Raw genomic sequence first — 125,179 nt, forward strand, 5'->3', positions numbered from 1 at the left:
CTGTGAGGATTAAATGAAAGAGATTATGCAAAATGCTTCTGCTTAGCACAATGCCTGGCAGAACTCAATAAAAGAGATTCTGCTTTCCTTTAGTGGGTGCTAGAGAAGTTTCTGTTAACTGACTAGCCATTCCCCAGGGCCTATCACAAATGAACTTAGAAATACTGAAAACAAACAATTCAATGTGTCAAGAAGTTAAAAAGAAAAAATTATCTTTTGCATTTTTGTGTGCATTTGTTATTCAAGTAAAATACACATTTTTAAGTGCTCAGAGACTACAAATTACACTTAAAAAAAAAAGTCACTGCCTACATTTGGACACTTGGGGAAATTTACTTATTCAAAACTTTGAGAAAAAAAAAAATTGCCCTGGCTGAATATTTTAAATTCTGACTGGAAAACAAGAGTGTAATGAAAAGTTAGTACTATTTTCCTGTTTCTTTTATTTATATACATACATATCTTAAAACAGTTAATTTTCATTTTTAAATTACACAAATAATACATTTTCAATGTAGGAAAACTGGGAGATACAGGTAAGCAATGGTCTTATCTATATCCTTCCAGATTTTTTTTTCTTTGGACACATATATGTATATTTTGTTACAATAATTCCTGTCCCTCCAAAAAAACTTCAAAAATAACAAAAATCAAACAGTAAAACTAAAAGTAGACTGGTCTTAACTATATCACAGGTGCTAATTTATATTATATACACAAATCTATCTACATTCATTTCAATTTTGACTTTTAAAATCTAAATTATGCTGTTCCAATACTACTAAAAGATGCCACTTTAAACAGCAGCAGTTTCAGAATAACTAAGAACTTGATTCAGGCATGTTCCTGATTGCTGATAAAGAGTCAAGTATTATTTTTTTTCATTAAAATAAGTAGCTTTCTAGTATTCCATCTTTCGAAGAGAAGAAGGTTCTGCCAGTTCAGCCACAAGCTCCTCACACATTCAGTTACTTTTTAACAAACTCTTCATTCATTCTGGTGTTCTTGAAAATATTCGTCAAACACGGAAGATGACTCATCTTCATGTTCCTGACACAAAGGAAACACAAGATAGAAAATACATCCACTTCCCCTCAGTTGACCTAGTATATGCTTACATGTTTTTCAGGTAATGCTCTATAAGGAGCTAACACCCAGCATCAGCTCCAGGTGTTGCTCACAGTGATCGTTAATAATAACAAAAGGAATGACTGACAGAATGTTTCCAGACATGTGGTAAATTAAAGGGCTTATGTCTCATTTAGAAGTAAACTCTTCCTCGAGTTTACACTCACTCCGATTCTCAGCTAATGTGCTGTGACAGGGCCCCACTGACATACGTGAGGGCAGCCCGAGCCCCGTTGCATTTCACCTCCTCTTTCCATGTATGCCCAAGCTCTGAGTACAGAGAGCTTAACTCCATGGGATTATGCAGGAGGCCAGTGAGTGCTGGTAAACGTTTTTACCAAAAGGCAATAAACACCCCAAACCAGAAAGTACCTTCGGTTCTTTAAATTCCAAGTCTTCTCCATACTGAATGGCAAAATCAATATGCTGTAATACGATGTTCATGCTTTCTTCATCTGACTGATCGTAAGGCAAAAATCGAACCATGCTGTAGTCGTCAATCTACAAGTTGGGGATTTCGGAAAGGGTCATTCTGAAGTACAAAATACTTAATTTTCACATTATATTTGAGTTTTATAACCATTTACACTTCTGGTTAAAACCATTTGTGTGTGTGTGTGTGTGTGTGTGTATGTGTGTGTGTTGTGGGGAGGAGGGACAGACAGAGACAGAACAACAGCAAATCAATACTGATTTTTCTGGCCTCTGACCAACTAGAATACTTGCTGATTTGTTACTGAACCAGACACTGTTTCATAGGCATTTACCTGAACTCAACCACCACTAGAAATTCCAAAAGGCAAAGATAGTCTGAGCTCCCAAAACCTCTTGGAATAATAGACACGTCAGTTAACTTACTAGCTACTGCCAATAACTGCTTCTAAATTAAACTGCTGACCAGCCAGCCCACAGACTCCCACCCTCCTCCTTTGGCAAGGCAATAGGGTTGGACCATGTTTTCCAAAATGGTGGCCACTGAATGGATGCCAATACACACCTGACCAGGTCATTAAAAATAAAATCCAACAATTTCGAAAGCTTACCAGTCCACATATAGCGTTAGTCAATTTTTTGAATTTTTTGCTTCTTAAGTCGCTTGTAGGGTCATCTAATAAAGAATACATGTCTGGATCTAGAAACCTTTAAAAGTGAGAAAAGACTGATAAATAAAAAGGAAGAATAAATCAGGAAACTAGATTTATAGACTGACAGAACCTCACATCGAAATAAAGCTTAGAAGGTTCATCTCTGCAGCTGACATATGATGATATGGAAGAAGCAAACTTACTTCTCAATTTCCTTTTTAGCTTTCTTACTCAGCAGATCCATTTTCGTCATGATGTTAACTTGAGGAATTTCTAGAGAGATCATAGCACTCAGGGCTGATAAGATGCCAGAAATAAACTGAAGGAGGAAACAGAAAAGGGAAGATGAATCAACTGGTGCCAACAAAGTTCCCTGGTCTCCACATAAAACAGAGGCTCCTGCTCCTCTCTGAACAAAACTGGCCTAAGTAAAAGAAAGGCTAAAGTAAAGTAAAAGAAGACAGTCCACTAATCAGATTCCTGACCCCTGGTTTCTAAGGGTGAGAATAAGGAGGGAAAATGTAGATTTAATCCATGGTGATCACAAATCTCAATTTAGATGATACCTTTAATCTTTTCCATCAAATATTCCTTAGGGGCTACTAATGGGAAATAATGTTTGTTTTAGATAGTTCATAAACTAGACAAAACATCATCAGAAAAATAGACTTATATGAAGATACACATCTGCCTAATTTTTCTTGGTAAGTAGTTCCCCCAAATCTATACAGTATCACAATTTATCATTTGAGTTAAAAATACATTATTATAATAATTTAATATTACGGGATATTAAATAATTCTGGAGTATAGTTTGTGAAACATCCATAAATCACGCAACAATTAAAGGAGACTGTCATCTGCTTGTACCCATGACTGAAAAATCGACAACAGATTTATCCTCGAACCTTGAACGACTCCACCATGAATTGAGAATCAACAAGAAAAACTCCACAGACTCGAAACTCCCACTGTTCTAGTTGCTGGACCAGCTGTTTCATCACGGGCAGGTGAGTGTACAATTCAATCTGACCTACATGAAGAACATTATGAGACTATTACAATCAGGATATATGTTAAATTACCAAATTACAGGAAAACAATTTTCTATAAGACAGCTGAGGAAACAAAAAAAGGAAGTCAACCTCTGGTGGTAATATATTCAATTTTTAAGGGGTCTTACAGGCTCTTGAAGCAATCACAATACCTCGAGAATCCCAAGGAAACTATGCAGCTTTATGTAGAAAGTGAGGTTCTTCACACTTCCGTTTTTGCTGATCAAAAGTGAATGCTACAAAGATGTGTTAGGTTTGGGAATCTTCATCAAGCTGTACACTTATGACCTCTGCACTATTCTGTGGGTGTGTGTATGTTCAGTTAAAAAAAAGGGGAGGGACTTCCCTGGTGGCACAGTGGTTAAGAATCTGCCTGCCAGTGGAGGGGACACGGGTTCGAGCCCTGGCCCAGGAAGATCCCACATGCCACGGAGCAACTATGCCCGTGAACCACAACTACTGAGCCTGCACTCTAGAGCTCATGTGTCACAACTACTGAAGCCCGCACGCCTAGAGCCTGTGCTCCGCAACAAGAGAAGCCACCACAATGAGAAGCCTGAGCACCACAGGGAAGAGTAGCCCCCGTTCGCCGCAACTAGAGAAAGCCTGCGTGCAGCAACGAGGACCCAATGCAGCCAAAAATAAATAAATTAATTAATTAATTAATTTTTTTTAAAAAGGGGAAAAAATGTGAGAGCCACACACGATCAAAACTAGGTTAGGCTTAAGTCTTAAATTCATAATTTGGCTTGAGAAGTCGTGCGATCATCTGTCCCCTACCAGTCTCACCTCAGGACACTTCTCTTTGTTTACTGTGCTCCAGCCACAAGGGCCTTTTTGGTGCCTCAAACGCAGCTCATTCCTTCCTGCCTCAAGGCCTTCAGCATGCTGTGCCCTCTGCCTGAAGCACAGTCTCCCTCACCTCACCCTATGGTCTGGCTTACATGCTACTTGATGAGAAGCCTCCCCAACCTCCCTGCCGTGTGACGGTCTGTGCTACTCCTGTGGAGTGCCTGTCAGAAATATATTAAATAATCATTTGGGTGATTATTTATTTGTTTGTTTATTTATTTATTTATGGCTGCATTGGGTCTTTGTTGCTGTGCGCGGGCTTTCTCTAGTTGCGGCGAGCGGGGGCTACTCTTTGTTGTGGTGTGTGGACTTCTCATTGCAGTGGCTTCTCTTGTTGCAGAGCACGGGCTATAGGCACACGGGCTCAGTAGTTGTGGCACGTGGACTCAGTATTTGTGGCTCGCAGGTTCTAGAGCACAGGCTCAGCAGTTGTGGCACATGGGCTTAGTTGCTCCGCGGCATGTGGGAGGGATCTTCCTGGACCAGGGATTGAACCCATGTCCCCTGCATTGGCAGGCGGATTCTTAACCACTGTGCCACCAGGGAAGTCCATTTGGGTGATTTTTGTTTATACTGCCTAGCACTCCCACTTGCCTGTGGGCTCCATGAGGGCAGAGACCATGGCTACCTTGCTTTCTAGGTACTTCCAGTGTACAAAATAAGCACTCAGTAAACTCAATTAATTAATATAAGCCAATGAGTAAGCGAGTTGTACCTTACTGCAGCAGGGTTTAGAGCTACGAATGCTCACTCCACTTTCTCCACTGAGGACAGAACGCGCACGACTTCAAGGAAAATGATACATTCAAATAGCTGACTTACCTGGACAGTCAAAAAGGATGTAGTCATCCTCTACATGGCCGAGACAGTCCTCTAGCCAATCGAAATTATTAGCAAAGTATTCCATGCAAAATACCAATCCTCCATTGGGACCGAACTGCAGAGTATTGTCCTCCATCACGTCATCCACCTCAATCAGTTCCCGGATGTCTGAAACCACAGAGAGGGCCCAGAATACAAGAGCATTATCCTCACTGGTGATAATTAACAATTATATAAAAACTCACATGCATGAAATTACTTCTGTACATGGTTATTCACTGTAGCAGTGTCCATGGTAACAAATTAAATACATTTTTGTACAGCCAGACAATGAAATCCTATCTAACCATAAAAAGGAGAAGCTCTTTAAGAACTGAGGTGATATAATCTTCCAGGTATACTGTTCACTGAAAAATGCAAGGTGCAGAACTCTGTGTTAGAATGCCATCATTTGTGTTTAAAAAAAAAAAAAAGACAAAAAGACAAAAATTTACTATATATACAAATATCCATATTTTATTTTACATGCATAGACTATGGAAAGATACCCCAGAAACTAGCAACACTGGCTGCCTCAAGGGAGGGTAGCCACCTGCCAGGACATGGAGCTGGGAGGAAGACGGTTTCCTGCATACTTACTCTTCTGTACCCTTTGCAATTTGAACAATGTGAATCTACACCACCTATTCTTAAGCAAGTAAAACAAAACCATACCAAGAAAACCAATTACCGTTTCTTAATATCATCGCCCTAGGGAAGCTACTTAACCTCCCTGTGCCTCACTTTCCTTATGTGTAAGAGGGGGACAAATCATATATCCTGGGGTAGAAGGATGAGGACTGTATGAGATAATGTAGCTAAATCACCTACAGCAGGAGCTTAAACATTCTGGTATACACATGGTTCTCTTCTATTACAAATTTTTGGAAATCAGTACTCTTGTGTTCAAACCTACAATCTCAGTTCACTCACAGCCACATTTATATGGATAATGTCTTCCTATGCACTTTCCCAGGGATAAACATCTGCTCAAAGTTAGGGCCTTCTAAAAGGATGACTCAAGGACACTAGTCAGTAAGGCACTTGGACCAGAAAGTGATGTGAACTTGGGGTGGGGGGACTTTTGTTGGCTGCCATGTGCATCCCGAAGCAGAGAAGGCTGGTCTGTAAGACAGACAGAAAGAGACAGAAAGCCAGCCTAGATTCCTGTTAGTTTTTATGTTTTGGGTTCTAGTCTCTCATAAAGGCTTGCTTGCTCTTGGGTTTTGTGAGAAGTCCCCAATTCCTTCTAAAAAATCCTCCTTTTACACAGGCTAGCTTGAGTGCTCTCTGTTGGAAGCAACCAAATGATCCCAAAGCAATGAAATGCTTTTTCTCAAGGAAGATAACTGTTTCATACCTCTTCCTCTCTTTTCAACCTGCCTCCCTCACCCTACCCACACCCACTTCTAGCCACCCTCAGCTGATGACCACACATGACATTCACAGAAACCAGAAGTCAACAAAAGAGAATTTCCCACATTCCCACCACCAATATTACATGGTGCCTTCCACCTTGGCTTCCTTCCGGCTACAATGGAAGAACCCCCCAACTCTTGGCAAAGGCAAAACCCTCCACCTGTTTGGGAGCCCCTCCCCTTTCTCACTCTCGCAGTCAACCTTGCAGTCATTGCCCCTCTCTGGTATCTTCAGTTTCTTTCTTTTTATTGAATCATTCTCTTCAGCATACAATTCTGTTCCAGTTACCATCTTCAACCTTCAAACCTCCCTTGACCCTCACATACCCCTCCAGTTATAGTCCCACTTCTTTGCTTCTTTCACAGCAAAACTTCCTCAGCAAGTCATCTCCGCTCAGCATCTACACGGCATCATCTCAGTTCACTCTTCAAACCACTCCAACCTGGCCTCCATCCCTACCATCCCACTGAAATCACCAAAGTCGCCAACACTTCCACATTCCCAAATCTCACAGACACTCCTCTGTCTTCTTGTACAACTTCCCAGCTGCATCTGACATAACCAGACACCAGCTCTTTTGTGAAACAGTCTCTTCTCCTGGCTTTTTAAAAATAATTTATTTACTTATTTATTTTTGGCTGTGTTGGGTCTTCGTTGCTGCGTGCAGGCTTTCTCTACTTGTGGTGACTGGGGGCTACTCTTCATTGCGGTGCGCAGGCTTCTCATTGCGGTGGCTTCTCTTGTTGCGGAGCACAGGCTCTAGAGTGCAGGCTCAGTAGTTGTGGCGCACAAGCTCAGTTGCTCCACAGCATGTGGGATCTTCCTGGACCAGGGTTCGAACCCGTGTCCCCTGCACTGGCAGGCGGATTCTTAACCACTGCGCCACCAGGGAAGTCCCCTCCTGGCTTCTTTGATGCTACATTTTCCTGACTTTTTTCCTACCTCACTGACCCCACCTCCTCTACCAGACCCCTGAAGATGAGACGCCTTCAAGGCTTGGTCTTGGCTCCTTTTCTCTAATCATACTCCCTCCCAATGTGATCTCATCCAGTTCTGTGTCTTGATGTTCTAACTATACGCTGTTGACCCTCAAATTTACACCTCCAGGCCAGACCTCGTCCTGAATCCCAGAATATTACATCCGAATGTCTTTTTTTTTAAATTAATTAATTAATTACGTTTGGCTGCGTTGAGTCTTCGTTGTTGCCCACAGGTTTTCTCTAGTTGTGGAGAGCAGGGACTACTCTTCATTGCGGTGCGTGGGCTTCTCATTGTGGAGGCTTCTCTTTGTTGCGGAGCATGGGCTCTAGGCTTGTGGGCTTCAGTAGTTGCAGCATGCAGGCTCAGTAGTTGTGGCTCACGGGCTCTAGAGCGCAGGCTCAGTAGTTGTGGCGCAGGGGTTTAGTTGTTCCACGGTATGTGGGATCTTCCCAGACCAGGGCTCAAACCCGTGTCCCTTGCATTGGCAGGCGGATTCCCAACCACTGCGCCACCAGGGAAGTCCCCGAATGCCTTCTTGGTATCACCTCTTAGATAGCTATCAGACATCTCAAACTTAGCAAGTGCAAAGAGAACTGCCTCAAACTTAAACCGATTTGTCTTCCTCCTCAGTAAACAATATCATGCACTCAATAGCTCAAGTCAGAAACCTAAGAGTGACCCTTGATCTCTCCCTTTCCTACACGCTTCTAGTTCAATCTCCCACAAAATGTTGCTAATTCTACTTGCAAAATATATACCATATCTGTCTGCTCCTTTGTATCTCCACCATGATCACCCTAGTCCAAGCCACCTAGACAACTGTAATAGCCTCACTGCTGGTCCCTGCTTCAACTCTTGACCCTCTAGAGTCCATTTTTCATCTGAGAGCCAGTTATTTTTAAAAACATAAATCAGGGACTTCCCTGGTGGCACAGTGGTTAAGACTTCACGCTCCCAATGCAGGGGGCCCGGGTTTGATCCCTGGTCTGGGAACTAGATCCCACATGCACGCTGCAAGTGAGAGTTCGCATGCCACAACTAAGGAGCCAGCAAGTCACAACTAAGGAGCCCTCAAGCTGCAACTAAGGAACCCATGTGCCACAACCAAGAAGCCAGCAAGCTGCAACTAAGGAGCTCACAAGCCGCAACTAAGGAGCCCGCCTGCCGCAACTAAGACTCGCCACAACCAAATAAATAAATATTAAAAAAACGAACAACCCCTCCACCAAAAAAAAAAAACAAACAAAAGAAAACCACAAATCAGATGTCAATCCTCTCCCCCTGCTGGAAACCCTCTAATGGCATTCCACTGTTGAAAGGTGCTATAAGTTGAGGATTTTTTTTTTTGGGGGGGGGGGTGGCTGTGCCGCACACAGCTTGCGGGATCTTAGTTCCCCGACCAGGGATCGAACCCATGCCCCCTGCAATGGAAGCACGGAGTCCTAAGCACTGGACTGCCAGCGAAGTCCCTTATAAATTGAGTATTTGTGTCCCTCTAAAACTCATATGTTGAAAACCTAATGCCCAGGATGATGATATTAGTGGGTGGGGCTTTGGGGAGGTGAATGGGATTAGTGCTTTTATAAAAGAGGTCCCATAGAGAGCTCCCTCTCCCCCTTCCATCATGTGAGGACACAGTGAGAAGTCAGCAGTCTACAACTGGGAAGAGGGCCTTCGCCAGAATCTGACCATGCTGGCAGCACCCTAATCTTGGACTTCCAGCCTCCAGAACTGTGAGAAATCCATTTCTGTTGTTTATAAGCCACCCAGTCTGGTATTTTGTTACAGCGGCCCAAACAGGCTAAACAGGGTGAAAAACAGGAAAAACCCCATACTTCTCATGTCCTACTAGCTCCTACCCGTCTCTTTCCTTCATTCCTTATGCCCCAGCTCATCAGCATCTTCGCTTTTTCTGGAACACACCAAGCCCTTTCCCATCTCTCCCTTATATAGTGACCTTGATATTCTTCCATCTTGGAAAGCCTTTCGCCAACTTGGTGAGCACATTACCATCTTCAGGTCTAGGCCCAAATAGCTCCTTGTCAGAGACGTCATCCCTAAAGCAACCTCCCCCACTTATTCCTTCTCATCAGCCTAAAGCAGTCCTTACCACAATCTGTAACATGTTTATCATTTTGCTTATCTCCCTTGCTAAAAGGTCCACAAAGGTACGGATAGTATCTGTCTTGTCCTCTGCTATAACCCTGGTGCCTGGCATAAAGTAGGTGTTCAACAGACAATTGAATGAATTAAATTAAAAGACAAAACAAAACATTTAGGTTGTTCACTTATAGTATGATCAGCAGTAAAACAGGTTTACCAAACATGATCAAACACGAAAGAAACAAAAGGGAAAGGTGGTGAGGGAAGAGTCTACTAACTTTTAATTCTTACATCAGAGACTAAGAAAGGATACTGTCACATACATCAACATGAGCTGATGTCACCAAATGACATTCAGCCTCATGTTGTCCACCATGAAACCAGGGGACCAGACTGTATTAATTTTCAGCTTCTGTGTTGAGCAGTCAGTGCTCACTGCCTCCCTACTCCCCTATTTTTCCTGAAGTAGGGGGAAGGCTCTGCTCAGGACTTACCAGCCATCACGGAGTAGTTGAAATGTTCTGCGGCAGGATCTAGGTTCACAACTTGGACAGACCGATTGAGGGCTTCACAGTGCTGGACGATGGTGGCACAATAGGTGCTCTGTGATGTCACAAGGCGTGAGGGGTTACAGCAACAAGCAGTGCAGTGCTTACCCCCTACACCTCCAGAAGGACTCTCCACACCCCTTGGGCAGTGTCTACTAAGGCGAAGACTATTCCTTCATTGACCAAGAAGTTGACTGAAAGGAGGGAGAAGGCACTGGGCTGGGAGTCAGGACACCTGACTGGGCTGCAGATCCAGACCTGGCTCGGACTCATGGGTAACTCTGGGGAGGGTGCTTTTTCCAATCTGTCCCTCAAATTTCTTGTCTCTAACTGGAATGGCCTCCATGATCACCAAGGCTCCTTACTGCTCTAACATGCAACAAGTGGAATTTAAAGGGAAGATTTCTGATTACACAGTGCAGCACCTGACACAAGGTGTCTCCACTAGGATTGGTACAGTTCAAACAAAGCTTTAGGTGGGGTGGTCAGGGACGATGTCTCTGAGAAGGGAATATCTGAGCTGAGAGACAGCAGTGTGCTTGCCAAGCCGGGGGAGTAACATTCCAAGATGAGAGAATATCAGGCCAGTAAATAGCCTGGGAGTGCACTATCAGTTTACAACTTTGGGTTTAGAAAACTTTTTATCATGCTTTTATCTTTCTCCTCAGTGACTTTACACACACTGTTCTCTCTGCCTAGGAGGTCCTCTCTATACATCACACTGTATTTTAAGTAACTAGTCACCTGTAAGTATTCCCAAATAGACTACTGGCTTCGGGTGAGCAAGGGCCATATCATAGTCACATGTGTATCTCCTGCACCCAGAATAGGCCAAGCATCAGAGCAACGTGTTTCTCAATTTAAAAACTGAAGCCACACAACACCTCCACAGGCTCCAGTGTTTCCCACACTCCTGTTATTTGATAAATATCGTCACAATTTCTACCATATTTGGGTGCTCCTAACAGGATTCCCTTAATAGTTGTTTACAAGAAAAAACTGTATCTCTAACCAGAAAACCAGTTATACTTGCCATAACGTGAAGGTAACCATAAAATTATATACAACGTTAACAAAATTCTTTCAGTTCTAGCTAAATATAATTGCCTGTCAAAACCTCTGAGTCTAAGCTCTGCTCTCCAAAAAGACTTGAAAATTAAAGAAGTGTTGACGGTACGCTAGCACCAAACTGATTATTTCACCTCAATGCAAACTGAAAGAAAACTGAAAAGGGAGCAACTTTCTCAATACACGACTCAATGTTCATTAATGTCAGGCCCATGTACCTCCTGAAGTCTCCTCAAATTCCAGAAGTCCACGTCTCAATCTCTGAGAAGCAGTGATTAACGAGACCCCACTTTAACCTCCTGGGTTAAAGACAGGGGACAAATTCTGGAGTTAGACAAAACTAGATTCAAATTCCAGCCATCATTTACTAGCTGTGTGACCCTGAGCAAAAACTTAAACTTTCTGTGTCTCATTTTCCTTACCGGCAAAATGGGAGTAACAGGACTTAACTCACAGGGTTGTTAAGGAAATAAGTTTTTTTTTTTTTCCTTAACAGGAAAGGATCTGGGGCTTAAGTACGCAATACCTGGGGCAGTATCTGGGGCTTAAGTACGCAATAAGTATTAGCAACTATCATCAATCTCCTTTCAAAACAACAACAAAAGGGACACTGAAGCCCAGGCTGCAGAAGCGAGCTGCCCAGGGTCTCAAGGTCCCCAATACACACAACCGCCAGCCCCTCCCTCAGGACCTGAACCTCCCGGCCTCCCACAAAAACTTCGACATTTCTCTCCTTCTCCCGCCAAAGCCTCACCTTCCCGCTGCCTGCGGGGCCCATGACCAGCTGCGCATACCGAGGCATGCTTGCTCCCCCTGTTCCTGACACCTCCCGCCGCCGAGACTCACAGCGCCACCACGACACTCCCTTCAGCCTTCGCGCGAGGCCCACTGAGTTCCCGGAACACGACTACAAACCAATCGCAGTCCAAATTCCTTTTGCGGCTTCAGTTCGGCCGCGCCTCTGACTACGGGGTGTCCCGAAGGCCAAATCCTATGTGAAACGCGTTTTGCGAAAAGCCCGGGGAGGGTGTGCGCGTGCGCAGAAGTAGTTGGCTGAAAAAGACGGTTGGGATTCTGGCGAGGTCTGGTTGCCTTGGTGATAACGGACAACCGTAACACTCTGCATCCCTCAGCCGCGTGCTTTGGTCCTTTATTTGCGTACTGATGTTTGACCTATATGGTGACCCTCGAGATTTACAAATTTGCAGAGGATCTGGATACTGAGGTGGAAAGCACCTTCCGTTTTAGAGGGAAGGTATACTTCCTTTCCGTGACGCATCCCTTCCACAAAAAGATGCAAACGTACAAACGCTCAATCAACTAAAGGACTCCCGCCCCTCCCCCAACTTAACTCCAGGATCGTGGATCTGCCCTCCCCGCTCTCCCGAAGCTGTTCGGGCAGTGTCCGGACTTCATCGGAGGGGGCTAGAATCCGTCGTCTGCCTCTTCACCCCCAGTATCGCCCTGCCTGAGGCACGCGTGCTGACAGGGGAGGGGAAAGGGGAAAGCTTCTCGCGCACATAGCTCGCGGTCAGGGCACCCGGGAGGAGATGCCCGGCCAGGGTCCAGTGTCCGAGTGGACGGAGTGCAGTTCTTCCACAGAGCCGCCCACAGTGGCCAGGGCCGAGGGTGGCGGCGGCGGGTGAGGCTGCGGGGCCCTGAGGGGTTTGGGAAGATGGCGATCAGCCCCGGGTCGTGATCCCCGGGTAGAGGAGGGGGTAGGAGCAGGCTGCTCCAGTAGACTGGTCCCCAATGTACTGAAGTGAGAGGAAGAGAGAAGCTTTGTTGTGGCTGCGATGGGAAATATGGAAGCCGACTCAGTTTAGGGGAAGGGCTTCTGAGGGAAGCTTAGGAGGAGGGTTGGTGCAATGACTGACTAAACGCGGTGACTGCGACAGTCGCCTGGGTGCCTCTTCTGCCCGAGGGGGCGCTACGAAACCTGCTGGACATTTTGCGGTCTGGTCAACGTACTTCTACAAAAAAGGGGTTGGCGGGGTGGGGTTGGGGGGTTGGGGGGCACCAAGGGAACAGAGGTTCAAAGAAGCGCTTCCAAGTCAAATCATTTCCCTGTGTGTGACATTAGCCACCTTTATGTCAAATTGGGATTCATAATCTGTAATGAGACAGATGACTCTGAATCTTAGAGACACCTTGATTTTAACATTTTCTTCACCCAGTAGTTCCTATTTCATTTTGAGCAGGCTTTTACTATTATTTCCTGGATGCTGAAGACAATTAGTTGCTGAAGTTACTGCTGGGGGCAGTATCTCCTCATCCCTTGCATGAGTTATTCCCTAAAAGTGAGAATTGCCCGGTGTTAATCTCAAGCACACTGTCATGGCTCCTGCTGCACCCATGGCCATCCTTTAAAAAAAAAATAAATGTATTTGTGGATTGAGGACTTCTAAGGATAGGATGGGTTTGTGTGTTTCTTTGCTGTTCGTCACAGCGCTTGGCAAAGTTCTGGATCCCAGTATCTCAGGGGATCAATGAATTCCTGGTCATTGAATAAATTGCAGGAAGAGGAAAAAGGGAGTGTTTGTCAATTTGAGAAAAGAAAAAATGAACTTGTACAAAATTAGAAACATTCCAGACCAACTTATCAGTTCCAGTTCACCTTAAATTACATACAATAAATTACTTTATTAAAAATAAGGAAGAAAATATCATGGATAGCACAGAAGCCCAGACAACTTTATTGAGCTCAGTGTAGGAATTAGATTAGGTGGCTATAAAAGTAAAGCCAAATCTGGCTTAAAGTAAATCCTTTACAGAATGGTAAAAATCTCAGATAACCCACTCTGAAGAAGCCTGGAGTCATTAGGATATAACCAGAATTACAGGAGAAGATTTGCAAGACATTATTATCTGATGGAAACATGAAAAGTAAAAAGCATCTGCAATACTGTCCTTTTTTCATTTAAAATGCTTTCTTTAATGCTTATAAAGCCGTCAGTTATTACATATTATTTACATCTCTTTTTTTTTAAACAGATCAGCTGGATATCCTTATTACCAGAATTCCAAAGGTATTGGTGAGTAGAGCGTATAAAGAAGATAATATGTATCAATAATATGGCTCAGAGAAGCCAGTTTTGCTATAACTACTCACACAATGGAATTTTAAAAAGTCTTCATTAGCATCCTTGGTAAACTCTTTAAGATTTTCAAACAACAATCCACCAGGTTCTTTGTCTCCTGTTAAGATATCTCACATCAAACGAGTACTTCAAAATTGCAGTGAATCTGAAAAGAACTGTGTTTATAACTGATGTTGGTTGAAAAGGACAGAACACAACCTGGGGTTTATACACAGGTTGAAGGAAAAAATTCTAAATTGTTCAACTTCAAAGAACATAAAATATTTCTCAGTGCTGCTATTTTCCTCTCACTTGAAGTAAAGGATAGAGCTGCTGGAGGTAAGAGGTTAAGACAGGCCCCCAAGACCTCTCACTAGTTTTTTGAGGGGAGCAATTTCAATTCAATGATATATAAACCTGAATTCACTTTGCTTTTCCTTGGAAAATTTATAGTCCTTACAGTTACCTAGGAAAAACACACACATATCTGCATGTATATATATATATATATATATATATATATCACTATTTATTTTATATACATGTGGTTGTTTTAGAATGGAATTGCTGAATCATATGGCAATTGCTTGCTTTTTTTGAGGAACCGCCATACTATTTCCACAGCAGCTGCATCATTTTATTCAATATATTCCCACCAGCAGTGCGCAGGCGTCCAATTTTTCCACATCCCAGCTAACACTTGTTTTCTGTTTTTTTGATGATAGTCATCCTTATGGGTATGAACTGATACCTCATTGTGATTTTGATTTGCATTTCCCTAATCATTAGTGGTAGTGAGCATCTTTTCATGTGTTTATTAGCCATTTGTAGATCATCTTTGAAGACATCCAAAGTCTATTCAAGCCCTTTGCCGATTTTCAGTTGGGTTGTTTGTTGCGTTTAACTATTATTATTTTATTTTATTTTTTTAGAAGATGAAACCACCTTGATGGCAGTGTCTCTTTTTTAAAAAATTATTAATTTATTTATGGCTGTGTTGGGTCTTTGTCGCTGCACGTGGGCTTTCTCTAGTTGCAGCGGGCAGGGGCTACTCTTTCCTGCCATGCATGGGTTTCTCTGCAATGGCTTCTCTTGTTGTGGAGCATGTGGAATCTTCCCAGACCAGGGATTGAACCGGGGTCCCCTGCATTGGCAGGCAGATTCTTAACCACTGCGCCACCAGGGAAGTCCTTAAAGCTCTTCATTTTAACACTGCCTCATTAAAGGGATAAAATGTGTGTTATTCTATCTTGAGTCTAATGCAGAATAGAATTTCGAAACCATATACTGAAGGCAAATGAATAAAATATTTTTGAAAATCTTTAAAGCACAAATCCTGCATGTATATTCCTGTTTAGTATGGTCTGACATACAATAAACTAAAGAAATAAGTTACTGTCAACATTTTGCATCTCAGCTAAGTTCAAAATAATTTTGTCCATATGTAATGATTATATATCATTATATATAGTAAATATTTATAAATATCTTAGATTTTTGTGTGCTCTAAAAGCAAATGGCATATCATAATGTCTCTTCAGATTTAACAATCTGACTCATACTGGTATTCCAGGATAATCAATGACACATGTAAATAGATGGATCTTAATAATTAATTTGTTAAACTGATCTTTGCTCATGAAATTCACATAATAATGTCCTTGTCTACAGATAGATTCAAAGATGGACACAAAATGAACTCACACATAACCAAGCTGCAAGAGTTACGGAAAACGCCTCAAGTTCAAACAATTCACATCCCTAAGTCAATGACAGAGACATCCTTTCTAAAGGTATGCTAACCAAATACCAATACTTTATTTAAATACCAATAGTCTTTGTATTCAGAGATGAACTTTTTATTGAAGATAAGCTAGTTAGAGGGTAAGGCACTGTGGAAGACAAGTACACCCAGCACATTGTCTAGGAGTCCATAAGTATCTCATAAGTAAACTCATGAGTGAATGCAAGGATTTTATCATTATAGATTCCCTATCATAAGAGTTCTTTCAGGGTTTTATGATACTTTGGATCTAATATACCTTTACTCAGGAAGCTCAGTGCCAAGCACAATGATGCTTGAGGAAAGTTCCACTCTAGAGACAGAAACCCAACCTCATAAAGATTTTGCTCAAGGACTACAAAATTAAAAGCAAGTAAGTAAAGAAAATGGCAATAAACACTTCATAACTGTTGACCTGTATTACCCATTAAAGATCATAGCTGGCAGAAGTACCCTCTCTAGAGCAATGTAAATTCGGGTTACTAAAGATCTGTGCAAACTGATAAGTTATTTCTGACCAACATTTAAAATTTTCTCTGTATTTATTATCTATTCAGTTCAGTAAATCTTGTGTTTGTATGTATATACACATGCATATATAATGGAGTCCTGCATTTTAGGTGAGCGTTAATTTCTAAAATCAGCAAGTACAGTGAAAATCTTAGTCAAAATTACTTATATGACTGGGACTTCCCTGGTGGTCCAGTGATTAAGATGCCACACTTCCACTGCAGGGGGCACGGGTTTGATCCCAGGTCAGGAACTAAGATCCCACATGCCGCTAGGCACGGCCAAAAAAAAATTACTTATATGAGAGACCAACAGACTACCCTCAGTCTGTCAAACACGGAGAGTTATTCTTCTGGTGCTAGAAAAGACTGTTTCTAAGACTAGAGTAATTGTGTTGCTTTTAGGTACCACTTTTGAGGTACCACCTCAAACATCATATTCAGAAGGCAAGATGCCTACACTCACTGAGAGGCACATGGGAACTAAGATTCATTGACAGACAGCAGATTCACACTTTCCTTATTCTTCTAGGGCAGTGTTTCTCAAACCCAATGGGCATCTGAATCACTTGAGTGGAAATGGCAAACAGAGTCACTTGTACTATTTAAATGGCCATATCTTTCTCTCTTAGTTTTTTGGCCAAATGAACATTCTGTCCTTTCAGATATGGAATATTGCCAACCTCTGTTCTACAATGCAGCCTATAAATCTTGTTTTGTCTTCTAGCATCCAGACCTCACCTTAGGCCAGAAGCGTTACCTGTGCAGCATTGCTAAGATCTATAATGCAAACTATCTGAGGATGTTAATGAAGAGGCAGTACACGCATGTGACCCAGCACAGCTCACAAAAACCAGGCAGGTGCACCTCCAGGTAGCTTCTCACTAGTTCTCACACGAAACAAGAGGGTGTTCTAACAGAGGTGATTTGTGTGACAGGTGTCCTCACTCATCACAGGAACCACCGCAGTTCTCGTTACTCACATAAGCAGCATCACCCCTGCACTACATGGCGACACCAGCTGGAGAGAGAGGACTCGGGGCCTTCTAACATTGCAGCTGCATCTGCACCTGAGATGATCATACAGCATTCCCTTTGGCGACCAGTGAGAAACAAAGAAGGGTTTGTTTCCTACTCTTTAAGAGAAAAATGTACCCCTCAATTTTATTTGAGCTAAATGACATTAAATCTTGTGTTCCCCAATATGTTCACTTTGTTAAATTCAGAATAGGTTGGACAAAAAGCACAAAAGAATGCTATCTTATAGTCTCTTTACTGAGCTGACTGGGATATGCTACTGTTTTTAGAACTTTGTGGAATTGTAAAAATTTCGATCAGCTAAAGATATGGAAGACTGCCCTTTTAAATGATTCCCACTCAAATTTAAAATACAAACACTTCTAAAAGGAGAAGCATATGGTGGCTTATGCACAGGGGAATACTATAAACAAAAAAGGAAAAAGGAAAAAAAGAGATTAAGATGCCCAATTATTCAACCTGCGCTACAATCATTAGCTTTGCATCTCAGGGTTAGTATGTCACAGGAGAATTCAGGGTCTGAAAGGGTCTCTTTGGTGATGTCGGCAGCTTAATAAAAAGAATTCATATGGTCTTCCGCATGCATTTGGTAGCTGTTCACTGTGCTGGTTCCAATTAAGTTGCTTCTCTTTCTTACAGTTTAAAAACTGGATATGCATCTAAAACAAGATGTAAGTCACTGAAGATTTTTGGAAAACCAGGCAGACTGTTCATGCAGTCAGGTAAATGTGGAATTCTTAACATATGCATTTTTAAAGATGTCATGCTAAAAAATATTAAACCCAATATAGTTCCATTTCTATTAGAGAAGACATTAAAAAAATTTAGAATGTGACTTGCTTATATTGCTCCAAACAAAACTAAACATGAAATCGATTTCTGCTTTCATTTAAAAAAACACACTGCTCAGGGACTCCTGCATGCAGGATCTTATTTCCCTGATCAGGGATCGAACTCATTCCCCCTGCAGTGGAAGCGGGGAGTCTTAGCCACCGGACCACCAGGGAAGTCCCCAGACAGCAATATTTTGTATAGAATCAAATAGTTCACAAAGGGCTATATCACCTATACCATTTTGTTTCATATTCAAACCAGTGGAAACAAACCAATTATTATTATCAAAATTTTACAGAGCAACTCAGACAAATCCACATTTGGGAAGGATCAGCATAAAGGATCCTTCTACCACAAGTACAGAATATCACAAAATGAGAAAGGCAAGAGAAAGACTGAATGCTCAGAAATATTCCTCAGAATTGATAAAGTGTAAAGGATTAAGCGGAAGTTAAATAATTTCCTAGTTCCCGCCACAGTGAGTAGGGAAGTTGGTAGAAAACAGGGAACTCAGGCCTTGTGAGCCCACGTCCCCCTGCGGTGTGGCAGCACCACTCGGCCCTGCTCTACATACCACATGCCACGCGCCTACCAAGAAAGGAGGGAAATGGCGGGGGAAAAGGGAAGTCCGGTTCCAAAAAGAACAGCTGGAGGAAACCACAGAGAGAGGAGAAGTGCCCATGGTCCCCCAAGAGAAAAGAAAGGAAAACAGAGAATACTGAAGCTGCAACTTCCCCCAGTCAAAAGATTTTGAAAAGCAATGGGAAAATAGGACTTAGTAACAGAGAATTGGCTATACAATAACTTGGTTAGAGTACAGTGCTGGGCATCCTATTTTTAAAAATAAGAGATTTAGGGGGAGAGGGAGATAATTAAATTTTGAAAATTGCAATCTGTTTTTGCCAAAGGCCTATTAAAAAAGTAGGTCATTTTGAAGGTTGTTCTTGTACACAAATCTCAATTTTCAGGATGAAATACTTTATTTCCAAAACAGACATTATAAACTCTTATTTTTTCCTTCAGTTTCTACAAATGATTCTGAATCGTACATGAATGAAGAAAAAAAGGAAGACGATTTGCTAAATAAGTGTATGCAATCAATGTCAATTGAAGAACAGGGAGAACATCTGATGCTAACTTGACAGTCTTGAGTATTGGTGATGTGCCAAAGGTGGGGGGAAGGGATTGTGAATTGTGTCCTCTCTCTACATTCAGTATTGTTATTCGCCACTAAGTCAGTAAGTAATTTTAGTTTGTTCAGAAACTTTTACTACCATGTAAATGGTTTGATGTATACTTCCATGTACCAATGATATTTTGTGTAATAAAATTTGTGTGAAATATATGCGTGTAGTCCTAGCTAGGTACAATTAAAATTTTTCTTGTCACCTAAAACTGAATTATTCTTCTTTAAATCTGACAAATACATTGTATAATTCTTTTTCTGTTTACAATAAGTCCTAAAATAGCAACATTAGAATATCCTGGAAATATTTTCCAGATCAGGCTGAGGAAAACTCTTAATATCCTGATATAGAATAGCATGATAGAGGTAACATCCTGGCTTGCTCAATAAATATTATCTGCTTGAACACAAGTTAAAAATGGAAATATCAATTTGCCCTATTTTATGAAAATTGCCACTTGGACTCTCAAACTAGATTTAAGTTGGGAATAGTTGTATTAATGAAAGGATTGTTCACATTACATTTTTGCTCTAGTGTGCTTGCCTTCTAAATGTTTTAGAACATTAGTGTTTTAAAATTTTATTTTTTTAAATTTTAACTTTCTTTTGAGGTATAGTTGATATACAATATTATGTAAGTTGCAGGTGTACAACATAGTGATTCACAATTTTTAAAGGTTATACTCCATTTATAGTTATTGTAAGATATTGGCTATATTCTTTGTGATGTATAATATATCCTCGTAGCTTATTTATTTATACATATAGTTTGTATCTCTTGATCCTCTACCCTATCTTGCCTCTCCCCACTTCCCTCTCCCCACTGGTAACCACTAGTTTGTTCTCTACATCTGTTTCCTTTTTGTTATATTCACTAGTTTATTTCTTAGATTCCACATATAAGTGATATACAGTAATTTGTCTTGCTCTATCTGACTTACTTCACTTAGCATAATGCCCTCCAAGTCCATCCATATTGTTGCAAATGGCAAAAGTTCACTCTTTTTTATGGCTGAGTAATATTACACTGTGTATGTACGTATGTATGTATGTGTGTATATACACACACACACATACACACCACATCTTCTTTATCCACTCTTCTGTTGATGGACCCTTAGGTTGTTTTCATATCTTGGCAATTGTAAATAATGTTGCTATGAACACTGGAGTGCACGTATCTTTTCAAATTAAATAGTAGTGTTTAAAAAAATTTTTTTTGTTGTTAAAACGTAAAGAATAGTGCACTTAAAAGCAACGGTCTGAAGAATCACTGATGATTTACTATGTCAATATGGTATTCTATTTAGTTAATAAAATCTGAGTCCAACATTATGACCTAGAACGTTTTAAGAAAGAGCTCTGAAAGGTCATCTCATCTACCTTATCACTGTAACACTTGCCTGCAGTTTCATTTGGCCTCTTATTTTCATAGTTTTTAAAAATTAAAATAGTTTATCAAAAAGTATAAATGAAAGGTAACTGTTTATTACTGGAGAAGAGAAGAATGTATACAAGAAAATCTAGATTCTTTCTCCTCATGCACTACTTTGGTAGTAAAGTTCCAAATATCAACTATGAAGATATTTACAAGGATAAATTTTTCTTAACATGTGACCATTTACTGTGTGGTGGATGTTGTTTCATAGAAATCATATACTTAAACTAAATATAATCTTATAGTTTACAAGAAGCTTAGAACATTGTATTAACAGAAGACGAGATTACATTTTACTGCAAAATATTATAAAAGTGATACAATTTTGTGGCTCTTAAACATTTAATTACTTGAGTTGAACAGGGGAATGAAAAAAAAAAAAAAGCCCAACAGAAACATCATCAGGACACGCCTCACTTTAAGATTTTTTGTATTCAATTCGTTCTACTTTCACGTCGTCTCCAATTAGCTGATACACATAAGTGACAACTGTAGAAGCCTGGATATCCATCAACACAAATGAAGGAATAATGTTTCTAGAAGAAAATATAAATAATGTCAGTGTTTTGTACTAAAAAGCAGTAGCACTATAAATTTCAATTTAGGATGACAATTTGGATTCAAGGAGAAATCTGGTTGTTAGACATATTAAAAAGAATAATCACCAATAGAAGATTGCCAAAAAGGCTATAATTATTTAAATAATCACATTTCTCTTTTATGAAATGTCACTTGTACAATTATTAACTTTATGAAACCCCCAAATTCCCAAATTGCATACTACTCACGTTTCCAAGGCATTATATGCTCCAGTGGCAGAACCTGGATTAATGTAGAATTTATTTTCATGCTCAAATGCTTCAAATTTATGTGTGTGTCCTGAAATAAGGATATCCACATCAAACTGCCTCTGCAACAGGGCTAAGCTGGCCATATCTCCCCATGGAATAACTTGATGTCCATGGATCAAACCAATTTTGAACTGCCCAACAGTTACAACTTTCTGTTCTGGATAATTCAGATTCTAAAATATGAAATAGACATAAGAAAAACAAATATTTTAGAGACATAGAGGTTTAAAAAATAACCTTCTTAAATATTCAATCTCATATGGGTGTTTTACTACAGTGCTCCACAACCAACATATTTGTTAAATATTTGATTTCTTCTCAATCTCTAAGGCTGCAACAGTGCTCAAAACATAATTTACTTTAGGTAAACTGGAACTTATCATGCAACCCCTTTGTTGAGTTTATTTTTATAGAATATGAGTTCTTTTCGGCTTTCTGTAGAGGATAATTCCCCCAAATTTATGTTTCCTCTATTTAAGAATCCAAGGAATATGACCTGTAAGCTAGGATATGTTCAAATTATATCCCAGGCTTTAAGAGTTACCTAGATGGCTTAAAATAATAATGATAGTTAAACTTATGTAGCACTTAGTATGAACCAGGCACTATTCTAAGAAGTTTATAAATATCAACCTATGTAATAATTACAAACAATCCTAAGAGGTAGGTTCTATTATGACCCCCATTTTATGGATGAGGAAACTGAGGCACAGAGAAGTTAAAATAACTTGCCTAGGAGCACACGTTATTAAGTGTTTGAGCCAAGATCCAAACCCTGGTAGTATGGCTCCAGGGTCAAGCAAAAAATTTAATTCTTGCTACCGAAACTATCTTTGGCATATCATAAACAGAACCCCTAATATATTTTTAACAAATGGCAAACATATACTCGAATTATTGACAAGATGTTTGCCGCTTCCCTTCTCATCCCCCCACCCCACTTTTCACTTTCATGCCACCTCTAGTTTATTCAAACTTAACACCAAAAAAAAAAAAAAAGCACCAATGAATTTAAATAGTTTATGAAAAAGCTTATATTCCCAGGAATAAAAAATAAAATTTTCATACTAGAATCAGGTTTATTAAGCTAGGTCATACAATGTTAGCACTGTCAGGGGTTTTAAAAATCATCTATTCCAGTCATATTTACATAGTAGGGAACTAAGAAAGAGGATGTAACTTGCCTAAAATCTCATTATTAATTAATAGGCAAAGTTGGAACTCCAGAACTCCTTATTTTTTCTTTAAAGTTAGGTTTATTGAGGTAAAATTTACGTACAGGAAAATTACCCTTTTTGGTGTGCAATTCAAGGAGTTTTGACAAATGCATACAGTTGTGTAAGCACTGCCACAGTAAGATACAGAAAAATCTATCCCCTCCTCAAAACTCCCTCATGCCTGTTTATAGTTAACCTTTGAGATAGGGAGCCATGGCAGGGTTTTCAGCAGAGAAGTGATGTAATCTTACTTCACCTAAAAAGGATCACTCTGGTTGCTACATGGAGAATGAACTGTGGAGGGAGCAAGGATAGAGTCAGGAAGCTGGAACACAGTAAAGTGATAAGTACCTTGGGTAACAGAGGTGGTGGCGGGGTAAGTTCCTGACAAAAACTTTATAAACTAAATGATAGTACTACAAAAAATAGTGACAAAACCATATCAATTTAATTAGAACAAGTATGTAATATGTTTATTAAGTAGTCTAAAATCAGTGATTTTCAAACTGTAAGGGAGGGGTATGTGCAATAATTTTACACTGGAAAACTTAAAAAAAAAAAAAAAAAAGCAAAACAAACCTTACCAGTTGAGAAACTCTGGTCTCAAAAATAAACCTTATATATATAAAAATCAAGAAAAGGAAATATCTAATTAATATATAATCAACACAACAGGAAAAAAAGAAAAGGAAAGGAAATATTTGGGAAGGGAAAGGGAAGTACATCACCTCATCGAAGTCTCCTCTCACAATATGAACATCACCAGCCAGAGTCTTGAGATAGTCATAACTCTCTTTGGTACAAAGGTTCCCAGTGCAGAGAATGTGCTGAATCTTTCCTGGCACCAGCAGTTTTTTGAATTTAGCTGGCAAACTGTTGCACCGGTGTGGGATGTGCAGGTCTCCTAATACCAACACCAACTTTAAAGTGTCAAGGTGAGAAAAGGTGTAATGTTAAACATGATTTCAAAACAAGATATTCTCCTCCCATAAGTCCTCTTTTAAATTAAACTAATCAGAGATTCCAAAGCCCAAAAGAGCAGAAGTTATTCACACAGTTCCTATCATGACCACTTAAACACACATATGATTCTAAATCAATCTTAGTTTATTTTGGTCATAAATAGGTGTGCACACAATACAGGTAATCATTCTATTTATCAAGAATAAAATCAAGCTTTCTAAAGTGATTCATTTAGAGACCTATAAATTACACTCAAAAAAACTGAAAAATGAAAAATATACTACCGGGCCCTACGGAATTTGATATGGTAATTCACATTTCTGCAGTTTTAATGTAAAACATCATATATTGATTCCAGGGATGTTAATAAAAAGAATGGTTAAAATTATAATGATAGAGGAAAAAAAGTTAATTCTATAATTTACTAGACTGACAACTATTTGGAGGGACAGTAGCCAAAATTTACAATATTTGTTACTTAAAATATTAACTATACATTGCAGGGGAATAAAAACAGCCTATGTTGCAAAGAGTTTCAATAGGGCAAACATGTGCTTCTGAACTATAATTTTTTTATCTTCTCTTTCCTTCATCATTAGAAATCCTGACTGTCATATTTTTGTCTAGATTAAATTGCCTATGTATCCTCATTTTAGTTCCCAAACTTAAAATAACATATCAATCTTTCCTGTGCATTAGAGCATTAAAAAAAAGAGAGATCAGCTAAATAAGTGATGAATTCAGCAGGAGGTGGTTTAGAATTGGAACAATCTCAGATGACAAAAACAAATTCTGCATATAAAAATAAAAGAATTAAAAAACCTCAATCCTGCAGATTTTTAATTTTAAAATTTCAAGATTTGACTATATACACCATTTAACACAATAATGTCAAAAAGATCATTTAAAAATAGTATTCGCCCTCCAAAGGACAAGAGAATCAATTTCTCCATGTCCATTGGTATAAGCACCTTCAGACGAGATCTGGCACGTTCAGGGTGGTATGGCTGCAGACATTATAAGCACCTTCATTCTATGACAGGATGCTTTCCCACACAGACATCTCATCCATAAATGTACATGCCCTTTAACTGGTTCTAAAGAACGCATGACTATTCTTTAATATTACCAAAGAAAACACTGAATATTTAAAACAGGATAAACAGCAAAGTTTGGCCACTACAGACTTTGTAAGTTGAAATTAATCAAAACTAAAATGTGTAAAATTAAAATTATTACCACAGTAAGCTTGATTCATCTTGCAACAAATATCAAAATGATTACAAAGGAAAGGAAATGTTATCAGGATATAAAGTAACTGAGGTAACACAAGGTTACAAAACTAGCTCACTTTAAAAGAAATTATTAAATAAGCTTCTTTACAAAGAGTAGTTTCAGCTGGTATTTGCTCAATGACATATTGTTTCAATCCAGATCTTAGTGGACAAAACATCTATAAAACTAAAAACCACCACATAGTTTCCACCCTCAGTGATAATCAATACAAAAGTACCTGGAGATAGAATAATCTTCATCTTTAGAGGGGGATCCCTTCAGATATGGATTGAAGTACATAGTTAATGTGGGAAGCTGGCATTAGAGAAAAAGGTAAAAAAATAGATTTCTATATTAAAAAAAAAGAACCTCAAACTCATAAATTGAGGGTATATGTCTATAACAGGTTGAAAATGTTTGGGCCTAATAATGAATGAGCTGTTCAATCTGAATGTGGTAGAACGAACATTAGTAAGACATGATACTTTATAATGATCTATGACCTAAATTCTATAATGCACTGAGGATTATGCCCAAGTGTACCTAGACTATTAGCAGTCTAAAGATATAACTATGAATGGCCACACAGAAACTACTTCAAATTAGTAAGGATCCTTACTAGGACTTTGATTTCCTGCAGCTTTTTAAGTTATAGGGGGAATAGTGTCACGTAACAAATACCATACTTTGAGCAGTGTCTTTGCCCAAATTCCACACTTTGGACAGTTCAGGTTAGACATAGATTACAGAGTCTTTTTTTTTTTTTTTTGCGGTACGCGGGCCTCTCACTGTTGTGGCCTCTTCCGCTGCGGAGCACAGGCTCCGGACGCGCAGGCCCAGCGGCCATGGCTCACGGGCCCAGCCGCTCCACGGCATGTGGGATCCTCCCGGACCGGGGCACGAACCCGTGTCCCCTGCATCGGCAGGCGGACTCTCAACCACTGCGCCACCAGGGAAGCCCTACAGAGTCTTTTAAGACAGCAAAAGATCCTGGAAATGGCAGTCTTGTTAAATTCAAATAAAGAACCAACCTAATCAAAGCATAGGAATTTGGTTACTTCCTATTTGATAGACATAAAAGGGTGAAATCCCAGTAACAGCACCCAACCACCATTGTTAGTAGGAGCTAAGAGAAGAAACTTACTCTGTGCCCAGCCTTAGTGGAATGAAGAAGTTGATTGCAGACAGGGGAATGAAAAAAAAAAAAAGGGTGAAACATGACCAATGTTAAAAGAAAGCAACGAAAAGAAACAAACCAAAAAAAGAACAAAAAACTCATCGAATGAATATGCAAACAACTGTTAATGATTTCTGAGTGTTATGAAAGAAAATGTTAAAAATCAGCTTTGCTCAAAACAATACCAAAAGAACCATTTGCTGTACTATTAAATATCCCACTCTCTCACACACACACACTTAAAATTTTTTCTACTTTTCCTAATCTCATTCGCCACTTTGACTCCCATCCGTTTTGTTTCCTGTTCTGTTTAGAATTTTATTTGGAAAATTCATCAGCAATAGCTTAAATGAAAGCTAACATTTTCTGGATCCTTTGGGACTAATTATTCTTCAAGTATACTGATTTTAATCCTCCTATGTTTAAAATTCTAGTAGTTGGAAAATTATGCTGCAGCTAGGTCATTTTGTACAGAAGATCTAACACAGCACTATGAATACATTATCAAGTATTGGATGTACTGGATGATAAAAGCAGACACCTTCCTCCAGCTAAATCTGGACTTGCCCCACACTTGAATTTGCTGCCCATAGACTCTGGATACTACTGTATATTGAACATGTCTGGTCTCTTTTGCCAAATAAAATGCTTTTAATTGTAAAAGAATCGACTAACTCTAAATTTTGCCCAGTTCTATTTCGCATGAAAAGTGATACTTCAGTACAACTACCCTGAAAAAGTGTCCACCTCTCAAAAAAACCTCAGAAACATTAATATAGAAATCATGTCAGGTAATTTCATCTTCTCCCAGGGATAACTGTCTCAAAATTACTGTAAACTGGACTACTCTAATCTGGAGTCTGTTTAGAAGCAAAAATCAAAAGTGGGATTAAAGTCTCTAACATACATAAAGAAGCTAAAGAACCAGAGACCATGAATCTTTGGCTGTCACGTCTATAAGGCACCTTAAAGGCTGCTGGTCATAGAATCACGATCATCTTAAAAATGCAATGGATGTTCATCAGAGAGAGAAGTCTCTTCACCAACACAAATACCAAGATCATCAGAAATTCTTTTAAAACCGTTCTTCACTTTGTAGGGGGTCAAGGGCACTTTGAAAATCTGATTACCGCTATTAGCCCTCTCTGGCAGCAGTTCCCGAGTTTTCACGTAGGCAGGTCTTAGGGTACCGACCTACTGGGGGTGAGGGGATGATCTGGGGCAATCTGATGGACGAATGAGGTAAAGCTTCCCAAACTACTCCTTGCTGCCAACAATGGCCCTTTCACCAGAAAAACGTTCCAAAACGTAAAATTTCCAAACCATTTCAACGAGTTCGAAAACCATTAAAGAATCCTGCTCTAAAGGCTCGCAGCGGCCTGAGGAAGTAGTTCCAGCAACCCTAAAAGCTAAATCCAGTCCTTTTCAGGGCCCACTGCCACATTTCAATGGCAGCTGCACGTTATTTCAGGGGCGAAGGGAATAGTTCTTATCCCCTTTCTCTAGACAGCAAACTCAAATGGGTAGCGAATTGTGCTTGCTTCTTCCCGTTTTGCCTCCGAGAAGCCAGCTTTCGACACATGGGGGTGGTAACCGGTGGGTTACCTACTAGCGGGAGGTGCTTTCTGCGCGAAAGGAGCAAGGAAATGTCTGGAAACGGCGGAGTTCCCGTGCTCCTTTCTCTGGGACGCTCGAGGCACAGGCCCAAAGGCCTTCCCCGGCTCGGGCGTGAGGAGCTCGTGACAGAAGCAGCAGCTGAAAGGGACCCTTTCCACCCCCCGCCCCGGACGTCGTCTGTGGCTCCTGGGGCTGGGCTGCGAGGCCAGGGCTGGCCGCACCCAGAGGTGGCCGCTCTCTTTCCTCCCTTGTCTTTCCCCAGGCCCGGGCCCCGGCCGCGCCCGCCCCGGCCTCCGGGATCGCTTAAGCCCTCGCCCAGAGACTCCCAGCGTCTCCCAACGACGCAGCACCCCAACCGAGAGGCAGGCCTCGGTCGCCGCAGCTGCCGCTCTCACCATCCTGTCACTGGGCTCCGCTCAGTCACCACAACCGCCGCCGCCCTCTCTTCCTCAGACGCCTAGACGACCCGCCCACCTCGCTCACAACCAATGAAAAGAGAAGTCGGCGAGAGACAGCTCTACGGGGGCCCGCATAGGCCCTTCTCCGCCGTAAAGCGAAGTTGTTCTTTGGGAAATTGTGGTGGGGCGGTGGCCAAGATCGCGAAGTTTCCAAAAGCGCGGGCAACATCCGGGCACCTGGGGCCCTCGAGCTGAGGCGCGCAGAGTGACTGACTTTTTTAGGGATTGCAGCCATGCTGAAGTGCGGGATGAATGGCAGTCAGGTGAAAGGTGCAGAGGCCTTTTTTGCCTTTCTCTGTAGAAAAGGGAAAGCCTGGGGTTCATGGGGAAGTTTCCACCATCGTCTAGGTTCTTGACCTTTGTCTTTCTGCCTAGGGGCTGAGGACACAAGGCCTGGCCACGGCCGGCACTCACCCACCCAGGGTCCTGTTAGCTTCTGAGGGGCGAATGACGGCCCATCTGCTTTTATTTATGCACAATATTTATATTCATAGGTGTCCATAAAATGAAGTTGCACTATCCGGACAGATATTGGAAGGGCAGCTTCAAACTTGGGACGATAAGAACTGTGTGGAAAGTTGGGAAAGACAATGCTTGGACAGTGAAAGTATTTTAGTGCCATGAGAAAAAAGCATAAACCTGTTTTTTTCCCCAAATTCTAGCATTTTTAATGTATGACCTGGGACAAGCCACGGAATCACTTCAGGGCTCAGTTTTCTCATCTGTAAAATGAGAATAGTAACAGCATCTTCATTATAGGGTTTATTGTAGGAATAAAATGCAGGTAAAGAGCTCAGTAATGAATGGGAATGTATAAGAACTATTGTTTATTGTAAATGGTACTTTAAACATGTAAGTTACTCCAGAAAGTCTCTATTTAGAAAAGTAATGGTCGTACAGATCATAACCTGAAAGTGATTATTGAAAGGCATCTTGTGTTGCAGCCGGCTTCCCCTGTGTTGACGACTTCTATGGAACACTATTAATGAACAGGAAAGGGAAGCACAAGCCCCCCCATTGTTGCATGTTCTCAGAGTTCTAGAAAGTTCTCTCTTGCAGTGTGTACCTTAGTTCTCAATAAGTGATTATTTGTATGATTGTTTAAATTTGTTTTTCCTCCATAACTCTAAGCCCTGTGAGGGCAGGAGCTGTAAACCCGTCTTGTTCATTGCTATACCCCCATTGCCTTGGCTTGTACCGTCCTTGGAACATACTAGGTGCTCAATAAATATTCATTGAATGAATGAAAGGTCTTCATTAGTTAGCTCCAGGAAGAAGTGGTGAATGTGAAGTGGTAAAAAGGGACAAACGCCTCTTTTTTTCCCCCTAGTCATCCTCTCTTTCTCAGTTTGAGGCCTGCACCCCCACTTCCGGCCGTGCCGTGCAGCTTGAGGGATCTTAGTTCCCCCACGAGGGATTGAACCCGGGCCCTTGGCAGTGGAATTGCTGCATCCTAACCACCAGACCACCAGGGAATTCCCCCAACTCTGATTCTTCTTTTTTTAAAAAAATTTATTTAACTATTTAATTTTGGCTGCGTTGGGTCTTCGTTGCTGCGCGCGGGATTTCTGTAGTTGCGGCGAGCGGGGGCTATTCTTCGTTGCGGTGCACGGGCTTCTCGTTGCGGTGGCTTCTCTTGTTGTGGAGCATGGGTTCTAGGCGCGTGGGCTTCAGTAGTTGTGGCACGTGGGCTCAGTAGTTGTGGCGCACGGGCTTAGTTGCTCCACGGCATGTGGCATCTTCCCGGACCAGGGCTCGAACCCATGTCTCCTGCATTGGCAGGCGGATTCTTCATCACTGCACCACCAGGGAAGCCAGCCAACTCTGATTCTTAAGCATAATAATCTGATTTTATGTTCTGAAATTATTTTTCCTTTTTTCTACTTTTCCATGGATTGATATGGCCATCCATTTTTATTGCATCATAGTATCCCATATCTGTTTGCCATATTTTTTACTTATTCATAATTTATAAGAACACAAATGGTGTCATACCAGATAAGACCAATATTTCATCCATCCCTGGCCTCTCTTTCTGACAGGGCATCTAACTGTGTTTTCTGGGAAAATCTGGCATGTTCTGTGCTCAGACATCAGAGATACATCTTGAATTCCTCTCATTTCTCTCTCATGACTTGTTTTGACTTTGCTACCTGTGAAGTTATTAAAACCCTTCAAACCATCTCCTATATGCTCTGTTTTCACACTTTTTGGGGGTGGGGGGGTATACATTTATTTAAACCAAGTTTAAAAATGCATTAGTATGGAAACTGGCTTCCCACAATAGTTCCACGCAACACTGTGAACATATAGAAAGGAAGAATTTTGTTGCATTTTATTATTTCACACACTCACTCTGTGAATTTATTATTTTTAAAAAATATTTATTTATATATTTGGCTGCGCTGGGTCTTAGTTGCAGCACGCAGGATCTAGATCTAGTTCCCTGACTGGGGATCGAACCCAGGGCCCCTGCATTGGGAGGGCAGAGTCTTAACCACTAGACCACCAGGGAAATCCCTCATTCTGTTAATTTACTGAGTACCTACTATGTGTCTGGCATTTTGCCAAGGGTATTATACTGTATTTCTTAAACAATTTGTAGCATTAGTCTATAAAACACTGTTCTTTATGAATTTATCTTGAGTCCTGTGAATGCTGAAGTAGTCCTATGATTTTATTGTTTGAGAAAAAGAATGTAAAAGGCACCTTTCTCTTTCTCCATAGTATTTGGGAAAGCGATCCAAGCACTCTCACGAATTAGTGATGAGCTGTGGCTAGACCCTTCTGAAAAAGGTGTAAGTAAGAAATTTAACTAATAAAGAACAAAAGAAGATGTTTATAAATCCCAGTCCAGATTGAATGTTAACTAGGAAATCCAGAAATTCTAATCAGCCCTTTCACTGTTCATCTTTATTTTACATATCTAAATACATTTAGAGCGTGGTAAACTTAAAAATCATACACAGTTGACTTAAGCCAGAAGAAACAAACTGGTGGTCAAGAGGCTAGATAAGGCTTGCAGAAATGTTTTGTGGGGCCTGCACTATGTTTTTTTTAAAAAATGAAATAATTTTCTAACACTTAGTAACTGGGAGAGTCCACATAAAAATCTGAATTTCCTGATTCTGTTGAAAACTCAGAAGGTCTGATAGTTTGGGGCCTGCATTCCCAAGTGGAAGTCGTTGTCTGACTAATAGTTTCTTGCCTTAGGCGAGGGAAAATTTTGCTGCAATCTTTTTACTCCCTTTTATATTGCCTTCTGCCACTTTGTGCTTTAAAGTTAAGGCCCCTGTGGGCATTTACGTTTTTACAATTATAAATATGTTCTTGTTACCAAAAACAAACAAAGAAAAATACAATTTCAGCATGCAGGATTTTAGACTTAATACCTATGTATAATATATTCCATTTAGATGTGTGTACATATGCAAATTAAATGCACACTGTATAATACAGTCCATATTACATCAGTACTATAACTTATGTGTATAATGTAGTCCATATCATGCAGTTCACATCCCGTAGCCTTACTCGGACACAATTCAATGCGATGTTAAGCATAATAGAATTTTTAAAATTAATCATTAAAGTTGATTTTTTCCTGTATAGCTATTATTTTATTTTTCTAGCTTGCTTTAAGATCTGTGAATTCTTGTCGGTCAGCATATGGATGTGTCCTCTTCTCACCTGTGTTTTTTCAACATTATCAATGGTCAACCTCGATGAAAATGAATGATAGTGACACAATATCGAATTTAGATTGCAAATTGGGAATGAAGGTAAGAATAAGTGGGCACGGTTTTCTCTTGTATTGTAGAAATATTCATTATATAGGGCATAATACCTATTCTGTACTTAATACTTGGTTTAAATGGCATGCAGGGGGCTTCCCTGGGGGCGCAGTGGTTGGGACTCCGCCTGCCGATGCAGGGGACGCGGGTTCGTGCCCCGGTCTGGGAGGATCCCACGTGCCGCGGAGCGGCTGGGCCTGTGAGCCATGGCCGCTGGGCCTGCGCGTCCGGAGCCTGTGCTCCGCAACGGGGAGAGGCCACAGCAGTGAGAGGCCCGCGTACCACACACACACACACACAAATTTGTAAATGGCATGCAGGACAGTCTGTTCATTTACGAATATACTTACTCTTCTTTTGTTAGGTTGTTTTTAAACTAATTAAGCAACCATATTAAGTATGTGCTCTTCTATAACGTGTTTGTGTTACAGTCAATTCTGCCTATCTTTAGATGTCTGAATTCCCTCGAAAGAAATGTAGAGAAGTGCAAAATATTTACCAGATCTGATAAGTGCAAAGTAGTTATTCAATTCTTCTGCAGACATGGTAGGTATAATTAAATCCAGTTTAAAGTGTGTGTGTGTTTTGTTAATATTTTTCATGTTTAGAATATTCAAACTGCATATCAAGACTTCCCATTGCACTATTGCTTAGAATTTGTATAGTTTTGTGGTAGGGCGGTTATAAATATTATCTTACTTGTCTCTGTAGAAGTACTGTGAGTTGATTGGTATTAATTATTTCCTTTTTTGGCTTGTCAGTGGCACAAGCTTTGCCTGCACACAGACCAATTTTTTAAATGTCCATCTGAATTCTAACAATTGAATATTCTAAAATTAACTAGCTGCTTGATGATATTCTGTAAGACTGCCTTGGTAACAGTGTTCCTTGGAATGAACAGAAAAGAATAATGCCTATATAATGTATAAAAAATGCTCCAGGAGGTAAATAGTATTTTATCTGGGGCTGAAAGAAGCATGGTAACTGGCCCAAGGTCACAGAACTAGTAAGTCACAGAGCCTGGATTTGAGTCCAGCCCCACAACAGTAGGAGCCAAAAGCTTCATTCATTCTCTCTGCTACACCAAGAGATTTCCTGGCTCCCAGCCTTGCATGGTAGATATTCAAATGTTGTAGTCATATAGGATTTTACATGGTTAAATATGTAGAGCATGGTGATAAAGTGCATGGACTCTGGAGGTCAACAAGGTCTGGGGTGGAATCCTGCTCTGCCTCTTCCTTGCTGAGACATTGGGCAAATTATTTTACATCTTTGTGCCTCAGTTTCCCTATATGTAAAATGGGGACAGTGGTAGTACCAGCCTCCTAGGGTTTTTGTGAAGATTCAATGAGTTATAGGAAGTTATAGTTCTAAAGTGTTTAAAGAAATACCTGGCATATTTTCTAAGAGTTAGTGCTAGTAATATTTATAATGATGGCTGCTATTTTATTTGAAGTTACCAGTTAGGAGTGTATGTTTTAAAAATCTTGTACTTGTGGTATTGGTCCAAATCTTTTTATAGTGGAATGGTCTTCTGGAAGGTTATATTAGTGTTATGATTTATCTTATATTTCTTAATTTTGTCTTACATTTATCTTAATATTTTTATTTCAGCTCTTATTTATATCATATTCCTTAATTTTTCCCCTGCAAAATATCAATTTTTAACATTATTTTTTCCTCTTTGAGCTTCAGTTCATGTCATAGCAGAATCATGTAAAGAGCATGACTAAAAGCCCAGCAAGGGTGGGGGGAGGGATAAATTAGGAGTTTGGGATTAAAATATACACACTAGTGTATATAAAATAGATAACCAACAAGGACCTACTGTATAGCACAGGGAACTATACTCAATATCTTATAATAAGCTAAAATAGAAAAGAATCTAAAAAAGAATAATATATATATATATATGTATAACTGAATCACTTTGCTGTACACCTGAAACTAACACATTGTAAATCAACTATATTTCAGTAAAAATTAAAAAAAAAAAAAGCACACACACACACAAAAAGCACCGCAAGCTCTGACATCTCATAGATTTGGATGTGGATTCTTCTATAATTCTTATTAGCTTTGTGACAGTACATAAGCTCTCTGAACCTTCATTTTCTTTTCTCTAGAATGGGGATAATCTTACCTACCCTCAGATTCTGGGGTTGTTGTGAGGATGAAGTGAGATCACATGTGTAAAGCACTTAGTGTGGTGCCTGACACAGAGGCAGTACTGAATAGTCAGTGACTGATGTTATTACAATTATCCTCATCCCTTATTTCCAGCTAGATTTTTTTTTTTTTTGCAGTACGCAGGCCTCTCACTGTTGTGGTGTCTCCCGTTGCGGAGCTCAGGCTCCAGATGCGCAGGCTCAGCGGCCATGGCTCACGGGCCTAGCCGCTCTGCAGCATGTGGGATCCTCCCGGACTGGGGCATGAACCCGTGTCCCCTGCATCGGCAGGCGGACTCTCAACCACTGCGCCAACCAGGGAAGCCCTAGATATTATTTTTTAATTTTTTGTTCAAAAAAATTTTTTTTGGCTGCACCGCGCGGCTTTCAGGATCTTAGTTCCCTGACGAGGGATTGAACCTGGGTCCTCGGCAGTGAAAGCATGGAGTCCTAACCACTGGACCACCAGAGAATTCTCCAGCTAGATTTTAAACAACCAACTTTTCAGCTTCTTAAGTATGTCTCAAGTGGCTTGATTAATGTCCAATACATATTTGTGATTGGTTGATTTTTAATAGCTTTTGTAGGGAAGTTGTATGAGTTAGGATGCTATAAGTCAGTGGTCCCCAACCTTTTTGGCACCAGGGACTGGTTTTGTGGAAGACAGTTTTTCCACGGATGGGGTTGGGGGGATTGGGATGGTTCAGGCGGTAATGCCAGGGATGGGTAGCAATGGGGCTCAGCTGCCACTCACCTCCTGCTGTGCGGCCCAGGGGGTGGGGGTGGGGGGGATGGGGACCCCTGCTCTAAGTTACAAATAACAGGGAAAAAAAAAAACCACCCAGAAAATCCAACTCAAACTGACTTAAACAATAAGGAGGAATTTTGGCTCATGTAAACTAAAAGTTCAAAATTAGGTCATAGGCGTGTTTTGATCCAGGCTGCAGCAGCTGCTTCTCCTTCTTCTTTTAAAAATTCTCTCAGGTCTGCTTTCCTCCATGTGATTTATACTAAGTCCAGCTTCTCTTCTAAACTTTTTTTTTAACATCTTTATTGGAGTATAATTGCTTTACAGTGGTGTGTTAGTTTCTGCTGTATGACAAAGTGAATCAGCTATGCATATACATATATCCCCATATCTCCTCCCTCTTGGAGTCTCCCTCCTCTTATAAACTTTTAATAATGAGGTGACTTCTAGCAGCAGTAGCAGCTGGGGCTACATGCTTGCTCTTTCACATCTGGGGGAGTGAGAGCCATACTTCATACATGCACTGAACAAAAGTGCTTGACTTTGCTCTGATTGGACCAACCTAAACTAATCCTGGGGAGCCAGGGGAATTCCATTCTCTAATTGCCTTGGCTTATTGCCATATCTGGACCAAATTCAATTGCAAGGGGGATAAGATTACATCAATTGATTTATACCAATGAGGGCCCACAAGTGATACTGGAAGTGAAGTCAGTCCCACCCAAACCTCATGGCTGCTACATAACAGGGAAGGATGGCTCAGGAAGGAAGGGGGAAGCAGGGGATAGATGCTGATACCCAGTAATTGGGGTAAATAGTTATACTTTCCAAAACTGTATGTACCCAGGAAATTATGTTTGCAATTTTATTTTTATAATCTGGTGGAGAAACATTGTTCAAATTTAGTTGAGAAAAATCACCTGGGCAGAGATATCCAATAAACTGCTAGAAATACATATTTGGAACTGGGGAAGAAATTAAAGACAGTGAAGTAAATTTGGCTCTCTTCATTGATAGAAAACAATTGCAAAGGCATGAGCCACTAAAAAAGACTAACTTCTCTGAATCTAACCATAAATGGTTTCCAGAACGGTGATTTCTTAGGTTATTTAGCATCTGCTAATAGAAAAAAAAAAAAAGATGATTTATGTCATCAAGAACCAAGGTTCATATGAAATATTTACCTGCCTAATAATAATTCTATCAATTCTCTGTATTTTCATTGGCACTGGCCCCAGAGTGGCTAAAAACGAGTCAGTGAATTGTCCCTGAAGAACATGCTCTGATCCAAAGCAACTGCTAATAAGTTCTGTCCTGCTCAAAAAGACAGATCTCCGACAGAGGGGCTTCCATACGAGGGGTGAGCTGGCTACTGAGTGAAAATAAAACCCTGATTCATACATGTATATTAATGACATGGTGTCAAGAGGGCAGAATTTCCACTTCAGGTTTTAAGGTTTTGTAAAAGGGCATTCTACAGATATGCTGATGACTTTAAACTTGCATAACAGTGAACTTAAAGGGATTGGGAAACATTTGCCAACTTATAAGTATCACTAACCTCTGAAATTCCAAACCCCACAAATGGAACATCTCCAAAATAATGCTTGTTTCTTAGCTGTACCTCTTTAAGTTTGAAAGAGTTCTCTGGAGCCACTGAGGGAAGTTGCAAATTGAGCTATGAAACGGCAAGCAGAATTCTATCATAGTATCAGATATGCCATGGCTGGCAGCCGACGGCATAAGGAAGTGCTCCTCAAGCGGTCCATGGACTGGCTGCTGGACCTCAAATTGTCTGTTACTGGTCTGTGAGAAGATAAGGAGCTTATGTCAGAATTTAAGTTAACCACATTACTACGCATTCTCTTTAGTTCAGCTGTTTTGATTTTGTTTCAATAGTGAGACTTTCTCAATGAAGGAAGAAATTCTGGTGAAAATTCCTTGTCTCTTATAGTCCAGTACTTTGTGCAGCATTAGATAAAATCAATAAATGACAAAGAGGAAACAGGACTTCTAAATTTTTATCCTGTTTGCATTCTATCAAGGAAAATTATTATTAAGCTGGAAGACTGGAAAAACCACAGTGAAGAGGTACACCAAGCCAAGTTGCTTTAAAAAGAGCACAATGGGTTTGTGCCCCGGTCCGGGAGGATACCGCGTGCCGCGGAGTGGCTGGGCCTGTGAGCCATGGCCGCTGGGCCTGCGCGTCCGGAGCCTGTGCTCCGCGGCGGGAGGGGCCACAGCAGTGAGAGGCCCGCGTGCCGCAAAAAACAAAAACAAAACCAAAAAACAAACAAACAAAAAGCACAATGGATGTACTTGCGGCAACAGATTCAAAGGAGAGAAAGGTGAAGAGGAAGGGCTATCTGGGTGGTAGCATTACATGTGGGTAAATTTCTTTTTTGTAAACGTCTTTATTGGCGTACAACTGCTTTACAATGGTGTGTTAGTTTCTGCTTTATAACAAAGTGAATCAGCTATATGTATACATATATCCCCATATCTCCTCCCTCTTGCATCTCCCTCCCCCCTCCCTTTCCCACCCCTCTAGATGGTCACAAAGCACCGAGTTGATCTCCCTGTGCTATGCGGCTTTCCCACTAGCTAGCTATTTTATAACTGGTAGTATATATAAGTCCATGCCATTCTCTCACTTCGTCCCAGCTTACCCTTCCCCCTCCCCATGTCCTCAACTCCATTCTCTACATCTGCGTCTTTATTCCTGCCCTGCCCCTAGGTTCTTCATAACCTTTTTTTTTTTTTTTAGATTCCATATGTATGTGTTAGCATATGGTATTTGTCTTTCTCTTTCTAACTTACTTCACTCTGTATGACAGACTCTAGGTCCATCCACCTCATTACAAATAACTCAATTTCCTTTCTTTTTATGACTGAGTAATATGCCATTGTATATATGTGCCACATCTTCTTTATCCATTCATCTGTCGATGGACATTTAGGTTGGTCCCATGTCCTGGCAATTGTAAATAGTGCTGCAATGAACACTGTGGTACCTGACTCTTTTTGAATTATGGTTTTCTCAGGGTAGATGCCCAGTAGTGGGATTGCTGGGTCGTATGGTTGTTCTATTTGTAGTTTTTTAAGGAACTTCCATACTGTTCTCCATAGTGGCTGTATCTATTTACATTCCCACCAACAGTGCAAGAGGGTTTCTTTTTCTCCACACCCTCTCCAGCATTTATTGTTTGTAGATTTTTTGATGATGGCCATTCTGACTGGTGTGAGGTGATACCTCATTGTAGTTTTGATTTGCATTTCTCTAATGATTAGTGATGTTAAGCATTCTTTCACGTGTTTGTTGGCTATCTGTATATCTTCTTTGGAGAAATGTCTGTTTAGGTCGTCTGTCCATTTTTGGATTGGGTTGTTTGTTTTGTTGATATTGAGCTGCATGAGCTGCTTGTAAATTTTAGGAGATTAATCCTTTGTCATTTGCAAATATTTTCTTCATTTGCAAATATTTTCTCCCATTCTGAGGATTGTCTTTTCGTCTTGTTTATGGTTTCCTTTGCTGTGCAAAAGCTTTTAAGTTTCATTAGGTCCCATTTGTTTACTTTTGTTTTTATTTCCATTTCTCTAGGAGGTGGGTCCAAAAGGATCTTGCTGTGATTTATGTCATAGAGTGTTCTGCCTATGTTTTCCTCTATGAGTTTTATAGTGTCTGGCCTTACATTTAGGTCTTTAATCCATTTTGAGTTTGTTTTTGTATATGGTGTTAGGGAGCATTCTAATTTCATTCTTTTACATGTAGCTGTCCAGTTTTCCCAGCACCACTTATTGAAGAGGCTGTCTTTTCTCTATTGTATATTTTTGCCTTCAAATCAAAAATAAGGTGACCATATGTGCATGGGTTTATCTCTGGGCTTTCTATCCTGTTCCATTGATCTATATTTCTGTTTTTGTGCCAGTACCATGCTCTCTTGATTACTGTAGCTTTGTAGTATAGTCTGAATTCAAGGAGCCTGATTCCTCCAGCTCTGTTTTTCTTTCTTAAGATTGTTTGGCTATTCGGGGTCTTTTGTGTCTCCATACAAATTGTGAAATTTTTTGTTCTAGTTCTGTGAAAAATGCCATTGGTAGTTTAATAGGCATTGCATTGAATCTGTAGATTGCTTTGGGTAGTAGAGTCATTTTCACAATGTTGATTCTTCCAATCCAAGAACATGGTATATCTCTCCATCTGTTTGTATCATCTTTAATTTCTTTCATCAGTGTCTTAGAGTTTTCTGCATACAGGTCTTTTGTCTCCTTAGGTAGGTTTATTCATAGGTATTTTATTCTTTTTGTTGCAGTGGTAAATGGGAGTGTTTCCTTAATTTCTCTTACAGGTTTTTCATCATTCGTGTAAAGGAATGCAAGAGATTTCTGTGCATTAATTTTGTATCCTGCTGCTTTACCAAATTCATTGATTAGCTCTAGTAGTTTTCTGGTAGCATCTTTAGGATTCTCTCTATATAATATCATGTTATCTGCAAACAGTGACAGCTTTACTTCTTCTTTTCTGATTTGAATTCCTTTTATTTCTTTTTCTTCTCTGATTGCTATGGCTAAAACTTGCAAAACTATGTTGAATAATAGTGGTGAGAGTGGGCAACCTTGTCTTGTTCCTGATCTTAGTGGAAATGGTTTCAGTTTTTCACCATTGAGAACGATGTTGGCTGTGGGTTTGTCATATATGGCCTTTATTGTGTTGAGGTGAGTTCCTTCTATGCCTACTTTCTGGAGGGTTTTTATTATAAATAAGTGTTGAATTTTGTCGAAAGCTTTCTCTGCATCTATTGAGATGACCATATGGTTTTTCTCCTTCAATTTGTTAATATGGTATATCACATTGATTTATTTGCATATATTGAAGAATCCTTGCATTCCTGGGATAAACCCCACTCGATCATGGTGTATGATCCTTTTAATGTGCTGTTGGATTCTGTTTGCTAGTATTTTGCTGAGGATTTTTGCATCTATGTTCATCAGTGATATTGGCCTGTAGTTTTCTTTCCTTGTGACACCTTTGTTTGGTTTTGGTATCAGGGTGATGGTGGCCTCATAGAATGAGTTTGGGAGTATTCCTCCCTCTGCTATATTTTGGAAGAGTTTGAGAAGGATAGGTGTTAGCTCTTCTCTAAATGTTTGATAGAATTTGCCTGTGAAGCCATCTGGTCCTGGGCTAAATTTCTAATAGTCAGAAATGGGAAGGCATTCTATGATGAGGAAGCAGTGTGGTCAAAGGTATAGACTGAAAGTGTTTAGCGTGTGTTAAGGAAAAAGGGGAAGGAAGCAAGTAGCAAGAAAAAAAGCATCAGGGATGACAAAGAAGTAAGGCATTTCTCAGCTTGGACATCCTCGGCAATGCCAATAGAACATTCACCCAAGTCAGGTATTTGTTATAGAGATATGATTGAGCTTGTATATGCATGGGCTATTTCTGAAGAATACCTAAGAAACTGGTAACCATAGTTACCTCTGAGTAGGGTACTGGGGTGGCAGGAGTCAGAGGTGGAGGGTGACTTATTTTCACTGTCTATTCTTTGGTATCTTTTGAATTTTATACCATGTACATCTATTACCTTTTATTTCCTATCCATCTAAAAATAAGTTGAAAATATTTTTTAAAATAGGTAAGATATGCCAACTTTTGAGCTTTGTGTCTTCCCGAAGTAGCAGCCACAGTAATCCCTTTAAAATAGGTCAGATTATATTACTCCAGTGCTTAAAACTCTCAAAAAGCTCACCATTTTACCCAAGGTAAAAGCCGAAGATCTTACAATGGCCGGTAAGGTATCACATGATCTGGGAGTCCCAGGCTGGGCCCCTGTTCCCTCTGCCTAGCAAGCTCCTTCTCCAGATAACACATGGCTTGCTCTTTCTAAGACCTCCTTCAGTCTTGCTCAAATGGCATCTTTTCCATGAGGTCTTCCTTGACCTCCTTACTTGAAATTGCTGCCCACCACCACTGGCACTCCCCAGCCCCCTTTCAGCTTTCCTTTTTTTCCTGTGCTACTTATCACTATGTGACAGACCAATTATTTTACTTTTTCTTTTTTTGGCTGTACTGCACGGCATGTGGGATCTTAGTTCCCCGACCAGGGAGCAAACCTGTGCCCCCTGCAGTGGAAGCGCAGAGTCTTAACAACTGGACCACCAGGGAAGTACTGCTTTTGATTTTCTTATCGTTTGCCTCCCTTCGCTAGAATGTAAGCTCTGTGAAGTCAGAAATTTTTGTCTGAGTTGTTCTTTGCTAGTCCACAGCTCCAAAATTCGTCCCTGTGTGTTTCCCTACTTTGAATCTCAGCTGGCCTTGGAGTTGCTTTGATATCAATAGAATGCACTAGAAGTGATGTTGTGTGAGCTCCGAGCCTAGGCCTCAAGAGGCCTGTCAGCTTCCACTGTTAAACTAAGAACATTTCCATCAGCATGAGAGTAAGCACAGTCCAGCGCAGACTCCTGGAAGACTGGAGACCATGTGGTGAGAGGCCCCAGCCATCCCAGCTGTCCCTGTTGTCCCAACTGTGAGGCCCCAGATATGAATGTGAGGCCATTCAAAATGATCCAGCCACAGCTAAGCCAACCCAAACCAGAGGAGCCACTCAGCTGAACTGTTAGAAATAACAAATGAAAAAAAAAAAAAGAAATAACAAACGTTTGTTATTTTGAGCCACTAAATTTCTGATTAAATATTGTGGTTTGTTATCCATTAAAAACTAACTGATCAGGAATTCCTTGGTGGCGCAGTGGTTAAGAATCCGCCTGCCAATGCAGGGGACACAGGTTAGAGCCCTGGTCCGGGAAGATCCCACATGCCGCGGAGCAACTAAGCCCGTGAGCCACAACTACTGAGCCCACGTGCCACAACTACTGAAGCCTGCATGCCTAGAGCCCATGCTCCGCAACAAGAGAAGCCACCGCAACGAGAAGCCTGCGCACCACAATGAAGAGTAGCCCCCACTCGCTGCAACTAGAGAAAGACTGCATGCAGAAACAAAGCCCCAACACAGCAAAAAAATTAATTAATTAATTAATAAAAAAAAAAAAAAACTAAGTGGTCAGGGACTTCCCTGGCGGTCCAGTGGTTAAGACTCTGCACTCCCAATGCAGGGGGCACAGGTTCGATCCCTGGTCACGAAGGTCACACATGCCTCACTGCACGGTCAAAAAAAAACAAAAAACACAGCAAAACAAAAAAAAGAAGAACTGATCAGCCTTGTACACAGTAAGTGCTCAGTAAATATTTATGAAAATAATAAATATTGCTGTTGTTATTAATTCAGTTAAAAAATAAGTTGAGAAATGTTGTTTATAGTGAATCCTTTTGATTCTCATTGTAACATTATTATGCTGTAGAAAGTTATAGCCCACCTGGATTTTATTACACGGGCTCCATATTCAAACTCAGATTCAGAAAAAAAAAAAGAGAGAGATAAAACAAACTTAGATTCAAATTCTAGCAATACTTGTTAAAACAGCATAGGCTTGAAGTCATTTAACAGAGCTGGAACTATAGTTTCCTCTTCTGAGATCAAGTACCTATCCCATAGGCATATTGTGAGGATCAGAGGTAATGTACGTACAACATATCCTGCAGTTGCTGGTACATTGGGCCGTAGCCATTATTGCTCCACACTCCTCTCCTCCTCTCAGAGGGAAAGAATTCACAGACCGGATGCTCAGGTTTTACTTTTAAAGTTCCCATCCAAAAATATCAGTTCGGATGAAAAATATTGAAAAAGAATCATAGATATATGGTCTGTAGTGGGCAATTACTATTTTACACACAATTTAAGAAATTACCTGTATTTCAAAAGAATGTGGGAACTCTACTGCTTAATTGGTTGGAGGGTGTGACATGTTACATGGTGTCCACTAGGGAGCGATAAACACATTCATTAAGGGATACTGCTTCTTGTAAGCTTTGTGCACCTGTCAGATATTAAATATTACTTTAATTTTATTATTTTAATCTGGCTCTGAAACTTAAAGACTTTTAAAAATCTGTTAATTTTGCACTTAAAATTATTAATGGGTTGCTTTATTATTTTTAAGGTATTAAAAGGATTCATAATGTGTGTTTTCAAGAAAGTCGGCCTTTGCAAGTTATTTTTGAAAAGAATATGTGTTCTAATACACTAGTGATTCAACCAAGGTAATGAGTTCTCTGTTGTTTATTTTTATTTTTCTGAATATATTATGGTCACAGAGTAAAGAATTAATAGCCTAGAGTTTTTAAATCAGTTACATTTTTTTAAGCTAACACTGGACTTGTAGAAATCACCTTACAGGATCAAGAGGAAACCTTGAGAAAGATAAAAGTAGATAATAATAACTGCCTAATGGTAGAAATAATAATTTAGTGGCCAAAATGTTCTAGAAGTATCCCATCAGTGGCTTTCTACATCAAGTGGTATTAAGAGAAAAATATATTATCTAATAATACTTTGCATTTATATGGTGCCTTCTATCTGAGTCTTAACACACACAGCATGAGGAAATTTTAACACTTTTTACACGAACTGATTTTATCCCTAAGTGTTTGTTTGTTTGTTTGTTTTTTCTAGAGAATGAGTGGGACATATTTGTCAGTGAAAGGTACTCAATTTTTCAGTTAAGCTGTAGCTTAAACATTAATTACTTTGTAAGCCAAAAGATATTTTATCCTTATTGTTTTTTAAATTACAAAAGAAATACATGCTCCTTGCAATACATCTAAAATTTATAGAAGAGTGCAGAGATGAAAAATGGAAGTCTTTCTCCTCTACTTGCTGCATATATCCCACTTGGCAGGGGTTTAACATCTATTAACAATTTAGTGTAATCCTTCTATATCATCTTCTATTTATAGCCAGTCTTTCTATAACTTTCTTTTTCCCTATAGCTATGGATATCTTTCTTTCTTTTTCTCCTTCTCTCTCAAATTTATGTCACCTACTAGACACATACATAGTTTTTTAAAAGAAAATGTCCTACTATACTTATTGTTTGGCAACTTCCTTTTTTAGTGTCTATGTCAGTTTAGTTAAATCAATTTTATTCTTTTTAATGATTGCATAATTTTTAATTGTATGAGTGAACCATAATTTAGTTACCCATTACCCTATTAGTGAAAAAGTTGGTTGTTTCTGACTTTTTGCCATCACAAACAATGCTGCTAGTAGTGCATAAGATAGTGTATTAGTTATCTATTTCTGTGAAGCAAATTTCCCCACAACTTAAAGCTTTAAAAAAACCCAGATGTTTATTACTTCAAAATAATAAGTGTGGCTTAGCTGGGTGCTTTTGGCTCAAGGTTTCTCATGAGGTTGAAGTCAAGCCATCAGCCAGGGCTGTGGTCTCATTTGAAGGCTGAACTTGGAGAAATTCACTCCCAAGCTCACTGACATGGCTGTGGGAGGCCTCAAAAAGTCAGCTTCTAAGCTCACCCATGTGGTTGCTGGTAGGCCTCAGTTCCTCATCATGCAGGCCTCTTTGTAGGCTGGCCGATTGTCCTCACAACATGGCACCTGGTAACCAGAGAGAGAGGGGCGGTGGGGAGAGAAGGAAACTCCTATTATGGAAGACATAATCTTTTTTTTAATATTAAAAAAAAGTCATTTTTGGTGTTTATTTTATTACTAGGGAGTTTGAGCATCTTTTCATATATTTATTAGCAATTTGTATTTTTCTTCCTTTTTGAATTGCACATTCATGTTGTCATTTTTGGTATCAGGTTGTTTAGTATCTTGTACAACACCTCTCCCTTAACACTGGAAAAGTTTCCAGATTAATTTGGTAGGTGTTCCTGACATTTTGGCATCGAGAAACTCTCCTAACCTAATGTCTAGTAGCAGGGTAACACTAACATTACAGAAATTCTAAGAATCTCATTTTTATCTGACCTCACCTCAATTTAAAAAATAGGCCAGGGCTTCCCTGGTGGCGCAGCGGTTGAGAGTCCGCCTGCCGATGCAGGGGACACGGGTTCGTGCCCTGGTCCGGGAAGATCCCACATGCCGCGGAGCGGCTGGGCCCGTGAGCCATGGCTGCTTAGCCTGCGCGTCCGTAGCCTGTGCTCCGCAACGGGAGAGGCCACAACAGTGAGAGGCCCGCGTACCGCATAAAAAAAAAAAAAAGGGAGCCCAGGATGAAAGGGCATTTGGGATGTCAGGACAACCTTGAAAGAAATAGTTAATAATCTAGGACAAGTGACAAAGGGAAAGAGAATACAGGCAGCAGACTGCTTGTAAACCTCTACCCCTCGACTGCGTCTCCAGCATAGTTCACCCCAGTTCTGTTTGAACATCTCCGTTTTCTACTCTCTCCCTTAGGAGTATGATCCCAGGTCATTTTTGTTAAAAAATGTATTGGGTATGTGAAAGCATAGAATTAAAGATATTCTAGTGTTTGGTTTATTCTGTAGTTTTCACATGTTTTACTTAGAATATATTTTGCTATTCTCTTGGCCTTCAAATGATGTTGTAATTCTTTCTTTTTTTTTGGCTGCAGCGGAGCAGCTTTCAGGATCTTAGTTCCCCGACCAAGGATTGATCCCAGCCCCCAGCAGTGAAAGCGCCGGGTCCTAACCACTGGACCGCTAGGGGATTCCTAATGTTGTAATTTTAAGATATACTAAAAATATAGCAGCTCATATAGAAGAATGCAGATAGGTCTTTTGGGTAGGTTTTTCTAAATCCAGGACAATAAACCTATTTATTTCCAGGTTAAAGATGAGTCCCATTTAATATGATAATTTCTTTCTGTTTGTTCTTCAAATAATGTACTACTGTTCGTTACATTTTATAGAGTGCTTGCTGAGGCAATTGTTCTTTTTACATCGAGTCAAGAGGAAGTTACTCTTGCTGTTACTCCACTGAACGTTTGCATTAAGAGTTCTAATGAGGAATCAATGGGTAAGGATTATATCTGTCACTGTGCTTTGATGGAATATTACTTCCTGGCTTTCCTGATACTGTACGGTTATACAGTAAATATTAGTGACATAATACTTTTTCTTGTCTAAAAGGCAGTAAAATGTAGAAAGATCATTAAAATTTTTAAGAGACCTGAGAAATTTGTCACAATCAGTAATTACAATACTTGGCTTTGAAATTCAGATTGTTTTATAATTAGGAGAATGGGACTTCCCTGGTTGCACAGTGGTTAAGAACCCACCTGGCCAATGCAGGGGACACGGATTCGAGCCCTGGTCCGGGAAGATCCCACATGCTGCAGAGCAACTAACCCATGAGCCACAACTACTGAGCCCGAGTGCCACAACTACTGAAGTCCACGTGCCTAGAGCCTGTGCTCTGCAACAAAGAGAAGCCACCGCAATGAGAAACCTGTGCACCTCACAGAAACCTGTGAGGAAGAGTAGCCCCTGCTCTCCGCAACTAGAGAAAGCCTGCGCACAGCAATGAAGACCCAACAGAGCCAAAAATAAATAAACAAATAAATAAATTTATTTTAAAAAAATTAGAATGGTTACTGAGAAAAATATTTTTTCAGTTAAAATTTTAAGGTCTATTTCTCATCCTTTGTATTTAGCATAAAGAAAAATTAAGAGGCCAGCAATCCAGTTGAGATGATCTTTGACCACATAAAAAGGAAAAGTAACTTTAAGTTAGAAATGTAAGATATTCCAGATGGCAAATATATAGGGCAGAAAATGTGAATATTTCTTAATTAATGAAATATTATTTTTTATAAATTTATTTATTTTATTTTTGGCTGCGTTGGGTCTTCGTTGCTGTGTGTGGGCTTTCTCTAGTTGCGGCGAGCGGGGGCTACTCTTCCTAGCAATGCATGGGCTTCTCATTGCTGTGGCTTCTCTTGTTGCGGAGCACGGGCTGTAGGTGCGCGGGCTTCGGTAGTTGCGGCACGTGGGCTCAGTAGTTGTGGCTGGTGGGCTCTAGAGCGCAGGCTCAGTAGTTGTGGTGCACAGGCTTAGTTGATCCGTGGCATGTGGGACCTTCCTGGACCAGGGCTCAAACCCGTGTCCTCTGCATTGGCAGGTGGATTCTTAACCACTGCACCACCAGGGAAGCCCCAACATGAATATTAAGTCAGCTCTTCTCTAAATGGTTTCCATTTCTGAATCCATTTGATCTTTGTAACAAGTCTGTGATGTAGGTACTATTAGTATCCCCATTTTCTATATGAAGAATATGAAGCACAGAGAAACTAAGTGACTTGCCTGCTGTCACACAGTTAATAAGTGGTGGATTATGATCTGAATATAGACTGTCAGGCTCCAGGGCTTAGTCTCATTACCACTGTGCTCTTATTGCTTCTCTCAAAGTCCCATCTAGCATTCCGTTTTGGCACTCAGGGGTGCATGATCTGGAAAATATATGCTTGGCTAGTGAAAGGGTCTGTTTTATATTCATAATGCCATCTCTGAATAAATGGCCATTTATTCAGACACTGTCCCTTGTGAGCAGCTTTCTAATGAGTAGTTATAGCTATGGTTGACTGGGGACCCAATTGTTTAACTTTATTATTGAACTTACTGTATGCCAGCACACTGGGAGTGACATGAGCCTTTTTTTTAATTAATTTTTTTAATATTCTGTTTCATATTCTTTTCCATTATGGTTTATTACAGGATACTGAACATAGTTCCCTGTGCTATACAGTAGGACCTTGTTGTTTATCCATTCTCTATATAATAGTTTGCATCTTCTAGTCCCAATCTCCCAATCCAGCGACACCCCCACACCCCACTGCCCCTGGCAACCACAAGTCATGACATGAGCCTTCTTGATTGAGATGAAGGTATGTGTAAGGTATTGTTTGGTCCTTTTAAAATATATATACCATTTCTCCTTTGTTCTTACACTTACATAATTCATGTTCATTGAAGAAAATTAAAAACACATAAAAAGCACTAATAAAGTCACCTGAAATCCCACTGTCTAGAGACTCAATAGTTTGGTTCATCTCTTTCTATATACCTTAGATCTGACAACAGGAGATTGGTTTAGTGAAATACTATGAAGCTATTAAAAGTAGTCTTGGGAGTTCCCTGGTGGCCTAATGGTTAGGGTCTGGTGCTTTCACTGCTGTGGCCTGGGTCCAAGCCCTGGTCGGGAAACTGAGATCCCGCAAGCCATGTGGCGTGGCCAAAAAAAAGAAGTCTTGTGTGTGTGTATATATACATTTCTTTCTCTCTGGGTGTGTATGTCAAAGATGTTTATTGAAGTTAATTTTGTAGTGGAAAACACAAAGCACCAACACATAAATAATTAGGAAAATGTACTTATTGACATGGAAAAATAGTCAGGATATATTATTGAATAGACTATAAAATGGTATGCATAGTATGATCATATTTTCATTTTAAAAAATGCACATAAAAGTTTAATAAAATATTAGGGAACAAAATTCAACACCTCTGGGGGAAAAAAAATTCAACACCTCTGTTATTGTCTGTCTTTTGGACGATAGCCATCTTAGTGGGTGTGAAGTGTTATCTTATTGTGGTTTTGATTTTCATTTCTCTAGCAACTAATGATGTTGAGTATCTTTTTTTGTGTTCTTATTGCTTATTTCTATACCTTCTTTGGAGAAATGTCTGTTCACATTCACATCCCTTATTTTTCACTTGAGTTATTTGTCTTTTTATTTTTCTCCCCTTTTCATATATATGATTTCAAATATTTTCTCCCATTCTAAGTTGATTTTTACTTTTTTTTTTTTGGCTGCCCTGTGTGGCTTATGGGATTGAGGAAGTGGAGGCTGCCAGTCTCTTAAGGCCTGGGCCCAGACCAGAAACTAGCACCAGGTCACTCCACCATATCCTGTTGGTGAGAGCAGATGAAGAGCCCACTCACCCCAGATTCAAGGGGAGGGGACATAGACATAGACCCCACCTCTCAATGAAGGAATGTCAGAGAATTTGTGGCTATTTTTAACTTATCACTTATGCTTATATTTTCTTATCAAAATTTAACAAATACCTCTGGAACTAATTTTATTCTTTACTTTCCTATAACATTGAGCAGATTTGACCAATTCTGTATACAGTGAGATGTTTGTTGGGCCAGATGAGTTTGACTTCTTTCAAATTGGAGTCAACACTGAAATAACATTTTGCTTCAAAGAACTGAAGGTAAACCAAAATTTGTGTCCAATTAGAATTATCAATGGCAATTTTTAATAAAGATTTCACAATTTTTCCCCTTTTTTCCTTTTCAGGGAATGCTGACATTTTCAGAAGTTACACATGCTCCTATAGCCATTCATTTTGATTTTCCTGGGAAGTAGGTCCTTAGGAAATTTCTGAGTTTGTTTCTTTTTCTTTTGTCATACATTAATTAAAAAACCCTTTGGTTCACTTTGAAATTAATTCACACCTCAGGAATTCCTTAACTTTACTAACAACACTTATCAAACTAAAATTTTGAAAGATGTCATAACCTAGAGTTCTTTTTATTGGTAACTTAATTTAGAAAGATATATTATTCTGAAGAGTAAAAACATTTATAAACTTGACATACTGAATAAATTGCCAAATTAGAAAATTATACATGGCTTAAACAAGTTAAATCTCTATGAAACTAAAACTATGGTACTTCATATGATATTTCAGAACTAAAATTTCAGAGAGATTGGGCTAGGATGAATGTGTTTTATGAAATTGGATGTGATGATTTCTAAGGATCCTTTTAGTTCTTAGGACTGTCTCGATTTGTGAAAAGACAAGACTTTTACTGTTTCTTTTTACTCCAAAATTAAGTATCATTTTTTAATGTTTTCCCAATGTCCATCAGAAAATGAGTGTGAGTGTGATGAGTGTGATGTTTGCTCTGACTTTGCCTTTTTTAGACCCATGGCTTTAAGTATTGACGATATGTTATTGGAAGCCAACTTTATTTTGGCTACATTAGCTGATGAGCCAAGTAGAGCATCTTCTCCACAATCACTGTGTCTTTCACAAAAACGAAAAAGGTAAGGCCATGTTTTAACGTCTTTATTGGTTGGGATAAAGCCATTGCAGTCTTATTCTGAAATAATTCAATGGCATTCATTTAGGAAACAATTGAGGATGAAAACATTAGAAGATCAGAAATTTTAACTGAATCAGGAAAGCTCCAGGAAGACCTAACTGTAATAGAGAAATATCACCCATTTTTCACTAGATATTTGCTTTTTCTCTTACGATCACAATTTAACAGGACTGCCTGGTTTATCTTTGTTGTTACCTAAAACTCATTTCCATTTTCGGTAGTTGTTTTTTAGGAGTGATATAGTGTTAAGGTTCACAGGAAAGTTTGTATTCACTACCCAGAACTCTCTTTCTTAGAGAGAGAAACAGCCATTGCTTTTCTTTCTTTTTTTCCCCTTTTGTCTCCCTCTCTTTTTTTTTTTTTTCTTTTTTTAAATTTTGGCTGCGCTGCGCGGCTTGAGGGATCACAGTTCCCCGGACCAGGGATTGAACCTGGGCCACGGCAGTGAAAGCACCGGATCCTAACCGCTGGACCACCAGGGAGCTCCCCCTTTTGTCTCTTAATAACTTTTTTTTTGGTGGAAGGTGCTTCATTGTAAAAGTAACATAAACTTACTATGGGAAATTCGGAAAATGCAGGAAAGTACAAAGAATAAATTTAAAAACACCGACAATTTGACCGTCTAGTGATAGTCACTGTTAATGTTTGGCACACTGTGTTTTCTTTCAGACTTTTAATTTTGCATACAGTTGCATTTTAAAACAAGATTGGGTCATATAGCATATGTAGTTTTGTATTCTGTTTTTTCCCACAAAATATTATATTGTGAACATTTTCCAGTATTGCTGATAATAACTTGGAAACATGATTTTTAATGACTCTATACAATTTTATCATACAGATATATTGTAATTTATTTGACTTTTTTTCTAACTTCACCCTATTACCGTGTCACAGGATTGTCTCATACACATTGGGTTGCTTTACTGAAAAATTTGAATCTGTCAAGAGAATTTCTAAATAATCATGTATGTAAATCTTAACTTTCAACAATTAGTTCAATGTTATTTCAGTATATTCCCTAAACCAGTGTTATTGTCATCCCATATTGATCCATTAGTTATATAAAAATATATCTTTCAAAGTAAACAGTTCATTCACTTAATCTCTATTAATACCTCAGGTCAGAGCTGATACATTCAAATTCAGAGGCTGGTAAAAATGCAACCAGCAAGGACGCAGAGTATATCTCAAGAAAAGCAGTACCCAAAAGGCTTTATTCTGAGACTCGCACGAACATCTCTTCATTGGAAAACTGTGGCAGCCCTTTAACGGAAAGAGAGAACAGAGACATTAGTGAAGTACCAGAAAGCAGTGTCAGTGACACGGAGGAAGTGCCAAGATCTTCATATCTCAGGAAGGTAAAAGAAAAACACTGAGACACAGCTTCATCTTAGTCAAGAATTCTCATCATCCGTCTCCCTTTGCAATCTCCCTGCCTCAGCCCACCCCCAATATCCGGGAAATTAATTTTATTATTTTTTGATAGGGGAGAGGTGAAACCAGTCTGACATGGAGAAAAGGCTGATTTACAGAATGTCAATACGAAATAGTTAAATTGCTCATTGAGTAATTCTAACAAAGTATATTCAAATAGAAATTTGAGTCACTTGTTTTAAAGAATAAATTATGATTTCTTATAGCATACTTATCTTTGAATACAAATAATATGCTAAAGTCATATACTTTGTTATCTAAAATACATGTTCTTCTAATTTTATTTTTCAAGTTTGGTTGGGAAATCCTTTATTCATGGTAGTACAAATGTAAATTTCATCACAACAAACATCACAAATTCCTTCATAGTGGTGTCCCAGTTAAGAACATTATTATGTTACCAACATTTTACTAGATGGATGATAAACTTCACAAAATGCTATAATGTTAAACCTTAAGAAATCCACTGAACTAAAGATAAACATAATTTATTAGAAGTATCAAATAATGATAGTCACTATTTTACATGTTTATATTAATGTTTTATTCAAGCTTGTTTTGCTGTTGTTATTATTATTGGTTTGGAAATATGAGTTTCTTAGAGTTAGAAATAACTCTAAGGAGAAATAGTATTACTAAAAGTCACTACTTACACTGTATGAAGACTTTTAGGGTAGTAAAATTGGATAGTAAACTCCACTTATTATTCAGTTTGATGCCACAGTGTTTATTGAATACCTGTTATATGCCTGGCACTTATGGCAATTTTCTTTTCTCGTGAATTACTAGCTTGGCCATAAAGTGAAAACTGAAATCTGTCTTTTCATTATACAGAAACATTTTCCTCGTCCTGTTTTTTGGTCACACATATTGTGCTTACTTTTTCGCAGGCAGCAACAGGAACACATTTTCCTGCTGCTTCACTTCCCTGAAATTCACTAAGATTGCCAATTTCCTCACTAGGGAAAGTGACATTTAGAGCTGTAAGCTCCATGAGTACCATTACAGCACTCTTTTCTTCAAATTTCCTATCATGTCACTTAAATTCTAAATTCTAAAAAGAAAGTTCTATTTTTAAAGGGAATTATTTGCCTTAACTCCTGCAAAAATGAAATTACATTATGGGTAAATAATTTAGACCATTATCATCTTCTATATGAACTACGGTGAGCCTTCTGATTGACCTCCATGCATCCATTCTCCTCTGGTTTCCTCCACAGTGTACCAGAAGATTCTTTTGAGACCTTATATTTACAATGAGGTATAGGACTCCAGAGCACTGGCTCTAGAGTTTCTGGGTTGGAATCTCTGTCTTGCCACTTATTAGCCGTGTAACTTGGATAAGTTACTTATCTTTGCTTCAGTTTTCTTTCTGTTAGTAAAATGGGAATAATAATAATGCTACCCAATTGAATTGTTGTGAAAATTAATTGGGCTAATACAAGGAACTGGCACATGGTCAGTGCTCATTAAATGTTAGTTATTGTTATACATCACTCTCCTGCTTTTATTGTCTCTTGGATCATTCTGCTTCTCCCATAGGATTTCACCTAAACTCCTTGGAATGGCATTCAGGGACTTTCCCTAGGGTATTTAATAAAATCTTCTCATTTCCTCCCCTGAGGTCCAGTTCCAGCCCTTCAGAGTATGTTTTAATGTCTGGTAGAGTTAGTATCCCTTTGTAGATTTGGTCAGTTTTTCCTGGCTATTCCTGAATGTGTTTTTTTTTTTTTTTTTTTTTGTGGTACGTGGGCCTCTCACTGTTGTGGCCTCTCCCGTTGCAGAGCACAGGCTCCGGATGCACAGGCTCAGCAGCCATGGCCCACGGGCCCAGCCGCTCCGCGGCATGTGGGATCTTCCCGGACCGGGACACGAACCCATGTCCCCTGCATCGGCAGGCGCACTCTCAACCACTGCACCACCAGGGAAGCCCTGAATGTGTATTTTTTACTTGAACTTTGATATCAACTTATCTAGTTCCAGAAAAAGTCTGTTGGTATTTTTTTAATTGGGATTTCCTTAAATTTCTGTTAACTTGGAGATGTTACGAGACACCTTTATGATGTTGAGTCATTCTATCCAAACACAGGCAATATATTTCCACTTGTTAGGTCTACTTTTGTGTCTCTCAGGAGTGTCTTAAAATGTTTCTCATATACATTTACACATTTAAGTTTATTCCTATGTAATTAACCTTTTATATTGCTATTGTGAATAGTTTTCTCTACCATTATGTTTTCTGACTGCCTGTTGTTTGCGTATATGAAGGATACTTTTTTGTGTGTGTTAATTTTATATCCTACTACCCTGCTGAATTATTTTATTGTTTCCATTAGTTTTATCATTGATTCTCTCAGGGTTTCCAGACATGCTATATGTCATTTTTATATAGAGATAGTTTCATTTCTTCTTTAATCTCTCCAACTGACTCTTTTGTTCAGTTGTGTTAGCACATAATCTTTAGTACAACATTAACAGTGGAGAGAGTGGGCATGCTTGCTTAGTTCCTGATCTTAGTGGAAACATTCAGCAAATGCTTTTGTGTTCTACTTTTGTTCATACTATTGCTCCTACAGTCTGGGGTGATAGTATTCCTTTTTTCACCGTTCAAACCCCTACCCACCCTTCAAAACCCAGCTCAAGTGATACGTCTCTTTTTGAAGTCTTCTCATTCTAATCAAATCATTTTGTTTGTTTTATTCATTATTAATGTCACGTAATAATTTAATAAATATGCTTGTTACTCCACTAGGTAGATTGTGAGCTCATCGAGGACAGGCCTGAGTCTTACGCATCTCTGTATTCCTAGTGATGCACTAGGAATACCAGTGGTTGGCAAACCTTCAGCCCCGGTTTGGGATAGGCTAAGAAAAATTTTTAAATCCTTCAAGTAGTATCACAAAATTCCAAAATGAAATCAATTTTAATTCACCTTATTTAAAAAGATAAATAATATGGTAGTATTCTACTTTGGGAAAGGGCATTTTCAAAATTAAACTGTTGTAGAGGAGTATTACTATATTCTAATATTCAAATGACCAATATTTTTTTCCATTGTGGATTTTCAATAAGTTATATACAGCTCTCAGGGGCACCAAAATGGGGGAAATATCTATATTATTATCATATTTTTTATTGAAGTATTATTGACCTACAACACTCTGTTAGTTCTAGGTACAGAACATAATGATTTGATATTTCTATACATTACAAAATGATCACAATAAGTCAATAGCAAATTTAGGGCAGTTTTCAGAGACCAAAGTCACCATACAAAGTTATTATAATATTGTTGACTGTATTCCCCCACGCTGTACATTTCATCCCCATGACTCATTTATTTTGTAACTGGAAGTTTGTACCTCTTAATCTCCCTCACCTATTTCACTCATCCCTCCACACCCCTCCCCTCTGGCAACCACCTGTTTTTTGTATCTATGAGTCTGTTTCTGTTTTGTTACGTTTGTTCATTTGTTTTGCTTTTTGGATTCCGTATATAAGTGAAATCATACTGTATTTGTCTTTCTCTGACTTATTTCACTGAACGTAATACCTTCTAGGTCCATTGATGTTGTTGCAAATGGCAAGATTTTATTCTTTTTCGTGGCTGAGTGATATTCCACTGTGTACACACACCACATCTTCTTTATCCATTCTTCTATCGGTGGACACTTAGGTTGCTTCTATATCTTGGCTATTATAAATAATGCTGCAATGAACAAAGGGGTGCAGATATCTTTTTGAATTAGCGTTTTTGTTTTTTTTCTGAAAAATAGGCAGGAGTGGAATTGCTGGATTGTATGGTAGTTCTATTTTTAAGAGAATATGAATATTATTTTTAAATTTTTATAATAATTTATCTTCTTACCCAATTTGTATAGGGCTTGGACTAATTCCAAGTTGTATGGCCATTCATAAACTTTCTCCATTAGAAGACTGTTATATACCAGGGAAGGGCTTGATCATCCAGCCATGAAAGATTTAAAGGCCAAAGAGTAGGTAGGGAAAAGAGGGGGTAGCAAATGACATTTATCTTAAGTCAATGGCAAATTCAGGGCAGCTCTCAAAGTCCAAAGTAAACTAGTAGGTTTTTAGTTTAATGTAGCACAGTAAGCATTATGAAGAGCTATTTGCACATGATATTATACATTGAACAGACACAGATGCTATCATTAGGTCAATTCCAGCCTTTGGCTCTTGACCTTGGTTAACACTAGACTCTTCAGAAGCAACTGAGACTATGCCTCCAATTAAAATCAAAGCCAGTGTATTAGTTTCCTATTGCTGCTAAAACAAATTACCACAAATTCAATGGCTTAAGACAACACAAATTATCTTACAGTTCAGAAGTCCAAAATGGGTCTCACTGAGCTAAAATCAAGGCGTTGGCAAGGCTGTGTTCCTTTGTGGAGACTCTAGGGAAGAATCTGCTTTCTTGCCTTTCCTATCTTCTTGAGATCACCTGCATTCTTTGATTGTGGTTTCCTTCCAGCTTTAAAACCAGCAATGGCCAGTCAAGTCCTTTTCACATTGCTTCACTCTGATGCTGATTCTTCTCTGCTTTTCACATTTAAGGATCCTGTGAGTCCACTGGGCCCACCTGGATAGTCCAGGTCACTGATTAGCAACTTTATTCCATTTGCTACCTTAATTACCTTTTGCCATGTGATATAACATATTCACAGGCTCCTGGGATTAAGACATGGACATCTTTGGGGGTGCGGGCAGGCCATCATTCTGCCTACCACAGGCTATATCACAGCTAATTTGGGGTGTTTCATCTGGAGCAAGGGTTCAACAGCTGCTGTCAGAACTGCCCCATGCAGAGGCCATCTTCACCTTCTGATGTGTGAGGATGAGCCAAGAACAGGAATCATTCATTTATTCATTCTTGTTACCTACCATGCAACTCCCACAGGTATTTGTTGAGGGCCTTGTGTTGTAGATGTGGGGTATACAATGGTATGCAAAATAAACAAGAAAGGTTCCTAAACTTGATTATAGACTCGGAGGGAGATAGACATTAAACAAATAGTCACATGACTAAATATTTGATAATTTTTAAAAACCTGTGGTAAGTTCAATAAAGGAAAAGTTTAAGGTGCTTTGAGAGGATTTAAGGTATGAACTGACCTAATCTAGGAGGTCAGAAAGTCTTCTTTGAAATTGGTGTTTGAGCTGAACTGGAAAGGATGAGGTAGTAGGGGGGAGTTGAGTGGATGTGTGGCATGTGCAAAAGCCCCTGTGATGGAGGGAGCGTGCTGGTTTTAAGGAACTGGAGGATGACCAGTGTGGTTAGCAGGCAGATAGGCAGGGTGAAACAATGGCACAGGGTGAATGAAACTAGAGTAATTGGTGAGTGCCGATTCATGCCAGATGTAAACAGCCATGTAAACGGCCATATAAAGTACTGTGGCATTTAAAGTATTTGAAGGATTTTAACAGGGAGGGCTGCCAGAGTTGAATTTTTGAAAGATAACCTTAGTTGCAGCTACTATGTGCAGAATGGGATGCAGTGAGGCAAGAATGGAAGTTTAGTTGTGGCATCTGAGAGATGGTGATTCAGTAGCAATGGAGAGAAGCGGCCAAAGTAGACAGCTAATTGAGGAGGTAGAAGCAGCGGGACTCTGTGATGGATTGGTTACGGGGCTTAAGGGAAAAGGAGGTATCAAGGTTTGGAGCAACAGGTTCAATGCTCACTAAGGTCATGAATTCTATTTTGGACATGTTAAGTGGCAGACATCAAGTAGGTAGTAGGATATATGAAGTTCAAATTCTGTGAGACTCCCTGACATATACATACATAGTAATTTCTGCCAGCAGTGTGAATGAAAGTTCCTAGGGAGAGGGTGCAGGGGAGAGTACTGCCATCATTTAAAGCAGTGGTTCTTAACCAGGGCCAGGGGACGTTGGGCAGTGTCTGGAGACAATTCTGGATGTCACAGTTCAGGAAGGAGGGTGCTACTGGCATCTAGTGGGCAGAGGCGAGGGATGCTGCTCAACATCCTCCCACGAGCAGGACAGCCCTCACAACAAAGCAGCATCAGGCCTCAAATGTCAGTAGTGCTAAGGCTGAGAAACCCTGATTCAAAGGCTGGTAGAAGAGGGTAAGCCAGCTAAAAAGTCTAAGAGCAACCAGGAGAATGCAGCATGAGGAAGGTTTGAGAAGAAAGTGTCCGAGTGACTATCAAGTGGGATGGAGACTGAAAATGGTAATTGGCTTAAGGATCTGGCAATTTTTGGTGACCATCTTGAGAAGTGCTTCTGTGTGAGGGTCAGGAGCTTTTTTAGATAGGATGGAAGAATAGGAGAATGAGAAAAGGGAGAAAGCAAGTGTAGACAACTCTACAGCAGAGGTAAGGATGGAGGGAGGAAGGGAATGAGGCTATTTATATATTTTAATGAGAGACATTTAATTATTTTTAAATGCTGACATTTTTATCCAGTAGAGGAGAGGCATGGGAGGGGCTGGGAGTCAGAGACAGGGAGAGAAGGACTGGCTCTAGTCAGGAGTAGCTGCTTCTGTCGCAGCAGGAGGGAAAAGGAGAGAAGATGGATGGAGTCGAGCAGGATGGCCTACAGTGTCTCCCTTTATCTCTGTCTCCCACAGCCTTAGTGTTAGTTTCTTTTTTTCTTTCTTTTTAAAATTAATTAATTAACTAATTTGGCTGCGCCGGGTCTTAGTTGTGGGACGCGGGATCTTTGTTGCGGCATGTGGGATCTTTAGTTGCATTTGCCGCATGTGGGACCCAGTTCCCCGACCAGGGATTGAACCTGGGCCTCCTACACTGGGAGTGCGGAGTCCTAGCCACTGGACCACCAGGGAAGTCCCTGGTGTTAGTTTCAATGGCTCAGGCAAGGTAGTCAGAAGCAGACCACTGATCCCACACTGTGTGCCTTTGGAGTCCAGGGAAGGGTTTTATTTTAGGATGTTTTGGGTCACTCAAGAAGGTTCTGGGTATTTCATGAACCATCACTATTAAAGTTAGGGGGACCACCTTGGCTGAGTTTCTGAAAAGGGGTATTTGATGAGCACTAACTTGCTTTGAATAGACAGTACAGTTACTTTTTTCCCCTCCAGTTTTCTTGCATGTTCTTTGGAGCAGTTTCTTCTGACCAACGAGAACACTTCAACCACCCTTTCCACAGTCTGGCAACAGCAAGTGACAGTGAAGAGGACGTGAATAATGGCAGTTTTTCTACATTCTAACACTTAATGATGGCTGAGCTGGCCCCCCACCCATTTACTGGCTCACTTGCACCTCAAACTCATTTTCACACTTAAGCCTATGAAGATATTGTCTTGGACTTCCTTGAAATGGATAATGGGCTGCTGGTTTTCTAAACATCTTCTTATACAACAACCATATCTAGAAATAGCTGCTTTTCAAGTAAATGTAATTTGCTTTAAATCCATTATGCTTCTTGGGAGGGAGAAGTTTTCTGTGCAGGGAAAAAGCTCATTAGAATTCTTCAATTCAGGGAATTCCCTGGTAGTGCAGTGGTTGAGTCCGCCTGCCAATGCAGGGGACACGGGTTCAAGCCCTGGTCCGGGAAGATCCCACATGCTGCGGAGCAACTAAGCCCGTGTGCCGCAACTACTGAGCCTGCACTCTAGAGCCCATGAGTCACAACTACTGAAGCCCGCATGCCTAGAGGCCATGCTCCACAACAACAGAAGCCACCGCAATGAGAAGCCCGGGCACCGCAATGAAGAGTAGCCCCTGCTCACCGCAACTAGAGAAAGCACGCGTGGAGCAATGAAGACCCAACACAGCCAAATAAATAAAATTTAAAAAAATAAAAAAGAATTCTTCAATTCAGTGCACATTCACACTAGAGTTTTTAGCATTTTCTTTACCAGTTTTATAAAGGTATTTAAACTTTCTTTAGCAGCCATTTTGAGTGCATCAATATGGCTTGTAGAGTTCAGCTATCTTCTGTGTTTGATTGCAAACATTTGAGTTTTGGTGCTTTCAGACATAGTAAAAAGTTATGCATGTAATGCCACAACATTTTTGGTCTATTGCTTGCTATATTTTGTTAAGATTTTAAGTAAAAAAATATGACTTTAAAATTTTGCAGTGTGATGCAGAAAAGAAGTGATGCCAAAAAATTATTTCTGTATTATCTGATATAGAGCAACAGCCTCCACTGCCAAGAAAGCCTGGGTTTGGAGGGGAATGAGGTGGAAGATGCACGTCTCTGTTCTTTGCCTCTTTAAGAATTAGCTTCTTACCTGCACAGAATAAAAAATCTGGCACAGAAATATTGTTATATAACATCTTATGATGTGTGCCTCTCCCTCTCCCAAACCTGTTTAGAATCAGTTATAACCTGACAAACTAGACTTTTGTAACACCTTAATTGTTAAGCCTGTGAAACCATCAAATCACAAGGAAATGTTAACTGGCAAGCAATTGTGCTTTAGATTTTGTGAGGAATTAATAATAAGACAAAGGTGGCTGAGTGGATTAGTAAACTTTCGAACTGTGAACAGAGTTCAAACTAAAACCAGAATGAGTTTGGCTCTTGTAGCTTGGTAATGAGTCATAGCTACCCACAATAACCTAATAAAAACTCAAGTTCATCCCAAAATGTTCCTCAGTGAATGAAACCGGGCTTTCATCAAGCTTTTTTTGGAAACTGGCAATGCCCACATAATTTCACATTGTAGGCTAAAGATTTATGTATTTTTTGCTTACACTGATGACTAACACTGAATTTCACATATTCCTAATAAATGCAGATGACTACACAGAGAACATTTATACCCGAGAGTAACTGTAGGTCTCCTTGCTGAGGATGAAGTTTCTTGTTCGCTCACTGAAATGGGCCAGGGCAGTTTAGGCTGTGAAGGCATCATCATCATCATCAGTCATCACCTAGATGCAGCACTGGTCTGTAAAAGATAGTTACACTGTCAAATTGTATATAGTTTGGATTTTAGAATTTGGATACAGAATGCTAAATTTAAATGACACCAGATTTTTGTTTGACTTCACATACCATTTAGAAGATGCAAAAGCCTTCTCAGCTGGGAAACCATCTATATGTTACATTCAATTATTAATCCAGTTTGATGAATTTTTGAGGAAGCTAAACTGATGTAGTAAATGAGCTGGTGAAAAAGAGCCTTAGTGAATAAACTAGTAAAAGACAGAAATGATAGCTACACAGTATGGAGTCACTGCTAGACTAAGAGGCTTGGAAATGAGGACATGATAGGGACCAACAAAATCGATGTCAAGGGCCAGTGTCTTATTTTGTTACCACTCAAATTAAAAGGAGTACACAGATTAGTATAAATACTATATTTATTAAATATCTTTACAGTTTATTTAAATGTATTTACAGAACTATTCCTGCATAAGTTATACTTCAGACATCCAATTCAGGTCATTGCCTCTTGGGTAAGACAAATAATGATAGTCTCAACAGAAAAAAGCAGCTCATTAGTATACACAAATTCAGACTTGCTTCATTATTTAGCCATCTTTGCCACAAACTACCTGCTCACAGTTAAAATTTTGACATGGACACTGTCGATTTTTAGTTGAAGTTCAATTTTGCAAAGAATTTAATTTTTTTAAACAATAGAATCCAAATGTTTTCTGTTTCACATTTTGTTTTATAAGCAGATTTTGGTTTTTTGATGTTGTAAAATTTGTTAAATGCAAAAATGTGAGTTTCCAGGAAAATTGGATGCTGTAGCTTCTACCAAAGATAGCTGGTATAAGGTGACAAGGAACCATGAACTTAATCAGAAGTACAAACATTTACAGTTCTAGCCAATCTTGTTTACAATCTCCAAAACACTCAAAACTGACTCAGTGAATTCCCACAATTACTGCCTTGTTACATGATGTGGTATGTTGGTGGTACTGAAGGCGGTACTGAAAGCTACTATTCTATCCAGAACGAATGCAACCGATGTGATAAGATACTCGCCCATCATGCAAAGCTCGAAATCTAGTTTCTAATCTAGTTACAGCCCAACTCCCAGACATGCACACCTGGAATGGATTCTTTTGTGATTTAGTACCCATCAACCATGTCAAGCCAGTACAGTAATTCAGGACAAGTAACTTGTTTTCCCCACCTCATTTCTTCTTTCAGTTTTTAGGAGCCTATGGACTCTATTGCGTATCCATTCAGTGAATTCTTTTTTGTGCGCAGGCAGCTTAAGTTCACAGGAAGAAATAAGGTTCTGATATGTTTAGAGTGCACACTTTAAAACAGAACAAAATAAAAATTTCAAGCATGTGATAAAAATATTGATTTTTATAATACAGTATTGCTTTATAAATATAGATGGAAAAGCTATAAACTTTACTGGTCTTTGGTGCATCCAGAGAGGGATAAATAATTTGCCATTTGTAAATTAGAAATCCAAATTCTCTTTTGTTATAAAAGTCCACTACGTGAGGCAAATGTATCAATATGTGTGTTTATACTGCTTGATTTAAAATACAATTAACACATCAAGTTCAGAATTAGACCCACCAAGTGGTATATCTCAGGCACACCCCACAAAGACTTGGGTCCTGTGACATGGAAAATTCCAGTATGAGTACTACACAGCCTCTGACCACTGACAGTGGAAGGAGAGTTACTTGTTAAGCAGCACTCCAACAGACCCCCGCAGTCATAAAATTAAGTGCATAACACAAAATGGGCAGGGGAAAAAAAGAAAATATTTTGTGTCCCAAATCTACAGGCCAGGTCCAAAGTCAGTTCCCCTGTGAAACTCAATTCTTGTCCCACTATTTCCAACATCCCTGGAACAAACACACTGTCAATTTCTAATGCTCATTTCTCAAAAAAGAGTAAGTTGATTAAATGAGTTGTGTAAAAAGCCATCAATCTACCTTTATGAAGATTGTGTTTGGGGCTTCCCTGGTGGCGCAGTGGTTGAGAGTCCGCCTGCCGATGCAGGGGACACGGGTTCGTGCCCCGGTCCGGGAGGATCCCACATGCCGCGGAGCAGCTGGGCCCGTGAGCCATGGCCGCTGAGCCTGCGCGTCCGGAGCCTGTGCTCCGCAACGGGAGAGGCCACAACAGTGAGAGGCCCGTGTACCGCAAAAAAAAAAAGATTGTGTTTGAGGGGTTTAGATGAGTGCAGAGAAAGCCAGTGACGTGACCAGCACTGCTCTTACCAGGAATTAAATGTATGCATTGGAAAATTAATACAAAATATATCCAGATCATAAGGCTCCATACCTCTGACCAGAAATAATTAAAAACCCAACAAAAGAACTGAAGTTGTCAGCCCAAGTGTAAATGTATTCCTTCCAACAAAACCCTTCTGGATGCAACTTTCTTTACTTTTTAAATACACAGAGACTGCAAATAGTTTGTGCAAAATAAATACCCCGCCACTTGCCACTCACGCTTCTGTGTTTTATCACAGCACGATGGATTCTCATTATTTAAACAGAGTCTCTCTCCACCCCCCACCCCACCCCCCATCTCCTCTACCAAAGAATTCTGTTTTGTCAAGTTAGGGTAGTTAAGGCATTCTGACATGTAATTAAAGGTGATTCAAAATAGATATCTAACATTATGCCAATTTAGGAATAGTAGATAAATTACTGAACGGCTTACAAATGAATAACTCATTCTTATTATAAATGAAATGCCTGTTACAAGCATGATGCATTGAAATATAGTAATGACATGTACATGGTACATGTTAAACAATTTTAAATAAAACAAAAGCTTGACAGTTACTCAAATATACAGTACAAATTCACAAAACAAAATCTTTTAAAACAAGTTGAGGTAACCTCAAACATAAGTTTTAATGCAATAAACCAGGGAGTAAGTATCTCCTTTAGAGAAAGAGACTTTCTATATTCTCAAGTAGATTCTCATTAGGTTTAATTGCATTCTCATCTATACACCAATGTTACCTGACATATATAAAACATGGCTTTAATTTAAGGATTTCTAAGTATATATATTTTTCTACCACGAAGTTAATGAAGGAAAAAAACTGACCCAAAAATATATATCTTTACAGCAGTCGACTTGTACACAAACCTTAAAAATAAGTTTGAGTTTGCAGATAATGGAAAAACTGAATGTGGGGTAATTTTATAAGGAAACTATACACTGCAAGATGGCTATTCGGAAACTGTAAACATTAAGCTTGATTCAGAAACCCCTAAATTTCTGTGTAGGGCAAATGCAAATGTCATATCATCACTAGGAGTTTTCCTCGTGGACTCCTGTGCCGCTGCCCACAGTGTTCTTTCCACATGGACTCCCTGAATTTGGTACATGCTCTATAGAAAGCAAGGCTACTAACAACAGGTCTAAGAGTGAGACAAGGGGTATAGTGTGACCATCAAAGGCCAACAAAATTCAAAGTTAGAGCTGTTCCATTCTCAACCCATCAGGCCTGTGGGCCTAAAGCTCCCACACGGGGGCATCATATCAGACAGCTGGGAGGAATTTCAGCTGTAACATTAAATTTGTAGGCTTTGAGGAATTTTATAACCTTGAATAATATTTCCATTAAAAATTTTTGGTAAGGAGTCTCCCCAAACCCCTCTGCAGATCAGGCCACCAGCCTGTGATATGCAGTAATCAATAAACTGCTGAAACTTTCATCACAGGAGCACAATTAATCATCTTTTAAAAACCATGAAACATTTGCACATATAGAACTAAACTGAATTTTTCTTCCAACTTGTAGCCAAAAAAAAGCCCCCCAGATCAAGATTTTGTAATCCAGAACAATGTTTTAGAGCAAGATTATAAGCCCCTGAAAAACAGAGGAGTTTATAATGAAAACATAAAGCCACACACCCAATCATAACACAGACTGTATAGTACACGTGTAACATATCTTTTGATGAACAACGTATGTTTCTAGTAGATGTACCATAACATACAATTTGTGTTAGACTTTTAAAATCCCTTTAACATTCTAATTTTGAATTCACTTTACCAATATTACTCATTTTCAATACTTCAACCGTTTTTGAAAAGTAATAAGATATTTTGGCTTTGAAAACCTCCATCCCATCATGGAAAGGACAATGTGAAGTGAAGGCCAATCTTCAAATCTTGATTCTCTTCAAATGTTGCTGGCAGATATGAGCTAGTGAATGACAGTAGTGGTTCTCAACAAAGATCTCAATGGGGTCTCAAAAAGACAGGCAAAAGGCTTACATCACTGGCCACTGAGATCAGTAGCAAAGAAACATGGTCCTGCCAGCAGGATCAGCACACACGGTAGGGGAGAATTTGGGATGATGAAAGGAGAGGCAGGAGTTGACACCTAGGTGAGTCAGTCTGTATACTCAGCCACTATTGAGAGAAGGACAGTGATGTCATCTGGCTTTCCACCTAAAATGAAAATGAAAACGTATTTATATATTTTAAAAGGAAAAGTCAATAAAAAATGTAAGCCTAAATAAATAAATACTAGGAAGCAAATACTAGCATTTCAGGCAGGTTTGGTTTGTCAATATACTCTGGCAGAAAAAAGGAAAGAAACCAGTTGATAAATAGTTAAAACGCACCAAGAAATTACATGTAATTTAATTGAAGCTTTAAAAGAAAAAACCTTCCCTGCTCCTTTACAACAGCTCTGTTAAAATGGCCACCCCCATATCCTGTGTTTATAGCAATCGCAACAACGACCAAATGTGGCTAAGATTAATTCTGCCTGACAAACAAGTTACATGTTATACCCACAATCCTAATTTGGACAAACATATCCCATGCTGTGAAACTAGTAATAGTCTTGTATTCTGGTCTGGCAATCAGCTACGGCATGTGCTTTTTTCTATTTGAGTATTTCCTGGACAGCTACGAAACGCTTTACATACCCTAAGATTACACCAGCAAGAAACTGACCAACTCTCCTACTTCTGACATGTCAGCATCAGCGTGTCATCGGGGCGCCAAGACGGAGCTGCTTGGCCTGCTCCCAAAGCTACATATTATCGCTCAGTAGATAGGGAGACTCTTTAGGCAAGGACAGTCTAACGTTACTTCCATCTTCAAAACCTGCCATGGCAATGTGGCAGGCAAAGACTGTCAATGAGTCCCACAAAGCCAGAGGAAGGGAGAAGTGAAATGTCAGACTCGTGAAGGGCAGAATGTTTAAACTGTTAGGAATGTCCAGGCCCTCCAGGCAGAGCTCGGAGGCTTTTGGGGCTCAGGTCCAAGCAGTGCAGTGGCAGCAATAAAGGGCTTCAGGTTCCACCTGCCTCTGCAGCCAATTAAATTCAGTTCTGAAGGGCACCTCTGTGGTGACACGCACTTGCTCTGTCCTTCAGTGTTAGAGCCTGCTGACCTTGCTCCCAAAGGCTCACAGCTGGGAGAGGGTACCTCAGCAGTCTCACCCCAGTGCTGTAGTTTGCCTCACCCACAGCCCAGAATGCTCCCATCCTCTATGTCCCCAGTTAGTCCCTATGACCTTCCTAAAGAATGCTTACCTCTCACATTCAATCCATTGTCACATGCAAACTGTGCAAAAGGTGACATATAATTTGGGTCATAGGCCAGCTCATGAGCTTGCTCAGCAATGCTTCTTGCCGTCTGCTGTATACTCTCATAATTTGAATTCTAATATGAAAACAAGAGGGAGTTATTTTTACCAGAATGCCTCACATGATTTCTGCACACAGTAAACATTTCTGCACACAGTAAGCATCACTTTTTAAGACAGTAACATTTATCTAATCATAGTTTCCACCATTTAAGTTTTATTCCAGTTAGAGAAGACAATGAAACATTATACCTCGACTAAAATGAATGAGATCACCAGTGCTGCCTGCATAAGATGTCAATTAGAAAGTCCTTTGCATGGACTTGGGTCCTGAAGTTTGAATTTTCTTCCTTTTTTTTTTTTGGCCGCGCCATGTGGCATGTGGGATCTCAGTTCCCTGACCAGGGATCAAACCCACACCCCATGCAGTGGAAGCGTGGAGTCTTAACCACTGGACCATCAGGGAAGTCCCTTGAATTTTCATAGTTGGGTTTTTTTTCTCAGTTGAAATTCTTAAGGCATTCTTGCTAAAATGGGATGGGGTTGAAAGGGCGGATTTTGATAGCACTTCGGGATGACCTCAAAAGTTTCCTTGCTTGGGAACGCACCCCTGGCCAAGCACAGTGTGCTCTCCAAGTAAGGGCTGCCAGTTGCCCTACTGAAAATCCCTCTCTATTCTGTATTCCTTCACCTTACTTTATTTTTCTTCTTATTTACCACCACCATTATAGCTATTCTTTCTTTCTCTGTATTATCTCTCTTCCTCCACTAGAATGTAAGCTCCATAAGGGCAGGGAATGTGTCATTTCTGCTTGTCATTCTGTTACCACACAGAGCACACTGCCAGCACGTGTAAGTGCCTGACCTTTACTAGGCCCCACAGACAAGGCGTGGTGCTAAGGGTTTCTAATGCACGGTCTTGGTATATCCTTACCAAAGCCCTACAAAACAGGCCTTTTGTACCACTCCACCATTTTACAGGTGAGGAAAATATTGCTTAAAAAGTTTAGAAACTTACTCAAAGTCATAGTGGTTAGTGGTAAAAACATGAGAAAAGACTAATTTTCCCCAGAGTCAGTACTTTACAAAGCCAGGAGAATATGCAGACTGGTTTTCACTTCCTTCCACTCTCTGTATGGGCCAAATCTGAACAGTTTCGTTACTGATGACAGCTCAGATCACATCAAGGCCCCTAGCTGCCTGCTGCCCTTGGCTGCTGCCTTGGCTGGCTCTGGTATGATGATTTCCTATCTTTCCCAGCCTGAACACCTGCTGAGTTTGCTAGGAGAATAAAAAGTGAAAAAGACAACCAGCAACTAACACCATTAAATACAATTAAAATACCATTAAAAACACAAACAAGAAATCACCCATCTGGACTTTTCCTACCTTTACCACCCTACTAAATAAAGGCTTGGATGAAAAGCCTCTTTTCCCCTCAAGTTCTCCAACTGTGAATATTTCCATCTACCATTGTTTGAAAGATTAGAACCATTTTTATTTTCCTAAATTCACAAAATAGTCCTTTCCAAAACTACAAAAAGAGATAATGCAACTGAATGAATAAAACTCAGCTGCCCAGAGAGGGTCACTGTTTCCAAAGGCCAACCTTTGAGTTAATTACCTTTAACTTTTTTAGCTCCTGAAGGATCATATAATCAGGCATGTTGTCAAAGAGTCCATCTGTCGCCGTCAGGATAATGTCTCCTAACTGGACATCAAAAGATGTGCTATCAGCGGCATCCGGGCTGTGACAAGGACAGCATAGGGACAAAGTTAACAGAGCCCTTTAGAGATAACTGTTAAAAGTTTCCAATGGGAATGATGCTACAATGTAATGAGGCTTTAAGGAAAACTAATATATAGTAGCAGTCAATAATAAAAAACCAGCATTCTGAAATTTCTAACCTTGAAAGAAATTAACTGAAAACTCTGATATAAATATTTCAAAAGCTTAACTAAAACTATCAAGTAAAACTGAGTTTGATGATTAGTCGCACATGGTTTAAAACGCGGAAGGGTTCTTTTCTGAGTCAGACACTAAAATGCCTCTACAATCCTGGTGGAAATGAGTCTTTGTTTCCTAACTCTTTAGAGCCAAATTCCATCCTCTCTTATTCACTTTCCACTCATCAGTTTCCCTGCAGGCTTGAATTTGGCTCTCAGGAGGCTGTGTTATAGTGGAATAACTGAGCACTATGGAGGAGAGCATGCAAATCCTGTAAGAATTAACTCATATGAAATACCTGCAATATAGTATTTCTTACTATAATACTAGTAATTACTAGTATATTACTAGTAATACCAAATTAGGATTACTAACTCATACTTACTCTGGTAGAGTAAGGACTGTGTGTCTCCTAGGGCTTACAAAGTGCTCATCATGTACAGGTTACTTATTTATTAGTGTGCCTGGCACACAGTAGGTCTTCAAGTAATATCTAATGAATGGAAGAAACAAAGTAACTGACCCTCCAAATTGGGGGAAACTCATTACTATATTGTTAATGAAGAGAAGAAGGTACTCTGTGTGTGTGTGTGTGTGTGTGTGTGAGAGAGAGAGATGCTTCTATATGCAGAGAATAAATCTGGCAGTGGCTGCCTCTGAGGACAGAATGTGTGGATGGGGTAGGGACAGAAGCTTGATTTTTTACTACATCTTTTTGTGTCAAACTTTTAACAAGATATAAGAAAACAGATATAAAGAACGGGGGGTGGGGGGAACCACAGGTGGGGAGAAGAGAAAATATATTCAAAGAGTTAATGGTTCCCTCAGAGGCTGGTTCTCAGCCATTTCCAAAGGCCAGCTCCACTGCTTCCAAGCCTCCAAGGTGAGGGAAAGGTGAGATATCTGATAATCTACCTTCACTTGTAATTAGGGAACAAGAGCCAGGAAAAAATTCATACACTGACCCAGAATGGAGGGGCCAGAACCAAAGCACCCTAAGCTTGATTAAAAACAAGAAAAAGTGGCACAGTGGTTAAGAATCCACCTGCCAATGCAGGGGACACGGGTTCGAGCCCTGGTCCTGGAAGATCCCACATGCCGCAGAGCAACAAAGCCCGTGTGCCACAACTACTGAGCCTGCACTCTAGAGCCCGTGAGGCACAACTACTGAGCCTGTGTGCCACAACCACTGAAACCTGCGCACCTAGAGCCGGTGTTCCAAAAAAACAAGAGAAGCCGCTGCAATGAGACGCCCGCTCACCACAACTAGAGAAAGCCCACGCGCAGCAACGAAGTCCCAACACAGCTAACAATAAATAAATAAATTAAAAAAAAAAAAAAAAAAAAAAAACAAGAAAAAACTTGTGTAACTGACATGTTATAAAATTTGCAAAGAGAAGACATAAAAACAAACAGCCCACCCATGCCTGCTGGGGATTTACGCAAAGCACACTGAGGATATTTCTAGTTCATCTTCTCTTGACTGAGGAAAGCAGCAGCACATCTAGAAGTTCTGTGACGGGCTTTTGGCAAGGAACAAATTAGCTTTCGCTTACACAGTTATACAGTAAACATTCTGTAAGAACAGCTACTAAAGGAAATCTGTAAGTTAAGCTTAAAATAATATTTTATGGATAAGAGGGACTAATAACTAAGGAGATAACATGCAGCTGGGAAACAAAAAAGACCAAAAAATAAGAAAAATTCAAAAAGACTGTAAAACTGGTAGAAACCAGGTCGATTTCTTCCACGGAATAAAGAGAAACAATACAAGACATTTCACATTTGCTCAGTCTTTGGAAACTAATCAGATTCTAGAAGTTTAGACTAATGACCAGGTTGGCAAGGAAGTTCTATTTTATGCTGAGGTTTTTCTTTCCCCAGGAGTGTCCTTTGCTCTTCTGTCTGTGAGAGACTCGCTGCCATTGGACAGATCGTCCTCTTCTCCCAACACTCCCACCCATGAGCTTGGTGTTCTGCCAGCTGCAGTTTTGCCCATTTTGATTGAACATACTGTGCTGCTGGAAACTTTTGACTACACCGAAACACGAGCTGAAATCACATGCTAGCACGCTGCCTCTGGGCTCCAGGGGAAGCAACCTCCACCTCACTGTCAGGCCAGGCCAAGTGCTGTCCTGACCACACTGTCCCAAAGATAGCGTGTGAGGTACAGCAGGGCCGCTCTAGCACTCAGAAGCCAAAACAACAAGGATCAAGTAAAGGGAAATTAAAGCACTGTTCTCCAAAAACTGTTAGCTGAACTTGACATCTGCGAAGGCCTTGGGGTTCTGAGTTCTCCCCACTCCAACAGGGCTAATATTGATGTGCATTATAGCCAACTGAAGAAGGGCCTATAATCAAATTTTCTTCCAATTATGGTAATCTGCCTTAATCTGAAAGTAAAAAACTGCTTCCCCCTCTCTAGGAGTCAGCAATAGACTTCAGATGGGCAATACTGAGTACTTAATTATACAGTATGCTCACTCCAGTTTAAAAGATGGCAGTAATCATCATTTTATCTTAGTCTGGACTTAAGATTTGGCCCAAGAAGAACTATTAAGTAGAGACAATAAGCACTTGCTAGAATGCTTCTACTTTTACAAAGGGCTCATTACCCATTTAACCACATTTATGAATTGCCAACAATGTTTGTGTCAAGCCCTATAAGGCTGTTAAAGGCAGTGAAATCTGAGACTGTTTTAGTGTTACTCTGTACTCTGATCTTAGAAAAGATAAAACTGTGAAAGTTGATTCAAAAAAGTACTGATTCTCCTGGAAAGTTCTTGACCATTTAAAAATGAACTGAGAGAAGGTGTCAGAAGAAAAAAAGAACAGAACACGTCAAGAGCACCATCAGACCACCTCTGAGTCCATTTCCTGAAAGTTAACTTCGCCTGACAAGTTTTGTAGGGACTGCAAGTTCTATTTGATGCATATTATAGGAGGCCCCGAGAATCAGGAAGTTATTCTGATAAATAAAGCAGATGTCTGTTTGCATTCTTCCCTAATAATGTATGCAAAATCTTGTATAGGCAATGGCACAGACAAACAATGACTCATTTCTCCAACACAATTTAACAAATACAACTGTATGTACCATGTGGTCTTGGTATGAAAAACTGATATTCTATAAGCCTGAAATAGTATTTTCATAGTCTGGTCAAATTATCAGGTGTTTATCAGAATTCAACTTGGCTGAAATATCAAGTTCAAGCACAGTATCTTTCGATGTCAGACTAAAAGGTCCTTGTCAGACTAAAAGGTGCCTTCTTTTCTCACATGAGAATGGAAAATGCCTATCTCCAACACTGTAGTTAAGGGGAATGGGAAGGAACCTGTTGGTGAGAAAGGGGAGGTTACCTGTCACTCAAGACGACTCCCTCGGCTTCGGGGGGTGCGATTGAGAGCTGGAACGGAGTGTTGAAGTAATGCTGCTGTTCATCTGATCGGTGCACAACTTCACCACCTCTGACAACCAGAAAGCCTGAGTCGCCCAGGTTTGCTGTGTGCAAGCGGTGGCTAGTTCTGTCCAGCACCACGATGCAGGCAGTACTGCTACCTAGAAACAAAAATGATCTCCATTTATTTTCTCTTTCTAGGCTGTCTCTGCATACACATTTTTGTCATATCACCCCAAAGAGCAACATGCCATAATTTGAATCTCCTTTGCCTAAACAGGACCTTTCTTAGTTATGGCTCCATATCAATATCCCTAGTAACCTGATCAGGATCAACATGACGGGGAAAGAAAACGGGATTTATACTATGCATAGTTAAGCGTGCCACTGATGATTTGGATTCTTCCACTTGCAGAGACAGGAAACAATAAAAATGGCTGGTACTTAACCACATTATTTCAACAGTGCTATAATCTATGTCAAATGCTCAAAAGGATGTTGTTGAGATATTAAGTTTTAATACTTAAAATGCCAGAAGGAGCATGTTACGTTTCCATGACATTTCTCATTAGTCATAGGCAGAAAGCCTTCTCTGTGAAATTCACTAACATTTAAGAAAAGGCACATAACTACAATTTTAAACAGAATTTCCATCTGCTGAGGTCATGAAGAACTTTTACTGCAGACTGACTCACTATGAAGTAACAAGACCAATTTTCCCAGGAAGCTTGTGGAATCAACCTGTTCACTTTACAGAGACTACCTGTTCAGAGAGAAGAGACCACATTCCAAGCAGAAGCTTCTGTGTACCTTTGCAGCACACAGCTCACATAACCCTCCCCAGACTGAGGCTGACAGTACAATTAGTGAAAGTGCTTTCAAGTGCTAAAATTTCAACCTATACCTACAGAAAAATGGCAAAATAGAAAAATGAGCAGTTCACCAAGAAATAAATGTAAATGGTCTATAAATATATTTCTAAAAAATGATCACTGCACTAGTGTAGGAAACATGGTCACTCTCATTTCACAGTGGTAAGAGAGCAGAACTAAATAACCTTTCTAAAGGACAATACTGCCCTGAAATATGTGCATATCCTTTGATCTAGCAATTCTACTGTGAGGATTTATCATAAGAAAATAATAAGAGATGCAAACAAGACTTAAGTACAAAAACACTGCATAAGATCACAAAGAACTGGTAACAACCTCAACATCTAAAATTAAGGGGCTGGGGACTTCCCTGGTGTCACAGTGGTTAGAACCCGCCTGCCAATTCAGGGGACACGGGTTCAAGCCCTGGTCCGGGAAGATCCCACATGCCGCGGAGCAACTAAGCCCGTGCGCTACAACTACTGAGCCTGCACTCTAGAGCCCATGAGCCACAATTACTGAGCCTGCCTGCCACAACTACTGAAACCCACGTGCCTAGAGCCCATGCTCCACAAGAAAAGCCCACGCACCACAACGAAGAGTAGCCCCCCGCTCGCTGCAACTAGAGAAAGCCCGTGCACAGCAACGAAGACCCAATGCAGCCAAAAATAAATAAATTAAATAAATAAATTAAAAAAAATAAAATTGGGCTTCCCTGGTGGCGCAGTGGTTGAGAGTCCGCCTGCCAATGCAGGGGACACGGGTTCGTGCCCCGGTCTGGGAAGATTCCACATGCCGCGGAGCGGCTGGGCCCATGAGCCATGGCTGCTGAGCCTGCGTGTCCGGAGCCTGTGCTCCACAACGGGAGAGGCCACAACAGTGAGAGGCCTGCATACCGCAAAAAAAATTAAAAAAATTAAAAAAAAATAAATAAAATAAAATAAAATAAAGGGATTGATTATTTTACAATTCATCCATACAATGGAAAGCTATGCACTATCACATAATACTTAGGAGTACAGACTCTGTCGTCAGCCTGCCTGAATCTGAATGCTAGCTCTGCCACTTACTAGCTGTGTGACCTGGGGCAAATTATGTAACCTGTCTGTGCCTCAGTTTGCTCATCTATAAAAATAGGGGTAACAGTAACTACCTCACAGAGTTGTTTGTAAGGAAAAAATTAGTTAAATCATGTCAAACACTTACAACACATAATAAGTGTTAGCTACTTGATAGCCACTAAAATTGTGTGAGAGAAATATATCTGAAAATGAAAGACAGTTTAAGTGAAACAAGTGACTATAAGCTAGTATTGAAGTTTCCTTAAAAGAAAGTGATATCAAATATAAAGAACTGTACATCAAAAATAATGAAATTCTGGGCTTCCCTGGTGGCGCAGTGGTTGAGAATCTGCCTGCCAATGCGGGGGACACAGGTGCGAGCCCTGATCCGGGAAGATCCCACATGCCGCGGGGCAACTAAGCCTGTGCACCACAACTACTGAGCCTGTGCTCTAGAGCCTGTGAGCCACAACTACTGAGTCCGCATGCTGTAACTACTGAAGCCTGCGTGCCTAGAGCCTGTGCTCCGCAACAAGAGAAGCCACCGCAATGAGAAGCCCATGCACCGCAATGAAGAGAAGCCCCTGCTCGCCGCAACTAGAGAAAGCCTGTGCGCAGCAACGAAGACCCAATGCAGCCAAAAATAAATAAATAAATTTATTTAAAAAAAAATAGTGAAATTTACTGTAATTCTTTTTTTTTTTTTTTTTTTTTGCGATACGTGGGCCTCTCACTGTTGTGGCCTCTCCCGTTGCGGAGCACAGGCTCCGGACACGCAGGCTCAGCGGCCATGGCTCACGGGCCTAGCCGCTCCGCAGCATGTGGGATCTTCCAGGACCGGGACATGAACCCGCGTCCCCTGCATTGGCAGGCGGACTCTCAACCATTGCGCCACAAGGGAAGCCCTCTAATTCTTTTTTTTAAAAAAGCACAATATGTAGGCAAAGGCTAACCTGCTAAAATGATAATTAAAAGGCAAAAAGAAACAAAATAAACAGGCTGTGGAACCAGCTGTGTTAAATCCCAGTGCTCTGTGATTTTCTAGCCACATGACATGACTGTGGGCAAACCACTTATTCTCTCTAGGCCTCAGTTTCTTCCTAACAAAATGAGAAACAAAAATGCCTACAAATCTACCTCACTGGGGCTATTGTGAGCACACAGTAGATTCAATTCCTGTTGTTATTATTCTATGGGCAAAGAAAAAAAGTCAGGGAGTATAATCACTAAAAAATTAAGTTTTCTTAGTGGATTATAGGTAATTTAATTTTTGTTATTAATTTTTCCTTAGTGAAAATGTGTAACTTAATTTAAAAACACTTAAATATAAGCATTTGTGTCACTGTAATGTTCAGAAATTGTTTCCTTGTTATCTACAGTATATGCATGGCTACAAACTTGACACTTTAATGCTAAGCTATCTAGTCCCTACCCATTAATTGTCAAAGAAAAGAAAAACATTGGTATTGTAACTAACTGGCCATGCTGTCAGAGAACCTACTCCATAGCTTGTATTAGAGCTAAAATCACCAATTACCCTTCCTTCCTAACTCAATGCACAAAAACTCCAATCATTTACGTCATTAATAGAATCACCACACAAAAGATCTTCTGAAAGCTGATGGGATTAATTTAACTGAGAACAAAAAAATGACAGATGAGTAGCACAGCCTTGAAAATTGTGCTGCAGGAAGGACTCACATTGACTCATTATTACTCACTGACAAATCCAGGCTATCATTTTGCTACCCTTGTGGCAGTAACCCACTGCGTTAGAATCAAAATGGTCCTCGTGAGCGATAGACAGAGCTTTAATACGCAAAGCAGCACCAACGAAGGGAAGCTCAGCCTTACAGAATCATCTGGGCTCACAGTGTGTCAACTCCTCTGCCTCTTCACATTACTGACGCGTACAGTGGCTCAGGCCCTGGTAGCCTAATACTGGGAGAAGAGCTCACCATTCTTACGTGTTTGGAGAGGAACAAACTGGCAAAGAAGAGTGCTAAGAACAACAGTGTTGAATGTTCCGACGACTGAGCAATCCAGACAGGTCCCTGGGCAAATCCCCCACGCTAACATGGAAGTATTTTTATCACCTGGCCCTTATTCTGTAAACTACCACTAAGCCTTTTGTGCAGCAAACAAAGAAAGGGATAACCTTACTGAGATTAACCCCTCAAATTCTTAAGATATGTTGGCTTCATAAGACCTAAATCCACTTAGGGGTTTCTGAGGAAATAATATGTCAACAATTAGCCTGTGATGCCAACCCAGACCTAAAAGCAGCTAGAAATTCTCAAGAAATAAGTGGTTACAGCTATCAGCTTGCCCTTTATATTGGAATTATGTTATAGGCTTTTAAGCCATGGCAGAATTTTTAAAAAAGGATCACCTAATCTTATAAAATTATTACTTGCAATTATGGCTGAGGTTCAGTAAAACTCAGCAGCCTGTCTTTGCCAAAATATACTTGAGTTTTAGTTACACATAGGTTAGAGATGTGTAGATAAGGTAAGAGAGAAGTGTATATGTGTCAAACATGGTAATGAAGGATTATTTCAACGTGTCTTTTAGGAGAAAGAGGTAGTCATAATATTCAGTGCAAGAAAAACTCTTATGTGTCCTTAAATTTATTTTATTAAGCTCTCCCAGTTACATGAAGGTGCATAGGGGAAAAAGTAGGAACAAGGAAGAAATGCAGCAGAAAACAGAGCTTTCAAAGTACAAAATCAGGATAGTTGTTACAGGTTTTAACAGGTTATTCCAAGTCACAGTAATTTAGTAAATGCACTGTGGGGTGCAGGGTGGGGTGGTGTTGGCAGAAGACTCAGGCCCCTGGTCCCTGTCTACAGGTTCTTTTGTTAGATGGTACCCTGCAATGTTCTCTTTTCCCTCAACATGTTTCTGAGTATTGCAAGAAGCTTTAAGTCATTGCTTTTCATAAAAAAGATTTATCCAGTTGACATAGGAAATAAGGGGTCAGAGGTTAAGTGGTTTGCCCAAAGTCATACGGCAAGTTTACAGGGATGAAATAGAATCTAGGATGTTTTACGGTATCAGGCAAGCTCAAGATTGCATGCCCAAAACAGCAGATTAAGACAAACCAGTATATTGAAACTTCTAGACAAGATTTCTCTTCAGTTAGGAGAACAAGCTAGTTAATCACAGCACAGAGAAGACAGAAGATGGTAGCATGATGAAAAGTACCCCTTCTTACAAAGGTTTTAAATTGAAGGCAAAATTCTACAACATGGAGATCTCCATTAACATTGAACATTGAGGGCTGATTTTAAATGTGCATGGTGATTGGGAGGGAGGCCTTCTAGTAACCAGAAAGATGCTGGCAGTTAGCAGAAACTTAGTAACACCCTTTCTGAGAGCCTGCTTAGAAGGCTTGGGTAAGTTCCCAAGAGACCATTTAACAAACAAATGTAGAAGCTTAGCCAAAGGATGCTCCATTAGCATACCAGAAAACAAACACTGGGTATTCGTAAATTTTCTAATACAAGAATAACAGGGATCTACACAGACTAAATGTTAACTGCTAGTAGCTGGGGAGCCAATTTGCAACCTGAACTCCTCACAGGTAATCAACTGAGTTTTACATGCTGGACCTATCCTCTTTTTTCCTCCCTGGGAGAGAATCACTATCCCAATTATACAACCACTTGCTTTTCTTTCTTCTTTTATATTTTAGAATCCCTAAACAATATAGTTTTACTTGTTTATGTTTCTGAATTTGAAATATATGGAATCAGACTGTTAGGTGATATTCTGCAATGTCCTCTTTTCCCTCAACAACATGTTCCTGAGTACTGCATGCAACCTTAACTCGTTCCTTTTCAAAATGCGTTTTTCTACTATAAATGGGCTTTTAGGTTGTTCCCAGTTTTCTGCTATTATAAATAATGTTAGTATGAACATTCTTGTACCTATCTTTTGATACACAGATGTGCAAGAGTTTCTCTAGTCTAGGGTAAAGACCCAGAAGTGGAACTACTGGGGCATACTATCTGCTCATGTTTAACTTTATTCTGTAATTCTAAATTGTTTTCCAAAGTGGTTGTATCTATTTCAAGCAGTATTATGTATTCTGGTGTTGCCCACAGCTTCTCCATCAAATTGCTTAATAGGAAGAGCCTCAGAAAAAGAGCTGGGCTGGTAAGTGATTTTCTTGGTTTTGTTGTTAACCATCTCCTGGGCTTCTTTAGAGAGGAAAACACATAGGATATCTACTTACCAAGCAAAGGTACTTTATTTTGCAGCAACTCACAGTAGCTTGTGGTGAGGATTCCAATGGGATTACTCGGGACGAACCGTCCTTCTTTTACTAACCGTTCACATGTCCGCATTAAAGTCCCTGAGAACTGAGACGGATCAACTCCATAGTCTCTCCATCCTCCTACACCATCTGCGACCCCTAAAAAAGAAATTTACATTCAAAGGATATTCTTACCAACGTCTCAGGAATTCTTACCCCTGTTTTCCTAATATTAATTTTACAACATACTAGTACATCTATTTACCCTGAAATTCAGAATAAAAAGTGCTCAGGTTTAATGTATTATACACTAATACTCCCTAAGCCACATTCTCTACTTAGAATCTGATCTTTCATATATTGATGAATAAACACATGAGCTACCACAGGGTGGCATTGCCTCCCAGCCAAGAGTTCGATTTCAGCAGGATTTTCATCTTTGTACAGAAATATTTGTTATTAATCTTTGTTGTATTTTATAGGAATGAAAACGGATTTTTTTTTTTGTGGTACGCGGGCCTCTCACTATTGTGGCCTCTCCCGTTGCGGAGCACAGGCTCCGGACGCGCAGGCTCAGTGGCCATGGCTCACGGGTCCAGCCGCTCCGCGGCATGTGGGATCCTCCTGGACCGGGGCACGAACCCGTGTCCCCTGCATCAGCAGGTAGACTCTCAACCACTGCGCCACCAGGGAAGCCCGAAAATGGATTTTTTTTAAAAAGTGCTGATGTTAGTAAGAATACAACTGAGCCAGAGCTGTCCATCATTAAGAATACCAAAAGCGGGCTTCCCTGGTGGCGAAGTGGTTAAGAATCCACCTGCCAATGCAGGGGACATGGGTTCGAGCCCTGGTCCAGGAAGATCCCACATGCCACGGAGCAACTGGGCCCGTGCACCACTACTGAGCCTGCGCTCCAGAGCCCGTGAGCCACAACTGCTGAGCCCGTGTGTCACAACTACTGAAGCCCACGTGCCTAGAGCCCGTGCTCCACAACAAGAGAAGCCACTGCAATGAGAAGCCTGCATACTGCAACAAAGAGTGGCCCCTGCTCGCCGCAACCAGAAAAGCCCGCATGCAGCAACGAAGACCCAGTGCAGCCAAAAATAAAATAGATAAAATAAATAAATTAAATTAAAAAAAAATACCAAAAGCAGCAAACTTTTAACTTCAAATATTGGTCAATAACTGTGAAAGAGAGAACAAAATTAAGAATACATCCCACCTGGGTTTCCCTGGTGGCGCAGTGGTTGAGAGTCCGCCTGCTGATGCAGGGAACACGGGTTCATGCCCCGGTCTGGGAAGATCCCACATGCCGCGGAGTAGCTGGGCCCGTGAGCCATGGCCGCTGAGCCTGCGCGTCTGGAGCCTGTGCTCCGCAACGGGAGAGGCCACAGCAGTGAGAGGCCCGTGTACCGCAAAAAAAAAAAAAAAAAAAAAAAAAAAGAATACATCCCACCCCCTTTCCTCCTCCCTCTGAGACAACCTCTATCCTGTACAGGGCCACACTGCCCAGTATAACAGCCACTACCACACGTGGCTAGCGAGCACTAGAAATGGGGCTGATGCAAACTGCGAAGTGCTCTAAGTATAAAACACACACTTGATTTTTGAAAACTTGTTAGTATGAAAAGAAGGGTAAAATAGCTCATTAATTTTTATATTAATTGCATGTTGAACTAATATTTTGGATATAATGTGCTAAAGAATACATTATTAAAATTAATGTGACCTGTTTCTTTTTATTTTTAATTAATGTGAATATTAGGAAATTTAAAATGACATGTGTGGCTCACATTATATTTCTATTAAATAGCACTGGTATAGAGATTTTTCACGGGTCCATAGAGCTGTTGATGAGTTCACAGTCTGCCTAAGACTCCTTTATCGAGAGGAAACTAGTGCTCAAGAAAAATTAGACATCAAAGTCAACACCATACCATCTCCTATTCAATCCCTTGCAACACCAAACTAGTTGTTCAACATTAAAATCAATTTCTAAATTCAACAGTCTACTAAATTCAAAAACTGTGAGGTTGTTTATTTGAAATTCAAACTAAACTAAAATTCAAACTAAAATGTCAGATATATACATTATTAAAATTTTAAGTGACCACAAATGAAGCTTTCTGGAATGGCCTATAAGAAATATAGTTGTTTTCAAAATAAAAGATCCGTGAGGGCTTCCCTGGTGGCGCAGTGGTTGGGAGTCCGCCTGCCGATGCAGGGGACATGGGTTCGTGCCCCGGTCTGGGAGGATCCCACATGCCGCGGAGCGGCTGGGCCCGTGGGCCATGGCCGCTGGGCCTGCGCATCCGGAGCCTGTGCTCCACAACGGGAGAGGCCACAGCAGTGAGAGGTCCGCATACAGCAAAAAAAAAAAAAAAAAAAAAAAGATCCGTGAACAAATGAGAGAGTTAAGCTTTTTACTTCATACTGTTCTGTATTATTAAAATTTTATTTTCATAATAAGCATGTACTGATTTTATAATAAAAATATTAATTAGGGAATTTATAATTTTTAAGGCTATCTGAGCATGAAACATCCTCCTCACATACACATTTACATTTTTTTCTTCCAGTTTTATTGATATAATTGACCTACAGCACTGTAAAAGTTTAAGGTGTACAGCATAATGATTTGACTTACATACATCATGAAGTGATACCACAGTAAGTTTAGTGAACATCTATCATCTCATGTAGACAGAAAATTAAAGAAATAGAAAAAAATATTTTCCTTGTGATAAGAACTCTTAGGATTTGCTCTCAAGAACTTTCATATACAACACACAGCAGTGTTAATTATATTTATCATGTTGTACATTACATTCCTAGTACTTATTTATCTTATAACTGGAAGTTTGTTCCTTTTGACTGCCTTCATCCAATTCCCCTTCCCATACTCCTGCCTCTGGTAACCACAAACCTGATTTCTTTTTCTATGAGTTTGTTTTTAAATATAATTGACCTATATTTACATTTTTTGTACATTCAACTTTCACACACACTTCAAAGAACATATTTGGTGCAAAAGTAGGAAAGTGCTTATATGTATCCCTGAAAAACTGGCTTAACATGAAATGAACACATTAAACTATTTTTCTGGTAATGGCACTTATCAAGCAGAAATGGAACACATCCTGAAAAAATAAGAAACAGAATTGGAAAACAGTAAAGAGGTTGACAAATAACTTACCACTATTGGAGAAGCAACTTTCCTCACCTTTTGTGACCAACCAACAGGCAAAATTTCACTTTTTTTTTTTTGGGGGGGGGCCATGCTGCGCGCGCGCGGCATGTGGGATCTTAGTTCCCAGACCAGGGAATGAACCCATGCCCCCTGCAGTGGAAGCTCGGAGTCTTAACCACTGGACCGCCAGGGAAGTCCCAAGGCAAAATTTCACTTTAGGGCAATTCCAAATTAGTTGGTTAGATGATATGATGTCTGCGATTTATTTCAAAATATTGGGGGGGAGTGACAAAAGAGTAGATGAAACAAGACTGGCCATGAATGAATAATTGAAGTTGAATAATGAGAGGTACATTCATCCCTCTACCTTGATGTATATTTGAAATTTTCCATTATATAAAATTTAAATAGTAATAATGATAAGAAAAAGATCCTTCTGCCTGCTGTGTGGAGAGCAAAAGCAGAAAAGGGAATGAATCAGGAGACTGTCTCAGTAGCTCAGTTGTGAAATGGTGGCAGTGCAGTTAGAGTGCAGGGATTTGGGATCCAGTGAAACAAAAGGACTCGCAGGTACACTGAATGGGGTACAGTGAGGGTGGGGGAAAGAGAAGCATCAGGGATGACTGAGGTCTACCCTCCCAGGAAGAAGTATCATTTTTTTGGTGCTTTTCAAGCAGCTGTAAGAGTATCTAGAAATTCTTACAAAAATTTAAGGTAGTTTAATAGGAACTTCTTTTGAATTCTTACGTCACCAGGGATAAGATTATACCATGATTTAAATGCAACAATTTGTGTTAAAACACAGAATGCAATTATAGTCCTTGCAACTCCATCTGATGAATCATTCATTCTTCTCAAACTACTGTTTGCTTGAGGAAAGAATTTCTTAACCAGTTTCTGATCTAAGAGCCACAATTAACTTTAAATACAGACTGGTTTCATCTACAAATGCCCTTCATAAGAAAACCATTAAAACCTGAGATAATGTTGAGAGTTGATCCTGGCACTCACTAAATAATCTGTCAGCAGGTTATAGAGTCTGACCTGGCACAGCCCTTCAACATTAATCAGATTTCTCCCAGAATAGAGGTAACGTTTCAGGCACCTGTTTGCTTTTATATGGGAAAAAGAACACAGGCAAAACTCCATTGGCCAAGTCTCTTTAGGGGGAAAAAGAGATTCAAAAAGCATATAGGGCTTCCCTGGTGGCGCAGTGGTTGAGAGTCTGCCTGCCAATGCAGGGGACACGGGTTCGTGCCCCAGTCCGGGAAGATCCCACATGCCGCGGAGCGGCTAGGTCTGTGAGCCATGGCCGCTGAGCCTGCGCGTCTGGAGCCTGTGCTCCGCAACGGGAGAGGCCACAACAGTGAGAGGCCCGCGTACCGTGCAAAAAAAAAAAGCATATAAACTTTTCAATAAAGCTGTGTGAAAAAAGTCTTAGTATACATACATAATTTACTTACAAGGAACAAGTTATATAACAGGAAGAGTTATATTTGGGATTAGAACCAGGCTAAAGCCAGAATAACCTACATTTGAAACCTAGTTTAATTCACATTAGGCAGTTATTTCTATAAGAAAATGAATATTTCCTCTCTTGCATAAGCAAAAGCTTCAATCCACAGAGAGAACACCTTTTAAACAGTGGAACTGATCCAGATATAAAGGGAAATTTCATTCAGAGGTAAAGAAAACAACTGTTAAAGGAGAGATTGCTTCAGATCTTGAAGATATCAAACAACAATGGATAAGAATATCCCTAAGAGCAAATGGAGGCTACAGTGAATACTAGGAAACAGAAGCTGAGGGAGACATATCCTGCCTCCGGGAAGCTCACCTTCTAGTGGGCAGCTAGACTACTCACTCATGGAATCTAGACAAACGGCTCTCACAAATGCTGCTACAGAAGAGTCAAGAGCAAGTGGTTAATGCTTATGGGGCACTGCGAGAATGGAGCAAGCTTTCACTAGGAAGTGGCATTCAGATCTGGCCCTGGAAGGTAAGTCAGATTTCCTCAGGCAGGGAAGAGTAATTAAAGGAAAAGAACGGCAAATTAGGTGTGGGTGGGGATTGTGTGAGTGGGGAGAAGTTGAAATACGCAGGGCAGGGGCTGAAGCTGTGGGGTGCCCAAAATTGCAGTCCAAGAACTTTAAGCTTTATGCTATAGACCTGTGTTGTCCAATACAGGAGCCACTAGCCACATGTGGCTATTCAGTTTGAAATGTGGCTAGCATGGATTGAGATGTGCTGTTAAATGTAAAATACACTCTGGATTCCAAAAACGTAGTACCCCCGAGATTGTAAGATGTCTTAGTTTCATGTTGAACATACATTTTAGATATATTGGGTTAAATAACTATATTAATTGAAATTAACATCATGTTTCATTTTACTTTTTTAAATGTGGCTACTAGAAAGTTTAAGATTACATATATAGTTTACAGTATATTTCTACTGAAGAGCACTGCTCTAGACAATAAAAAGTCACAAGGTTTCTGGGTAGAAGTGATATAATCCAATCTATATTTTAGAAAAATAATCCTGACAGCAGTGGACAGAACGGGTTCAGAGAGGTAAGAGGTCAGGCATCAGCTGCAAGATTTTAGGTTAGAGGTAATGAGAAAAGTAGAATAGACAATCACTGGAAACAAAAAGTATATAAAGACAAGACAGCTCTCCATCAATACATTTTATATCAATAGGTTTCTGGATTTCAGGAATGAATATTGATTAGATGATTCCCCAGTTAGGAGGGGGTGAAAATGCCTTTAGAAGATACTGACTTCTGTCTCAGGTATGCTGAGTTTCAGGCACTGGTAGGGAATTTTTGTGGAAGTGTTCTGTATGAAGTCAGGAACTAAGAGTCTGCACTGGGGAAGGCAATCAGGGCCAGTTCTTTGACAAAGGTCCAGTACTGACACCACAGGATGGACTGGATGCTCAGAGAGTATAGAGTAAAAAGTTTAAGGACTTAAGGGGGATCTTATCTTAGGAACGAGAATTCCTGGCCAAACAGCTCACTTGCGATTTGCATCTTACTTTCGGCATCAAATTACAAACACAGATATAACTGATTAAGTTTAGGAAACAGCCAAGTAATCCAATTTGTCAGAATGATATAATTTCTTTAGCGGTGAAGAGAGGTGAAGTTGAAAAGGTGGACTGAACTGGAAAGGCCTTGAATGCCAAGATAAAGAGTTTGCATCAATATAGAAGCTATTTCATTTAACTCACTGTAATCATCTTATGTCTCCATTAATAACATTCTGTCAGTGCACATCTAGCTTAAGTGTTTCCTTTGACCTAAAATCCAATTAAAACCATTATTAGATTAAGATAATGGTTACATATCTGAAATAGCCAAGCAAAAAGCTGAGAAGAGACTATAGGGCACAGAAAATTCCTTTAGCTGTACCATTTACAAATGAAAATGTCAAGTTTTATGAAGTGGGAAATAGCCAACTAGAAAATATTTATATTTATGATTTTTATAAAATATTTTGCTAAGTTTTCTGTAGATTGCTTTTCTAAAGTAAAGAGTTAAGAGAGAAGGAGAAAGAGTAATTCTGGTGTTATCTCCCATCATTTAAATATATCTTTTTTTTTTTTTTTTTTTTTTTTTTTTGTGGTACGCGGGCCTCTCACTGTTGTGGCCTCTCCCGTTGCGGAGCACAGGCTCCAGACGCGCAGGCTCAGAGGCCATGGCTCATGGGCCTAGCCGCTCCGCGGCATGTGGGATCCTCCCGGATCGGGGCACGAACCCGTGTCCCCTGCATCGGCAGGCGGACTCACAACCACTGCGCCACCAGGGAAGCCCTAAATATATCTTTTTATAGGAAGAAAATTCTTAAAGTAACAGATAATTTTCATTTTTCTAATTAATACACTTTTGTCTTTGCCTTAGTTATAATCATATAAAAACAAAACTTTGAACTTGAAAAAAATCACTTAGCTTGTTATTAACGCAAAATTTTACTTAATAGCTTTATTCTAACCAGAAAATTCAAGGAAAAAAGATTTGGTAAGTAAGCTGAAATTGTGGAAGCTTAAAAATCCTCCTTCCAACTGCATTCGGCCACCTAACTGTGTAGCTGGCAGAAGGCTCACCTTGAAAAAGATTGTGAACTAAGCGATCATTAGCCTGAGTCTCTCCATCATTATCCATTATCAGCGGTCAGCATGAGGCTGCCGTCCTTCTTAAACTCTTCTTACTACACTCATCTTCAGATTGACATGCAATTAGTTACAAGACATTTTCCAGAAGAAAGTGATACCCAAAAAATAAATACTAAATTTCAATTTTAATATAAGCATCAGTGAAGAAAAATAGGTAATTTGATTTTATCCAATAGCCCTGGCAGAATTTCAAATACTAAGTAGTACCCAAAGGTAATAGAGCTTTATTCCTTGCATCTTTGATGATCTCGAGGCATTTTACATTGAGCCTCATACTCTCCCTAATGAAGTAAGACGGTTCTACAGGGATTGTTTTTCCATCAGTGAAACACATCTCCTATCTACTAGGATGGGTACCTGATAGTGAACTGAAACTCCAGAGGAGAAATTGAGTAAGAATCTGGCTGGATCACAAGAGTTGAATAATAAAAGCAGCAGGAGACCCTCTGTACTCAAGGGATAAGGATATCTGGTTTTACACTTTCTGCGGTGAGCACTCATCTGACGGGGAACTGGTTAGGCAGTATCTATTGCAGTGCTACAGCCGGCTTCTTTTCAGATGCCAAGGCTCTTCTTCAAATACCATAGTCTAGTGGTCTCAAAGCCAACCTTATTTGTCTAGGGGCATCACAACATGAAGCATTATAACTAGAGAAAAATGAGATCAGAGTATAAACTCAATTTCTATCAAATGGAACAGATCACACTTGTATCAACAATTCTGAAGCCTCAACTATTTGGGCATTAAAAACACTCCCTTGTGATTCAGGACTGTGAAATGCTTCTGCAAACAATTATCCCAAAGGGAACAAAAAGAAGGATTACTGGAAAAATGTATTCAAAAGTTGATTTATTCAGAAAAGTACAATTTGCTTTGACTAACACTCCTTTCAGTTCTCTAGAGGTGAAATTATATAGATTATCACGTTCCTCCTGCTTTAACAAGTGATATATTCCCTTTGCAAGAAGTTTCCCCAAAATAACCACTATGCATTAGTCACAATGAAACCTGCATCTTCTAATTCTCCAGATACCAAGTCTACGTCAAGAACTCAAGATCTTGGGCTTCCCTGGTGGTGCAGTGGTTCGGAATCCGCCTGCCGATGTGGGGGACATGGGTTCAAGCCCTGGTCCGGGATAATCCCACATGCCACGGAGCAACAAAGCCCATGCGCCACAACTGCTGAGGCTGTGCTCTAGAGCCCGCGAGCCACAACTACTGAAGCCTGCGTGCCTAGAGCCCGTGCTCAGCAACAAGAGAAGCCACCGCAATGAGAGGCCCACCCACCGCAATGAAGAGTAGTCCCCACTCGCCGCAACTAGAGAAAGCCCGTGGACAGCAACAAAGACACAATGCAGCCAAAAATAAATAAATAAAATAAACATTAAAAAAAAGAACTCAAGATCTCTAAGCAGAACAGCTAACAAAGCTGAGGCAATAAAGCTGAAAGGATGGAAGAAAGGTTCAACCCTATGACAAAATGTATAAAAAGGGACACTTATAAGCAAAACTCAAATCCTGCTCAAGAAATAGTACTGTCCAGGGCTTTCCTGGTGGTACAGTGGTTAAGAATCCGCCTGTCAATGCAGGGGACACGGGTTCAAGCCCTGGCCCGGGAAGATCCCACATGCTGCAGAACAACTAAGCCCGTGAACCACAACTACTGAGCCTGCGCTCTACAGCCCGCACGCCACAACTACTGAGCCCACGTGCTGCAACTACCAAAGCCCATGCGCCTAGAGCCCGTGCTCTGCAACAAAAGAAGCCACTGCAATGAGAAGCCCACGAGCCACAACGAAGACGAGCCCCCGCTCGCCGCAACTACAGAACGCCGGCGTGCAGCAGCAACGAAGACTCAACGCAGCCAAAAATAAATAAATAAAAGAAATAGTACTGTCCAGGACAGTTAACAAAACTCAAATACGGACTCAAATCAGGAATAAATGTTCTATTTTATGTTTTAGAATTCTAAACAAAATAACTATTCCTTTCTAGCTTAGTAAACTGAAACTACTTAATAATTAATCAAATTAAAATGCACACACATACATATACACATTTAAACCCATTGTCCAGAATACTTCATTAATTAGAGATGGTAATCTCCAGACTACTCTGGGTAGTAGAAGACGATTAGGAAATGATAGTGTGAAGGCAAAGAAACTGAAAGTCAACCTTTTTAAAAGAAAAATGGTCTTCCTCTAACTTCCTCTAGCTCTTCTGTTTAAATACCAAATATTTAATGTGGAATGATGTGTTTTGACTTAACTGTGGCTGAGGACCTTGGGTATCTTATAAAGTTGAAGGTTAAGTCACAGATAAAGGTCACTTCACTTCTTTCTGAGCTGCAACAGTATCTTCCTCAAATGCTAAATGCTGTCAGCAATGCTTTCTAGGAGGAAGCAACAGACAAATCATCTGGGGGGCTTACACTTATTTTAAGATATGAACAGTAGAGACAGGGACCTTAGTGTGTTACAGAATTAAGGCCTTCTATTAAAGCTGAGGCTTCTGTTAGTTTTTAGATATTAGAAAATGTTACACAATGCCTAATAATTTAACGTTTAAATAAGAAACTAACAGCAATTAAAGTCCAGCTATCTCATGTGTATCTACTTGTACTGGCCCTGTAGGCTAAGAGAAAATTTTTCCTTCTATTTATAAGATTAGATCTAGAATTCCAGTCTTAAAGGTTAACCTAATATTTACAACAATTAAGCCATATACCCTGACCTAACCCCAAAGAGGATACTATTTTACCCCGTTTTCTCCACCCCTCTATAAAAATAAGAGCTGCTTTTTACTAAAATACCACCCTCTGGGAGAGGTGGAGTCACATGCAACCCTGGCACAAAAGCTTTTTTTAAAAAAGTGAGAACATAATTCTTTTGAATAAGCCTGCCAAGTTAAGGTCTTCCCTGGTGGCACAGTGGTTGAGAATCCGCCTGCCAATGCAGGGGACACGGGTTCGATCCCTGGTCTGGGAAGATCCCACATGTCGCGGAGCAACTAAGCCCGCGCGCCACAATTACTGATCCTGTGCTCTAGAGCCTGTGAGCCACAACTACTGAGCCCGCGCGCCTAGAGCCTGTGCTCCACAACGAGAAGCCACCGCAATGAGAAGCCCGCGCACCGCAACGAAGAGTAGCCCCCGCTCACCGCAACAAGAGAAAGCCCGCGTGCAGCAATGAAGACCCAACACAGCCAAAAATAAATTTAAAAAATAAAAAAGCTTGCCAAGAACTGACCCTTAATTTCTGAAAATTAATTATATTTTCCCTATATATTGTTCAACTAAATAATGACCTTTGAGGGGGTAGAACAGGCAATTTTTTTTTAAGATTTATTTATTTATTTGGCTGAGTTGGGTCTTCGTTGCTGTGCGCCGGCTTTCTAGATGCGGCAAGCAGGGGCTACTCTTTGTTGTGGTGCGTGGGCTTGTCATCGCGGCGGCTTCTCTTGTTGCGGAGCACGGGCTCTAGGCGCGCCGGCTTCAGTAGTTGTGGCATGCAGGCTCAGGAGTTGTGGCTCACGGGCCCTAGAGCGCAGGCTCAGTAGTTGTGGCCTACAGGCTTAGTTGCTCCGCAGCATGTGGGATCTTCCCGAACCAGGTCTTGAACCCAGGTCCCCGGCGTTGGCAGGCGTATTCTTAACCACTGTGCCACCAGGGAAGTCCTTTTCTTCTTTTTATTTTCCACACTTCCCCATTTTTCCAGTAATGAGTACATGTTGCCTTTATGGGAGAGATGATAAACTATATGAATTCAGTTAAGAATTGCATTTTACACTTACAGTCAATATTAAAGTTAGTCAACACATTTTATTGAACATCTCCTATATGAAAGACACTGTGGTGAAAGGGAGCCAAAGGGATTTACATATAATAAAAGATTTCCCGCCCAGAGGAACTTAAAATCAAGTGTTAGTGACGGGGGGAGGCGGGGAATTGGAGCAGCTTAAGATAAATGGCTATAATAAAACAAAATAAACATGTACCACTAAAGCCAAAAGCAAGGAAGATCAGATTACATCTAGCTAAAGGAATCAGAAAAGCATTCATGGAGAAGCGTCTGATTTGAGCCTGGAAGGATGAAAATACCGAGTTGTGGGGGAGGAGGAGGCTAAGGAGAGAGGCATTTTGGGCAGTTCCTTGCGATTTCGACTAATATGGATAAAGTACAAGTAATAAAGGCGGAGGTTACAGCTATAAGAGCAGAGAAACCTCACCTCTATCACACCCCAGCCACGAACCTCTCACCAGCAATTAGCCGAAACAATGCACTGCAGGAGTTAAGGTATTTAGGAGGTCCCCCAGAAGCAAGGGGCTGGCCTGAGGCCACCAAAGTTCCTGTGGCCTACTGACTTGTTCAACAGGCTCGCTAAGGCCTTTATTTGCTTTAATTAAGGGGCTTTGCTCAATTATTAGCCTAGGAATAGTTATAACTAAATAGTACTCAGACTCAGCAAAGACCCAGTAAAACAAAGTTTTAAACGATCATTTCTGACTTAAAAGGCAGTGTACACACACTGGGCAAGGCTTTGGAGTCAGATCTGGGTTCAAATTCCAGCTCCAGGATTAGGATGAGGTGTACTAACGGTGTCTTGGGTAGCTCTCTGAGCCTCATTATGTTCACCTGTAAATGGGAATAAACTCATGAACATCACAGTGCTGGTGTGAGGAACACGGATAATGGTGTTAAAGAGTGCCTCGTCACAGTGCTCAGCTCACGGCCAACATGTAATAAATGAGAGTTATGTCTCTCTTAAGGCCAGGGCTTCCCTGGTGGCACAGTGGTTAAGAATCCACCTGCCAATGCAAGGGACACTGGTTCGAGCCCTGGTCCGGGAAGATCCCACATGCCGTGGAGCAACTAAGCCTGTGCGCCACAACTACTGAGCCCACGTGCCACAACTACTGAAGCCTATGTGCCTAGAGCCCATGCTCTGCAACAAGAGAAGCCACCACAATAAGCCCCTGCACCCCAACGAAGAGTAGCCCCCGCTTGCCACAACTAGAGAAAGCCCACACGCAGCAATGAAGACCCAACGCAGCCAAAGATAAATTAAAAAAAAAAAAAGGCCAAATAACAGTTTATAGACTGGTCTGCCCTGTAGCAATCAGAAAAAATGTCTTTGATCAGTGTCGGCTGCAAGCTCTACAAACACTGGTCTATGGTCACAATCAAAAGACAATTCCCACTCATATATAATGTTTAAAAGATGAGTGGTCCATTCAGCTTTTCTGGTCACACATCCACCCCATTCAATATTCCATTAAACATTTAAACAGCAACAAAGGAACAAATCTATATTTGTTTCCAAAAAAATACACGAAGAAAAAAAGATTCATCTGCACCTTGAAAAAATAGTTTTTTCCAGAAGTGACTCTGAAGTAACCTTATTTAACAAATACCCCTTAAGTGCCTGCTGCCTACTGTGTGCCAGGGTTCAGACTTAGAAATTTCTCATTTTAAATGGGAAATCTTATAACGACAACCAACACATCAATGTTAGTGGGCCTAACCCTCTCCCTAGGTCACTACAATAACAGCAGCGCCTGTATCATGACTTTCCTATCTCCTTTCTCCCACTCCGTAATGTGACCTCCTTCAGGGCTGAGTCTTTTTCATACTGGTAACGTCTTTCATTCTGGAGTGCTAGCCCGGTTCCTGGCACAACAGTTCTCAATTCTTGCTGCACATTGAGATTACCTGTGGAACCCAAGCCCTACCTCCCGAGCCAGTATGCCCAGGGTAGGCCTGGGCCTTGTAACACAGCATAAAAATCCAAACTATACAGGTGATTCTAATGAGACTCACTGTCAGAGCACTAAGGACTCAATAAAGACCAGCTGGATCCAAGCATGCCACGAACCAGATGATTCTACCTCTGAAATGCCTCTGCTACCAAGCAATCCCCTGTTTTCAATTCCCAAAGTTTTTATTTTTCTCTTGCATTTCCTAACCTGATTAATGGCAGCCCAAACCACCCCACACTTCCAGGCTAGAAACCTTAAAGAAGCTTCCAGAAGCAAAACCTCAAAATCAACTCCAATTTCTCTTTCTCCTTCACCCTCTTCGTCCAGTTATCACTAAGTCCTGTTGATTCTTTGTCTGCAATGTGCCTGAAGCCCAATTACTTTCCAGTACCCTTAGCTAAAGACCATTCTAGCTCAGACTATTTCAGTAGCATCCTAATTGATCTTTTGCCTCCTGTTCTCCCATTACACCCTCTTTATCTTTTTTTAAACAAGGTTGCTATGTCCATATTACACTTCTAGTCAAATACTTTCCATGTATATACACTTATTTACTTGTATTTCTAAGAACATTCTCTAGAAGAATATACAAGAAACTGATAACATTGGTTTCTTTTGGGAGAGGAACTTTTGCAGCTAGGGCACATGGGTGAGAGGGAGACTTTATGCACCCTTTTGAATTTTGAATACCTTTTCAATTTTGTACCATCTAAATGTGCTGCTTCTTCAGAAAAAAAACAAACTAAACCCAGAACAACAAAAGCAAAAACATCTCCTATAGCTTCTACCAAAACCAAAAAATGAAACAACACCCAATATGGCAACTGTGACCTTTGACAATTTGGTCTTAACCTGTTTTCTAACATCAATTCTCAACCATCCTCTCATCCCCACCCCGCCAGCCCAAACTACTCTCTACCTACAAAATAGCTGTAGTTTGGGAAGTCTTCTTCTGTGCATTTGCTGATCCCTCAATCTGGAGAGCCTTGTCAATCTTCTCCTCACTTGCCTCAGTTTATTGAAAAACCCATCTCTCGGGGCCTGACTCCATGCTTCCACAACATCTAACGTTTCTGTTCCTGTGCATACGTGTACCTTCTCCCCCAGACTGTGAAACTTCAAGGCTAAAGTCTATTTTGTTCGTGGTCTTTTCCCCAGCACCTGTCAAGGACTAATAGGAAACAATCAGTAAACAATTAATTCAGTTGACTGTACTGATAAGTTAGAATACCAACATTCTGATAAACCAACTTTCATCTGAGAACTACAAAAAGAGAATGAACCCACTGGGGATAAGGGCGGCGGGGGGGGGGTATAAATTGGGAGATTGGGATTGACATATATACACTACTATATATAAAATAGATAACTAGTAAGAACCTACTGCATAGCACAGGGAGCTCCACTCAATACTCTGTAATGGCCTATATGGGAAAGGAATCTAAACAAATAGTGGATATATGTATAACTGATTCACTTTGCTGTATACCTGAAACTAACATAACATTGTAAATCAACTATACCCCAATAAAAATTAAAAAAAAAACAAAGAAAGAGAGAGAGAATGAACCATTATCTCATCCTAGAGTTGCACAAGGTGTTGTGCCCTCTTCTCACAGACTGTTAAAATAAGGCTGGATGGAAAGAGCCTTGAAAAGGAGTCTCGGAGATGACACAGCTCCCAGCTTTCTTTGCCACTAACTGGCTGTAGGACACTGGCCAAATAACTTCTCTAAACTTTAGTTTTCTCATCTGTGAAAGAAAGGGCAGGAGGACAAATTCTCTCGAGAGTTCCTTTTTCTAAGATCTAAGATTCTGGGATTCTAAGTCACATTGCAAAAAAAGGGAGCCTGTTTTAGAAACTCTTTATAAAATAAAAGCTAACAGATACAGCTATATTTTACTTTTCATATACAATATTACATTTACTGCATGAACTAGTTTTGAAACAAAGGCTCCATTTCAGGCTTCTCAATTTATCCTTTCCCCTTAGTACACCACCTCATGTATGTTTTCAGAGACGTTTTGATAATGATCCAAAGGGTAAAAACACTGCCCCATGTCCTTTTACTTCAGTTTTAACCACCAGACTAGAATGTTGGAAAAGTTTTTTTCTCCTTTAGGCCACTGACAAAAAGGCAGGCCAACCATTTTTCAATTTGAAATTCTGATGAAAGAATAAAAGATAGTTATAGATTAATTGGCTTCACTGAATTCAGACGATCTGTAAATTATTTAGTATGTATGTATAGAATGTATTCACAAAACACACCAAAGACCACTGATTTTTCAGTGAATTCAGGGTACATGAACAAGAAAATAAGATCAACGTTGCAGCTCAAGAACCAAGAGAAGTGAATTTTTAAAAACAATACATGCATAAATGACACCTCTGTTTAGACTTTCTCATTTCATAGAAACACTGATGACCATATTACCAATTAGTATTCAAACTAGAGGCCAGGAACAGTTTTCCAGCTCTAATGTAAATAGCTCAAATCTATTTTCTTATTCAAAACTGCTATCCAAACATTGATGTGAAAACAGAAGCACTTTTTGTTGGCTTCATTCAGCACAGCTAACCTTTTGCATCTACCTCAAATGACAGCACAGACAAATTGTGATAAGTCAAAAAACCTACTGGAGATGGCATCCTTGAAAGATCAAAATGTACAGTCACAGTAGTACAAAAAGAAAGAAGTTTCCTCTTCATGAGGGAATGAATAAAAAGAAATGAGTAAAGAAAAATCAGTGCAAAAATGTGTTGGAACTGGCTTGAGTCAAAATAGTACTCGGTCCCTCAACAGAAAGCACTCTTTGTAGTAAGTCACTTTTGCAGTCTCTGGCAAAGTTTTTGCAGTCATTTTGTAACCCTTGGGATTCATACCAACAATTCAACCTGTTCTAGAACTATTCACCAGCTACAAACTTACTCACCTCAAAAACAACTGTTTAAGAACCTAGTAAACTTATAAATTGTTAAATGTGACAGACTCAAGATCAACAATAAGCTTACTGATGAGAGTAATTTCACAGCAAATGGAAAGGTATAAATTAGTATAACCTTTCTGGAGGGAGCTACACTAATATTTAAATCAGAAACCTTTCAAAAGTTCACAGCCTTTGACTCAGGAACTCCTCTTCAAGGAGTTTATCCTAAGGAAATACTTACATGTAGAGGTATTCACTCTAGTGTTACTTGTAACAGAAAATTGGAAATAATCTAAATAACTAAAAATAGAGGACTTCATGGACTATATATGCAGTAAAATATGATAGCTATGCTTATTATGGAAGTATGCTCAAGCTACATTACATAACAATAACATTACAGAGCAGAATACACACTAACCCAATCTTATTTACTAATATGTATACACACAATTGTATATACACAAAGGCTAGAGGAAACCATACTGACTATAATTGAGTTATGAGTTACAGGTATTTTACACCGTGCTTTTGTGAACATGTATTACTTTTATAAGCGCAAAACAAAACTATTTATTTAAAAGCACTAGATGCGCAAGAGAAAACTTAGGTTCAAGTCCCAGCTTTGATACTAACCTTACTGATGAGTCAGGCTTATAGATGAGGAAACAGATGCAGATTAAGCAGAAATAAGAGCAACTATTTCATAGTTAAAAGATTAAATAAGGTAAAACATAAAAATACACTGAAAAATCTAGGGACTTCCCAGGTGGCACAGTGGTTAAGAATCTGCCTGCCAATGCAGGGGACACAGGTTCGAGCCCTGATCCCAGAAGATTCCACATGCCGCAGAGCAACTAAGCCCAAGAGCCACAACTACTAAAGCCCGCACGCCTAGAGCCCGTGCTCCGCAACAAGAGAAGCCACCGCAATGAGAAGCCCGCACACAGCAACGAAGAGTAGCCCCCGCTCTCTGCAACTAGAGAAAAGCCCGCGCGCAGCAACAAAAACCCAACGCAGCCAAAAAAAAAAAAGTAAAATCTAAAGCACTGTATATGTATAAAACACTGGTAAGCTGAACCATATTTTGTGTCAGATATTGAATAAATGTTTAGGAAAAAACAGAGTGAAGTATTTTCCACTCTTTAAAGAAAAGGTTCTGCTCCCTCACCCCCACCCCATCCACCCGAAATCCTGTTTGGGATCCCATTCAAAAGTATTTAGCATATTTTCTTCTTTAAAATTTTAAACTGAAAGATCCGTGCCAATTGTCAACTCAAGTTTAAATGATAAGTGTGTGTTATCAGCCCAATGCCTCCTGCAGTTGGTCAGCTTTTGCAAAAAAGTTTTGATTTATGATGCAATTCTGTAAACTGTGAATTGTTTAATAACAGGAAACAAATGATTTTAGACCTCAGAGAGACAGAAAACTATCAGATTTTTAAAATATTTGACAACTCTCAAACAAGATAGATCACTGCATTTTATTACTAATGACAAAAATTAGGATCTAGGTAACCAGTTCTTAAAATGAGACCAAAAGTTAATACTAATTTTGAAAGGCAAACCCACAAGGCACACCATTTTTCAACTGACTAGAAAAGTAAAATTTCTTTAGAAAGGAACTGTCAACTTACCTTTCCAAAGCATTTCCCTGAAAATTCTGAACCTAAAGCCCCAGGTAAGGCCTCTCTAAAAGGCATGGGGACCTATACAAAATGAATTTGCCATTTAGTTTGAACTTGACATAAGCGTTTATTCAAACCATGTGACACAGGCGTTTATTCAAAGGACATGGCTGTAGGTCAAATACTCTGACCTGGTGTAGTACTTCTTGAGTCACACACAAGTACAAACTCCATTTGGATACTGTTGCAACCATTCAGGTTATGTATTGCCCAGTTTCAGAAAGCAGTGCTAAAGTTCAGGAACAGCCTCCTCCAATCCAGGTTCCCCCAACTCCCTCAACACCCTGCCCCCCCCAAAAAAAAACCCACAGCACAACCAGTTAACATCTACATCTTACCTTCTGCTACAATTTAAAATCTTTTAACAAAAGTATATTTTCTAAAAAAGTATAAACAGTCATGCTTTTAAAATGCAATTACTTGCTCTATAAAAAAAAGATTTATCCAGATTCCTTTAAGGAGATTATTAACAAATTGAGAGAGAAGCTGGAAGTTAGGAAAATTTAAAACTAAGCTCAAGAATTTCTAGATTAAAGACTAAACAAAGGAAAAGTAGTTCTGACAGTATAACAAATGAGGAAATGACTTTAAAAATAATGTGCCTTATAAGAACCTTATGAAAAGTACAATATATAGCAAAATGAGAAAAATATTAGGGAGCAGGAGTTTAAGAAACAAACAGCAAAATTCCTCTATCCATCAACCCTATAATCTATTCATTACAGAATGACAGAATACTCAGAAGAGTCAGAGGACAACTAGTCAGTGGCTATTTTTTGGTCAGTAGCTTCTTAAACCCTGATGTTTCTGAGTCCTAGAAGGCTCTTTTACTGACCGCACAACTCTCATACTTCCTTAACATTCCACAATTTTCTCTTGAAAGCACACAATTATGAAATCCAGCATATTTAAAGTACTGATCGATCTCAGAACTTACATATCTGATTGCTGACATTTAAAAAAGATTTCCCCCTCTATTAAATAATTATATTAATGATATATAATCATTATATATTAATGATATAAAATATATAAAAAACTATATTGCTCATAAAGTTGCAAAGTTACAATATGACCCAACGATTCCATTTCTAGGTATATACCCAAGAGAATACATATGTTCACAAAAAAGCCTATACATAAATGTGTCACAGCAGCACTATTCACAACAGCCAAAAAAGTGGAAACAATCCAATGTCCGTTAATAGATCAATTTTTTTAACATGGTATATCCATACAATGGAATATTATTCAGCCATAAAAAGGAATTAAGTACTGATACATGCTACAATGTGGGTAAATCTTGAAAATCTTATGCTAAGTGAAAAAAGCCAGACACAAAAGACAGCATATTATATGATTCCATTTATATGAAATGTCCAGAATAGGCAACCTGTAGAGTCAGAATCTACTTTCTGTTGCCAGGGATTGAGGGAGGGGAGCTGGGAAGTGACTGCTAATAGGTAGGGGTTTTCTTTTGGGGTGATGAATACATTCTGGAACTAGTTAGTGGTGATGGCTGCACAACCTTCTGAATGTTGTGCTACTGAATTTTTCACTTTAAAAGGTAAAAGTTATAGCAGGTGAAAAAAATTCAGTCAGGGTTATGTCTGCTGTCAACAGGTGGATCAGACTGAATTTTGACTTGCAGAAAATTATGACTATATAATAATAAGACTAGTTTCCTGACACAGCTTGAAATCTAGATGAGGAAAATTCGAAAGAGGGCTTCTTGAAAGGTTGAAATTAGCGCGCACACACACTCTCCCAAGGTGACTGGTACTTTGTTAAAAGGACAACTCACTTTCAGATATAGAGGTTCCACCAAATACATTAAAATTACCATGACTGTTGGAAAACATCAAATTCTACCTAATCAATTCACTTCCTAAATAAAATTTTTATCTTTATATTGTTTGTGTAATCCTCATACCTTAAGACAACTACTTTTTTCTTTTCTTTTGGCTGTGCCTCGTGGCTTGCAGGATCTTAGTTCCCCGACCAGGGATGGAACCTGTGCCCCCAGCAGTGGAAGTGCGGAGTCTTAAACACTAGACCGCCAGGGAATTCCCAAGACAACTACTTTTAAGACTGTATTACTCACAAAAACACTTCAAATTCCTGGCCACAATCAAAATTATATCTAAAGGGTAGAATTTTTCATTTCTTTTTAAGGTTTCAAGTTAATCAAGCTTAAATAAACATTGTGCAGTTTTAAAAGAATTACTTTACAAGTCAGTATTCAGAAGTCAGAGCTTACATGGCATACACCATGCTGTCTTTTTTCCAATAAACTGTTGTTTAGTATGCAGAGGAGTTTTTTTGCACTGTAGTGAGTCACAGAGTGAATAAAGAAGTTGTATACACACACACATCCCCATACCCTTGAGCAAGAAAAGCATTACCAGAACGCTTTAACAGTACCAGAAGACAGATGGGTTTTGAATTCACCTATCTTGTCAAGAAAACTTAACCAGTGGTGTAACGGAAAGAGGACTGGAATGGGGAATCTTGGGGCTAGTCCTAATTCTGCCCTTAACTAGTGGAGTAACGTTAGCAGAGTGATTTGACCCTCTGTCTTGTCTTCAGCAAAATGAAAGAATTGGATTGCAAGGTTTCTAAGTCTTACAACTCTCAACAGTCTTTGATTCTATTGTTAAATGGCTTAGGGCTGTGGGAGGCCCAGCAGTTACACGCTAGGCAGTTCTCATATTTTTACGTACTTAGGCAACCATGCCATATAGAGTAATAAGAGAACTCATTATTAGTCACAGGGAAGAAGGAAAAAGAAAAGTGCGCATAGCTCCTGCTGGTACTGGTTTACTCCTGTTGGACCTAATAAAGAGAAAGCACCTTTGCCAATTTTCCAGGGGATAGGAGTAGTTCTTATGTCTCACCACACCCACCATAGTTGGTTTTTCCTAAAAGAAATCCAGTGGGACTCTATACAAATGTTGTAAAGCACCAAGTACTTTTAGTCACTGCATGACTAATACAACAGATCAATTCTAAATTCAAGAAATAAAACAGCTTTCTCTAATACAAAAGAAATAAACAGCTTTCATTCCAAACAAAGAGTCCTAGATGACCACAGTGAGTTGCACAGATAACTTAGCAATAAACACAGTGTCAACCCAAAGAAAATGAATTATCTACAGAACTAGAAGGTTCAAAGCACTGAGGTTCAACATAACATTGTTATTCGACATAGCCGTTTTTGTTTTTTTTTTTTCTTTTGGGCCCCTCCGCGCAGCTTGTGGGATCGCAGTTCCCTGACCAGGGATCGAACACAGGTCACGGCAGTGACAGCACCAAATCCTAACCACTAAGCCACCAGGGAACTCCCTCCACATGGCCCTTTAATGAAATTCAGTTTACAACTCCGACTTCCAGAGTAAAAAGCAGTATTAAAAACTCAATGAGGGGGGCCTCCCTGGTGGCGCAGTGGTTGAGAGTCCGCCTGCCGATGCAGGGGATACGGGTTCGTGCCCCAGTCTGGGAGGATCCCATATGCCGCGGAGCGGCTGGGCCCGTGAGCCATGGCCGCTGGGCCTGCGCATCCGGAGCCTGTGCTCCGCAACGGGAGAGGCCACAAGAGTGAGAGGACCGCATACCGCAAAAAGAAAAAAAAAAAAAAAACAAAAAAACAAAAAACTCAATGAGGGCTTTCCTGGTGGCGCAGTGGTTGAGAGTCCGCCTGCCGATGCAGGGGACACGGGTTCATGCCCCGGTCCGGGAAGAGTCCACATGCCACGGAGCAGCTGGGCCTGTGAGCCATGGCCGCTGAGCCACAGTGAGAGCCCCGCGTATCGCAAAAAAAACCCAAAAAAACCAACAACTCACTGAGACTCATCACCTCTTTCACAGCAAGAGATAATCAGACCTGCCTGGGATAGGATGGTGTCAATAAAACAGTAGTCACCATCATATGGACTGGATTGTAGAAACCAAAGATCAAATGAGACCAACTCAGAAGTTGTATCAGGTGGCTCCCAAGAAGGCTTTCTGGAAGAACTCCTCCAAAATAGTCCTAGCTAGAGAACCTGTGTTCCCTGATTTGCATGCAACTCTCTCTCTTAAAACGGCTCTTTGTCAAATATGGCCACAGACCACATAAGCAATCATCTGTCTGGTTATGCCTAGCAACATTCCTTTCAAGAGGGGTACAGAGCTGTGGTTCTTAATCTGGTACCCATTCATGGACCTCTAGGTGGCACATGGATGGACTTCATGGGGTCAGTGAAGTCCCCAAGGGCCTATGCAAACTTTTGTCTCTCTGCACATTTTTGGGGCAAGAGAGCCCTTGGGCAGTAAACCAAGAGGCTGTGAACCAAGGAAAGTTAAGAACCACTGGTGGTGTAGAAACAGATGTAAAACAGAACAAATCTACTGACGGTGCCCATGTAAATAAGACAGGAAGTAATGCCCATTATTTGAGATGCAAACTAACAAAGGGTGCTGTCTTTTCAAAACAAAAAGAAAATATGATATGACGGTCGGAAGTTCTTGAGGGTCAGCTGGTCCACTCCCTTCATCCTCTAGTCTGGATGAGGAAAATGAGCTGAGAGGCTCTTATCCAAAACCACAGATCACAGAGTGGCAAAGCTGAGCACCAAACCAGGCCAGGTTTCTGCCAGGATGGTATGTTTATACTTTTTTCAGAATGGGTTTGACCAAAATTTTCCTTATGAATACCCCACTCCATTAAGCAGGTAGCCTTCAAAAAATTTTAAATCAAGCTTCAGCCTAGGAATTTGACACATTAAAATATCCCCCAAATCATAAATCAAATCACAAATCTTTCACATAAGCCAGCACATAGCAGATTTGTAAGGGGGAACCTTAGTGGCTCAATATCCCCTATCCTGCTGCACTATAAGTGCAACTTGAAAAAGCAGCACACGTCACAAGCTTCTACTTGTGAAGTGCCTCAACTGTAATGAAAAAAGACAGCCACTGACAGACCTTTAAAAAAGATACTGAGTCAGGGTCAAGCTGACTTTAGAGTGGATTTGTAGGACTTGAATTTGCAAGTTCCCACAGGGAACTTTACTCCATACTCTGTAATGACCTATATGGGAAAAGAATCTAAAAAAGAATGGGTATATGTATAACTGATTCACTTTGCTGTAGAGCAGACACTAACGCAACACTGTCAATCAACTATACTCCAATAAAAATTTTTAAAAATTTTGCAAGTTCCCTTCTGAGGAGTCTTAAGTGTTGCCTAAACACTAACTGATTTTTTTCAACCCAGGTAATGGGCACTTTCATGAATTAAACTGATAACCACTTTTCTAGTTCTATGTTCACAAACAGTACATGAGTAGAAGCAAAGATAATAGGCAGTTATTCTAAGACCAAATTAAAAAATAATTATGGTCATAAAGTTACAGGACCATTTGTTCCAATGCCTAACTTTGCCTCAGAATATGAAATTTAAAGTAATCAAAATAATCTCACCTGAGAAGTGAAACCGAAGCGACATGTGAACCTAAGTTCAATGACAACATGTCCTTCAATTACAAAGGAAGTGCTTTATTTATTAAAAGAGATTTAACGGCATAGGATTCTATGGCATACGCACTGCCTCCAAAGACATACAATATGGTAAAGTTTCTGATCGCTTGTGAATTATATTTAGCCATTCCTGCAAGCTCTAACTCTAGACTCCCAACCCCTAAGGTGTAACTGGAATGGGCCGTTGGAAGCACCTGTGGCCTTCAAAGGCTTTAACCAATTCTCAAGGCTTCCTTGGCCGCAGTCTAGAAGAGGGTTTGACCATTCTATTTTGGGTCAAGGAGACTCTCTTACACCCCAAGTGACCTCAAGTGGGCAAGATCAGTTTGGAAGAATGCACTGAGAGTGATTTTTCACCAGGCCAGCGGCCTCCGCTGCGAGACTTCCAAAAGGATGTAGATCTGGTCTCGATCGAGACGACGAAAGAATGCGGCTGGGCTGTGTGGGGCTCACGACAGCCAGTCGGCTCGGGATCCCGCTGCCCGCGGCCGGGCTGTGGCGTCAGGAACGTGAAGAAGCAGGGATCCCCGGGGCACGCAGAGGGAGGAGAGAGGAGAGAGGGAGGGAGCCAGAGCGAGGTTCGGAGACTGCAGGTGTCGCCGGGGGAGGGGACGAGATCGTCCGGGGCTGGCACTACCAAGTGACTAACAGTGCGGTTCCGGACTCGGGCAAACTGGTCACATTCTCAGGCTGTGTGACCTTGAGCGTGTGGCTCGCCCGCTCTACGCCTCAATTTCCTCATCTCTAAAATGGGGGTTGTTCAAGCGGAAAACGCACCTTGGATCGCTTGGCAAGGCGCCTGGCACATAGTAAGCGCTCCGTACAAATGAGCTACTACTGGCTCTCGGGCTCCTCTTACCGCCCGGAGGAGCAAGGAAAGCCCCGAGCAGGGGAGTCCCCAGGAGGCGGATCCCGGGCTGGGAAGGGGGGACCTGGCCGGGCACTCACCGAGCACGTCTGCTGAGCGGTGCCGGGCTACGAAGCACGCATCGTCCCCGTAGCACGCGCCCTTCTTAAGGAGGCCCTTACGGAAGTCCTTGCCGAATCCGCAGCCGGCCGTCACGAGCCCGTAGTCGCCGCCGCCGCCGCCGCCGCCGGCCCTGGGGTCGGTCTGCGAGAGGCCGCCGAGCACGGCGCGGGCCACCAGTCGCCCGTACGAGAGGACCGAGAACATCGCCACCGCCGCCCCCCCGAGGAGGCGGGGGGCCCGGGGAGCAGAAGGACGCGGAGGCCCGGAGCCGGCTCTCTCCTCAGCCGCAGCCGCGCCGCCGCCGGGACGCTCCTCAAGGCGGCGCGCAGTCGCCGCCGCCCCTGCCCGACGCGCGGGGCCTCGCACACGCTCCGCCGCGCGCACTGGAGCCAGAGCGAGGTCAGAACCGGCGGCTCCTCCGCCTCAGCCCGACTGGGGTCCCGGGTGCAGCCACCCCTGCCGCCGCCATCTTCCACTCCGCTAGCGTGTTCCGGGCCTCGCCGGCAGCACCGCCCCCTTTGTGGCCACGCCTCTATCCCCTCCCACAGCCCGCTGTTTAGGCCCAAGCCCCGCCTCCTCGGCTCGGTGCCCTACGCAGCCACAGAGGTCGAGCGTGAGCAGAGGATGTGGACACAATGTCTCTTGGGAGTTGTAGTCGCTTTTTTACTTCACTGCCTAGCTTCAAGGACCTAGGAGGATTCCGCAGACGCGGGACCTAAGTTAAAATACCGAGGATTACAGGTGGGCTGTTTTCTCCCCTGCTTTAACCATATCTTTTAAAAGCTATTGTTTTAAATAACGCCACTATTCCTTTAAAGAAAAACCTGGAAGAAGGTATCGGGTCACATATCATTATTCTGTACTATATATATTAAGAAACTGAAGTACACTGAAGTAAACTGAAGTAATCTAGTGACACCTCCAGAACTTATATATTGGAAGGGTTTAGGGGAGGCAATCTGTTTGGGAAGAAGAGCCGTTTTGCATAATGTTTAGGAAAATTCGAGAAAATACTATATGTTCCTATTAGACGGTGGGGTGAGGGTGGAGGGTTAGTGATGGAGATTCAGGCACGGCCACTGCAGCCATGTCATACAGAAGTGTTTCAGACTTTCAGACGGTTCTGCCAAGTGGGGAATAAAAAATTCTAGGCCCCAAATTTCTTTGCCTCAAATCTTAATTTTCTTGAAGGTCCACCTAGCTAAGCAGGTCTTCTCCCCACCTCTGACTTGGGTGCTCAGAGAGGTCATGCAGTGCCAAAGACTTGCAAAGATGAGGGCCCTGCCTCTCTGCTCCCACAGCTGCCACCTCTTCTCATCAGAAGGACAACTCTTAGCAAGAAAGGCAGCTCCCCTACTTTTTTTTTTAAGCTCTCAGCCCACCCTTAACAAAGACATCACAGTAGCCTTCTCCAGATTTTGACTAAGCAACCTTCTTCTGAAAATATTTAGGTTGAAAAATAACTAAATTTAATGGGGAGTTTGTAATGTAATGTGAAGATTAGCTCACCAAATGTGTGTAATATGTTTGTATGTGTGTATGAATGTACATTCAAATTACATACCATGCTGGTGGGACTGTACATAATCTAGCCCCTGCATACCTCTCCACCACATTTGGTCCTGTGCCCCCTTCACTAACTGGGCTCTAGCCATGCTCACAGCTGCCTCAGGGCCTTTGCTTTTGCTCTTCCTTCCACCCACTAGAATGTAATTCCATTACCTGAGGGTCCTGTGCTCTTTCTTACTGTATCCCCAGAACATATGGGCACACAGTAAATACTTTAGTAAACAAATGAAAGAATGAATGAATATTTCACTAGATCCTAAGCACCCCAAAGGCAAGGATCATTTGCCATTGTATTATTACAACTAACGGGCAGTTTGTAAATGTTGAATAAAAGAAGGGATAATTGAATAGGAAGCATAAATAATATAAAAATAGTATTTGTTGAATAAAGGAATGACTGAATGAATGGATTCAGGAATAAAAGAAAACTGAGATTTGAGGCAAGTGATCTAATTTGGAATACTTTTTGGTTTTATTGAAACATAAATGTATATCACCGAGAAGCACTGGTCCTTTTCTAGTTCACTTTTGACAGAACTGTAGTTCCTCTGGGGATTCCCATCTCATTCTATAAATGAATCTCTTTTATACCTTTTTAAATACATCTAAAGACCTGTAAACCATCCACTCAAAGCACATTCTGTTATCCCAGTTACTGTCATCATTAAACACTTTTGTGATTCACAGTGTGCTAAGTACTCTATATGTTTCTCTCCTTAAGGGTTTTCATCAAAATTGGACTGAACAAACCACTTCACATAATGAGTGGCATTTTGTCAAAGGTGTAGACAAAAAAAAGTTCATTTACTGGTTAAAAGATACAGCGATCCTAGGAATGCAGTTACACCTTGCTGTTTTTTATGGCCCACAAGAATTGGAGAGTGCCCAGAATGAGGGGGTGGAGCTTTGCGGATCCTCTGCTTGGCATTTATGTCTGTGCCAGCTGTGCTAAAGGTTGTTCTTTTAAGCACACACCACTACCAAATCCCAGCCAGGATGTCAGGTAATTCTACCCCAAGGACAAACTTTTTAAAATAGCACGTCAACCCCTGTTCCTTGCCTCAATTAGACTGCTCCTACCTTTCATTTTCAGGCCATATATTACCTGATTTCCATGTCACTCACAAGAACCGGTTGGATGAGATGAGCAGCAACATAAGATGTGACTCTGATGCTGGTAACCTCTGCTCTGTTGGGGTGACTGTTTTCACAGTTAAATGATACGAGTGCCTTGAGTTTCCTGCAAATGAGTTTTCTGCAAATGAGTTGCTCTTCGGAGCACAATGTGAACAGAATCCTTTCTCAAAGATTCTTTGCACCTTTTCGGAAAGGAGAGGAGACAGGGCCTCAGGTTCCCTTGAATCATTTATTCCAGAGCCAGTTCTAAAAAGTTTCACTATTGTGGGGAAGCCAGGAGAGGGTACTTTGAAAAGGAAAAGAAAACCAACTTCCCCTGCCCTACCCCAGGAGCACAATTCACTTGTGACATTTTGCTAGACTTAAAAAGCCCTAAGAGTTTTCTTCCTTAACAGAGTTACATTCCTAGCACTTCAAGGATTCCTGGGAGGTCACTTGTCACTCTCAGAAGCGAGCAAGTGGTGAAAATGCTATCTCTGTTCCCACAGCACCTCTATGGCATTAGGAAAGAGCTTTGCACTGGACTCACCCCCAGCACCTAAAAAAAGAAAAAAAAAAAAGGCATGAATTCCCTAATGAGATTTTCTGCCACACTGGTACACTGATCTTGTCTGATTTCTTTCTGCTAACCTATTCAAAATGAGAATTAATTAGTTTCTCATCCTTGGTACTATTGGCATTTGGGGCCAGATAATTCTTTATTGTAGGGGGCTGTCCTACACATTGAAGGGGGTTTAGCAGCATCCCTGACTTGTACCTACTAGATGCCAATAGAACACCTCACCCCCTAGTTGGGACAACCAAAAATGTCTCCAGTGTCTCCAGATATTGCCAAATGCCCCTGGGGGGGTGGCGGGCAAAATCACCCCCAATTTAGAACCACTGGGTTATACCGATGCCTTGCAAGTGAACAAATATTTGGGGAGCACTTGTTAAGTCTGAGGCTCTGGGCTAAGGATAAAAAACGTTGGTGCGTTCATGGCAGTCACAGTATTGACACAGAGGGTTAAAATTAAATAAATTTAGAGAAAATAAACACCACTGGTTGAAATAAAGGAGTGTGAGGAGGAGAAAGAGGACCCATTGGGGTGGGAGAACACTCAGGGCACCTCACAGAGGGTGACATTTGTGAGAGGCCTACATGGACAGAGGTCTGAGGAGGGAGTATAACCATTCCAAGTGAAAGAAATGGAAACTCAGCGAATGCAGAATGATTGGAGAACAACAAGTATTCTAGTGCAGCTCAACCTTAGGGTTTGAATGAGGAGTAATGAGAAATGGAGCTAGGAAAATAGTTCAGGAACTATTTAGCCATAAAAAGGAATGAAGTGCTGATACATGCCTCAACATAGAGGAACCTTGAAAACATTATACTTTTTAAAAAAATATTTATTTACTTATTTATTTGGCTGCGTCGGGTCTTAGTTGCAGCACACGGGATCTTTTAGTTGCAGCATGTGAACCCTTAGTTGCGGCATGCAGGATCTAGTTCCCTGACCAGGGATTGAACCCCTGCCCCCTGCATCGGGAGCATGGAGTCTTAGCCACCAGACCACCAGGGAAGTCCCGACAACATTATACTAAGTTAAAGAAACCAGTCCCCGAAGACCACACATTGTATGATGCTATTTATATGAAATGTCCAGAATAGGCAAACCCATAGAGACAGAAAGCAGATTAGTAATTGCCAGAGGCTGGGAGGAGGGAGAATGGGAAATGATTGCTAATGGGTTTGGGGTTCCTCTTTGGGGTAATGAAAATGTTCTGGAATTAGATAGTAGTAATGGTTGCATAATCTTATATATATACTAAAAAACAATGAACTGTACACTTTAAAAGAGTGAATGTTATGATGTGTGAATAGCTCAATTAAAAAAAATAGGACCTACTGCAGAGGGCCTTATATGTTAAGCTGAAGGTACTTAATGCTGGAGACACCAAGGAGTCACCAAATGCTTTTAATATGCCAGTAATAATAATAAAATAATAAATAATATTATAATAAAATAATAAAACAAGAAGAGTAATGAAAGTGAGAGCAATAGATACCATGGATTGAGCACTTCCTATGTGCATTACCTGCATGGTCTGCAATGACCACCTATTTAAACATGAAAACACCCAACAGTCCCGTCTGCATTTCACACAGGACTTATTTTGTTTATTGTTTGTTTCCTTCCTGACTAAAATGTACGTTCCATAGGAGCAGGGGATTTTGTGTATTTTATTCACTACTTTATCTCAAGGGTCCAGAACACTGCCTAGCATACAATAGGTACTGAATAAACACGTAAGAAGTGAATGCTGTTGATTAAGAGAACCTTAGAGGTCACATAGAACAAGCAACTTGTTTTACAGCTGAGGAAAGGGGGGCAAATAACATGTTCCTCCCATAGGAATTTAATGGGTGGAGCTGGGCCAACTGGAGAGGTATCCAGGGGACTCTTGGTGCCTGCCCTGCAAAGCCCCTTTGAAGGCACTAGCCACAAGCTGTTCTTTCCATTGAACTTACCTTGCTTTGCATTGTGTGTGATGGTCATGCTTCTCCCACCTAGTATCCATTCCCCCCATTCTCTGAAAATAGTATTTTGATTCCTTGGAAGAATAATCCATGTTGGTTCATGTAGTTTGGGTGGAACTAGATGGCAGGGAGACACATGACCCAGGTCTGACCAATCAGTGCACTGCATTCTCTTGGTCACGATTGGTCCAGTAGGAAGGCACATGACTCAAGCTAGGTGAGTGAAACTCCATTATGGGATTTTGCTGAAAGCATTAAGGAGAAATTCTCACAGGGTTTCTAAGCTGGTAGAGTGAAAGCTTGGAGCTGCTGATGGCCATTTTTGCCACTGCTTGGGAAGAGCTAGCCTGAGAATGAAGGGAATTCAGAGAGAAGCAGAACCTAGAGATGGTAGGAAACAGAGGCTTCGTGATAACGATTAAACCCCTGAATCCAGCTTTGCCTGAAGAAAGATCAGTCCCTCTACTCATATTAATTCCCTGATTTGCTTAAGCCACTTTGAGTTTGGCTTGCAAGGAAGTGAATCCTGACAAACACATCATATGATCCTCATAGCATGACTACAATTACTGAATCAAGAATAAGTCACCAGGGGCTTCCCTGGTGGCACAGTGGTTAAGAACCCGCCTGCCAGTGCAGGGGACACACGTTCGAGCCCTGGTCCAGGAAGATCCCAGGTGCCGTGGAGCAACTAAGCCTGTGCGCCACAACTACTGAGCCTGCACTCTAGAGCCCATGAGCCGTAGCTACTGAGCCCACGTGCTACAACTACTGAAGCCTACATACCTAGAGCCCATGCTCTTCAACAAGAGAAGCCACCACAATGAGAAGACTGCACACCGCAATGAAGAGCAGCCCCCGCTCACTGCAACTAGAGAAAGCCCATGCACAGCAACAAAGACCCAATGCAACCAAAAATAAATAATAAATTAATTAATTTAAAAAAAAGAATAAGTCACCAAACCAAAGGCAACTTTTAGAAGGAAACTTATCCTCCACCAGTATACATAGAGGAGAGGGAACTGCCACTTCTCAGTAGAAAAACTGCTGAAGCAAAACTTCTGATCTCTTTCTTTACTACCTCCATGAGATGAGGATAAGGTCTGATTGGTGAACTCAGAAAAAGATGCTGATGTTACTGAACTGAACTCGGGTCCACTTGCCTGATGCTCAGCAAAGCCAATCTACTGAAGCCAGGTTGTGGTAAAGAAAAGTACAGCATTTATTTGCAGGGCACCAAGCAAGGAGAACAGGCAGCTAGTGCTCAAAAGACCCGAACTCCCCAATGGCTTTCAGGCAAGGGTTTTCTGTTTTTTGTTTTTTCTCCCTATTTCTGGCTTATTTTTTTCACCTCTTAACATTGTGTCCTTTGATGAACCGAAGATTTTTTTTTTTTTTTTGGCTGCGTTGGGTCTTTGTTGCTGCATGCAGGCTTTCTCTATTTGTGGCGAGCGGGGGCTACTCTTCATTGCGGTGCACAGGCTTCTCATTGCAGTGGCTTCTCTTGTCGGGGAGCATGGGCTGTAGGCATGCGGGCTTAAGTAATAGCACGCAGGCTCAGTAGTTGCGGCTTGCAGGCTCTAGAGTGCAGGCTCAGTAGTTGTGGTGCACAGGCTTAGTTGCCCTGCAGCATGTGGGATCTTCCTGGACCAGGGCTGGAACCCATGTCCCCTGCATTGGCAGGCAGATTCTTAACCACTGCACCACCAGGGAAGCCCCCAGGCAAGGGTTTTTAAAGGCAACATTGGGAGTGAGGGTTGTAGGGTGCATGATCAGCTCGTGAACATTTTTCTGATTGGTTGGTTATGAGGTAACAGGGTGATGTTTTGGGAATCTTCATCAGCCTTCTGGTTCCAACCAGTCTGGGGTCTTCGTGTTTGTGGTCAGCATGTTGTCACCATCCTCCACCTGGGGGGGAGGGTCTTAATTTCTTCAGAACAGTTCAAAGATATGTGTCAGATTGTTGTCTATATCCCTTTGGGAGGAACTAGGAATCCTGTGACTCTACTGTTCTAGTCATTAACTGCTTTAGTCTGCTCTTTGAACCTCGGGGAAGGCCAAACAGGAAGTGGGGTACACGGAGGGGCTTGTACCTGGGAAGGCCCTGCAGGGTCCTGCTCAGTTTCAGTCCCACCTTTTCTTTGATACTGCTCAATCCTGAGTGGAACAGAGGTGGGACAAGAAAGGGAATAAAGTGTTGGATAGAGAGGTTAATCATAAAGGTGGCAGGGGAACTCAGTTTTAGGGGGACTGGGTTTCAATGAGCATGTTGCCCAGTCCTTTCTCTTTATTCTTTCTTGCTGTGGTCTGTCCTTTGGATACTCGTTTCCTCCTCTGCCATGGGGAGCCTGTCCCTCTGGAGGAGGCCTGCAGTCTGTGACCAGGTAACTCAGTGTAATCCAGATGTGGATTGTGTGCACAACAAAGCCATGTTCTCCAATCAGAGAACATCAATAAAGCTGATACTTGGAGCCCCAGCTGCCTGATTCATGCATCTACATCTCAGTGGGTTTAGAATTTGGAAGGGTCAAGAAGGGGTAATTAATTATCACTCCATGAACCCCAAACATGTTAATTTTCTCTTCAGAAAACCTCAGAGATGGGCACGAAGGCTGACATTTGGGGGCTAAAATAACACATGGGATCAGGTTTCTGGTGTAGTCAGGGCTCTAGGCTGAAAGGTAATTGTGGGTTAAGTGGATTCTTGACCTGAGCAGTTTGTGACAGCTACAGTTGTTCGGTAAGATTTTAACTGGCAGGGGCCTGAGTACGAGGGCCTCTGGGGCAGGCCTTGACCTAACCCGTGAGAGTACAGCTTTGACCTCAGCAGGCAGCTGGGACAGGGATTACGTTATGGGGAAAAAAGCCTTTCTGTCCCAGGGAAGGCTTACCTTAAAGAGGGCAAAGCTTTAGCTTACAAACATTTAGGCTCTGATGGGTAGAAGATTTTTGCTTCTTGTATTACGTATTTCAGCAAAGCTTCAGGCTGGATTTTAAACAGCAAAGACAACTAAATTCTCGAGTCAACAGAGATCTTGTCTGTGAGATTGTAGCCTTTTTACAGCATGAACACAGGGAGTAGGTGGATGCTGTAAATCTGTTCTTCTGTAGGTCGTTCTGAGCTTCTTTCAGGGTCATGAGCAGAAGCTGTGAAGGGGCTGATCTCTTGACTCCATTTGGCTTGTCACATGCTGGTAGGGTTCACCCCACTACTGGGATTGAGGTTTGCTCTGATTTGTTAATTGCATAAACCTCGATCATGACTTTGGATCTGGGGAGCCAAGACCCTGAGTTTACCTGCAGAATGGGGGCATATTTTTTTTGTGAAAACAAATGAATAGAACAGGACCCTTATATAGGAGATATGCTTCTTCTGGGGTTGAGGTAGAGAAAGCTAATGAAAATCCAAAAGCTAAGAAGGTAGTTAATGAAGCTTATGCCTAAAAGTCTTTGTCTCTGGGAAACAGGTTTGCTCAGGCAATCAAGGAAGAACTAGGTTGTTTTTAAAAATATGATTCTGTCATGCATATTTGAAAGTTGCTGAGAGTGGATCTAAAAAGTCTTCATCACAAGAAAAAACATTTTTTTTTGTAACCATGTATGGTGATGGATGTTAACTAGAATTACTGTAGTGATCATTTTGCAATATATACAAATATCAAATTATTTTAAACTAGTATAATGTTATATGTCAAATATACCTCAAATATAGCAGTTTTTTAAAAAAGCTTCTGTCATGCTACCAGAACAGAACCAGTGGAAGAGTGAAAGGCAAATAAAAGAAGACTGACTGACTAAACTGGAGGAAGGCAGGGATTTTTTAAAAATTTACAATATTTTTAATCATGTTAAAGAGAAACAGACACATAGATCTGGAAGTGAGACTGGCAGAGGTAACAGCAGATTTCTGTCTTCTCCCATCTGTTGCCCCCTGTGGGGCATGAATCCTTGGTTCCAGGAGGAGAATGGGGGGATGTTTGCACTCCTTAAACTGCTCTTTTTTGCTTGGAATTTTCTTTCAATGCGGGTATAATTGACTTTACCCAGGTTTTCTGTGCCCTGTGGGATGCTTTCCCTCTGTGGTCTCAAAAGTCTTTGCTTCCAGCTTGCTCCCATCTTCACAATGATTACTCTCCTCAGAAGGGCAGAGATTTTTTAAAGCTAAAACTGTGATCTTAGTAGACAGACCAGACAGATATGAAAGGGAAATGAGTTTTTTTTTTTTAATTATACTTAAAAAAATTTTTTTTCTTTCCCTTTGGCCACACCCCGAGGCTTCTGGATCTTAGTTCCCCGACCAGGTATCAAACCCGGCCCCAGAAGTGGAAGAGTGGAGTCCTAACCACTGGACTGCCAGGGAATTCCCAGGAAATGAGTTTTTGAAGGCTCAGCTAGGTAGATAATAAGAGGGCGAATAGACTCATGCCTATGTGGAAACTTGAGAGGAAATGGAGGTAAAATTACAGATTTGTGGGAAGATATTATTTTTAAAATGGTGGGAGGACATTGGTAATCCCTCTGGGGGGAAAATAAATTAAATTGGATCCCTAACTCGCAACATATACAAGAGTAAATTCCAGAGGTCAAAAGCAAAAGCAGGGGCTTCCCTGGTGGCTCAGTGGTTAAGAACCTGCCTGCCAATGCAGGGGACATGGGTTCAAGCCCTGGTCCGGGAAGATCCCACATGCCGCGGGGCAACTAAGCCCGTGCGCCACAACTACTGAGCCTGCGCTCTAGAGCCTGTGAGACACAACTACTGAAGTCCGCGTGCCTAGAGCCCGTGCTCCGCAACAAGAGAAGCCACCACAATGAGAGGCCCGCGCACCACCACAACGAAGAGTAGCCCGCGCTCGCTGCAAGTAGAGAAAGCCCGCATGCAGCAAGAAGACCCAACGCAGCCAAAAAAAAAAAAGAGAAAGGACTTGAATAGACATTTCTCCAAAGAAGGTAAACAAATGGCCAATAAGCATAGGAAAAGATGCTTAACATCGCTAATTGTCAGGGAAATGCAAGTCAAAATCACAAAGAGATACCCCCTCACACACATAAAGATGGTTACTATTTAAAAAACACAAAACCCAGATAATAACGAAATGTTATCAAGGTTGTAGGAAAAATGGAGCTCTTGTGCACTGTTGGTGGAGCTCTTGTGTGTAAAATGGTGCAGACTCTGTTCCTCAAAAATGAAACAGAATTACCATATGATACAGCAATTCCACTTTTGGGTATACACCTGAAAGAATTGAAAGCTGGGACTTAAGCAGATTTTTTTTTTTTTTTGGCTGCATTGGGTCTTCGTTGCTGCACCCTGGCTTTCTCTAGTTGCAGTGAGCGGGGGCCACTCTTCGTTGCGGTGCGCGGGCTTCTCATTGCGGTGGCTTCTCTTGTTGCGGAGCACAGGCTCTAGGTGCACGGGCTTCAACAGTTGTGGCTCGTGGGCTCTAGAGCGCAGGCTCAGTAGTTGTCTGTGTCCCCTGCGTTGGCTGGCAGATTCTTAACCACTGCACCACCAGGGAAGTCCCTCAGGCAGATATTTGTATACCCATGTTCCTAACAGCATAATTCACAATAGTCAAAAGGTGGAAGCAACCCAAGTGTCCATTGATGGGTGACCTGATAAACAAAATGTGATATATATATATATGATGGAATATTATTCTTTCTTAAGAAGGAAGGAAATCCTGATACATGTTACAACATGGATGAATTTTGAGGGCATTATGGTAAGTGAAATAAGCCAGACATAAAAAAGACAAACACTATATGATTCTGCTTTTATGAGGTAGCTAGAGGAATCAAATTCATAGAGACAGAAAGTAGAATGGTGATTGCCAGGAGCTGGAGGGCAGAGAGAACAGGGAGTTATTGTTTAATGTGTACAGAGTTTCAGTTTTGCAGGATGAAAACAGTTCTGGAGATGGATGGCTGTGATGATTGCAGAACAATGTGAATGTACTTAATGCCACTGAACCATACATTTTAAAATGCTGTCTTATTTCTCCAAAGAAGATATACAGATTGCCAACAAACACATGAAAGGATGCTCAACATCACTAATCATTAGAGAAATGCAAATCAAAACTACAATGAGGTATCACCTCACACCAGTCAGAATGGCCATCATCAAAAAATCTACAAACAATAAATGCTGGAGAGGGTGTGGAGAAAAGGGAACCCTCTTGTACTGTTGGTGGGAATGTAAATTGATACAGCCACTGTGGAGAACAGTATGGATGTTCCTTAAAAAACTAAAAATAGAACCGCCATGTGACCCAGCAATCCCACTACTGGGCATATACCCTGAGAAAACCATAATTCAAAAAGAGTCATGTACCCCAATGTTCATTGCAGCTCTATTTACAATAGCCAGGACATGGAAGCAACCTAAGTGTCCATCGACAGATGAATGGATAAAGAAGATGTGGCACATATATACAATGGTATATTACTCAGCCATAAAAAGAAACAAAATTGAGTTATTTGTAGTGAGGTGGATGGACCTAGAGTCTGTCATACAGAGTGAAGTAAGTCAGAAAGAGAAAAATACCGTACACTAACACATAATATGGAATCTAAAAAAAAAAAAAATGGTTTTGAAGAACCTAGGGGCTGGACAGGAATAAAGATGCAGACGTAGAGAATGGACTTGAGGACACGGGGAGTGGGGGAAGGGTAAGCTGGGACCAAGTGAGAGAATGGCATGGACATATATACACTACCAAATGTAAAATAGATAGTGGGAAGCAGCCTCATAGCACAGGGAGATCAGCTCGGTGCTTTGTGACCACCTAGAGGGGAGGGATAGGGAGGGTGGGAGGGACATGCAAGGGGGAGGAGATATGGGGATATATGTATATGTATAGCTGATTCACTTTGTTATAAAGCAGAAACTAACACACCATTGTAAAGCAATTATACTCCAATAAAGATGTTAAAAAAAAAAATGCTGGGCTTCCTTGGTGGCGCAGTGGTTGAGAGTCCTCCTGCCAATGCTAGGGGACCGGGTTCTTGCCCCGGTCCGGGAAGATCCCACATGCTGCGGAGTGGCTGGGCCCGTGAGCCATGGCCGCTGAGCCTGCGCGTCCAGAGCCTGTGCTCCGCAACGGGAGAGGCCACAACAGTGAGAGGCCCGTGTACAGAAAAAAAAAAAAAAAAAAATGCCGTCTTAAATTTTATGTCATGCATGTTTTACCATAGTTAACATTTTTTAAAAGGTTAGAGCTTCTGCATAACAAAAGTCACCATTAAAAAAATACTTAAATAAAGACGATAAGCCACAGCCTGAGAGAAGGTATTTGTGATGCATAAAACCAAGAAAGGCTTAGTATCCAGAGTACATCAAGAACTCCTTCACATTAGTAAAGAAAAAGAAATAACTCAATAGAAAAGTAGAAAAATATAAAAAATGCCCAGCAGTATGTTAAATTAATTAAACAAGGAGGTCATTAGATTGAGGTGGTTCTAAGGCCTTAGCAGCCTGCATAAGCCAGCCAAAAAGTAAATGCCTCAAGGTTAAGAAATCGAAACCTAAAGACAACCAATCACAAACAGCAACTAGTCTTTCCCAAATGAGGCAACCACTTAAGTGCAGCCAATCAAATAACTTCCTTGCTTTGCTTCTGCATCTTCTCAATAAAAGTCTTGCCCCTAGCTCCTGTCAGTGAAGCACTCCCAACCACATCTGGTTTGGCATTGCCCGATTCAAATTGATTTTGGCTCAAATAAACTCTTTTTTTTTTTTTTTTTTTTTTGCGGTATGCGGGCCTCTCACTGTTGTGGCCTCTCCCGTTGCGGAGCACAGGCTCCGGACGCTCAGGCTCAGCGGCCATGGCTCACGGGCCCAGCCGCTCCGCGGCATGTGGGATCTTCCCAGACCGGGGCACGAACCCGTGTCCCCTGCATCGGCAGGCGGACTCTCAACCACTGCGCCACCAGGGAAGCCCCAAATAAACTCTTAAAATTTTTTTCTTTTTAAAAATTTAAGTATAATTTACAATATTGTGTTCGTTTTATTAAAATTTTTGATTTGCCTCAGTTTATCTTTTAACAAGAGGCATTTCAGAAGAGAAAACCCAATAGACATATGAAGAGAGACCCAATTTCATTAGTAATCAGGGAGATGACTGGAGTGGGGAGGCTACATTACGGTGGGCAGAGAAAGCCTCTCTGAATACGTGTCATTTGAACTGAGATCTAAGTGAAAATTTGAGCAAAACAGCCAGCCGTACAGAGTTCTGGAGGGGGACTTCCCTGGCGGTCCAGCGGTGAAGGCTCTGAACTCACAATGCAGAGGGCCTGGGTTTGATCCCTGGTGGGGGAACTAGATCCCACATGCCACAACTAAGAGCCTGCATGCCGCAACTAAAGAATCCCGCATGCTGCAAGGAAGATCCTGCACGTGGCAACAAAGATGCCGTGTGCCACAATTAAGACCTGGTGCGGCCAAATAAATAAAGAAAAAAATAAAGTTCTGGAGGAAGGGCATTCCAGGCAGAGGGAAGAGCAAATGCAAATGTCCTGGGCTGGAATAAGTTTGGCGATGTCTCAGTCAGCCCAGGCTGCCATAACAAAATACCACAGACTTGATGGCTTAAAGAACAGAAATTATTTTCTCACAGTTCTGGAAGCTGGAAGTCTGAGAACAGAGTGCCAGCATACTTGGGTTCTGATGAGAGCTCTCTTCCTGGCTTGCAGATGGCCACCTTCTCATAGTGTCTTCACATGGCTTCCTCTTCTTATAAGGCCACAGTCCTATTGGATTAGAGCCCCATCCTTATGACTTCATTTAATTTCAGTTACTTCCCCAAAGCCTTATCACTAATTTCAGTCACACTGGGGGTTAGGGCTTCAACATATGAATTTTGAGGGACACAAACATTCAGTCCATAACACCTCAGTGTGGGGCTTGCTTTAAAAAGTCAATTTGAGGGAATTCCCTGGTGGTCCAGTGGTTAGGACTGTGTGCTTCCATTGCAGCAGGCACAGGTTTGATCCCTGGTCGGGGAACTAAGATCCCACAAGCCTCATGGCTAAGGAAAAAAAAAAAAGGTCAATTTGAGGAGGCCAGGACTTCAGTACTGAATGTGAAAGTGAAAACCTACAGATCAACTCCGAGAGTGGTTAAGATAGAATAACTCCTCCCACAGTCCATTTTTGGAAGTATAAAGAAGTAAAGCTTATGCAGGCTGAGGGGAGGGGAATTTGGGGGGAAGTTATATTGGTTTTTAATTCCTTGCCAAAGGCACAAAAACTCTGTTCCCCTTCACGGGGTTTCCCTCCTCTGTCCTCTGAGTTTGACAACAGAATGAGATACAGTTCCTAAGTTCCTTCTTTCTTTGCTACCCTCCATGGTAACACAGGGCTCTTAGTTAATAGGTTTTACTGCTAATTACCAGGGAACAACAAAAGTATAGCAAACAACAATGTCTAAACATGACTCATTTAAATAGAGAATAATCACATGTCAAAAATTTCTTCACCTATTAAAGAGGAAACAGTAAGATGGTGAAGCTGGTTCAGAGAGCATTTTGAGGAAGTAGATATTTGAGGAGGGGTCTTAGATACTAAACTGGTTAATCTCTGCAGGGTAATAAAAAATGATAAGCTTTGGGATTCTTTTTTATACTGGAAAGGAATACTTTGGAACTCAAACCAGACAAAAATCTGAGCCTTTAATAAATAGTAAATAGCTAAGCAAACAAAGATACATTCCTTGGCCTACATATATGGCCAGTGGGCCAAATCTGGCTCTGCTGCTTGCATTTATAATAAAGTTTTATTGGACCACAGACACATCCATTTGTTTACATATTGTGTAAGGCTGCTTTTGCTCTAAACAACAGAGTACTATGATGACAGAGTTGAGTAGTTGACAGAGAGCAGATAGCCCAAAAGCCTAAAATATATACTATCTTGGACCTTTACAGAAAAAGTTTGCCAACCCCTGCTAGAGAATTAATCCTTGGGTGGGCTTGTTAATCAATGTCCTAGATGACATGGCAAGAGCTACATTGCCCTCTCTTGGTCTTATTTGCAAATTTTGGCTAATTTTTCTTAAAAAGGAGACGTTTGGCTTAAAAGTTGAGGGACATTTGGAGAGTTGTCATCTCTGGCCTATAATTCATAAATCCTCCTGTCCACCCACTTCAATGCCCCAACACCCGCTTTGTGCATTGGTGACTGTCTCAATGCACCTCCTTTTAAGGGCAAGGAGGCCTGAAAAATAATTAGTGTTAAGTAATGTCCTTTACAACGTCATTTTGCTCAACAGGGCATTCTGTCTTGGAATTAGGACTCCAGTTAGGGCTGGTGCCTCATAGTACATTCACATGGAAGGGTTTCTTGGGATGTTCTCTCAGCTTCTTTGAATTAAGTTCTACAGCTGTTGCAAACTGCAAGTTTTGAGAAGGCAGCAATAGTGTGTACTTGACCACTGCTGCTTCCCTGGTTCCTACATAGTAGGTGCTCAGTAAAATATTTGTTGATTGAATGATAGATCCAATGAAAGACTAAAGACAGAGGGTTTGTTTTCCCCTCAGGGTCAGCCCTGTGTGAGGAACAAAGTTTTGGTGACAAAGGCTGCCACCTGCCGGAAGAAAAGTGAAACTGCAAGATTCAGAACTGCTAGGCCCTGAGGAAAATACAGTCAACTGCAAGGCAAGATTACCAGAGAATCAGTTTTTTCTCCTTTAGCTTAAGACAGAATTAATCAACATCATCTTGTCCTTTCCAATTAAGGAAACCTGCACCCTTTCTTTAATAACATTTAAAGCCTTTGGAGTGCTTAATAAGTGCCCAGCACCATCCCACGCACACACAATTTTGCAGTAGGTACCACTAGTCATCTCCATTTTATAAATGAGGAATCTGAGCAGAGAAAGCATGACCGAGTTACACAGCTAGAAGGTGGCAAAACTAGGAGTTTGAACCCAAACATCGTGGCTTCAGAATGTGTGCGTTTAATCATTTCACTATACTACCTCACTATGCCTGATATGGAAAATGTTTATAGGAAACATAGAAACATGGCGAATGGAAACCATGCAGATATCTCTGCTCTCTCCTGAACACTACTAAAATGATAGAAAAGGGATCCAAAAGGTCTAAACTCACAGAGAACAGGAGAGAAGATGACTGCTCATGAGAGATGTCAAATCCTTTTCAGAAGATAGGAAGTAGATGGATGATTTAGCTGAGTGGAGAAACCCTAGGAAGGTGATGCCAGTGAGGAGTAAGCCTGAGCCCTTGGCAGTGAAAGCGCGGCATCCTAACCAATGGACAGCCAGGGAATTCCCCTGAAAACAGATCATTAATTGTACACCTATACTAGGAGCTGTTAACCCCAGATTCCCTCCTGTGACTCCTTACCCCAATCCCTGCAAAGATTATTCTTTGGCGAACTTGAAACGTGACAGCTCTAGGTTCAGAGATCGCAGTCAGAGAAAAGGATGGAGATGAGGCCACATGCTAAAAACAGAGGGGTTAAGTGAAAGTGTGCAGCTAAAAAAAAATCGGAACTTTTTTTTAATAATCATGTGTTTGGTGGTAGTATTGGTATTACTATTCTGAGACTTAGCACTATGCTAAGTGTATTTTGGGACAAAGCAAATAATAAATTATGCTGGAGTTTTTGAACCAAGCTTTATGGTGTGGAAAAAAGGAAATAGGTATGGTCAACATGGTTAAGTAAAACCCCTCTAGTCTTAATTTTAATTGGAAACATCAGTATGATGGACTTTGTCAGAGAGGTTAAATAACTTGCTCAAGGTCACCCAGCTAATAAGGGATGGAACAAGAGTAACAGCCTGGTCTTGCTCCAAAATTTGTGAGGGCCTCCTGGAGGAGGTGAAATTTGAAGGATAAGTAGGATCAATCATGGACTTCTCTCGATCTATGGAAGATGTGCTTACCATGACCCAGGAATCCTGGGCTGACCTGGAAAGAGTTTGTTTCTGAAATGTCAAAATCCAAGGCCAGCCTCCAAGTCATGGTGACCAGATGACCAACAGAAGTTACCTGGGTCTCCCCCTGTGCCATCCCTTTAAAAAATTTCAAGAACAGTGAGATGTATTTTCACTAAGTCCTCAAAGTAAACACTTCTTACAGTACAGCCATAGAAGACTACACAATTTGTTTGAGTCTAATTTTTTTTTAGACTTGAAAAATGTTCACAAGATTTAAAATTTGCTTTCATGTCTGGTTTGAGCAGTAGATGCTGGGCAGGGCTGGCAGGAGGAAAGGATTTGTGCCCTATTTTCCAAATGCTCCCCCTGATGGAACATAGGGATGATGGGATTAAGAGAGGGAACATATGTTTTTTGTTTTACTGTTGTGTTTATTTAATTTAAAAATTAGTTATTAGGCTTCCCTGGTGGCGCAGTGGTTGAGAGTCCGCCTGCCGATGCAGGGGACACGGGATCGTGCCCTGGTCCGGGAGGATCCCACGTGCCGCGGAGCAGCTGGGCCCGTGAGCCATGGCCACTGAGCCTGCGCGTCCGGAGCCTGTGCTCCGCAACGGGAGAGGCTGCGACAGTGAGAGGCCCGCGCACCGCAAAAAAAATAAAATAAAAAATAAAAATTAGTTATTGGGAGTTCCCTGGAGGTCCCGTGGTTCGGATTTGGTGCTTTCACTGCTGTGGCCTTGGGTTCAATCCCTGGTCAGGGACCTAAGATCCTGCAAGCAAGGAGGCATGGCCAAAACAAAAAATTAGTTATTAAGTGAAAAGTAACACCTGCAAAATAGATTGAAGATCGATTCTCCTTCCTTCCTCCTCCCCAGAAACTGTTACAACTACCAGCTTCTTATGTCTTGCAGAGAACATTTTAAGAGGAAACTTTTAGGCTGATTCATGTTAGAAGGTGACAGAAGTTAAAATATGACTGATCTTTTATTATCCCACTATAGTAAGCAGTTGCCCTCTGAGGGAGAAACTACAGCTAGATTTAGATTGGACGGACTTTCATTATTTGTCTTAAGGAATGCACAAATGATCCCTATTAAAAAGAGGTACCAATTTAAGTCTTTGTCCAAACAGACCTAGTTAAACTTCATCTTTTCTTATCAGGCCATCTTTTTCTCCCACCCTAATAAATGGACAATAATGTAGAGATGGGGATTCTGGGGTTTGGATTTAGGGTTAATTCCATCCAGATTTTTCATAACTATGACTATAATAATTCTGATGTTTCCAGGACATTCTAATTTTTAAATTGTCTTCTTAACTACCTGCACGCTTGTCAGACCATGGGTTCTGATTTGGGGCATGGAGAACATGCTTTAACAGTGTGAGGTTGGTGCTTTTGACATAGGCTTACACAGTCTTGTATTTGCTTTTCTTTGGTCTCCACGTTCTTTCCAACAAATTTGGGTTAACAAAAGGTAAAGGCTTTAAACAAGCTGTAGCAGAAATGCCTGACCCCATGACCAGGCAAAATGAATCAGGTTCAGGCCTCAAGAAGAACTCACTCACAGGCTGCCAGTAAGGGGTGGATGAAAATGGGGCCACCTGCAGATCCTGAGAACAAAATGATGAAAACATGTTTACAACATGGAAACAGAAATTGAAGTGGGGGAGGAGAGAGCAGTGCCCTTCAGTGGTACCATGAGGTCAGCTCACTTCCATTTTATTTTATTTTTATTTTTTGCCGTACGCGGGCCTCTCACTGTTGTGGCCTCTCCCGTTGTGGAGCACAGGCTCCGGACGCGCGGGCTCAGCGGCCATGGCTCACGGGTCCAGCTGCTCCGTGGCATATGGGATCCTCCCGGACCGGGGCACAAACCTGTGTCCCCTGCATCGGCAGGCAGACTCTCAACCACTGCGCCACCAGGGAAGCCCACTTCCATTTTCTGAGGCTCTTTGTTTACAGAAAAATGAAGAATTAAGTTCTTCATTTAATATTTAACAAATTCTTTTAACAAATTCATTTTAACCCCAAGGTTAAAATGCCATGTAAATGTGCCATTACAAGATGATTGGATTTATTAAAAGCCAACTAATAAAACTGCAGTGAGATACCACCACACAATTATTAGAATAGCTAAAAATGAAATTGAAAACAAAGCTGACCATACCAAGTTTTCACGAGCATGAGAAGCAACTGAAGTCTCATACACTGTTGGTGGGCATGCAGAAGGTACGTCGCTTTGGGAAAAGGTTGGGAAGTTTCTTATAAATCTGAAGTAGGCAGGTTTCTTATAAATCTGAAGTTTCTTATAAATCTCATTCCTAGGTATGCACCCAAGAGAAATGAAAATCACACAAAATCTGTATGTGAATGTTTATAGTGGCTTTATTTGGAATTGCCAAAAACTGGAAAAACTTAAAATCCTTCAACTTGTGAATGAATGAAGCAATCGTGGTATATCCATTATGGAATACTTGTCAGCAATAGAAAGGAGTGGATTGAAAGAAACTCTTGCATATATGGCCAAATTATTTTTTAACAGTGGTGCTAGGACTATATAAGGGGGAAAGGACAGTCTCTTCAACAAATGGTGTTGGGAAAACTGGATATCCACATGCAAAAGAATGAAATTAGACCCTTACCTATTGCCAAATACAAATATTAACTCAAACTAGATTGAAACTATTAAATTCCTAGCAGAAAACATAGGAGAAAAGTTTCAGGACATTGGATTTGGCAATGATTTCTTGGATATAACACCAAAAGCACAGGCAACAGTGGGACTACATCAAACTTAAAAACTTCTGTGTGTCAAAAGACACAATCAACAGAGTAAAAGGCAACCTATGGAATGGGAGAAAAATAATTGCAAATCACATATCTGATGAGGGGTTAATATCTAGAATATATAAGGAACTTCTACATCTCAAAAACAATAACAAAAACCCAATTAAAAATTGGGCAAAAAACCTGACTAGACATTTCTCCAATGAAGATATACAAATCGCCAATAGGCACAGGAAAAGATACTTGATATCACTAATTATTAGAGAAATGCAAATCAAAACCACAATGAAACATCACCCCACACTCCTCTGGATGTATGTTCTAGAGATCTGTTGCACAACAATGTGAAAACACTTAACACTGCTGACCTGTACACTTAAAAATGATTAAGATGGTGTTTAATGGTATGTGGGTTTTTTTACAATAATAATAATAATAAAAGTAATAAAAGAAACACCCCTTTCTTCAGCTGCCGCTAAGGTGCTCGGTCCTTCCGAGGAAGCTAAGGCCACCTTGGGGTGAGGCCCTCACTTCATCCGGTGACGAGCCCCCTCCTAGCACTGGCCCGTACCATGGCCTCCGTCTCAGGGCTCATCTGCCTCTACTCGGCCTCATCCTGCACGACAATGAGGTGATGGTCACCCAGGATAAGATCAATGCCCTCATTAAAGCACTGGTGTAAATGTTGAACCTTTCTGGCCAGGCTTGTTTGCAAAGGCTTTGGCCAGTGTCAACATTGGGAGCCTCATCTGCAGCGTGGGAGCTGGTGGACCTGCCCCAGCAGCTGGTGTTTCCCCAGCATGAGATCCTGCCCCCTCCACCACTGCTGCCACAGCTGAGGAGAAGAAAGTAGAAGCAAAGAAAGAAGAATCTGAAGAGTCCGATGATGACATGGGCTTTGGTCTTTTTGACTAAACATCTTTAGTAACATTGTCAATAAAAAGCTGAGCTCTTAAAAATAAATAATAATAATAAAAGAAACAGACTGTTGATATATGCAATGTGGATAAATCTCAAAGGCATTAGGTTAAGTGAAAGAAGCCAGGCTCAAAAGGCTACATACTGTATGATTCCATCCATGTGACATTCTGGAAAAGGGAAAACCACAGGGACAGAAAATAAGTAGGTCAATGTCTTACAGGGCTGGGACAGTAGGAGGGGCTGACTATAAAGGAGCATGAGAGAAATTTTCTCCCTGGTAAAATTGTTCTGTATCTTGATTATGGTTGTGGTTACATGACTGTATGTGTTAGTTAAAATCATAAAACTTTATACCAAAAAAACTGTACATTGGTGCATGAGAAAACCTGTATATAAAAAACTGTATGTAAAAATTTATACTGTATATAAATTATCCCTCAATAAAACTGACTAAAAAGAAATGTGGAGTAAATGTGAAAAAATGTTAAATCTGAATGATCTCGGTGCAGTGTACAGTGGTCTTTTTTGTACCTTTTATTGTGATTGAAATGTTTCAATCTGAAAATAATTTTTAAAGTTATTCTTTTTTAAAGTATTTTTTAAAAAATTTATTTTATTTTTGTCTGCGTCGGGCCTTTGTGCTGCACGCGGGTTTTCTCTAGTTGCGGCAAACAGGGGCTACTCTTCATTGCAATGCACGGGCTTCTCATTGTGGTGGCTTCTCTTGTTGCTGAGCATGGGCTCTAGGCGTGTGGGCTTCAGTAGTTGTGGCACACGGGCTCTGTAGTTGTGGCTTGCGGGCTCTAGAGCACAGGCTCAGTAGTTGTGGCGCATGGGTTTGGTTGCTCCACGGCATGTGGGATCTTCCTGGACCAGGGATCGAACCCATGTCCCCTACATTAGCAGGCGGATTCTCAACCACTGCACCACCAGGGAAGCCCTTTAAAGTTATTCTTAAGAACCCAATTAGTTGGGACTTCCCTGGTGGCACAGTGATTAAGAATCCATCTGCTTGGGCTTCCCTGGTGGTGCAGCGGTTGAGAGTCTGCCTGCCGATGCAGGGGATGCGGGTTCGTGCCCCGGTCCAGGAAGATCCCACATGCCGCGGAGCGGCTGGGCCCGTGTGCTGTGGCCACTGAGCCTGCGTGTCCGGAGCCTGTGCTCCGCAATGGGAGAGGCCACAACAGTGAGAGGCCCGCGTACCACAAAAAAAAAAAAAAAAAAAAAAGAATCCATCTGCCAATGCAGGGGACATGGGTTTGAGCCCTGGTCTGGGAGGATCCCAGATGCCATGGAGCAAACAAGCCCGCGAGCCACAACTATGGAGCCCGTGTGTCACAACTACTGAAGCCCGCGTGCTTAGAGCCAGTGCTCCGCAACAAGGGAAGCCACCGCAACGAGAAGCCGGCGCACCACCACAATGAAGAGTAGCCCCCGCTCACCACAACTAGAGAAAGCTCGCATGCAGCAACGAAGACTCTAACGCAGCCAAAAGTAAAAGTAAATAAATACATTAATTAATTAATTTTTAAAAAGCCGATTAGTTTATTCAGACTTCAGTATGGTCCAATAATAGGATGCAAGTTTAAAGTTGTCTGGTAAACAAAGAATTGTTTCATTCCTGTCAATGCATGTCTGTGACGGTATTTATTACTTCATTTTCAGAAAAGGTCAAACTTGTAAATTTGAGACCTTTCAAGAATGTGAAGTCTGCTCAAATAGCCCTTCTGCCCCCATAATGTTTCAGAAAACATTTGAAGAACAAGAATAGTATCTGGTGGTTGACTAGGCATGTGGGAAATGCAAGGAGCAGAGAAGCTGGGGATTATTTTCTTCTGGGTGTTGATTTAGAAATGAATTACTGGACGGTTCACTTCAGTCAAAACAATAGAGTCAGTCCTTTCTCCTCACACAGGCTTCATCTCCTGTCATTCTAAGAAATCCCTTTATAAAGCCTAATGATTCTGCCTCCCTATTTGTAAAATATTTGGCTCGGATGAATAAAGATGGGTGTATATACTTAATCATAGGCAAAACTGCATACTTAATTTTAGACAGATTAGAAGCCACGACTTTAGCAATAATAATAACAACAATAATAGTCAACTCACCCCAAACCACACCAAAGACCAAGACAGAGGGGTTATCACTGCTATATGAAGTCAGACTCAGCTATTTTCCACCCAGCTACTCCTGTCTTTGGTTTTTCAAGCTCCTCACATGCGGCAGCTTCCAAGTGCAGAATTCCAAAAAGCTGAAATTGTCTTGATTCCTCCCAACGTTGGCACAGGCTATAAGGAATTGAGAATGCCAATAATCCTAGAGAAACAGATGGACATTTTAGGTCACAAACATTTACGCACAACGCAAATGCTGCAGTTTTGG

The 125,179-nt window shown here is 40.8% G+C and overlaps 5 protein-coding genes and 1 pseudogene across 7 annotated transcripts; 3 read left to right on the plus strand and 3 right to left on the minus strand.

Moving 5' to 3' along the window:
• Nucleotides 1-423: 423 nt before the first annotated feature.
• Nucleotides 424-11,979, minus strand: GPN3 (GPN-loop GTPase 3). Its single transcript, XM_081252284.1, has 8 exons — nt 11,855-11,979; nt 9,979-10,087; nt 4,943-5,110; nt 3,122-3,246; nt 2,417-2,532; nt 2,172-2,268; nt 1,501-1,629; nt 424-1,050 (listed from the first exon to the last, which is right to left on the minus strand). The coding sequence occupies exons 1-8, from the start codon at nt 11,900-11,902 to the stop codon at nt 988-990; spliced, it is 855 nt and encodes a 284-aa protein (XP_081108410.1). The 5' UTR covers nt 11,903-11,979; the 3' UTR covers nt 424-987.
• Nucleotides 11,980-12,274: 295 nt separating this feature from the next.
• Nucleotides 12,275-20,863, plus strand: FAM216A (family with sequence similarity 216 member A). Of its 2 annotated transcripts, none has more exons than XM_081252286.1 (7): nt 12,275-12,742; nt 14,095-14,135; nt 15,852-15,973; nt 17,200-17,345; nt 17,430-17,594; nt 18,150-18,232; nt 19,368-20,863. In XM_081252286.1, the coding sequence occupies exons 1-7, from the start codon at nt 12,651-12,653 to the stop codon at nt 19,484-19,486; spliced, it is 768 nt and encodes a 255-aa protein (XP_081108412.1). In that variant the 5' UTR covers nt 12,275-12,650; the 3' UTR covers nt 19,487-20,863. The 2 variants fall into 2 exon arrangements, with proteins under 2 accessions (XP_081108412.1, XP_081108411.1); XM_081252285.1 differs by having other exon boundaries at nt 12,417-12,742; nt 17,200-17,329; nt 17,411-17,594.
• A 135-nt stretch (nt 20,864-20,998) lies between these two features.
• On the minus strand, nt 20,999-26,508 carry VPS29 (VPS29 retromer complex component). Its single transcript, XM_081252287.1, is given in 6 exon segments — nt 20,999-21,504; nt 21,757-21,992; nt 23,765-23,956; nt 26,419-26,435; nt 26,438-26,480; nt 26,482-26,508. Coding segments are annotated over 6 exon segments (618 nt in total). The 5' UTR covers nt 26,494-26,508; the 3' UTR covers nt 20,999-21,386.
• Nucleotides 26,509-28,744: 2,236 nt separating this feature from the next.
• Nucleotides 28,745-58,882, plus strand: RAD9B (RAD9 checkpoint clamp component B; the record flags this gene model as incomplete). The annotated part of the gene is made up of 11 exons (XM_081252283.1): nt 28,745-28,796; nt 31,254-31,324; nt 32,159-32,308; nt 32,752-32,866; nt 43,295-43,394; nt 46,028-46,134; nt 49,231-49,337; nt 49,424-49,488; nt 50,054-50,176; nt 51,359-51,596; nt 58,754-58,882. The coding sequence occupies exons 1-11, from the start codon at nt 28,760-28,762 to the stop codon at nt 58,880-58,882; spliced, it is 1,242 nt and encodes a 413-aa protein (XP_081108409.1). The 5' UTR covers nt 28,745-28,759.
• A 2,089-nt stretch (nt 58,883-60,971) lies between these two features.
• PPTC7 (protein phosphatase targeting COQ7) lies at nt 60,972-102,734 on the minus strand. The gene is made up of 6 exons (XM_081253092.1): nt 101,934-102,734; nt 77,701-77,880; nt 71,490-71,688; nt 67,806-67,929; nt 66,129-66,258; nt 60,972-65,031 (listed from the first exon to the last, which is right to left on the minus strand). Exons 1-6 carry the CDS (start codon nt 102,157-102,159, stop codon nt 64,973-64,975), a joined length of 918 nt encoding a protein of 305 aa, XP_081109218.1. The 5' UTR covers nt 102,160-102,734; the 3' UTR covers nt 60,972-64,972.
• A 19,711-nt stretch (nt 102,735-122,445) lies between these two features.
• LOC308626847 (large ribosomal subunit protein P1-like) lies at nt 122,446-122,788 on the plus strand (annotated as a pseudogene). The gene has a single exon. The product of its transcript is annotated as a large ribosomal subunit protein P1-like (transcript).
• The last annotated feature ends 2,391 nt before the right edge of the window (nt 122,789-125,179 follow it).

Source organism: Mesoplodon bidens (genome assembly GCF_964165515.1).
Source record: "Mesoplodon bidens genome assembly, chromosome: 13".
In the NCBI taxonomy this organism is placed as follows: domain Eukaryota; kingdom Metazoa; phylum Chordata; class Mammalia; order Artiodactyla; family Ziphiidae; genus Mesoplodon; species Mesoplodon bidens.

Excerpts from the sequence above, each read along its gene's own strand:
- GPN3 (XM_081252284.1), bottom strand. The coding sequence starts at position 11,902 with ATGCCTCGGTATGCGCAGCTGGTCATGGGCCCCGCAGGCAGCGGGAAG. Across the intron at positions 2,533-3,121 it reads TCATGGTGGAGTCGTTCAAG|TTTATTTCTGGCATCTTATC; the intron begins GTTCGAGGATAA and ends TTCCTCCTTCAG. Across the intron at positions 2,269-2,416 it reads GCTAAAAAGGAAATTGAGAA|GTTTCTAGATCCAGACATGT; the intron begins GTAAGTTTGCTT and ends TCACTTTTAAAG.
- FAM216A (XM_081252285.1), top strand. The coding sequence starts at position 12,651 with ATGCCCGGCCAGGGTCCAGTGTCCGAGTGGACGGAGTGCAGTTCTTCC. Across the intron at positions 17,595-18,149 it reads CCAGTGAGAAACAAAGAAGG|TTTAAAAACTGGATATGCAT; the intron begins GTTTGTTTCCTA and ends TCTTTCTTACAG. Across the intron at positions 18,233-19,367 it reads CAGACTGTTCATGCAGTCAG|TTTCTACAAATGATTCTGAA; the intron begins GTAAATGTGGAA and ends TTTTTCCTTCAG.
- PPTC7 (XM_081253092.1), bottom strand. The coding sequence starts at position 102,159 with ATGTTCTCGGTCCTCTCGTACGGGCGACTGGTGGCCCGCGCCGTGCTC. Across the intron at positions 66,259-67,805 it reads AGGAGCTAAAAAAGTTAAAG|AATTCAAATTATGAGAGTAT; the intron begins GTAATTAACTCA and ends TTTTCATATTAG. Across the intron at positions 65,032-66,128 it reads CAATGGATTGAATGTGAGAG|GTGGAAAGCCAGATGACATC; the intron begins GTAAGCATTCTT and ends TTTTCATTTTAG.